The following is a 121,006-nucleotide window of genomic DNA, read 5'->3' as shown; positions in this document are numbered from 1 at the left end:
TTGGCAATCCTCACAGCTCCGGGCGGGTTAGAAAGAATGAATAAAACTTTGAGAACTGTGTTAACAAAATAATCGAAGAAACTCAACTGAATTGGCTAAACTGCCTACCTCTTGCCCATTACGCATTAGGACCAGACCACGCGCAGATATAGGGGTTTCACCCTATGAAATGATGTTTGGGCTTCCCTTTTTAATTACCACCCTCTAGCTCTGCAAGTTATCTAGAAGGAGAAGCTGCCACCCAAGAGTATTAAGAGTATTGGCAAGAACAATAGAGCAACTAAAGAAAAAAGGATACCTTCCCCAAACTTCTCCGTTAGACTCAAACGCTCATAAATCAACCCTGGGGACTGGGTTCTCATAAATCCTTAAGTCACGCATCTCTATCTCCTAGGTACGAAGGCCCCTTCCAGGTCCTCCTAACTACACACACTGCTGTAAGAACAAAAGAAAGGGGTTTGGACTCACATATCTCAAGTTTAAAGGACCAATTCCACCTCCCTTTGTGAAGCAGAATCCACCAGAATCTCAGCCAACGGCACCTAAGTGGACATTACAAAAGGATCTAGACCTCTGACTTACCTTTAAGCGAAAAGAAAAAGACAGCTAAATGGACTTGAACAGTTCCAGTTTAAAGTAAAGTGTCACTGTAACGCAGTTGATACCAATTCTAGTGTTGTTATACCGTTGTGTTACATAATTGTTGTAGTTTGTTAAATTCCACCGTTCACTTATAGTCCTTGTCGTTACAAAAATTCAGTTTTGTATCATACATCCTTCTCCAATTTTAAGTATCACTCTATTTTCCTTCTAAATCCTCAAATTAGAATTTGGTCGAAACATAAAAACTAATTTCCCTGCAGAACACTCTCCAAGGACACCTAAATTAATATATGAAAGGGATGAAAAAAAAACTCTGGGAAAGTAAGATCTTACCTAAGAGAATACCCACCTCCAAGAGGCAAGCCCGGGTGAGACTGAAAGCAGTTCATACCGGACTCTTGAGAGGAGTGTTGCTGGCCTTGCTAACAAACAATCTAGTTAGCAGCGAAGAGGCTAAATGCAACAAGTGTTACCATCCACTATATGATGGAGAAACCCAAGAGTCCCTAATAAGAATTCACACTAATGTGAACCCCAGCTGTTTTGATCATTCCCAAATTTCCACCTGTCATGAATGTGGAAAAACGTATTGGATTGCTAAGAATACTGCCACCTTTCGGCAGCGGTTACTTGGAGAGTGTCCTATAGGGGAAGCCTGGCTTTGCTTTGAACACGAAAATAATCAAGGAAAATTAATAGATTTAATCAAAGAAAAACAATTAGTGATAAATACCAAAAAAGAAAACAAATTTGAAGTACCTTCAGAAAAAAACTTATTCATAGATTTAGTTGAAAGAATTAGTAAAGAATTGAACATAACAAATTGCTGGGTATGCGGTAATACGCAAATGTCCAAAATTTGGCCATGGGAAGGAATCAGTTTAAGCCCCTTAGAAATTCTAAAATGGAAGCAAACTAACCAAACATCTCCATTACCTGGGCAAAAGCGAAGAAAAGAACAATGGAACTTAAAATATAAAGTTATTGAAGAAGAATGTATTAAAAGAGTTGGGAGCCCATATGAAACATTTGTAGGAACTATGCCAAGCAAAAGGTACTTAAATATAAAAAAAATCAATTATAAGGTGGAAACCTGTATTTAGAACTACAAAAGTTATACTCCCAAGAAGCCAAAAATTGTGACTTGATGCGGGTTGAAGACCCGATCAAAGAAAAAGAGGAAGGATTGAGGTGAATAGGTTCAGCAGCCATAAAATTAAGGGTTACAAATAGTTTTAAGAGTTGTCCCCTCTGTTAAAATGTTAAGCAACTTACTGTTCTTGATGTGCATGTTCTGTATCCCCAAGTTGGCCATCTGTTTGTATTTTCCCAAACAATCCCAGTTCTAGTTCAATCACTTCCTGCTTCTGCCCTGTCCCTCACTTTGCTTCCGGCCGCCTGCTGCTGCCGCCTGTCAATCAAAAGACACTGCCCCATATGCAAAGTTTCCAGAGTTCCCAAGAAACACCTCTTCAGTGGAAGTCCTAACTACCCATGAACTAAGGAGCGGTTGAGAAGAGTGGCACCCCTGGACCAACGAGCCCCAATAGAGTTCTGGACGTGCCTGTGAGGTTGGAACTCCCTTTCCTGCCCTTGGACAGGATTGCACGGGAACCTCCTTTCCGCATTGGCCGAGCAACAGCAGCAGGCGTTGGACCTCCCTACGACCCCCATTAATAAAAAGAGCTGCTATTTAATAAAGGCCTCGGCCCGCGCTTATTCACTTCACAATAGGAAGAAGTTACAGTTTGTAGCAGTTGGCGACTCAACTTTGGGGCTTGTATTAAGAACCCACAGATAGCTGGAATCCCAGTTTCAGGATTTTCCGCTTGTTCGTTCGATCAACTACCTCCGTGCTTGGTAGCTGTGTTTATACAGCCCCAGGCAGGAGGACAGAGCCGGTAGCTTGCTTTAGCGCCGAAGTAAGTCGGCTCGAAGACAGGCAGCTTTCACGAACCACACAACAGCCAGGTCTGCAGGGCAGGTAAAGTCCCTCGTAAGAGGCGTGAACCCCAGGGCCCCTAGGAGTGGGGAGGGGGGGTTCCCCCATGCAGGCTGGTGGCGGGCGCGGTGCCAGGGCGGGCGAGCAGCCTGGAGCGCCTCCGCAGCAGCCGCGATTTCAGCGGGGCGGCTCCTCCCCAGTTTCCGCGGAAACCGCAAGAAAAACCCGTTCGGAACGCAGCTGCTCACGGCTCAGGCATTGTGCAGTGACTGGGAAACCCCCCGAGAGCAGTGCAAGGCTGCAGGGTTCCCCCAGGCTCGGCACGGCCGGCGGGACAGAGTCGTGTGTATTGTGGGGTGTGCGTGGAAGTGAGAGGCGTTGTGCAGCTCTCTTTGGAACAACAATGGGCGCTGAGTTAACTGCATATCAAAAGTGTTTTTTCTCAAATTCAAGGAATTTTGCATGCTGAAGAAATTACAGTTTCTAAAAAGCTGTTAAAGTATTTTGTTTTCTGGCTGTTTTCTAAAATTCCAGACTGCAAATTACAAAATATAAATTCAGTTTCATTTTGGGATAATGTGGGAAATTTATTAACATCTAAAGTAGAAAAATCTGACTCTAAAGCTGCTGTGTTTCTTCCAATATTTTTACAAATACGCAAATGCTTATTGGAAACCGAAAATAAAAGACAGCCACAAACAATTTCTTTAAACCACCCCCCCCCCTCCTTTCCAAAATCCCCTGTCCCTGGAAATAGTGAAAAACCAGAAATACCTCAGGAAAATACTAAGCTCCCCCCCCCAGCTACCCAAGTTCTGAAACTTTTGAACAGCCTGCTACAGGATTCTCTGTGTTCCCGTCTCTTTCCCTCAGTTTACCTCAGAATAGTTCGGCAAGAAACTTTCCTTTGTCTCACGGGGGGGACCGCGTGTCTAATGGTGGCAACCACGCTTCAATTTCTTAATCTCTTAACCCTTTCTCCTCCTCAATCCCCTTCCCTGCCCCCTTCCCCCCATACCCTCCTGACCCGTTCCTGCTACCCTGTAACTACACCAACAGGTTTGGCTAGTCGCTTCTTCCCGGCTCAAGTTACAGCTTCTAACCCTTCTGATTACAGCGAGTGCCAAACTGAGTGCCCGGAGGCTACAGACAGTCAAGGAAAAAAAAAAAAAAAAAAAAAAAAATGGTTAACAGCAGGGACTCTGTCCCTCCGGAGCGAGTAACTGCATTGCCTCCCAGGCTGATAGATAAAGATACACCTAGCCCTAAAGCTCAAAACTTGAAAAACTATGTACCCTCAGTTACTCCTGTAGTTTATATGGGTAAAAAAAAAAAAAAGAAAAATGGCAATAGAGTTTATCAACCTTTGTCTTACCATGATAAGAAAAAAAATTTGTAAATCACAGAAGAATTTTGGCCGTAAGAGTGAAATTTTTAAGGGCATGATGAAAGCAACTTTTACCTCAAATGAATTAGTCCCCATAAATTAAAAGACCTTTTCAGGTGTTTGCTAACTCCCTCAGAATATGTTTTATGGTTTAATATTTAGAAACGTTCTTTAATGGTTCTTTTAACAGAAATTCACCAAAGCCGTGAAAATTCCAAAGATTATATTGATGTTAAACAATATGCTTCTGAGAATTTTTTGCAGTTCGTAGATAGACTTCGCTCATAGGTTGAGAGGCGTGCACCAGCAAAGCAGAATTGTTCCCTGCTCCAGAAAGAAATCCCAGGCCAGCACCATCCAAGCCTGCAGCAGCTGAAGCACCACAAGCGAGGAAGCACCCAGTGTCACCTGAACAGCTGCAGAATGTCACCTGCTTCCAGTGTAAAAAGCAAGGACATTTTTCTAGGGACTGCCCTCTTAAAAAGTAGAAAGCGCCAGCTCGCTTTTAACATTCAGCGCTATGACACAAATGCAGTGAGTACTACTGTGGAAAAAGCCTCTCTCTTAAAAACAAAGGGGGGGGGTGGGATAAAAGGTGTGGGTATACAAAACGAATTAAATGTCAAATGTTCTATTAACCAGGTCCAGCAGCCTTGTGGCCGTGTCAGGCTGGAGACTACCAAGGGTTTTCATTTCAAGTCTACTGTCTGGACAATTGTAACAGTGGACTTGGCAAGCAGCGTATTAGACATGACGGTATTTCACATGGAAATGGAGAGTGAGTAATTTCATTGTGGGAGACACAGCACACACACCCTTAGAAATTGAAATAGCTCCTATGATTATGAAAGAAAAAAATATCCTGTCTCATAATATCTTGCAATATTTAGATGATGTATTAGTGTGTGCTGCTAACACCTTAATACTCCAAAACACACTTGACCTAGTGGTTAAAGTTTTAACCTCTGCTGGATTTCAATTGCAGGAAAACAAAATTCAAAAGATGCCATCTTGGAAGTATCTGGGCTTGGAAATTATTGCACGGACTATTGTCCCACAGAAACTGGAAATTATTTGTGCATTAGCAGAGAGGCAGGCTCACCGTTATCAGCCTGAGTTGCCTTTCAAATTCATTGTTTTGGGGAAACTGCCACACTTACATGGTTTAATATTCCAGTGAATTGAGGGGCAGAAAGATTCACTCTTAATCATAGAGTGGGTCTTCCTCTCCCATCAAAGATCTAAAACCATCATTCAGCCACAGGAGCTGATGGCTCAGCTGATTCAAAAGGCAAGAATGAGGCTGCATGAACTAGCTGGTTGTGACTTTGCATGCATCCACCTTCCGGTAAAACTTTCAGAGGAAGGGAGGAACTCTCCTGAAAGGTTGACAAAAGAGATGTTTGAACATTTGCTACAAAGCAATGCCAGCCTCCAGATATCTCTGGATAGCTACAGTGGACAGATATCAGTCCACGGCCCAGCTCATAAGTTGTTCAATGAGGAATTCCACCTCATCCCTCGTGAGAAGAGGAGCAGGAGACCGCTCGAGGCACTCACAGTGTTCACAGATGCATCAGGGGCCTCTCATAAGTCGGTGATGACTTGGAGAAACCCACAGACTCAGCATTGGGAAGCTGATGTTGAGTTTGTGGAGGGGTCACCCCAAATTGCAGAACTGGCTGCAGCGGTGAGAGCCTTTGAGAAGTTCTCAGAGCCTCTTAATCTGGTAACAGATTCAGCTTATGTTGCTGGGGTAGTGTCTAGAGCAGAGCAGGCAGTGCTCAAAGACATCAATAATGAGCAGCTCTTTAGGCTGCTGTCAAAACTAATCTATTTGGTTTCACACAGAGAGCATTCCTTCTATGTGATGCATGTGAGGTCACACACAGATTTGCCAGGTGAGATCACAGAAGGGAACCATATGATAGACACCCTTGCAGCTCCAGGAGAAAAGGCTGTGCATGCTAAACAACACCTAGTGCAAGCCTTTTCAGTGCTGGGGATCCCTAAGGAAATCAAAACAGATAATGGCCCAGCATACATATCCAAGGAGTTCCTAGAGTTTATCCAGCAGTGGGGAGTGGAAAATAAAACTGGCATCCTCTACTCCCCCACAGGTCAAGCTGTGATTGAGCGTGCCCACCAGACACTCAAACAGCTCCTGGATAGACAGAGCAGTTCCACTGTGTGGATGTCTCCACAACAAAAGCTCTGTAAAGCCCTGTTCAAACCAAAGGTCCCTATAAGCTAGTAACCTGGGGATGGGGTTATGCATGCGTATCCACTCCCTCAGGCCCTCGGTGGATTCCCCAAAAGTGGGTGAAACCTTTCGTTCCAAAAAAATCCAGCTCCAGCAAAAGAAGGTGAGAAGCAAGTTGCCATTGCTTCAAAAAGAAGATGCCGCCAGAAAGAAGAGGAAAATTCTTCATAAAGAAAAACCTTCTGGCAGACAGAGACTTTTAATGTGTTTTAAAATGTTTTGTTTTTCCTTTTAGAGAAAACCCACCCTCCACTCAACCCCAGAAAGAACCCCTTCGAAGTTGTCTTCTTGTTAACAAGAATCAGAAGATTGGTTGAGTGAACTGTTCAAAAGCTGGGGGTTCTCAAGGTGTTGGACTTTTATTAAAACAATTTTGTTATTCTTTGTTATTATTTTCCTTGTAATAATGGCATTCGGGATCCCACGTCACCTAGTGTTCAAAGCTATTCGTGGTATCATTCCTTCTACCTCTGAAGTCAATCACATAGAAATGCAAAACATAGAACAATCTAATTCTCCCACCAATTACAAATGTTGGTCAAAATCATAATTCCAATCAAAATAAACTTACTATCTTGCCCTCACTTAATTAAACAGAAAACGGTGAGATGTTGTAATCCGATACCAGAGGTATAAGGAATTTCTTACCTGTCCCTCCTGTCCCTATCCTATTGGCAGACAGCCAGAAATCCCCTCCCTGACCCTTTCCTAGAAAAAGCCAAGACCTGAGATGCGCTTCCTCTTTTGCCCTGCTACCACCATGCAATAAAGAAAAGGCAAAGAGCCACTCTTTTGATCCTCATGCTTGTCTCATATGCTAGACCTAGCTCCTTCTTATTGATACAATAGGAAGAAGTTACAGTTTGTAGCAAGGATGGAGACTAGCCAAGGTAGACTGCAGGCCACAACAGACTCAGATAGCTCTTATTCAAATGGTTCTGAGGAGGAAGAAGGGGATGATGAAATAGACGAAATTATTGCTGCTTTAAACAAGCGAAGGAGGGGAAGGATAGCAAGAAAAGCCCGCAGAGAACGTGGCCCAATTGCCCAGCGTACTAGATCAAAAAGGGAGAAAGAAAGAGAACCAATTTTGCAAGTCCCATTAAGACAAGCAGTTGGCAATCAGGGGCCGATATATGTGAAAGTCCCATACTCCCTTATAGAGTTAGAGCAGTGGAAAAGTACCGTGGGGAAATATAAAGAGAACCCAGATAAAATGGCAAACTTAGTAGAACGAGCGATTAACTCACAGAACCCTGACTGGGCAGATTTGAACTCTATGTTAGATACATTACTTGATCCCACTGAGAGACAAATGGTCAATAAAGCCATCACAACATCAATGGAGGGGAGCATAGCCAGTGGACTACTTCAAGGTATGGTTACTCAGATATTCCCCCTTGAAAATTCTGGGTGGGATGCAAATATACCAGAACAAATGGCAAGATTGAAATGATATCAAAGCCTTGTGGTATATGGGTTAAAGCATGGGGTATCTAAAGCTATAAATTGGTCAAAGCTTTATGAAATAAGACAAAATTATGATGAATCACCCACTGATTTTTTTTAAACTGATTAAGAGAAACCGCTTTTAAGTATACTGATTTAGACCCTGAATCAGCTGATGGTAAAGCACATCTGGTTTTGTTGTTTATGGGTCAGGCTTCAAACGATATAAGAAGGAAGCTACAAAAGATAGAGGGAGCTCGAGATATGGAAAAACTGCTAGAGGTTGCCTGGAAGGTGTTTCGGGATAGGGGTCCAACTGAAAGGGTTAAACCCCAACCTAGTAAAAAGGCACCTCAGGAAAAATCATCTAACAAAGCCTCCCCTACAGAGAGGGACCAGTGTGCATACTGTAGAAAGTGGGGACATTGGAAAAAGGACTGTCCAGTGTTGAAAGAAAAATCCTCAGTTTCCCAACTCCCGGTAGTACAAACTTCAAGTGGCTCGGGCTCTGAGTGACGGCGACCGAGGGCTCCTCCCCCAGCAGAGCCCTTGGTTACGACTAAGCTGGGGAATGATGACATCGAGTTTTTGGTAGATACCGGAGCAGCATATTTTGTGTTAAATACCTTAGAAGGGGAACTGAGTCACGACACTGTACATGATGTTGGGGTGACTGGGGTAACTGAAACAAGGCCTATTTTCCAACCTTGAAAATTCAAATTGGGGAAGCATTGGGTAACCCATCAATTTCTTTACATGCCCAACTCCCCAAAACCATTGATGGGGAGGGACTTGCTTGAAGAATTGGAAGCAGTGATTAAATTTAGAAAAGGAAGGGGTGTACAAGTTATAATTCCTGAATCTAAATTTGTCCAAGTTGCTGCACTCTTTATACAGGAAAAATGCAGTGAAATCCCCACTGAAGTGGAAAGTGTGGTAAATCCAATAGTGTGGGCCAGTGATATGCCAGGAAGATCCAAGCGGGCAGAACCAGTGAGTATTGCATTTAGACCAGGAGCCACACCGGTAAGGCAGAAACAATACCCCTTAAAATTAGAAAGTCGTAAGGGATTGGTACCTATAACTGAAAAATCCCTACAACATGGTTTGTTAGTGCAATGTGAGTCCAAATTCAATACCCCCATTTTAGCTGTTAAGAAGGCAGATGGTAAGAGTTACCGATTTGTACAAGACTTGAGAGCAATTAACAAAATTACAGAGGATATACATCCAGTAGTAGCCAATCCCTACACCCTTTTGACCACACTGACAGACCCATTAGGGTGGTTTACTGTTATAGATCTGAAAGATGCCTTTTTCTGCATTCCTATACACAAAAATAGTCAAGACCTTTTTGTTTTTGAATGGGAAAATCCCAAGACAGGAAGAAAATGTCAACTTACCTGGAGAGTTTTACCCCAAGGTTTTAAGAACAGCCCAACTATATTTGGGAACCAGCTAGCGAGGGAATTGGAGGACTGGAAAAAAACAGGAGCCAAAGGAAGTTATTCTTCAATATGTGGATAACATCTTGATTGCAGCCAAGGCCAGAGATGACTGCATACAATTCACTGTAAGTTTATTAAACTTTTTGGGACTTAATGGGTACAGAGTCTCTAAAGACAAAGTACAGATTGCTAAAGAAACAGTCGTCTATTTGGGACTTGAGATCTTCTGGGGACACAGACAACTCAGCAAGGAAAGAAAAGAAGCTATCTGTCAACTCCCAGAGCCTCATACAGTGAGAGATATGCAAGCTTTTCTAAGAATTGTAGGTTGGTGTCGTTTATGGATAGCAAATTATGGACTCCTAGTAAAACCCCTATATGGGGCATTGAAAGCAGCCAAGAGAGGAATTATTCCATGGACTGAACACACTAGAGCAGCTTTTAAACAGCTGAAACGCTCACTGATGTCAGCTCCAGCACTGGGACTGCCAGATCTAACTAAACCCTTTGAACTTTTTACATATGAGAGACAGAATATGGCTTTGGGGGTGCTAGCACAGCGTCTCGGGAACCAGTGGAGAGCTGTGGCCTACTTGTCTAAACAGCTGGATAATGTTGCACAAGGTTGGCCAGAGTGCCTAAAGGCCATGGCAACCACTGTCATTTTGATCCAGGAGGCCTGAAAACTTACCCTTGGGTGACATACTGTAGTGTATGTACCCCATGCTGTAGCAGCTGTCCTTGAACAAAAAGGGGAACATTGGTTGTCCAGCAGCCGGATGCTGAGATACCAATCACTGCTGTTAGAGCAAGATGATGTTACCTTAAAAACAACTTCTGTTGTTAACCCTGCTATGTTTCTGTCCTCCATTTTAATTGACAATGAGCCAGAGCATGACTGCTTGCAGATAATTGAAGAGGTCTGTTCCAGCCGGTCAGATCTGAAAGATGTGCCCATGGAGAATCCAGATTTGGATCTTTTTACTGACAGAAGCAGCTTCATGAAAAATGGTAAAAAGATGACAGGCTATGCAGAGACCACACAGAACAAGGTGATCGAGGCAAAGGCCCTGCCAGCGGACGTGTCATCACAGAAAGCTGAACTGATTGCACTAACAAGAGCCCTAAACCTGAGTGAGAGGTAAAAGATAAATATATGAACTAATTCCAAATATGCATTCAGTGTTGTCCATGCCCATGGAACTATCTGGAAAGAAAGAGGACTTTTGAATGCTCAAGGTAATCAAATCAAGCATGCTGAGCAAATACTTGCCCTCTTAGAAAGCACTAAAAGACCTGCAGAAGTAGCTATCATGCACTGTAGAGATCACCAAAAGGGGAAAACTGCTCCAGAATTGGGAAATTGTTTTGCTGATAAAACAGCAAGAAGGATTGCAGAAAAAGGTATTCTTGCAGTTATTCCGCAAAAAGAGATTGATTTGTCAGGGTACACCCCAAAATATGATCAGGCAGATCACAAACTAATAAAATTTCTTAAAGCTGAAATGACAGAAGGTGGGTGGGCTGTTACCCCGATGAACCAGGTGGTAGTCCCACCCCTGATCCTTCGTGAATTAGTCCAGAGGGAGCACGAAACCACACATTATGGGGTTGAAAACCTTTTGAAACATCTAAGAAAGGTAGTAATAGGAAAAGGAATTATTGATATTTTACAATCAGTAGTAAGTAAATGTGAAATTTGCTGTAAAAACAACCCTGACACAAGAAAGAAAGTGGTATTAGGAGTAACAAAAGCAGGAGATCTTCCTGGGGATTACTGGCAAATAGATTTTGTGAAGTTACCATGGAAAGAGGGATACTGGTACATACTGGTATTAGTTGACACCTTCAGTGGATGGCCAGAAGCTTACCCCTGTTGCACTAACACAGCCAAGGAGGTGGTGAAAGTTCTGCTTAACCATATCATTCTGAGATTCGAGGTTCCCTTGGGAATATCATCGGATAGGGGACCACACTTTGTTGCTACAGTGGTTAAAGACATTAGCCGGATTTTAGGAATTACTTGGGATCTGCACACACCTTATAGACCCCAAGCAAGTGGTAAAGTCGAACGTATGAATGGGACTCTTAAAAGACAAATTAGTAAAATTTGTCAGGAGACATCCATGACATGGGTTCAGGCCCTACCTATAGCTTTACTGAGAATTCTCATCCAACTGAGGCGGAGAGATAACATCAGTCCCTACGAAATACTGTATGGCAGACCATGTCAAAGTCCACATATTCAAGGTGAAATTCGTTTGAAGGGGAAATGTGATTTGCAGCATTATTTAATGGCTTTAGGTTCTACTTTACAGAAGCTTCAGTCACATTGTGCTATCCAGACCTCTAGGACTAGACACACCTGCACATCCATTCCAGCCTGGAGACTGGGTCTATGTGAAATGGTGGGACAGTGATCCTCTGCAAGCCAAGTGGAAAGGACCATTTAAAGTCCTGCTGACAACCTTTACTGCGGTCAAAGTCTCGGACAGAGGACCCTGGATTCACTATTCCAGAATTAAGAAAGCCTCAGCTCCTGAACAATTGTAACAACAAAGACTACAAAGACTGATATTAATGATAACATATTTTAAGTGATTCTTCCTTTGTGTTTAATTACTATTCTTCTTTACATAATAGTTGATTGTGTAAGATATTATTTTGTTAGATGTTTATTAAGTTCATTTATTAGTATGTATTTGTTATTAGATATTTATCTAATGTTAAATACTTATATTGTTATTGATTGTTAGATTGTTAGACACTGATAAGTCATTAAGTTTTTGTTGTTAGTGAAATTGACAAGTTTAGAATAGAGACTTGACAAGGTATATAGGCCTTGTCAAGCCTCTAAAGGGGGAAAATGATGCCTTAAGATCCAAGTTTTCTGTTCTGCTTGGGTGTGCTTTCTGTTGTGCTTTAGGGTGATAAAGGCAAAATAGTCCAATACCAGCTATGGACTCAAGGACAGTTTCTTCAGACTCCAGGCCAAAAGTATAAACAATGTGAGAAGAGGACGATTCGGCCAGGAAAAAAGGGAAATGACATTCTACAAATTGAAACTGTTGATTGGATGGCCAGAGTTTATAAGTGTAAAATCATGTGACCTTTTGCTCTTTCACTTTCACCTGAGAGCCACTCGGACAGGGCAGGGGCCACGCTGTGGCACTGTACTGCCAGGGTGTGGCCTTTGCAGGCCTTTGAATAAATACCCATTTTATTTCCCCTAACTCTGTGTGATCTCTGTTCCAGCTCCTAAAGGCAACAGTTTCCACTGTGATCCCGAGAGAGAGCAAGGACCTGAGCCCAGCCCCTGAGACCCCAGCCAAAATATTTCTGTATCTCTGCTTTTCCCGAGAGAACCCCCCCAGCTAAGAGATGCTATCCAACTGCACCCCTTCCCCCTTCCCTGGGCACATCTTTTGTCTCTATTAAGTGTCCGGGATTCCCATCTCTTAGGCAACAAATAGGAGAAAAATTCCATGAGAAAAAGAAAAAAAAAAAAAAAGGAAAATCCAAACCTCCAATAATCCCTGAGGAGGAAACAACTTGTTGAATACTGTAATCTTTGCTGGCTTATAAGCTTAATGATCGCAAAAAGTGGCCTGTTAAGGGGACTGACCATTTTGCAACTAATGCTGTTTTGTAGAAGGAATGGAAGTTTTGTGTTGATTTTTTTGATTTGCAGAAGGAATGCATGCATGTACCTAGAGATCCGATGGTGTTAAAAAGATTTAAAAACCCTTTTAAAAGGTTTTTCTCTGCCAGTATAGGTAAATGTATCAAATACAGGCAGAGAGGACGTGGATTTATTAGTGTATAAGGGGAGGCTGAATTGAGAAAGAAGAGCACAGGGGGTTACAAAGGCAGGGAGTGAATGTGGAATTGGAAGAAGAAAGTGACTGTGGTAATGAAAGATTTTAGCCCCACAACAGGGCAGACAAAAGGGGGGCACATGGATTGTACAAACCCCTGCTGCAGCAGGTGGTGCAGTAGCAGCGCTGGGAGGCGAAGTGGCAGAAGTGGAGGACCTGGCACAGCAGCACTGTGATGAGCAGTGCCATTACTGCACAGGGGGCAGGTGTATCCTGGGGAGACAGGTGCCATGAGGCTCCCAGTGCGGTGAGGCAACCAACCCTGGAGAAGCTGGCAGGAGCCCCAGGGAGAGCTGTCTTTTCTTTGTGAAGGGCTGGGTGCCTTGGAATGGATATGACCCAAGAGAGGGGCCAGAGGGGCTGAGAGGGGCTGACAGGAGAGTTTCTTTCAGCTGCAGGTGAAGGAAGCATAAATAGTCAAGATGACCGAAGAGTAGAAAAATGAATTTCGGGTTTAGAAATCAATGAAGGGTTTAGTCTTATAGCAGGAGCTTATAGGGATGCTGGTAGTATTGGACACGTTGTTGCTAGTAATTTGAGTAAGTTCTTAGAAGCAGCGTGGAAAAGGGTACAATTATGGTGAGTGAAACCAAATAGCTGCATTAGTGGGACAAAGCCCAAAAAGGGAGCATCGCAGAGGAATTAGTGGAGGCAAACATCAAGTGTAATTTGTAAACAAATGGGGTACTGGAAAAGACTGTGCCCAAGGAATAGAAACAGGAATCAGGAAAACTGTCAAATGCCAGGGGAAGCTATGGAAATGGCAAATAGGTGTGAGGACTGAAGGGAATGGGAGGAGGATTCTAAAGTTTCCCCAACAGATCCCCTGATTGCAATAAGATTGGGGAACTAGGAAATAAAATGTCTTCTGGATACCAGAGCTGCTAGTTCTAAATATCTATAAAGAACAATTAAGCAAAAAAATAACCTCAGTCGCTGGTATGACAAGGCAAAAGGAAAATTTGCCTTTCTTTCAGCCATTAAAACCTGGAATTAGTAAATGGATGTTAGCCCATAATTTCTTTATATACCTGAATGTCCCATACCATTACTAGGAAGAGATGCATTGAGTAAATTAAATGCAAAAATTACATTTGAAAAAGGAAAAATGAAAGGCCTTGGAAGCCCAAGTCTTTCTGTTACAGAATCCTGAACCTGAAGCAGAAATACCAAAGGAAGTGGACAATGCTGCAATGGACCACTGGAATTCCAGAATGGGCTCAGAATGCAGAACCGATGCAAACAAATATTCAGTAAAATAAAAAAACTCAACCCCAACTTCGTATTAAGAACCAGGCATTCTTTATTTGGCCAGATGCATGAGGGGATACCACAGCACACCCAGGTGTAGCTGGACAAGACAAATGTGACCATAACATAAACCCAGCCTGATTGGCCTGGTTCATTCTAGAAAAGAAATAGAACAAGTCCCTGGGCAAACAAGGATAGGATATATTCGAACCCAAATAGGGACTTCACCCAATCACATTCCATCTCCAGCTACAGACATCTCACTAGTCAGAGAGCTGGGCAGTCCGAGATACCAACCAAACAGCTGCCTAAGCCCGGGAAATTCAAACCCCCTATAAAAGGAGCTGCCATAATAAACTCAGTGCTGTTTGTTGAGGATGCTCAGTAAATTTGTGTCATGTCATCTCTGTCTCCAACTGACTACCCCATCATAATAACAGGATATCTCCTCCAAAAATCATGCATGCTGAGGACAGGAAAGTTTCTCTTCATTCTGTTATTTTACATACATATTCATTGATTGTCACAGAATGAACATACAAATGATAATAATTTCCCCCAAATCATTAATATATTTTCCCTCCCCTTTACACATGTATTTTTCTGTCCTGGGGGTCTCTTTGGTGGTCCTTGGTGGTTGAGGACCCCAATGCTACAGCCGAGCTGGCCAAGTTGGCAGGACACTGGGGCTGGTAAACTTCCAGTTCTCCTTGCACAATGGGCAGTGTGCAGTTCCATAGGCCAGTGTTTTTTGGAGAATAAGCATTGTGTTATTTCACCAGGTGCAGACAATTTATCATCTGGTAACATCTCCCCCATTTGAGGCTTGGAAGCTTGTCTTCTTCTCAAGCCTTCATAAGCTTCACTTTGCTTTTTTACTAACATCATATCAGTTCCTCATGTTGCATTGGTAATCATGGTTTTTATGCAGCTTAAAGTAAGCATCATAATTATAATTATTGCTATGATCACAATTATAATTTACAAAAGTGAGGCAAACCAACTAGTCAGAGAAATTCCAAATCCTTTAAATATTTTATTTCTCCATGAAACTGGATCTTCTGCAGAGGTTGGTGTTAGCAAACAAGCTGTTATAGTGGTTACATTCTGTAATCTGCCAAAATCTTTACATTAACCTTAAGACCACATTCCCCTACCCAGAAGTTAAGAACATAGCTTCTATTATTTTAATAAATATGCAATTATTTATCATCTTCATCTAGCCCAGAATAAGTAATATCTCCCTAGAAAATAATATACTTAGAACAATAGGATTTATATATATAAAAACCCTGATTTACTAAAATATGGATATTAATCTAATACCGATACCCAACTGTGATGGACAAAAGACTCTCTAATAGTTTAGAGTTAGAAAGTGCATGTTTATTCATGGCTGGGCAGCTGCGTGGGGCAGTCCCCTAAAATGCACTGCAAAATCGCAAGTGATTACAGAGTATTTATTTACAAAAGTTTTGAATGATTACATATTCATAACACCAGCACCTCCCATTTCCTGCTTGTAAGGGTTGGTCTGAAGTTTCCCTGATCTGCCTCACGACCGTCGAAGATCAGAGACTGAGACCCCGGGATCCCACCGCTCACTCTGGACATGAGTTCTGGCCTGGCCGAGGTGGATGCTTGCCAAGGGACTGTTCTGCAGGTGCATGCTGTACCGTCATGGTACGCTGTCTTTGAGCAGGTACATGGATAAGGCAATGGTCTCCACACACAATAGTCCATAAATCTTCCCACCTTTTGGCCAGAGGCCACTCTTCTTGGAAAAGGGCTATGAAAAGATGACTTTCTGAAGAGACTTTCAAGATCTCTTTCTCCCCATGGACAGAAGACGCGTTATTGGCTGAAGACTACAAGGACGTTGTCTCATCTGTTGGTAGCTATTTCCCCATTCTTCTCTCTTTCTCCCTTCCCTTTTACTTTGTTTCCTTTATATCTCTCTCTCCTCTATCACAAAACTGAGTTGTTGGCACTCAATAAAGTGCATTGCTGTTTGCTGCTGAATAAAACTTGAGTCTCCTGCTGTTTGTCTTTTGCACTCTGGGGTCAAACAAACCATCATGACTCCCGCTTGGGTTGAGTGGATTGTGACACCGCTTCCTATGGTAATTAGCTTGAATGGCTATTAAGCATGCGTGGTTTGTTTTCTCAATTGAATCTGTGGTCTTTTTTATGGGGAGGGGTCATGAAAAGAGGAAGTAAGGCAAGTCTTCCTCTCCCTGAACTTTCAACCTCTCCCATAGATGACAATACAAATGATCTCTGGGAGAACTCCAATTTCCTCCCTTCATGACTTTTGAATTGGTTTGAAGATGTAAAAGATTTACAATTGTTTGGGTTTCTTTAGATCTATTTATCAGTTTCTCCTTCTCTCATTGCAAACCCAGCTGAGCAAACATAGAAATGACAGGCAATTAGTTATTTTAATCCGAGATAACTATCTCAAGTCTGGCTTCTTTTAACTAACTACTAACTCTTAATTATTATCAGCAAGGCCTATCTATCTATCTGCTTTAATTAATTCCAGCAAAATTATCTTCTAGTTAAAATCCTAATTTTTTTTTAAATTAGTGTCTCAACTCCACAGTGTTAATCGGTCTTGTTTCTGCTGTGTTTAATGTGTGGTTGCCAGTTTTACCTGTGTATGATGAACCCAGTGCTTGATTCCTTCTACCTTGAGTGCAGTGTAGGTTAGCAGGAGGACTTGATATGGTCCCTTTCACTTCTCCTGGATTGGTCTAAAGTTCCAGGTTCTGATGCACACTGTATCTTCTGGTTGGAAAGGATGTACATATGAGTCTAGTTCCAATTATCTGTTGATAGCAATGTACCTTTTAAAACTTAAAGGAGTTAGTCCCAGTGCTATTAATTTGGATAAAACTTTTGTGACTTCCCTTGCTTTGTCGGTGGGACATGGGAAAGTTTCTGGCCATCCAGAAAAAGTGTCTACCAATAACAAAATGTACCAGTCCCCATTCTACATGGGCAGTTCCACAAAATCAATTTCCCAATAATCACCTGGTGAATTCCTCTGTTTTACTAGCCCTGGAAGCGGCCTTCTTCCTTTCTTGGGATTATTTTGAAAAAAACCCCCTATTTTTCAACAACTAATCTATGACTTTCTGTCATCTTTGTGCTCATTATATTTCTTTATAAACTAGTTGCAATATTCTCTATTTCTTTCTGTGGTTCCTGATGTTTTAGTTTTGTTACCTTATACATTAATTGTGGAGGTACAGTTACCTGCCCACATGAGGTTACAAATCACCTTCTAATGATGCGGTTAACTGCCTGTTCTGAGTACTATAATTTGATTTTTGTTCCAGGACATTCAACTTTTTGTTAGATATTAGTGCAATGATGCCTTTTTTAGCAACCTCTTTAGTTGTTTTGTCAGATAATTGATTCCCTGTATTAACTGGGGAGTCTCCAAACAGTTGGGTTTCACAAGGTCATCACAGACACTTCTTTTGGATTTTGCACACTCTGTACTAGTTGACTAATTTCTTCTTTGTACTTAATAGGAGACTTCTGTGCTGATAACAGTCCCCTCTTCTTCCATATGGTTTATCATTCCAAAAACATATAGTAAATCAGTCTGTATGTTTACCCTTTTTTCCTTCAGTGATTTCTAGCACTTGGTGTAAGGTCATTCATTCTGATTTTTGTGCTGATATGTTAAAAGGTAAAGCCTAGGCTTCTATGACCTGAGTCAAGATTCCCACTGCATATCCATCTGTCCATTTTCCATTTTGTACCATGCTGCTCACACTAGCGTGCAGGTCCAGTTCTGAGTCCTGGATGGGATCGCTCTTGAGATCTGGTCTGACAGAACACACTTGTTCAATGGTTACCAGGAAGTCATGGCACAAAGGTCTCTGGGCTTCTTCTGAAACATGGAGAAACATGGCCAGGTTTAAAGTAGTTGTTACCTTAAGTTCAATATTCTCCTGTTCCAGTAGGGCAACCTCGTATTTCAGCATCCTGCTGGCAATATCCAATGTCCTTTTTGCTTCAAACTAGCTATTACTATCTGGGGTACATATCAGCTTTTGTGCTTCTCTGCAGCTACCATCAGTCTCAGGTGTTCAGGTCATTCTTTACTGGCATTGTCCAGTTGTTTGGATAGGCTGCTTCCATGACCTCAAATGCTATGCCAGTACACCTAGTGCTTGATGTATCCTTTCACACACAAATAACTGAAATGGTTTGGCTTAAGTGTGGGATCCCCAATGCAGAAGTTGGCATGAAGGTTATTTCAGGGCTTTCCAGGCCCTCTGACTCTCAGGAGTCCATACCAAGCATTTTTGGTGGAGGACCATAGAACAGTTTTGCCAGTACCCCAAAATTGGCGATGCATAAGCAACACCATCTGGCTATACCCAAGAAGACTTGTAGTGCTTGGCTCTGGAGTCCAGCAAATGGCTTCTTTTCAGCTGCACCCCAAGCTCTTTTTTTTCCTGCAAAATCTCAAAATTAAGATATATTACATCTTCTTTGCTTATTTGTGCCATTTTCTTTGACATCCTGTATCCAGATTCTCCCAAGAAATATGAGAGACTTACAGTAGCATTGAGAAACTTACTTTCAGTCTTGATTGCTGACCATCTACACATTGTAGTAAAGTTGTGTACAGATTTTTTTTCCTAGATTTCCCATTTGTAAGTTTTTTTTCCCCAACTGATTGTTAGATATAGCGGAGCTCTTCTGAAGCCCTAGGGCAGCACAATCCGTGTTAGCTGCAACTTCCACCCAGTGTTTAGGTTCCCCCACACAAAAGCAAACAATTTCTCTCTGGATCAAGAGGTATTACAGAAAAAGGCATCCTCATGATCAAGCACCATGAACCATTTGTATTCCCCTTTCAGTGCTGTAAAGAGTGTGTACGGATTAGGTACTACTAGATGAATATCAGGTGTTGGATCCCAGAAACCTGGGGGTTTGAGCTTTTTGTGCTTTCTGGCACTGACCCTCTGGAGAACACTGCTTTTTACCTGAGGTCTTGGAGAAGGCTTCTAAATTTGAGTGATGAAGTTAAAATCATGGGTGTGTAGTGAAATAGAAGTGTGTGCTTTCACATGGTAAAGGGTTTAAAATTTGAAGTATTTATAGTATAGTAATAGGTATGGGACAAGATGGAGGATTTTGGGTGGTGTCTCGGTGTTCATCTTCCTTCTTTGTTCTTCTTCATGGATTTCAGGTAGTAGTTTCTGATTGGTCAGTCAGTGTCACACTGAGGGTCATGGGAAGTTTGTTATTGGGTTAAAAGGATAAATAATATAGGTGTTAATTCTCTATTGGACTGTGTAGCTTCAAGAGACCTTGTAGCAGCTGGGTCAGCCTCCATTTTGCTCGCTTCTAGCAGGTGGCTAGAAGTGCTGCTAAATTCTCTGTAATTTTTTATAAGATTTAATAAACAACCAAGCCTAAATATGAGAAAATCCATTTCCTTCATGTATGTTCTAATCCTCGCTCTGAGTGAAGACAGAAGAGACTGAGACAAGCCTATAATTAAGTGGCGCAAAACTCCCGCCACTGTTACAATCAGGTACTTCCTATTAACGACCCTTAAGTCTTGTACTAATCTATAACTGGTAATATTGGTGTGATTTATTGTGATTCACACCCTTTGAATAACCTATATTCTAAATTTTCTTCTATGAGCTTGTTGGGGTTGAGTGTTTTTCTATTACTGTGTCAATTGAAAGAATTTTTCCCATTATCATGCCACCAGGGTCTCTTATGACTCCAGACAAAAGGTGTCAATTGCAGCGGCTCCCAGAGGGGCCTCTGAGGCTTCCAAAGGGGACTCGTGTTTCCGGCGAGCTTGGAGGAGGACGCCTGGATCTTCAGCCCACGTGACCAGAGCACAGGAGAGCCAGACCCTCTGTGATCACCTGCCCTGCATCTGCCCCGTTCCAGCCTCCTGCCTCTGCGGACACAGCTGATCCCCCGGACACACACGGTGAGCGAGGAGCCGCCGCTCCAGCCCGTTCCCGCCCGGGACCGGCGTGGCCGCTGCCGCCCCCCTCCTGCCTCTGCTCCCGCCTGCCCTCGGCAGCTCCGGGCTTTGCTCTGTCTGCAGCACCGGGACTGAGCACAGAGAGAGTGTTCCTGCAGCTAAAGAAAGGACTGAAACCGAGTTATCTATTCTGTTCTGTTAGCAATTTTAACAACTGCTGTTGTTTTCTGCTTGTACAGTTAGATATATTAGTAAAAGAGCTGCTATTCCCACCCCCTTATCTCTGCCTCAGAGTCCTTGATTCAAACAATTATAATACTTGGGGGGAGTGGAACCAAAGTCTCTGTTTCAAAGGGAAACTTCTGCCCCTACTGGCAGACACCTGTCCTTTCAAACCAGGACAGATTTTGGCGCCCAACGTGGGGCAGAGGGCCCTGAGTTGAGAGTTAAGACAGGAATAACAGCTCTCTTAACTGGCAATATGTTGTCTAGTTTAATCTGGTTTGGGTTCCATGTGGTCACAGCCATCTCCCTCCCATTTGCAAGCCCTTATTTGAATTTGGGCCCCCTCACCAAAGTTACTGTAGCTATTATCCGATTGGTTTGGTGGATTGATTATGTCAGGAATTCATGGGTTTTAATTTTTTCTGGGAAGCGGTTGCATGGATCCGGAGCTATCGTACTCTAACTGCGTGTTTCTGGGGCTATTTCAGTAATGGTACTTACTGTGAGGTAACGAGTGCAAGGGAAATTTTCTCCCAACCCATCACCCAGTTTTTTGAGGCTACCCCACTGATTCTCAAGGATTTCAGATCTGTTTTAATTGCCAGTGTTATTATACAGTGGCTGGTGTTGCTGGTAGGCTTGTTCTACTTAGCATTCAGAAACAAGGGAATATTGGCTTGGACAACAACTCTGATACCTGCCCCAGGGACTAGGGATGTTGCCCCAGAACCTGCCTCTGCCCCAGGGACTAGGGATGCTGCCCCAGAGCCTGCCCCAGGGACTAGGGATGTTGCCCCAGAACCAGCCTCTGCCCAAGGGACTAGGGATGCTGCCCCAGAGCCTGCCCCAGGGACTAGGGATGTTGCCCCAGAACCAGCCTCTGCCCAAGGGACTAGGGATGTTGCCCCAGAACCTGCCACTGCCACAGGGACTAGGGATGCTGCCCCAGAGCCTAACCCTGCCCCACAGCCCACCACAGAAATGAGCCATCCAGAGTGGGTGGGGGACTCTAGTGAAGGATATAGGCCAAAGGTTGAAGGGGCAAAGCCAGATGTTGAAGGAGCATAGCCAGATGATGAAGGAGTATTTTTCTCCAGCTGGTGAGAAACCCTCCCCCTGCCCTAAAGAGGGAGAGTCAGATGGTGCTGCAGTGGAACCCGTAGATGTTGTATCTGTCCAGGTTCCAGCTGGATCACAGGAGCAGCCACAGCCAGCAGCAGTTGCTCCTGTGGAAACTAGGAAATCTAAGATTAAAACGAGGCACCTAGATAATGGGAATCAGCAAGGAGGGTCTTCACAACCAGCAAGGGAGCCAGAGATTGAGATTGTCACCGAGTCCCTCTCATACGATAGTCTCTGTAACCTGCGTAAAGACATTGCACTGCGGGGCCGTGAGCCTTTTACAACTTGGTTACTCCGGGTCTGGGACCTTACGGGAACAGGTGTTCAACTGGATGGAACTGAGGCCAGGAATTTGGGATCCTTGGCCCAGGATTCAGGTGTGGACCAGATATTCGTAAGGGAGCAAGGCCTCCTTTCCCTCTGGGACCGCCTTTTAATGAGTGTGAGAGAGAAGTTTGTACACAGAGAGAGAATGCAGGAGCACCACCGTAGGATGCGCTGGAAGACCCTTGAGGAAGGGATCCAGCAGCTGAGAGAGACAGCAGTATTAGAGGTACTCTTTGGGAGGGATGGACAGCATGACAATGACCCTGACAAGGTCAAGTGCACAGGCAGATGTTATGGAATTTGGCAACCTTGGGTCCATCTCAATATACCACCTACATAGCAATGATTAATGCCGATAACAGTCCAGAGACAGTGTGTTCTGTTGCCAACAAACTCAGAAATTTTGAGAGCATGATGAATGGCCCAATGCAGGCTAATGTCTCTGCCATGGCCAGGGACCTCCAACAGGTCGAAGATAGGATGAGGGATATGAGGGAGGAGATGATAGAGAGAATTGAGGAGGTGAGGAAGATCAGCGTAGCACCAGTACGAGTCACAGGCCCCCAAGTCAGAGCTTCACGTCCCCCAGCTAGGGAGAGAGGGTACACCTCATGAGCTGACCTGTGTTTTTCCTGCGAGACCATGGGGAAGACATGGGAAAATGGGATGGGAAACCCACTTCTGTCCTGGTAGCATGGGTACGTCAGCTCAGGGAGGGAAATGCTAACCGAGGGAGCCGCACTAAAATGATGGTAGCCTCAACCTCCCACAAGCAAGGTGCAGGGTATTACAGCAAGGAGGATGTTCTGTCAGATCCCCTGGAAGGAACCTCCAATATGTATGCCCAGGAAAGAAATAATAACCAGGGCTAGAGGGGCCCTGCCTCTAGCCAGGGAGAGGCATGGGATGACAGGATCTATTGGATAGTGTGGGTGCGATGGCCTGGCACGTCAAAGCCACAGAAACATAAAGTGTTAGTTGATACTGGTTCACAATGCACCCTGATACCATCAGAACATGTGGGGAAGGTACCTGTTTCCATTGTTGGGGTGACGGGGGGATCACAGGAATTCACTTTGGTGGAAGCTGAGATTAGCCTGACAGGGAAGGGGTGGCAGAAACATCCAATTGTAACTGGCCCAGGGGCACCGTGCATTCTAGGCATAGACTTCCTCAGGAACGGCTACTACAAAGACCCAAAGGGGTTCAGGTGGGCTTTTGGAATAGCTGCTGTAGAGACAGAGAGCATTAAGCAGTTGAACACCTTGCCTGGACTGTCAGAAAACCCCTCTGCAGTAGGACTCCTGAAAGTGACTGAACAACAGGTGCCAATTGCCACCATGACTGTGCACCGCCAGCAGTACCGGACAAATCGAGATGCTGTGATCCCCATCCACAAAATGATCCGTGATCTCGAGAGCCAAGGGGTGGTCAGCAAGAGCCACTCACCCTTCAACAGTCCTATCTGGCCTGTGCAGAAATCTGATGGAGAATGGAGATTGACTGTGGACTATTGGGCATTGAATGAAGTGACTCCACCGCTGAGCGCTGCCGTGCCGGACATGCTGGAACTCCAGTACGAGCTGGAGTCCAAGGCAGCAAGGTGGTATGCCACCATTGACATTGCAAATGCATTCTTCTCCATTCCTTTGGCAGCAGAGTGCAGGCCTCAGTTTGCTTTCACCTGGAGGGGCGTTCAGAACACCTGGAACCGACTGCCCCAGGGGTGGAAGCACAGCCCCACCATCTGCCACGGACTGATCCAGGCTGCACTGGAGAAGGGTGAGGCTCCAGAACATTTGCAGTACATCGATGACATCATTGTGTGGGGGAACACAGCAATGGAGGTGTTTGAGAAAGGAGAGAATATCATCCAGATTTTGCTGGGAGCCGGTTTCGCCATTAAAAAGAGCAAAGTCAAAGGACCTGCCCGAGAGATCCAGTTCCTGGGAGTGAAGTGGCAAGATGGACGGCGCCAGATCCCCACTGAAGTCATCAATAAGATCACTGCAATGTCCCCACCAACAAGCAAGAAGAAAACACAAGCTTTCCTAGGTGCCATAGGCTTTTGGAGAATGCACGTCCCTGAGTACAGCCAGATTGTGAGCCCTCTCTACCAGGTCACTCGCAAGAAGAACGATTTCCATTGGGGCCCTGAACAACAGCAAGCTTTTGCCCAGATCAAACAGGAAATCGCTCATGCAGTGGCCCTTGGCCCAGTCAGGACAGGACCAGAGGTAAAGAATGTGCTCTACTCTGCAGCCAAGAACCATGGTCTGTCCTGGAGCCTTTGGCAGAAGGTGCCTGGTGAGACCCGAGGCCGACCCCTGGGATTCTGGAGCAGAAGCTACAAAGGATCTGAAGCCAACTACACTCCCACAGAGAAGGAAATCCTGGCTGCCTATGAGGGAGTCCAAGCTGCCTCAGAGGTGATTGGCACAGAAGCACAGCTTCTCCTGGCACCCCGACTGCCAGTGCTGGGGTGGATGTTCAAAGGAAAGGTTCCCTCTACCCACCACGCCACTGACGCCACATGGAGCAGGTGGATTGCCCTCATCACGCAGCGCGCCCGTATTGGTAACCCAAATCGCCCTGGGATTTTGGAGATAATTACGAACTGGCCAGAAGGTGAAGATTTTGGTCTCGCTGATGAAGAGGAGCAGAAGCAAGTAACCCGGGCTGAAGAAGCTCCACCGTACAACCAGCTGCCAGCAGATGAAACACGCTACGCCCTTTTCACCGACGGTTCCTGCCGCATTGTGGGGATGAACCGGAAGTGGAAAGCTGCCGTATGTAGCCCCACACGACAGGTTGCACAAGCTACCGAAGGAGAAGGTGGATCGAGTCAACTTGCTGAACTCAAAGCTGTTCAGCTGGCCTTGGACATTGCTGAGAGAGAGAAATGGCCAAAGCTCTACCTTTACACTGATTCGTGGATGGTAGCCAATGCTCTGTGGGGTTGGCTGGAAAGGTGGAAAAAGGCTGACTGGCAACGTAGAGGAAAACCAATCTGGGCTGCTGATGAGTGGAAAGACATTGCCACTCGGGTAGAGAAGCTCCCCGTGAAAGTCCGTCATGTGGATGCCCATGTTCCCAAGAGTCGGGCTAATGAAGAACACAGGCACAACAAGCAGGTAGATCAGGCTGCACAGATAGAGGTCTCAAAGATAGACTTAGATTGGGAACACAAGGGAGAACTGTTCCTGGCTCGATGGGCCCACGATGCCTCAGGCCATCAGGACAGAGACGCCACCTATAAGTGGGCACGAGACCGAGGGGTGGATCTAACCATGGACAGCATCTCTCAGGTTATTCATGACTGTAACACGTGCGCTGCCATCAAACAGGCCAAGCAGGTGAAGCCCCTCTGGTATAGGGGGCGATGATCCAAATATAAGTATGGAGAGGCCTGGCAGATTGACTATATCACACTGCCTCAGACCCGCCAAGGCAAGCGCTACGTGCTGACCATGGTGGAAGCCACCACTGGATGGTTGGAGACCCACCCTGTGCCCCACGCCACTGCTCGGAGCACCATCCTGGGCCTGGAAAAACAAGTCCTCTGGAGACAGGGTACCCCTGAGAGAATTGAGTCAGACAATGGGACTCATTTCAAAAATAGCTTTATAAACACCTGGGCTAAAGAACATGGCATCGAGTGGGTGTACCATATTCCCTACCATGCACCAGCGGCTGGGAAAGTCGAACGGTGCAATGGTCTGCTTAAAACCACCTTAAAGGCACTTGGTGGGGGGACCTTCAAGAACTGGGAGATCAATCTACCAAAGGCCACATAGTTAGTGAATACCCAAGGTTCCAGTAACCGAGCAGGCCCTGCCCAGTCAGAGCCCTTGGGAGCAGCAGATGGAGATAAGGTTCCAGTGGTACACCTGAGAGGCATGTCAGGGAAAACTGTCTGGGTGAACTCTGCTTCCAGCAAAGACAATCCTGTTCATGGGGTGGTTTTCGCTCAAGGACCAGGTTGCACTTGGTGGGTGATGCAAAAGGATGGAGACCCGATGCATACCCCAAGGGGACCTTGTTCTAGGGTGAACTATATATGATACTGTGCCTGTAACTACATGTATGTATATAATTTAAAGATTTCAGTATGATGTAGCAGGTTGGTATGGAAAAAATTCGGGGTGGATAATGTTGGGGGTTGAGTGTTTTTTCTATTACTGTGTCAATTGAAAGAATTTTTCCCATTATCATGCCTATGGAGCTGGCCGGGTTACACCCAGGGTCTCTTATGAGTCCAGACAAAAGGTGTCAATTACTGTGGCTCCTGGAGGGGCCTCTGAGGCTTCCAAAGGGGACTCGTGTTTCTGGCAAGCTCGGAGGAGGACGCCCGGATCTTCAGCCCACGTGACCAGAGCACAGGAGAGCCAGACCCTCTGTGATCACCTGCCCTGCATCTGCCCCGTTCCAGCCTCCTGCCTCTGCAGACACAGCTGATCCCCCGGACACACACGGTGAGCGAGGAGCCGCCGCTCCAGCCCGTTCCCGCCCGGGACCGGCGTGGCCGCTGCCGCCCCCTCCTGCCTCTGCTCCCGCCTGCCCTCGGCAGCTCCGGGCTGGGACTAAGTACAGAGACAGTGTGCTTGCACCTAAAGGGACTGACACCAAGTTATCTATTCTGTTCTGTTAGCAATTTTAACAACTGCTGTTGTTTTCTGCTTGTACAGTTAGATATAATAGTAAAAGAGCTGCTATTCCCACCCCCTTATCTCTGCCTCAGAGTCTTTGATTCAAACAATTATAATACTTGGGGGGAGTGGAACCAAAGTCTCTATTCCAAAGGGAAACTTCTGCCCTTACTGGCAAACACCTGTCCTTTCTAACCAGGACAGAGCTTCTCTAACTTTCTCCTTGTCTCACTTTTAATAAGATATTGTTTTTGCTTTACCAGTCTGACTTCATGTTTGAGAGTAATCCTTACTGGTTTGGCCACCTTTGATCATCCAGGCATCTCAGTTGCCCATACCATCAGGGTTATTAGCATTCTTTGCTTCCTCTGGGATTTCTTCCAACTCTTCTGATTCCTGTATCATAAAAATCTTTGCCACAATGTATTTTGATTCTGGTGTTTGCATTCATATTTCCCCATCCCAGAAGGTTATTTGAACATCCAGTTTTCCCAATAAATCTCTCCCCAACAAGGGGGTTGATCATTCAGGCATACAAAGTGGTGTTTGTGGCAGGATGTGTGTTCCCCCCCCCACCCCCCCCCCCCCCCCCCCCCCCCCCCGAAAGCTTATTGGCTCTGTCCATCAGCTGGTGCATATGGATGAGGGAACCCAGGCCACAGATGCGGAGCAGAGGCTTATCTCTGGTGCCAAGAGGCCAAGATCCTCAGCTGAGAAAAAACATCTTTGCCTTGTGAGTGAGATGTAGAGAGAGATAATTATTGACTGAAAAACACTACTTTTACACTATAAAAGCTACACAAATTTTCACAGAGGCAGAAGCTTCCTACACACTCCCTGGAAACATTCAGGACTTCTCCCATGAAGTTTAGATGCATCTCCATGGATATGTTTCTGGAAACTGAGTGAAAGGACCATATGTATGCCCCATCAGAAATTGGATAGTAAGATACACTGAATCCTAATCTGCAGTATTTCTTTGCCAGATGTAAAAATATGGGTACCTCACTCGTGTCCTGAATTGTTTATGTACTAGTAGTGTTTCTTTGTTTATCCTGCATAGTAAGCAATCTGTTAAATTTTTGTCTATTAAATAAATAGTTAATTTTGTAGTTGACCTAATTGGCCATTATTAGCAATCTGCAAACAAGAGTGGGTTTTGGGGTGCTGGCTGCCTCAGTAAAGCTACTGTCTACTGTCAGAGGCCTGGGCAGAGACAGAAACTTGTTTAAAACTCCCCTCTCCATTTGTAACAGAGTTTCCCCCACTGTTTTCTTAATTCAAGTAGTAATAGTAATAAAAAAAAGGCCTGTTCTCTTTCCTCCCTGTTGCACTCACAGCGCTTACAGGTTCCGAGCTATGTCTCCCTCTGCACGTATTCAGTACTGAAAAAGTTGCTCCAGTATCAATTAAAAAAAATTATCTTTTCATTCCCCAGAGATAATGTAACCAGGGTCTCAGCTGAGGATGATTTTCCCAGTCCCCTTCAGGGGGATTCTTCATCTTTACTTAAGGTCTTGAGCTTGATGGCTTGAAGACCTGGGTTTAGGTTTTCTGTCCGATTTCCCCTCACTTGGGGACACTCCCTTTTTTAGTGTCCCCTTTGTTTATAAATTGTCAAATATTTTTCAGACACTAATTATTACAATACAAATTGCCAAAGTTTACTTCAGCTGCCAAGTATTAAAATATTCAACCAATTGTTTCTGAGTGAGGGGACCGTGAGTGTTAATTATGGTTTGAAATACTTTAGCAACTCTATCCATATCTTCCCTATAAACTTACCCTGCCTTTCTCCATGACATTAAATCCACTATTAAAAATGGGTTTTTAATGTTATAGACAATGATTTTTGATGGCCTGCTGGAGGGGAGCCATCAAAACTTTCCCAGCATCCTCCCCCCAACAACTACTTGCTGCCTTCCAGTGCATCCCTCAATCAGACTAAAATCTTACGATCCCCTAAAACGTTTTCATTCCAGTACAGTTTCCTGCAACCTACTCATGTGTCTAAACATATTTCCTGGTGATTCATCATTTCCACAGTTATTCTTTGCCGAGAAGCAACCATTCTCAGTCCTCCTCCTCCTCTTGCCTGCACTTTAAGCACCTCTGTCTTATGCTGTGTGCAGAACAACCTATCTTCAACCCTTTGCCTTTCTTTTCCTTTCAAGTGATACATGGAAAAGACTATAACTCCTGAGACATGAGAGTTATAAAGTAGGTATGCATTTATTCAGCGCTGAGGTGCACGGGGATAATTCCTCCCAAAGCATGCACTCCAAAACTTCAAACTACTGCTCTATTTATTCCCTAAAAGCCTAAGATTACACAATATGCCTAATACATATTCATGTCTTAGCCCCGTCTAGTCCCACCTACCCTCGCTTTGTATTAAAATGAACCAAAAGTCTTTCTGTGCTTTCGTGTCCCCAGTTCAGGGGTTGTCGGGGGTCTCTGATGAAGCCTTCCAAACTCTTAATTGCACATGAACTTTTTAACTTTGTCTCCAGAGTATGCGTCTTAGCCTTTTGGGCACATTCCAGGCCTTGAGATTAGTTCTTGCTAGTTTAGGGTTTTGGATTTATCACTTATCACTGGTAGCCTTGCACCCCTCACTCTGTTTGCAAGTTCTGGCTCCATTTATCACAAACCAGTCTGACTCTCCTCCTGATTTTTGCAAGCATAGTAAATGTCAGGCGTTCCTCATTGTCTTGGCTTTTGATGAACTATTCCTTACTTCTCAATTCCCTGTTTCACAATTTCTAAAATTAATGGACCTTGCAGTGTCCTCCCGCATTCCTTTTGCCACACCAGATAATTTCTTAGGGTGTAAAACAAGTCAACATAAGGAACTTCATTCCACTTATTCTCCCTTCTACAAAACAACATTAATTGCGATATGGTATTATACTGTAAGGTTTCCTCCTTAGACCACTTTACTTGATCTTCCAATGTGTAAAGTGGCCACCATTGATTACAAAATTTTATAGGTTTTTGTTGCATGAGAGGATTGTGACAGCTACAGCTGGTCTGTAAGCTGCACAGATAAAATTGGCCATAACAGATACCAACTCGACAAGCCTAGTTTGATAAAGAGTAGAAGTAAACAAGTCCCCAGATAAGACAATCATAGGTTGGATTCAAACTCAAACAAGGGACCCCAGGCAATCCTATTCAATCCTAAATGCAGACATCTAATTGGCCAGTGAGCTGGGTGGTGTTGGGACCTCGACCAATTGGGTGTTCAAGCGCGGGAATTTTGAAACCCCTATAAAAGAGGGTGTCCATCAATAAACGTTGGCTGTTGTTGCATGAATTTGGTGTATTCAGTCATTTGCTTGTCTCCAAAACTGTGACAGGGATCACACCCAATTTGTTTCCAGTGTTTCAAGATATATCCCAGCAGTAAGACCGGTGATACCTCTGTCGAGGTTTGTTTCTCATTATAACCAATCACCATTTAGCAGATCCTAGAAGGGACTCTAATCCTTACCTCTTCCCACCTTAGGTACATTTAAACCAAACCCCTCAAAGCTTCAGCTGCACCTTACATGCAGGTTAACAGTTCAAACCTTTAAAGTAAAGTAACAAATGCCTTTATCTTACCAGGGGGCTTGCTCAAATTTCCTTTGGACTGGGGATCAAAGGTTCTCACCGAGAATCCCTTGGTGCCAGCTGGAGGTCCTGCCATCCCTCAGATCCATTGAAATTTAGGAGTATGTTCCACCTGTGAATTGGGCAAACAGAAGATGAAAGAAGCAACGGGGGGGGGGAAGGGGGGGGGGAAATATGAATTCTACAAAAATTAAAAATTAAAAGGGAGGGTTATACATTAGAGGGGAATGTCAGGTGTCAGGCGTTCCGGGAAGTCTGTGCCTCTCAAGTACCTCAGCCAATGGGGAAAGAGAGAGGGAAAAGCGGCCGGGAAATTAGGATAAAACGGAGGCCGTGTCCTCCAAAATTTGAGAGATCCCAGGGGAATGCCCCATGGCCTCTCCCTTTATTCGAATAAAGCAAAAAGGACTCCTCTGTCTCCTTTTTGGACATAAACCTCTGGTGTTTGTCGATTAATTTTTCTTACAAACAGGAACAGCTTTGTGAAAATGGAATCTGAAAAGCTGGGTATGCAGTGGTAACAGCATGAGGTAATAGAAGCCAAAGCTCTAATCCCCCAAACATCGGCCCAGAAAGCAGAAGTGATTGCACTGATGTCCTGGGGTGATGCTACAATACTCTGTATCCCCAATAGTGTGTGCTGTTCATGCCTGGAAGGTTTGTTTCATTTAGTTAGCCGGCGCCCCTCCCCCATCAGTGGCAGCTGCCGCCGTGCCTGCTTTGTTCGGCCGCTTCGCAAGCTGCTTCTGCCGCTTTTGCTGCTTTGCATTGCTTTGCTTTGTTTTTTTCCTTCCCTTATTAGTTAGTTTAGCTAGGAATCCCACCCGAACCTGATCCAGATCTGACCTGGAACATCAAGAAACCCGGGACTCTGCCTGTTTGTGACAAGCACTACGTGTTTTGCTCTCCCCAGCGCCAGAGACGTTCTGAGTCTGTACATCCACTCAGATGGGTGAAAGTTTCTTTGTCATCCGTGGCTGTTTTTTCTTGTGTTGGGGAGTGTTTTTTCTTTGTGTGTTTGCTAAATAAACAGGTTTTTTTCCACTTTTCCTCTGAGGAAATTCTTCCCGAACCCGGTGGTGGGAGGGGGAGGAGTTTTGGGGGTTTGGTCTCTGGGGGGCTCCTTTTTGGAGATTTTTTCCCCTAATTTGTCCTAAACCAGGACAACATTAGAGCTCTCACAGAATAAGACTGTAAATATATGGACTGCCTCAAAATTTGCTTTTGGAGTGGTCCATGACCATGGAGCCATTTGGAAAGAGAGAGGGCTGTAAACCTCTCAGGGATCCCCTGTGAAACATGGACTATACAGAGATTGTTAGAAGGGGTATAGATACCTCAAAAGATGACAATAATGCATTCTAAAGCTCATCAATTAAGAGAGACCCCACTGAATACTGGAAATAGCCTGGCTGACAAAGCAGATGCCAGTGGAGACATCCTGTTGGTCTTACCTGAGAAATATCGACATTACGACAAGAAGGCTGCCAATTATCAGGCTGAAGATGAGAAATTGGCAAAATTGTTAGATGTTGAAAAAAGTCCTGAAGGATAGTGGATTACACCCAGCAAAGAGGTAATAATTCCCCAACACCTTATAAGGATAATCGCAGGAGAACAACATAAGGTAACTCATGGGGGGGGGGGGGGGGGGGGATAGGGGCTATAGTAGTAAGACTGAAGACTCAAATTTTGAGCACACGAATGACTGGTATCATTGCAAGAAATTATCCTAAAGTTTGGAGAGCCAGTGGGAATGTCATCGGTCAGAGGTTCACACTTCATTGCTGAAATAGTGCAAAGCCCAGCTAAAATGTTATGCATGAAATAGGACTTGCACATCCCATGGAGATCTCAGTTGAGCAGGAAAGTAGAAATAATGACTCAGAGTCTAACAGACTATGTTATATCCCTAGGGAAGGTGGTGTCTTCTATCCACAGATACATTGTACTGGCAGTACCCATGATGCTGGACATCATTGGCTATCCATACCAACCCAAAGACTGGGTGTACCGCAAAACCTTGATTGAAGAATTTCTCTGAGAAAGGTGGAAGGGACCATATCAAGTGATTAAGTGAAATATGTGTTTAATTGAATAGCATAACAAATACGAATTTTAAGTGCAATTGCAAGAAAACTGGTTGGCATAATTATCGTAGTTTTGATATTAATTGTTGGTTTATGGATTTTATTCCAAATTTGCAAAATGAGATGTAATAGAATGTATAGATCCAACAAAAACTATCTTTTCTAAAATTGAAAAATATCTCAAAAAGATGGCTGGCTACTCTGTATAATACAACTTTTTCGAAAATTAAGATTGTTTACCCAGTGTAAAGAATCTTGATTAGTATTTTTAAGGCACTAGATAATTCAAAGTTTTACCAAGTAAGTTTTATTAATAGTGATTATTGCATTGTAGTGTCCTAAGTCTTGCTGAACACTGAGAGATTTAAGTGGAAGTAATCTTAAAAAAAGTAATTAAGATCACTTCCAAAGGGGGAAATTGCTGGAAATGATAGACATTTGCTAACTAATTTTTAATTAGTTGTTTTAATTAATTGTAAGCAGAGTCCACTTCTAGCCAGCACTAGTTGAGTTTCTTCACAGACTCTTATTGTTACTTTCATCATTACATCACTGAAACCTTAAGATTTTTAAAACGAAACCAGACAAGCTTCAATAAACAAAGCTGTCCTCATTTGAAGGACAGGTGTCTGCCAATAAAGGCAGAAGCTCCTTTTTGAAATGGAGTATGTAAGCCCTCTCCCTGCCAAGTATTATAATTTTTGAATCAGGGACTCTCAGGCAGAGATCAGGGGGTAGGAATAACAGCTCTTTACTAATATATCTAACCGGACAAACAGAAACAACAGCAGCTACGAAAATTAACAAGGAAACAGAACAAATAACTCAATTCCAGTCCTTTTTTTCAGCACAGACACACTCTGCCTGCGTCCAGTCCCGGTGGTGAAAGGCGGGGGGCAGGGTCCACGCAGCTGCGGAGGTGGCAGACGGGAGCGGGGGGAAGGCGGCAGCGGCAGCTGTGTCCCATGTAGGACAAGGGTGGAGGAAGGGCTCTCCGCTCACCGTTTGGGTTTTTGGTGATCAGCTGTGGTCTCAGAGGTAGGAGGCTGGATGCGGAGCAGATGGCCGGACAGTGTCCGACCGGAGAAAACCTCGCTCCCCGGCATTCGGACCGCGTGGCTGGAAACGGGCAGTCCGCACTCCCCTCAGACTCCGCCGGCGAGAGAAAAGCCCGGGAGACAGCCGCCCCCCCCCCCCCCCCCCCCCCCCCTTTGTCTCGAGCCACGAAAAGATTAGGTGTAACCCGCAGGCTTCCTTAGCATAATAATGGGAAAAAATTCTCCAAAAGAGGTGGAACAGTAAGGGAACAAACCCCAGCCCCCGACAAAAGCCAAAAGGATTTGAATACTGGGCATCTGGAATCTTAAGTGTATGGCATTTCAAGGACATTGGAGCAACCTCATGAAGTACTAAGGCCTGAACAATAGGCCTTGAGCCAAAGTATACCTCTGGATGAACCTTCCAGCCAAATGTTGTATGTATCCACTCATTAATGGAGTATTATTAGCAATTGTAAATGGAGTAACTGTACTACCTAATTAGTGACATGTTTTCATTTTTTTTTACCTTCACTTAGAGTTAGGATTAAAAACATGAAGAAGACGAATTTTCTTGTGTTCAGACTTGGCTGTTTATTAAATCTTATCTAAAGTACAAAGTTTTGTAATACTTCCAGCTACCAGCTAAAAGCAAGCAAAATTGAGGTGAATTTAGCTAGATACAAGGTCTTTTAAAGCTAAACAGTCCAATAAAGAAGTAACACTTATATTATTTATTCTTTTGACCCAATAATCAAACTCCTGTGACCTGTAGTGCAGCACTATCCAATCAAAAACTCCTACCTGAAATCATGAAGAAGAAGGAAGACAGAAAGAGACAATACCCCAAACCCTTCATCTTGTTCCATATCTATTACTATATTTTAAAACCTTCAAATTTAAAACCTTTCACCATGTGAAATCACACACTTCTATTTCAACTACACATCCATGACTCTAACTCCATCACTCACAGTTGGAAGCCTTCTCCAAGGCCTCAAGTCAAAAGCAGTGTTTCTCTAGGGGTCAGTGTCAAAAAGCACAGAAAGCTCAAAACTCCCAGGTTTCTGGGTTCCAACAAGTAATATATGTATCATTAGTGAAACGTGTATTTACCTTTCTGTAATGAGAAGCCAGACAAGGCCATGAAATCAGGCATCTGGCTTTGTTTGGAAGTGTATAATCAAAGACAACTCCTTTGTTTCATCCTTGAGCCCTGGCCAGGCTTTGAGAGGAACCTAAGAGTTGGATGAAACCAGATGTTCCCACACTAGAAGTTATGTCAGCTTGTTTATTCAACAATGTAAAAGCTGGGCCTTCTTACAGCAAAATTGGAAGCCTTGCCTGTGGGTGGATGCACCATGCAGGATTTCCCAGTTGCTGGGAGTGGCTCTCCAGTCCTTTGCTGTGACAAGAGCTTCCCCAGGTGTTGCACAGACCTGGATGAAGGAGTAAAGTATTAGGGTAGCTGGTGATGTATCTTTCTTAGTCATTATAGGCAATGTTTTGTAATAATGATTATGTGCATTGCTTAGCTTATCCTTTTGGACTTCTTTGCAGTTTTGCATTATAGTAGATTACACTTGTTCCTTAAGTTTGTGTCTGCGTCTTTGGTGCTGACTCTACCTATTGGCAAAACACCAGAAGATACAGAGGACATTAAGGCCTGGAAAATTGGAGACTACCCACCTGAGGAAAAGATAGCAAAAGGATTAATGAATGTGAACCAGAATAGCATGAAGAGGGAGAAATCAATAACTGATAGAGGACAGAATACTAAATAATGAAAAGAATTATGTAACTTAGAAACAATGAACATTAATTTGTTTGCTAAAAATGCATAAATAAGTGAAAAAGTTTTGTATAGGTGTCTGTGCGGAGGCCAGAACTTTGTCAGCTCCACACAAACCTCTTGGCCAAGAATAAAGTAATATCTTGCCAACATCAAAAAGACAGTGCTAGGGAGTCTCATTTATCTCAGTGATTTTGGTGACACTGCCACTTGCTACATGGGAGATAGGACCGACCCCTACCTGGCTACAACCTCCTTTCAGTCAGTTAGAGAGAGGTCTCCTCTCAGCCTCCTCTTCTCGAGATTAAATACCCCCATCTCCCTCAGCTGTTCCTCATAGGACTTTTTCAGCCCCTTTCCCAAGCTTCATTGCCCTTTTCTGGACACCGTCCAGCACCTTAATGTCTTTATTGGAGTGAGGGGCCCAAAACTGAACATAGTACTAGAGGTGCAGCCTGTGATAATTGATAAAAGATTTGTGTTAGTCATAGAAGTTTTGCAGTTTGTATAAACTAGAATACTTAGGTGAGGTATGGACCTAGATAAAGGAAAACATATGATTAAATAATTCTGTTTTAAATCCCCCTGTTATGAATATTGTGTTTTCTAAATAAGTTGTATCTACTACCAGCTTGCAAAACCAAACTTTCCAATAGTCCAATAGATTTTGCAAGCTCAGACTTCCTGCCTTTGTTCGATCAATGCTGTCTATCTATAAAGACCAGACTTCCTGATTTTCACCGGTTTTATCTACCAAGACCAAATGGTTATCCATGAGACTTGACAAATCACTCAAAGACTTCACGTATGTTTTTTGACCACCACTGTTTACCTGGCAAAAATATGACAGCAAAAAAACAATTATTGATAACAACGAGAAAACCATACTATAAAGAGAAGCTGCAAACCGAAGTTCGACGGAGAGCGGAGTGGGCAGTAATCCCTCACATCTCCCCAGCGCTGCTTTGCTCTGTCTATATAAAATAATGCAATCTAAATTTTGCTGAATATCGAGCCTTTTTTTTTTTCTCATTTATAACAAGCCCCACAAGTAAATGGGCACAATGATTTCCCTCGTCTTGCTGGCCACACTATTGATGATATAAGTCAAGATGCCCTTGGCTTTCTTGCCCACCTGGGCACATGCTGGCTCATATTCGGCTGCTGTCAACAAAAAGATTCAGGATGCGATCAGGGAAAAGGGGCCTGGAGAGGGCTGGGGTGCAGGCCATTTTGTCCTCACCATAGCTGCGGGGACTGTGCAGTATTGTGCCCCTGAGGGGTCACCGTGGTTCCCATCCGTACCCGGACTCTGAGGGAAGAGGTTTTGCCCTCCCTTATCCAAGGAACATTTAAACCTTGATTTAGTTACGGCTTTATTGGTCACTTGAGGGCAGGAGGTCCGGATGAACGGGGGGGGAGGGCGGGGGTGGTGTCACCATGCCGGGCCCACCGCGGCTCCTGAGGTAATTTCTGTCGGGAAACAGCGCACTACTTTTTTCAGCTCTGACCTGCGCCCGGCGCGGAATGTTACGGCAGAGGCGCGCGCGTGCTCATCCTCAGTGCGGATGTGTGTCTGCGGATAACTCAAACTTCCGCTCCGATTGTCCTTTATTAATCGACCACCCTTAATGGGCGCGTGGAACGAGGAGTGATCAATAAGCGCCGCCCCGCCCCCATCGCGCGGAGCACACCGTCCCGCCCGGCCGGATCCATCTCTCCTCCTCGCGGCTTTTTTTTTCCTTATTTTTTTTTCGGGCCGCGTGCACTCGATTGGCGGCTAAATACGCCAATCGGCGGCTGGGGTCGGGCCTTGGCAGTCATTGCCCAATCCTCGCCCACTGTTTCTCAAGTGACGAATGGCCGAACCAATGCGCCGCCTCCCTGCCCACTGCTTGGGGCGGGTCTGGGCGGGAGCCAATGGGTGTGGGGAGGGCGGGCGCCCAGGGGAGAGCAACGCTGAGAGAGCAGGGCGGTTGGGCTGCTTGCTGAGGCGGAGGTTGGTTTCGGGGTTGTTTCGACGAGCGGTTTCGCTGCGCTGTGGGAAAGAGTGTCCCGTCGGCGGTGTATAGGCTGACTAGGCCCAGCCTGGTCCCGGTGGGAGATGGGGGATCCTCCCCGCGCCCTCTTCCCCGTTTGTTGTGGTGGGGCGCTGCTGGCGCTGAGGGCGGCAAACAGCCGCGGTGGGCCTCAGTGGGCCTCAGTGACGGCGGCTCGGAAGGCTGCGTCTTCTGGCGGAAGGAAACTACCGCGGGGGGGGGGGGGGGGGGGGGGTGCGGCGGCTTCTGCTGGCTGCTCACAGGGTCTGCTCTCAGGAAGTAGGGACGGAGCAGGGAGTGTCGCTGCACCCCTTCGGCCTTTCACACGCCGCAATAGCCCTCTACGCGGGCTGTTAAAAAGGTGGGAAGGGTTGGCCTGTGTCCTCTGTGTGTATGAGGGAGGAGGGGAAAAAGAATATATACTTTTCTCTCCTCCCTCTCTTGCCTGGACTTTTTTTCTTACAGAGGTTAGGTGTGCAAGACTTCGTGCCGGGGTGGTGGAGAAAGCTAGAAGCAAATTGGAAAGAAGTGTTTAGGATTGCAAGGTTTCACTTCAATCAGTGGTCTTTTGTGTGTACCAGAGCCATGTATGTGAAATATACACAGTCCACATGAGACATGTGCATGCAAATTGATTAGTGGTTTTCTTCATGGTATTACCTTTAATGCTGTGGCTATCCATGTATTGACAAACATAATCTGTAAAGTATGTCATCTACCTAGATAAGCACACGGGAAAAGTTGTGTTGTGATAAATGCAAGTAGTTGGTGTTACTGCAGAGTTCCTTTTTATAATTTTGTGGAGTTGCTATTTGTAATTTTTTTGTAGGGAGTGGAGGAAAAAGTGTGACACTAGTCTTTCAGTCTTCATTCTGAGGAAATAAAAGAAGGCTAGAAAGTGGGTGAATGAAGAGGTCTTGTGGTAGTCTTGGAGAGCTGCTGAATTGAACAGCTGGAATTTGCACTGCAGCCTAGTCCTATGCATTTTTGCTTCTTTGTCACAGTTTTTGACTAAAAAAAACTCCCAACAGGGGTGTTGTGCTCTTTTCAATTCCTTTACAAACAAGTGAATAGCGTTAAGAGAGAGTTTTGCTCACTGCATTTACCATCAAACTATTTCTGAAAATAGTGCTGGTGAATGCTGCAACCTGTGTAGGGCTCATGTTATCACAGTTCATGGTTATAAATGAGCCCAATTCCATATGTAGCAAGTTTATAATAACAACTTATTAGGAGACTGCACATAACAGCAGGTTTGTCTTTTCTTAAGTGTTCCTCTTAGCCTTGAGAGCTGTACTTTCAGATTTATTTGTGACATTTTTTCTGTGGAGACTGGACTCTAGTGAGAGACTGATTAGACTTTGCTCTGTTCTTCAAACTGGGAAAAACCCCAAACCAACGAAACCCCCTCCTGTTAAAGTGAAAGGCTTCCCTTTAGTCCATACAGCAGCATTGTTGTTCTTTCCTATGCTTTACTGCAGTGTTGGAGCTTGCATTGTGTAAGTAGATTGACTATGTGTTTGTTCTGAGGTATAGCTTTAAAACTTTAATGTTTACAAGCTTAGTGAATTAGAGGAGAATGAGAATGTAAGTAAACAAGGTTTGTGAAGTCCCTTCCCCCATTTTCTTATCACTATCGTGATGAAAGATAGCATTAGTTACAAATGCCTTTAAAAAGAGAAAGAGGAGGGACTCATTTAAAATGGCTTAAATTTAACTCAGACAAGTCTAAGCACACGTTTTAGAGCATATTGTGATTTTAATAGTGTAACCTGGTAGTTGATTGTTGTTCTGCAGTCGTGTAGGTCAAACTCAGACTACACTGACAGTCACCAAAAGGAATGAGAGTGTTTGAAGATCCAGTTTTCTTCATGGAAGAACCTGGGTTTGTGTAATATAATCTTAGAGAAGAATTTGTCAACTTTCCTGGGGTTCTGCTTGATAATTAAAAAGAGCACCACAATTGGAAAAATGAGGTTAAAATCATTGGTCTCCTAATCAATCTCTTTTTTTATTCCATCCAGAAGCTATATTCATTAACAAAATCAAATAATTGCAGTGAATCTCGAAATAAAAGCCCCTTCTGGGTCCTCTGTTTTCCTGTTCCACTTGATCTTTTGGAAGTGTTGAGCACCAGTTGATATAATTGAGTTTGAGCTCCAAAAAAATCTCAGCTACTAAACACAATAAAAAAACTCGTTTTCACCTCTCTAATGCCTTTTCCAGAAAAGTACTGTGAGAACAGGCCTAGATAAGGACTCTGAGCTCTGCTTGAGACTGAAGCAAATTCCTAAGTTTTGTTTGTATAAAGAACAGTACGCAAAGTTTTAATTATTATAAAAAGTATTCCAGAGTTTTCAAATGTATTCAGTACTGCCTTAATGGTTGTGCATGTAAATGCCCTGTAATTGAAAGCATCCATTTATGGGCCTGACTTGCTAAGTGAGCTGTAAATTCTGCTTTTCAGATTGGATTTAATGACTTTTATCATAAAGCCATAAACTGGTTGTGAACTGTGCCGAGAGGCAAACAATACCTAAGCTTACTTTGCCAAAATATTTGTAATTGTTGATTTGTTAAACTGAATTGCTGCAGGTCATGCGATGGGATTAGGTTTTTGTAATAGAATGGAGAGTACAGGCAGCCCTGTGCTCAATACTCTCTGGGCTAGAAGAAATTGGCTACTGCAGAAAACCTTCCTAAACATTCCTGTCCACTTTCAATAGATAAACTGTTGCAAACAGTATGGCTTTGTTCCACATGACTTTTTATTATTATAATGGATGACAGCCATAAGTGGTCAAGTAAGACCAAGAAGATAATGTGAGAGAGCAGTTCCTGGGTGTCCAATCAGTTTAGTCTGGGACTCAAGCTAGATTGAATTACACTGGAGCAATAGGAGTTTATGCAAAGTGAACTCTGCTTAACAAGTGGGATTATTTGAGAAATATTTGTTTGGCCTGTATTGAAAGTGGTCTTGCGTTAACTAATTGTTAAATGCAATTGTTTGGGATTTAGTGGGGAAGCTGCTCAGCTATACAGATAAAAAACTCAAACAGGTACCTGATAATTAGTTCCATGAATATCCCTGTCAAATTTAGCCCAGAAGTAATTTATTTTTTAAAATAATGAAGTTGGCACTTTGTTATACATGAAAAATTTTAGTCAAAATTAATGAGGTAAGGGCTTAAACTGCTGTGGTTTGGAGTGCTGCTTTGGTGCTTTTTTGGGGCTATTATGGGGTTTTAAGGAGCAATACTATTAGGTTGTTCATAGCCCTAAGTGGAAGAAGTTTGCTGCTTTGCAGAGACAGGTGATTTGGCTGACTGCAGTTGTTTTTTCCTCATTTGCAATTCTAGGGGAGTTGCTAAAATACCTCAGTCCTATTAGTAATTTCATCAAAGGTTAGTAAAATAATATCTTGTGTCTCCAGTTGCATGCAATTTTAGTATACCATGAATGAATGTGTTACATACAGTGCAATTTTCTAATAGCAATATACCTTTTCATTACTACATTTGGATGTCACTTTTAGTAGTCCTTAGTAATTAAAAAAACCCCAACTTTTGAAGCTTTCCTAATGTCATGATTATGCTTATTTTAGTTCTGTGTATGAGAAATATGAGTTTTCTGATTTGATTAATAACCAAACTTCATGAAGAGAGAGGAAAAAAGTCTACTTTCAAGTAGGTGGGTAATTCTGTTTTCAGTGAGCTAAAGGTACTACAGTTATGCAGTTTCAAAATGCATTGCAGTACTAGAGCATAGTATTCTTAAAAATTGTGCATGTTGAGTCTCTGTAGGCATGTTTGAAATTCTCATTCTAAAGTTGACCCAGGACAAGAATTTTCCTTGCTCCTGTCCCTCCAGATCACAAGCAGCCTGCCTTATTTGCTCATGTCAAAGCTCAACTAGGACCATGGGTTTTTACTCCTTGGAACTTTAGGCTGTGAGCTGGCCAGATGGAGCCCCTTAGGGGGGAGCTCTTCAGAGCCACCCCTCACTTCTGGGCTAATTGGCTCAAAAGCTGAACTGGGAGGTAGATTTGAGGGCATTGCTCAGTAGGGCTGTGTTCCCCTTCCTCTAAAGCAAAAAACCCTAAAACCCTAACACCCAAAAACCAGTAACGGAATACTTGAATCTGTCCTACTATGACTGAAATATGAGGAGAGAATATGAGCACCATCTCATTTTCTTGTGTGGTTGTTTTTCAGAAAAGTATGTATGTGATAGTAGGCTTGAGCTTTTCCAGTATGACAAAACCAGGTGTCTAATATTCATTTGTAGAAAAATAATTAGCCCTTATAAAATTGCAAAAGGCAGTTTTTGGAGGGATTGTGGCTGCAGTAGAAGTGAAATGTCTTTTTTGTTACACTGTGTAATTGAACTAGAGTGTATTCTATCTGAAAGGGAAAAAACTGGCTTTGATTTTAGTTTGAAGTTCATGCAAAATTCAGGTTTCCTGCAAGTTGAGATCATTAACACGGAGAACTTTCTCAGATTCCACAGAGGATAAATTGTCTCCTTGGATGGAATAACACAGCTTGAAGGATTGAGAAGCAGGCAATAAATTAGTCTTGTTTTTTCTTCTGTTCAATGCAAGGTGAAATACTTGTTTTGTTGTTTTTCTAAGTTTTAATGACTTTGACTTAATATAGGAGACATGCAAGTACTGCATAAACTATGCCTTTTTAAACTTCCGCTCCCACTATTGTTTAACCTAATTGTAATAAACGGAGCAGGGCCAAAGCCTTTATTAAATAGCAGCTCTTTTATTGAAGAATTGGGGGGGGGGTCGCCAGGGGCCGACACCTGCTGCTGCTTGTCTAGGTGACGCTGGAAGGAGGTTCCTGTGCAGTCCTGTCCGAGGGCAGGAATGGGAGTTCCAACCTCACAGGCATGTTCAGAACTCTATTGGGGCTCGTTGGTCCAGGGGTGCCACTCTTCTCAACCGCTCCTTAGTTCATGGGTAGTTAGGACTTCCACTGAAGAGGTGTTTCTTGGGAACTCTGGAAACTTTGCATATGGGGCAGTGTCTTTTGATTGACAGGCGGCAGCAGCAGGCGGCCGGAAGCGAAGTGAGGGACAGGGCAGAAGCAGGAAGTGATTGAACTAGAACTGGGATTGTTTGGGAAAATACAAACAGATGGCCAACTTGGGGATACAGAACATGCACATCAAGAACAGTAAGTTGCTTAACATTTTAACAGAGTGGACAACTCTTAAAACTATTTGTAACCCTTAATTTTATGGCTGCTGAACCTATTTATTTACCTCACTAAGGTCTTGATTCCGCCTTAAACAGACTATACTTCAATTAATGTCGCTTTATTGTGAAATCAGTAATATCACAGGGGCACATATGAAGGGAAAGGGTGGATATACTTTGTCTTCTGAAAGATCTGAAACATTGTGCAGTTGGTGAAATTGATAGAGACTCTTGTCCAAATTCCAAGAGTAATGAAAAAAAAATTGCCTTAAATCTCAAAAATGGAACTAAATGTGTGAGGAAATGAGCTTTTAGACTCTCTCTCAAACACCACTAATTATTTTCCTCAATCTTCTTTCCTTAGGACCTTCTGTCCTCTTTATTCCAGAACAGCTCTTGCAAATGAAATTCTTCTAAGCCAGAATACTTCTAGTAAAACCAGGCAAGATCAGGTTTCTTTATTTCAAGTTTAAGATGAATAAGCAGACTGATATGAAATATGTTGCATAAGGCTTTAGAATAAATTAGCCAGAAATCACTTGATATTTTTGGTAGCACCAGTGTGTTTATAGTATGTTCCAGACACTCAGGAAAGGAAAATTTCCCTTGAAGATTTTAGTCTGCTAGCATACTGCCCTTAAGGTTTTCTTCATCTTTTATGCTTAGTTATTGCTGGGATCATGGGCTTAATATTTAATACTTGTTCCAGAGAACCACAGTAGAATGGAATAAATAGCAAATATGACTTGAACTGCGACTTTAGAAGCTGCCAGCTATGACCCTGACACACTATAGAAACGTGTGCATCGAGAAGCAGAGATAATATGAGGGCAAAGATGAAATAAATATCACCAGAGTTAGGTAGTTTGTAGCTTTTCCAGTATTAATCTGTTGGAAATAACAGTATGTGTTCCATCAATCTAAAGAAACTCTTGTACCTCTCTGGGCAAGTGAGTGCACCTTGAGTATTCAAAGCTGCAGTTTTAAGGCACAATCCAGAGAATGTGGAAAGGGATAAAACAGTGTAAGTTTTCTGCTATGTATTACACTGCTGTCTTGATACTAATAGTTCACCTATAGTTGAGCTCAGAAAGGGATCTTAAAAATCTTCCTGTAGTTACTCAGAGTCCCTGTATGTTGGTGTGTTGTAGTGCAAATTGAAAATAGTACATGGAAATTAAAAATCAGATTTGGGCTGTGGTGTTGGGCCTTAGTAGAATAATGTTCCTAGAGCAAGGGAAGAGGCAATGAAAATAATAAGTGATTGTGAAGCACACTTTAAATCCTTAAAAGCAAAGGCTGTAAATGAGTACTCATTTTTTTTAAGATTCTTGGTTGTAGACTACAAGGAAATCACAAAATACATATGGCAAGGAAGAGGGGATATTACATATTTATGATATTTAATTTGCAGCCAATTTAGCAACGTGGAAATGTTTCTTGTATTGTTGGCAAAGATTGTTTTCTGGGTGTGTTTGGGGAAAAAGCATTTTATATTTTTTTTTTTTTGTGAATGAAGAAAATGTACAAGGCAAAATAGCTAGAGGAATGTTTTTTAGCAAGAGGCTAGTATCAACAGTGCCAGCATATAAGAGGATGATTCTTTAGGAACAGAGATCAAAACCTATTTAAAGGCAAAAGTTAGTTGATTAATTGAAATGGGATTTGCTGGTCAAAAATGAGCTGCAACAGTGACTCCTAAATCTGTTACCATAAACATGGTGTCTGAGACTGGGTAGATATTTAGAACCCAACACAGGTATAGGGCTCCTTGTTTTTATTTGAGCTCCTGCCAGATATTCAGCATCAGATATGCACTCTGCCTTCTATGTCCAGTTCCTCATGAGGTGTAGATTTGTCTTATTACTCTTTATTTAAATTATAATGTTGAGAGCTTTAGGATATGATCAAAAAGATAAGTGAGAAGATAACCATAGACTGATACAATTTTTCTGTGGTCTTTAGGCCAGTCCTTAGGCAATGACTTTGAGTATTTGTAATTTAATTAAAGATTTCAGGCTTGGCATCTCTCCAGAGGAGAATCCCAAACTGTATGAGCTGTTCAGATAGTTTCTTGGTGACAAAAGGCTTATGATAGCTCTCCATTTGAGGGAGGGATGTGATTCAAATATACAGAATCATGGAGCTTGCAGGCAAGATGAATACAAACAGTTCTTCAGCAAAGCTTGCAGTGGTAGTGTTGTCCACAAAATTCAGATTTGTTATCTGGCATGCAACAAGCCAATAATTGCACACTCGAGGGAGACTGATTATTTATTTCAGAGTTGTACAAGCCTGGGTGCTCAGTGGTATTCCACAAATCAAGAACACCAACTATTAAAACTTTTTACTATTTATACATTTTAGCAAACAAAGGAATTAGTGTTCATTGGCTACAGGCTATATCGTTCTCTTATTAATTAAGATTCTATCTTCTATTGGTTAATAATTCCCTTGCTTCTAATGCTAATTATTCTGCATGCTCAGTCTTTCTCTTTAGTCAGTAGGCTTCTTGGGTCAGTGGTTTGTGAGTCTGTGGTTGTGATTTTCCCCCGGCCGGAATTACTTTTTACTCAGTTGGAGCAGATTCAGCACAGTTGCTGAGTTGGCTTTATTAGTTTCTCCCTTATATTGGGAGGTCTACCAAATGTCCTTGTGGGCCATAAATTCTTCATTCTTTGTGTCCACTATCAGTGGTACATTTATTTCCAAGTTTTGTTAACCTCCCCCTGAGATCATTGAAACATGTTGAGCCCTAAACCTTAACCAGGCAATTCTACCAAGAAGTAGTTTGTCCTTGTAACACCTGTACATCACTTATAGCTTGTTAGCTGCTCCCCATTTAATGGATTAAATCTCCCTTCTTGTTGATTAGGCTTGAAAGTATATAAAGATCAAAGGACGTCCCTTCCTAAGAAAATTTTATGTATTCCACATTTTGCAACAGTAGAACAAGAGGCGCTTTTTGAAACTAAGGTGATAAAGAAAATAGCTAAAAGTAGTTATTTTAACATTGAACAGTTAAATTCTGGTGCAGTCTGCCACAAAGTTGTGGAGACAGTTTCAAAAAGTGGTTAGATGAATTTTTGGGCAGGAGGTCCATAAATGACTGCTAAAGGGAATAAGTAGGCATGTAGCCTTTAATTTACTGCTGTAACAGTTTAAGATGCTGAAGAATTATGAGAACAGGCTCAGAAAATAGCCAGGGTCTTGTGCTTTCCTTGAGTAGCATGTCCTTTTGTCACCTTTGGAGATGGAGTGCTAGGCTGGATGTACCACACCTGGCAGAGTAGGATATTTTTTATGAATTTCTTTATTGCTACTTTTTCCTTGCATAATTTTCATTTATCTAAATTGCTCATAATTCAACCTAACCATGCCTTGCACTTTACACTGTCTCTTCTAGGCTTGGAGCAGAGTGCTGCTCTCATATGAGTAGTCATCACAATTGGCTGAAGTATTAAGATGAATGTCCTGTTCTACTTGTGTCATTTTCTTTGCTTACCCTTTGAAAGATACAGGGCCACTACTGGAACAACTTAGTGAAGTTCTTATTAATACTGCTGGCAAATCCCTGACATGGGAAAACAATAGCTAGAAAGAAGAAGCTAGTTTAAACCTCCCAAACTTAGTCTGCAGCTGTGGTGTATGTTGTGTTTTTTTTTTTTTTTTTGTTGTGTCTTTTTTTTTTTTAATAGATGCTAAGCTATAATAGTCCTTGTAATAAAGGGTTCTTTAAGTGTATCCCTTTGTAGTTATATTTTTTAAAAGCTACTTTTCACCGGCGTAGCAGATCAAACACTGACAGCTTCTAGAGAAGCTGGATGACAACACATCTATAAGGGAACTGGTTAAAACTGAGTATAGTATCTGGAAATTTCCAATTAGTTAAGTCTGAGCTTAGAGTCTTGGAAGTGGGAAAAGAATGATCTATATTTTTTCCCCCCTTCGATTATGTCAAAATAGTGTGAGAGTTCAAATATACAGGAAAATTGAAATGTGTGGGGCTTCTAAATTCTTTCCTGCTGCAAGACTTAAATTATTCAAATGTGTATTTGAAGCAGAAAGGCAAATTTTGGTTAAAATAAAAAGAACACCAGGGAATACAGAAAATGATATAGAGATCAGTCTTAAGGGAGAGAATACTGCAAAATTGAACACCTCATCATAAGGAGTATTGTAAAGCTGAAAAATTGAATAAAAGCATTGAGAATGTTTAATGGCCCTGGAAGAATAGGCAATTTACCTTGGTAAATGAGACCATACTGGAGTGTGTGTTTTATAAGACTGACAATCAATAGAGTATTCTGGGATGAAGAAAGGTAAAAAATTTGAAGCTCAACAGGAAATACGTATATTATATCTCAGTGAACTCCATAGGTGGGGAGAAGAAATGATGTGTGTATAAGTAGTGATAGTGGTACTTGGTTGCCAACACTTTTCAACACTGAATTTAATGTTCAAGTATTATACCATCAATTGCTAGCATTTAAAATGGGATCCTTAAAGCAAAAGAGGTTATCTTCTTTAAGTCTTTTTCAATTTCTTGCATATGCCTCTGAAGCATCTAATGTTGGCCTTGCTCAAATATAGAAGTCTTTTTATAACACTCAGATTGACTGCTATTCCCTGTTTTAGAAACCTGGTGTGAGAGTTTTTTAAAGCAGTAGAGGCCATGCAAGCCTCCTGTTTCATCTCTGGATTTACTCAATGTACTGCATTAGGGGACTAACATGTTTCACTTCTAGGCTTGTGATCAGTTCAGAACATGCAAAAAAGGGAGTGTAAGACTGTCTATTTGGCTTTGCCACCAAAATAAATTATCGAAGTTAAATGTACATGCCCAGATTTGCATTTCCAGCAAAGCAGTCAGTGCTACAATGGCTGCTGAAGGCTGGGACTGGAGTCCTCCATACATACTCCTGCAACTCTCCTGATGTGAGCTGGAGTACTTACAGTACTCTGTGTGATCTGCTGCAATTTGTTAACCTGAAAGAAAACTAACTCAGCAAAAAAGAAAACAAAAAACACCCCTAAATGGATCAATTTTTACTTGGTTATCTAGCTGAGTCTTTGTGGAAAGGTATTAGCACATGCAGAGATGGTAGTGGTGGTGGTGCCACAGGGAAGAAAAGGAGGGCTGTGCTTCCTGTGGCAGGAAGCTGTTGGATTGGCTTGCCTCCCTATGAAACTGTACCCTGTGTGTCCTAGTCAGTGTTTAATTAGAAATTTTCTATGATTCTCTTATTTAGGATAGATTATTTTGAATGGCTTGCATAAAGTTCCCAGTGTTAATCTTGAGTCCCTGTTAATTGGAACTTCTGTCTCCCAGATCCAAGAAAACTACATTTCTTGCTTCATCTGTGTTTTGGGTGCTCTTAGAAGCTGATTTATGGAGATGTAATTTATTTGAAACTGAAATGTCATGCCTACTGAATGTTCTGTTTTGCGAAAGTTGAAAAGTTATGATTTAAAGTTACTTGTAGAATATAATCTAGTGTCTTTTGACTTGGTTCTCAGTGAAATTGCAGATGTGACAAGGCATAAATTAGCCATAAATACTGTAGCCTGAAGTATCCCAAATCAACCATGCTGTTTTGCAGATGGGAAACTTCAGTAAGATTACGTTTGTGTATTTTGGATAGAAGCGAGGAGTGTGTACCAGTACAGGATGTAGAGGTGTAAGCTGCCTTGAAAACTCAAATTGAGTAGACAGAATCTAGTGTGAAGTTTTAGCTAAAACAAGGGTTTTTTTAGCTGACTGAGCTAATTTATACATCTTGGAAATAAGGGAACTTTCTGGAGTTTATTGCCTGGAAATAAGGTGGTTTTTGACTTCAATGCCATACTTCTATCCGTAAGACTATTATACATTTGAGCAATTTCTAACATCTGTCTGCCTGAAATAATGGGGTTGGTTTGGGGCTTATATTTTAGTATATAAAACCAGTCTAATAGAAGCTCCAAAACCAAGAATTTTTTTTTTTTTTTCCAAATGGCTATAATTTTTCTTTTAAATTATTTGAAATGCAAGTTGTAGTGAATGTTAAACATAGCCAACTTTCAGCATATCTTCTAGTATTTCATTTCATATAAACATCCTGATCAGGTAGTTGATGCTGAAAGGCTATCAAAATTGAAAACAGACAGTTCTACTACCCATGTATCTGCAAACTAAGATTTTAACTATCTTTTAATAAATTTTGAAAGACTTGATGATTTTGAGCACTACCAGTTGAGAAGATTATCTGTAAGCCATTGAACTCTAGATTGAAAGATGGGAATAAGCTTATTACCAGATTTGTGAATTTGAAATTGGTGTCCCAAGTGGAATAAAAATTGGTAGTTATTTGAAGCATGACAAATAAGGAGAAAAGGCTTGTGAAACGGCTAGCTGTTGGAAGACTTCTGTCAAACTGTCATGACTAAATGACATTTCAAAGAAAATTTTGCTTGCTAAATTAATTTGGAGTTGGGCAGAATGTGCATATCACTTGTGGAAAGTTTTAATAAATTAATAGACCCAGCCAGCCTATGTGCAAAGTTAGACTAAAGTTAACTTGGGGTTTTTTTGTTTTGTTTTGTTTTTCTGGAGTTGATTTAGCCAGGAAAGACTTGAGGAAGAATTAAATTTCCACTCCAACAGTAACATTAGTCTGTGCTAACTGTTGAAGAGTCAGCAGCAAACTTGCATTTGAATTTTATTGGTGAAGTACCTAACCTTTATGCAAACATGTCTGACTTATTTTATGATGCGGGGTCCTATGGCATTTGGTAATAAAAAGTCCGAAGCAAGGCATTTGTTTCATGTGAAACCTCAGTGCTAACGTGTCTCTTGTTTTGGTTTGTGTTTTTAGGGATCAGGCGGGAATCTCCAATTCATTGCTTGCTGAGTGTCCTATCTGGTGAAAGTCATGTCCATATTGCCATTCACTCCACCAGTTGTGAAGAGACTTCTAGGGTGGAAAAAATCTGCTGGTGGCACTGCAGGGGCTGGTGGTGGTGAGCAGAATGGTCAGGAGGAAAAGTGGTGTGAGAAAGCAGTGAAAAGCTTGGTCAAGAAGCTAAAGAAAACAGGACAGCTGGATGAGCTTGAGAAGGCAATTACCACTCAGAATTGCAATACAAAATGTGTGACAATACCAAGGTAAGTGCTGTTGTATTTGAAATTGTTACAACCACTTAGGAAATGACTGAATGGATGTTTAGGCTATCTGAACAAATGACTAAAAAATCAGTTTCAAGTTTGGTTGTTCACAAATTCTTTAAAACCTATTTTGGTTATATATATAGTGCTTGCTTATAACTGAATTGCATGCTTTGTAAAGTTACAATTTCTAATAATATCTTTGTTTCAATTTTCATTGCTACTTAGATTCAAATTCTCTGTATTCTGGTGGTGCCTAGTACAGTTTTTAGTTTGTAGCGCTGCTTTATGGTTTTATTTAATAACCCTGTCTATAATCAGAGTGGCATACTTGAACTTTCATTTTAAAAATAAGGCTGGTTTTTCCTTGGTCAACACTTCAGTCATCTATTTATTTTTACGTTGTGTCTGGTAGTTTCAGTTAAATTATATAAGCTGTATCCATTCTTCCTTTCGAAGTTTTGTCTTTGGAGGCACACTGTCTGAAGACCATTTTAATTATTTGTTATTGGTTAATGTAAATGCCTTTTTGTTTAATAAGTTGGGGTATTTCTAGTATTGCTCTTCTGCTCCTGATACATACAAACATTTAGGTGAACAACTTGCATTCTACCCCTTTGACTTTCCCAGCTGAATTCATAGCAACTGCTGTGCGAGAGCAAGGGTTATGTTTGTAACTATCATGCAGTCTGCTCTTGATTCATGTTGCACTGAAATCCCACTGGGGTGCCCGAGCAAGCTCATTGTGTGCAAAACAAGTATCAAATCACTTCACAGGTGTGTTTTTCTATGAAAAAGAGGATCTGGCAACATGGGAATGTTTAGGGCATTTAGTGCCTTGACACTTAATTTCTAGGGGAGAGAAACTGCATCTGGTTTATGACCCTAATTTCTGTATTAGCACATTCATCCCAACTAGTTTTAATCTTTGTATTAATCATAGCACAAACTAGGTTTGACTGGTGTCACTAATGATTTCCATATATCAAATGTGTTATAGCTCTTATAATGGTTCTCATGTTCTTTTAGGTTTGGGAAAATCATTAGTATGCTCTGAGTAAATGACTAATTGTGTTTTCTCTTTTCTATCCACCTTTTGTTTCTAATGCTGCCCTCTGCTTGTATTTTCTTCCCTAGAGCAGTTCAAAAATTCTCTGGGTTTCCCTTCTGCTTTCTTTTTTTTGCTGCTGGAAAACAATCAGAAATAAAATATTAGCTCTTTATTATCTTGGTGTATATCAGTAGACTAAGATTGGAACCTGTAGGGGTATGTATTTCTTGACTTGACATAAGATGACTATGTATTTAGCAAGTCTTTACCATGATAAAGACAAAATGCTTTAATTGTGAGGTGTTTCATATAAAAGAAGCAAAATATTCCATATAGAAATTCACTTGATGTAAAATGTGTATCTATCTTCTAGAGCTCTTCTGCAAGGGTACTGGAGCTGTAAATATTGGTATTTCAGAAGAACAGTTGTCTAATTTTTCTAGAGGATACAAGCAGTATGCTAGCATTATCATTGTTTTCCTAGTCTACATTGGGTATATCTTCCTACTTGCATGACTGTTTGTGTGACATTAAATAATTTTTTATAACAGAATACAAAGCTCTATGATAGTCTGTATAGCCTCTGTGTTGTGACCAGCAGTTCTTGCTAGGCTGTGATGTACTTTTCTCTTCTGTCTTCCAGTTAGCTATAAAAAGTACTGGACTTAGGTTTTACTTTTCTTAACTACCTTAGGAGTAAGCTAGTAGCTAGAGAGATCTTGAAGTGATGTTGGCAATTGTACAAGGTTTAATTTTAAACTAAGAAATGACTTTGGTATTTAGGGGTGAGATTATATCAGGTTTGCCAGAATTCTTGAGTTTTATAGTTAGGTTTTGGACTGTTGATATTATTTCACTTTGATAGCAGGAGTCTGGGTTCCCAGGAAATAACAAATGTCAGCTCAGTACTGTAATGACTTCTAGAGATTCTTGTTCTTGGATTTAGTGAGTTAAGGTCACTGCTAATTGAGACCTATTTAATGAATGTCTTAAAGATCTGCAGATCAGCCAGGATAAAATGCTGAATTTTGAACTTTTTTCCTTCCTAGTCAACAGAAAGTTTAAGGTGCTAAGATGCTGTGATATAGTCCTAATGTGGCAGCTGGGCTGACTTTCCAAACCTTGTTTTGCTTGGGGAGGGTTTTTGTGTTTGGTTTTGTGTGGGTTTTTTAAACTTCCTTTTGATTTACTTACTAATAATCAGTGTAGATATTGGCAAATGTGGGATGTTCTGTTTGCCACTGTTGCATTATTTCCTCAACAAAAGTCTCATTTGTGGTTTCACAAATTTCTGGTCCCCTTGGAGGTTTCCAGAGAGTTTGATATGGTACTTTAGTGTACTTTTTCATCATTGAAACCTAAAGCAACTAAGCACCTACAAGCTTTTCTCAAAATTGAGAGCAGCTAGGACAAAGGTTATATTAAACTACCTCTTCAGAAATCTGCATATTATATATTACTGTATGTCACTGATAATCCTGTTGAATTAGAATTACTCTGTTCCTATGCTGTTTGTCAAGATGACTACATACTAAGTGAGGCTGTTACTGTGTGTGCTATGCAGAAGCTTCTCATGTGGTAATTAACAGAACTTCTTATGCAGATGAATAGAGGTTCTGAGAAAGCAGAAGCAAACAGATGGAGTGGGTGTTGGCATTGCACAGCAGGACTGCTTAGCTCTTCATAAGTGGGTCAGTAATCTAGAGCAGAGGCTAAATAAGTACAGAAGTCCTTTTGACACTAGCCCTCTAAGTAATTTGTAGTTATCTTGCTGAATCCTCCCAGCAAGCCAGTGGGACTCTAATCACATAATCCCTGTGTATTCTGAAACTAAATGTTGGCATGTGAGTTCATAATTTATATGAGTCTTCTAATGGAGCAGTTTCTTCCTTATTATCATGGATTGTTCTGTTGAAATACAATCACACAGTTACAGAATGTTTTCAGTTGGAAGGGACCTTAAAGATCACCTAGTTTCAACCTCCCTGCCATGGGTAGGGATACCTTCCACTAACTAAGCAAGGTTGCTGTCCTGGTTTGAAGGACAAGAAAGGCAGGATCTCCTCCTGAGATGGAGAATGTAAACCCACTCCCTCCTGATTATTATAATTTTTGAATCAGGGACTCTCAGGCAGAAATAAGGGGGTAGGAATAACAGCTCTTTACTAATATATCTAACCAGATAAAGAGAAACAACAGCAGCTATGGAAATTAACAACAAACAGAACAAATAACTCAGTTCCAGACCCTTTTCAGCCGTAGACACTCCCTTCCTGCGCTCCGTCCCGGTGGTGGAGGGGCGGGGCAGGGCTCCCGCAGTTGCAGAGGTATGAGGCTGGAGCGGAGGGGGGAAGGCAGCAGCGCAGTGTCTCAGGTGGGAGAAGGATGGAGGAAGGCTCCCCGCTCACCGTGTGTGTCCTGGTGCTCAGCTGTGTGCTCGGAGGTAGCAGGCTGAAGCGGAGAAGGTGGCAGGGCAGTGTCCGACAGCAGAGAACCTGGCACCCGGTGTGGGGTGGTGCACAGGCTGAAAGCGAGCAGCACCCGGATGATTCCTCTGACCCCGCTGGTGAGCAAAAGAAAGGAGACAGCCCCCGCCCATCCCTGTGTCTTGAGCCATGAAGAGCTTCGGTGCAGCCCAGCAGGCTTTCTTAGCATAATAATGGGAAAAATTCTCCAGAGAACATAAAAAAAAAAGTAAGGGAACAAGCCCCAGCATTATCTACGCCAAATTTTTCCCATGCCAACATGCTACATCAAATTAAAACCTTTTAAGTTATATACATACATGCAGTTACGGATACAGGCACAGTATCATAGTTCACTCTTGAACAAGGTCAGCACCCGGTGAACACAGTCTGATCCAACCTCTATCGCACCGGATCCCCCAATGTTCACAAATGCCATCTTGGTCAGTCCTGGTTTTATACAGTTTTTCCTATCCTGGAGCAGAGGTCCTCCTTTCTTTTCGTAGTTTCACATATTCATGTAGATTTCTTTCTCTTCATTGGGCTGGAAAAAAACATTTCTGGGAAACCATGAATTTTGGTGAATGCAGATCTTGGCTTAGGGGAAGCAGGCATTGAGATGTAGTTTTCCTGACGACTCTGGTTATCTTAATCATCAATACTTGTCGGGTGTTCATCACTTGGGTGTTTCCTGGACAGTTTCTGAAAGGGCTATCTTCACTGGGGCTACTTCTATTAACTTGCTAATCTGGGCTTTTCAGCTTTTGTTGGCAGCTGCAGTGTTTGGATGATGCCCTGTTTCTCCCTCTGCAGTTTTATGTTTCCAAGTTTCTTTATTATTTTCTTTATTCATACGAATATGATTTATTTCACATTAATTTACAAACTAATGTGAATTATATCACAACATATATAGAAGGGGAGGGATTGTAATATAAACACATTAATTCGTGTTCCTTTCCTCCTTTTCTTAGTCCTCAGATTCTTCACTGCTGTCCCACTCTTCTTGTGATCCTTCTTGATAGTTCCTATAAATAAACCTATCTCTTTCCACTTGCTCCTCAAACCTGATCAGTTTGTTGTAAATAAAAACGAGATTAAGCCGAATTAAATATGATTAAAATAAGCGATATTTATTTTGCGACCGAAACACAGTCCTCGATAGTCACAATCAAAAAGGACAATGCCGAGCCCGGGGTCGGCATCGGGTGAACACACAATGATTCGAACTGTATCGCTCCGAATCCCCAAATGTTCGCAAACCCGCTTTAGTTAGTCCAGTTTTTATAGTTTTTCCTTGCCCGGAGCGGAGGTCTTTGTCTTCTCTTGTCGTTCCGCATATTCATGTAGTTTTCTTTCACTGCGTTGGGCTGGACAAAAGATGATGAATTTTGATGAAAGCAAGTTCAGGTTTACAGGAAGATGGAATTGAGATGTAACTTGCCGATTTTGGTTTACTGGAAACGGGCATTCAGATGTATTTTTCTTGATGGCTCTGGTTACCTTAATTGTTGGTGCTTATTGGGCTCTTATCTTTTGGGTGTTCCCTGGGCAGAGCCATCTCCACCGAGGCTGTGTCTATTGTCTTGCTAACCCTGGCTCTTCAGCTTTTGTTGGCAGTTACAGTGTTGCGATTAAGTAAGCCCTGTTCCTCCCTTTGCAGCTTTTGGTTTTAAGTTTTTTATTACTTTACTCATACAGACATTGCTTATTCTACATTAATTTACATCTTTACACGAATTACATTATATTATATATTACAAGTTCTTCTACTGCCTTAGTGTTTACCTCTTAAGTTCATTTTCTTGGATGTCTTATTACTTGACATTCCAGGACCACGTTATGGGTCTATAGGCATAGCTGCTGTTTGCATACCCTGTACTACTGAGTGTATTAACTTGATGAAACATGGTTTTAAACAAGGTAGAAATATAGCTCCATCTACTGAACATAATACAAATAATGCCATCTTTTTCCACCAGGCCCCTTCGAATAGCTGATCCCACCAAGACACCTGGAGGATGGAATTCCATTTTTGGACTGGAACATGTGCTACGTTTTTTATTTCTGCAGCTAGGCCTCTGATAGTTTCACCATGTCCTGGTTTGAAAGGACAGGTGTCAGCCAGTAAGGGCAGAAGTTTCCCTTTGAAACAGAGACTTTGGTTCCACTCCCCACAAGTATTATAATTGTTTGAATCAAAGACTCTGAGGCAGAGATAAGGGGGTGGGAATAACAGCTCTTTTACTAATATATCTAACTGTACAAGCAGAAACAACAGCAGTTGTTAAAATTGCTAACAGAACAGAATAGATAACTCGGTTTCAGTCCTTTCTTTAGCTGCAGGAACACTCTCTCTGTGCTCAGTCCCGGTGCTGCAGACAGAGCAAAGCCCGGAGCTGCCGAGGGCAGGCGGGAGCAGAGGCAGGAGGGGGCGGCAGCGGCCACGCCGGTCCCGGGCGGGAACGGGCTGGAGCGGCGGCTCCTCGCTCACCGTGTGTGTCCGGGGGATCAGCTGTGTCCGCAGAGGCAGGAGGCTGGAACGGGGCAGATGCAGGGCAGGTGATCACAGAGGGTCTGGCTCTCCTGTGCTCTGGTCACGTGGGCTGAAGATCCAGGCGTCCTCCTCCAAGCTCGCCGGAAACACGAGTCCCCTTTGGAAGCCTCAGAGGCCCCTCTGGGAGCCGCTGCAATTGACACCTTTTGTCTGGAGTCATAAGAGACCCTGGTGGCATGATAATGGGAAAAATTCTTTCAATTGACACAGTAATAGAAAAACACTCAACCTCCAACAACCATAATAGTCAATTTCTATACAGCATTCAAATTCATTGACCTTTCCACAGACTCCCCCTTCTTCGGCTAACAAGTAATCTAAGGCTATTCTATTTTGATATACAAAGGCCTGCATCTGGGAATGCTGTTTGGCCAATAATTTGAGGCCATCTGAAGTATGCTTTGACACAATCTCTACTACTGCCTGTAGCCTGATTAATCTATTTAATAAATAAATGGGAGTTCTGTACCCCCAGCTTCCATCCTGGGCCCATGTTGCAGGGCCATAATTTTCTATTATCCTTTCTGCAGGCCATTCTTCTCCCTCCCAAGTCTTGCTGCCACCTACAATAGGGAGTTTCCTTTTTATTTCCCTCTTTGTTCAAAGTCTCGTATAAGGGCACTCCTAATAGACCACTTTCAGATCTGGGCAAGGTAAAGAAAACAGGTTGAATCATTCCCAGAGTGCATGACCCTTTCCATTTTCCTGGTAGCTCATGATATGCTTTCTTTCCACACACCCACTATATTTCGTCAGGGGCTTTCCAAGTAATTTCTGTATTTTCTGGTTTGGCCCAATACTCAGTTCTCCCAAAGATTGGTAAGGATTAGCTCCAGAGCCTTTGTTCCAACAAAGTCCAATTTTATCACTCCATTCACAGTTGTCTTTCTTTTCAAGGCTCCAATATCCAGCAGGTGGTTCTGGTTGCCAGACTTTGTTTTTGTTATTTGAATTTACCACTAGGGTGGATATACATGGAGTGTATCCCACTATCTCTGTATTCTTTTCCCACTATCTGTATTCTTTTCCCTCTCGACTAATACAAATTGTCCCAATTACTCTTTTATCTAGGACCCAATCTTCAGGTCTTTGGATTGTTTTTGAGTTTTGGGTGTTATCCCATTTTAGGAGTTGCTCTGGAGTTAAACTCTCAACTTTCCAGGGCCATTTTTCATCTGACTTCAATCCCCCGAAAATCCAACAATTGGACAAACCTAATTCAGTGGCAATTTCCTGCATCAGATCAATAAACCAATTCTTGTCTGAAGCAGGCAATCTCCAGTCATTGTATTGCTTTTCTAGTTGGTCACACTGCTCCCTTATGGTTTTTAATCTCTCTTGTTCTATTCTTCTCTTCCTCATTTCTGGTTTTTGTCTTTTTAATTCTTGAGCTACCTGTTTCATCTTACTTTCTGGATCTATGCCCTCTTTATCCCTTGAAAAACAGAAAGTGTTATCAAATTGCAAACAAATTCTGTCATCTTCCTCAAGGAGGTCAATGATAACTGGCTCATTGTTACCTGCTTACTTATTTTCATATTTTAGATTTTTGCCCACCTAGTAAGTTTTTCCTCCCATAACACACATTTTTAACTGAGTGTATTTATAACATAGCTGGTTTACTTGAAAGTAGGCCATGAATACTGATTTCCTTTTTCCCCCTATCCACACTGTGGTTACACTGATCGCATGTGGGAATTGACGCCGGTTTCATGTCCCTCTTCTGTATTTTGTGCACCAGAGTTTCTGACTGCCCATTCTTAAATTTCACCTTAAGGTCATAACAGATTGTTTTCCCATCCAATTTGCACATCGCATATCGAGTGCCATTAAAGGTACAATACCCATTTTCCTCATCATGGGTGCAGTCAGCTGGGGCTGGGTATGCCGGAGCGTTCGGTTTTTTTGTTCTTTTGGGATGATGTGCAAGCATTTCCCACACTCATCACCGGGGCTCTGGCTCACAGAGCTTGGGGAATTCTTTGGGTGCAGACTAATTGTTTGGCACATGACTAGGCTCAGGCTCATTAGGATTACCCATAGATATACTCCTCTGCCTTTGCCTGTGCCCACTGGGTTGCCACCAGCAGCGAGGTAAGCTATCTTCTCAGCAGCAAGAGTATTCTTCTGGGGATCCATACCCGGGCTGAGCCACATGCCACCTCTTAAAGGTGCCCCACCTTGATAATTTGACTGCATCTGCCTCACAGGGTACTTTATTCGACCTTTGGCACTCGATTCCTGAAATTATAGCCTTGGTGACTAGTTTTCCCCTTACCCCATACTTGTACAAAAGGTACCACTTTGGAGAGTCTAATTCAATTAAATTTAAGTTAGTGGCGAGTATTAAGAGTTGGTTAGTCAGAGACTGCTCTTCTTCTAGACACTTTGTACACAGACCCTTAGGTCTATATCCCCTTTTACCATGTGTCACCCAAACCTCGTTACAATATTTACATTTAAAATGGATAAATGGATAACATTCACAACCAGATATCATAGACCTTATGTGATCCCTGTTGGTCATTTACTTGATGGATGCAATTTTTTCTTTAGGACTCCACGGGGGGAAGTAACTTTCCACTCGGATGTCTCTTCCCTTTGCTCAATCCTCTTCACCCCAGAAGCGTGTGTCCAGCCTTTTTCTGCTGTTTGAACAGCTCCCTGTGATTTTTCTCTTTTTGGAATTTCAATTAAAATAATGCTTTAGAAGAAAGGAAGAGAGATCTTTCCTGGAAATATGGCAAGAGATAGTTAATATTTTGGAGAGTGTTGACCAAAATGAGCTTCAAAATCTCCTTGTCCTCCTTATGATACCTGGTGGTGTGAAGACTTTGGCTGTGTTAACTGGAAAGGTATAGCAGGATGAAATTTTCCTTCCTTTTTTCAGTTTTGTAATTATGGTGGGAAAGTTGAACATTGTCTCTACCTTCTCTGTAAAAGACTAAAGATAGTTCTTGGTGCTTTCTAAGTGTGTTGCACCAGGCTCTGATCTCCACAGGGCAATAAGGACAGAGTGATGGTGTGCTTTGCAGTAGCTTCCTGTTGTGTGTGACACTTCTTGATCTTGGAGTTTGCCCTATGTGTATATACTCCCTTGGCAGCTTACTATGTAACCTCCTGACTTCCTCTTAGTAAGTGGTATTCCGCAGCCTGAATTTCCAGCCTAGAAAACAGCCCAGCAGCTGCTTGTCTGGTGAATAGAGTCCACCTGTATTGCCTGAACATAAAATGTAAGGTGATCCTCTGAGAGATGCGGGGAAAAAATGGGACTTCTGGACAGCAAATCAATATGATTTTGCAGAAACCGATTTATTGTTTACAATTCACCCTAATTATACATTTCTAGAACCATCACCCACGTGGGAACACACTTTACAGTTGGTAATTTTAGGATACTCATCCACTCATTTAAACCCCTTAAAGTCCGTAATTGGTGGTTTTCAGGATCTTTGCCGCCTCCTATTATATTGAATCTTCTAATCTTGGTATTCTTTGTTTTCAACGTCTTCTCTCCCGATTTAGCATAGTTGATGTTCCAGCGTCCTTGGGGGGTTTCAACAAGTTATCGAAAAACTCCTAAAATTTTGTCATGCTGTGCACCTGTTATAAACACTGGTCTAAACTGAGAAATACACAAAAACAGCTAGCGTGTGAAAGAGGCAAAATGTGCAGAAATAACTGAACAGCAAAACATAGCAACTAAATATAGTTTTTGGATGGTGCACACACAAGGCCCAGATTGGTACAGACATGTCAACCGGGGTCCAAACCCCGTTCAGCCTTACAACATTTCCCCCTTTTCTTGTACCAACTAAATCATCTTTGCTGTCTTGTCTTGTCTTGTCCATCTTATTCTATCCTATCTTATCCTGTCTTAATTTTACCCTACCCTTATCTTATCTGACTTGTCCTTTCCTTGTCTTGTTCTTGTCTTATCATATTCTTATAATATTTTCTTATCTTTGCACTATTTTACTTTATACTATTTTATTTTTTATTCTATATATTATCTTTATCTTATCATATATTTTTCTATCTTATTTTTATCAAGTGAATTATTAACTTTATTTATGGAAAAAAACAACATGCTAATAACCAACAAAAATATCTAAACCCCTTTGATTATATCTTTCAACCATTCTGATATTCCCCATCCTTCTTACCATTCATGAATCATCCACAGTTAACTTCCTCATATTATCTTGCAATTGTTTGATCTTGTTGTGAATGGATGCAGAATAGTTAGAATAATTCATACAACACATCAAAATCCTCACACCCGTGTCCATGTGCTCATAACAAGAAATCTATAGCAGCTCTATTTTGCAATGTAGCTTGTCTAATACTATCTACATCAGTGAGCATTTGTTTCAAAACAGTGGAGGTAATATTCAATTGTTCAGTCACCCAACATCCCAGCTTGTTAAGCGTAGTCAATGCCTGAGCAGCAGCAACAGCTGGGGAAAGAATTGATGCTATTATTTCTGCCAGAGCAGCCCAGAATTTCACACAATTGTAACAATCAGGCTCCAAACCTTCAATTTATCTTTTAACTCTTTTGCTGTGCCCTGCTCTCCAAAGGGTCTAATTCAACATCTCACGCATGCCAGGAGCAAACATAGTTAGCTTTCCTAAATAACAAGGTCCACCTTGAGAACCTGAAACAAGGAATAGCTAAAGAAAATTAGTAGGAGCACAATACCATGATAATAACATGAGACTTTTTCTTAACAAGTTACTTTTTAAGTTTTCAGACAGGGCTATGTTTTGGCAGTCTTGTTCCTGTTTGGGTCATAAAAGCTGCATGGTAGTTAGGGAATTTCTCTTCTGATTGGGCCTCATTTTCTTGGAGACAATTGATGTCTGGTCAATTGAATAGATGACTACTTTGAACCTGCTAATGATAAAAACACATGCACATCTTTAAGTTAGTAAATCAATTAGGCTTTGTCATTATATATTTAATTGAGGAGTCATATCTAGTGAGATCAGAATCTTACAGCAATCAGGAATAATTCAAGTACAACAATAAAAAACATTTCTTTTCTACCATCAGACATAATTAACTACACATTTGAAGTTAGATGATTACCGGGCACTAAAACACTGTACTATCATCCCAGTGTCTGCAACAGCTGATAAACCTCAAATCAGTGAAGAATTGGATAATCACCTCTGGAAAATTATTCCCAAGCTCACTTCAAAAATAGGTCCAGCTGTCATATTGATAGAGTCGAATTGCCAAGTCAAAGCAACTCAAGTATTGTTTTGATGCAGAAAACACCTGGGTCTGTTGGCAGTTTCCCATCCAGGTAGACAGGGTATGGCCAGAGCCCAGGCCCTAATTAGAAGAGAATTCCCTTACATATCTTAAAAAAAAAAAAAAAAAAAAAAAGCCAAGACTCTTAAGAACAGAAGCCACAACCAAGCACTTTAGGGTGAGACTGCAACCAAACTTCTTCAGCATTCTGTTCTCTTTGAAGTTTTTCCCCAGGCTTGTTCTCTCTCACAAGAACCACAAGATCATCAGTTTAGAGGAAACTTCCAATGAAGCTCAGATATCATTACTTGGAACTCTAAAAATACAGAAAATCATGAGACAACAGAGAGGTAGCCTGGATAAAAGAGATACATAGGCAACTAAAAAAAGAAACAGAAAAGATCCTGAAAATGACACATCTCACAAATAATTACACCAAGAGATGAAAAAGCTGGCTCTAAATACAACATCAACATTCCATGAGTTTGCCTATTACAAAATTGGTAAATTCACACCATGCAATCAATAGTGTTAATTGTCACTTCAGTAAAACAAAAGCACACTTTAGAAAATTCAGTTAATTAGTATTAATACCAAACATAACTGGAACAAAACATTGTTTAAACTGAATGATACTGGAACTTAACGAAAATGGAATTTAACAGAATTAACTTAATAAAACTTAACCTTAATGAATCTTAACAGAACATATCTAAACACTAAAAATGCCCATGCAAAAAGAGCTCCGTAAACTAAGGGGACAGAAACATTATCTCCTTGTAAATATTGTTTGGTATATAAATTTTTAATTATTATAGTAAAAACCAATACCATTATAACTGTGCTACAGTGCACACAGGTAGTTTTGACCTCTTCCAGTAAAACTGTAAAAACCACTTTAATTACTAACCACTTCTAACTGCCCTCCCTGGTTTTTTTTTTTGTGTTTTTTTTCGGTTTGGTTTTTTTTTTTTTTTTTTATTGTGGGGGGAACCATGCTGTCCGGGGGAACAGTGGAGCCTGTGCCAGCGCCACTGAGCATCGGGCTGGAGAAAGACCTTTTTTCCAGCATTGTGTCCAGGGTTGCGACCCCCATGTCCAGAGCTCTTTCCCCCTGGCCCCCCTTCCCCTTCTTCTGCGGCACACGCCCCAAACCCCCAGACCGAAATGGAGGGTCCAACATTCTTTGCATTCCTCAGCACAGGCTGAAACAAACAGACTTTCCTCAGGCCCACCCTCTCCTGAGAACTGAATCCAGTGATCTCTGCCGGCACTACGGCCCAAGAGACTGGCACCACGTCATGCAGTTTTTGCGATGAAATGGCTATCCTTTCTCTTTGCCTCTGTGATCAGAAGCAGTTGGCCTTTTTCTCTCTCTCTGATCTGTTGATCGGCTAAAGTTCTTAGTTGGGCTAATTTTCTCTCTCGCTCTCCATGCGAATATTTGTGATCTACCTTTGAATGCCTGCTCAGACTGAGCTCCAATAACTGTTCTCTTAGGGCTACTGTTAACTCTTCAGGAGACGCCACGGGACAGCCTGTAGGTTTTTCTAGTTCCAATGTTGGCAAGGAAGCATCTCTGTTTTTCCTGATTCCAACACGGACTGCGAGTCCGCACTGTCACTGCCCAAGACCTTCCGTGGAGCCTGCAACTCTGTCTCAGGTACTGCTAACGGTAAGAACAGAGTAACTGTCTCTTCCCTCACCACGCACTCTCGTGCAAACGCTGCAAAGGCAGCCGCAGGGTCACCCAAAATAAATCCTTTTTCTTGACCCCATCTAAATAGTCTTTTTAAACCCACTGGGTCGTACTTGACTGCTGTCACAGAGAGGATATGCTGGAGGATATTTAACTTAGCTCCTCTTTTTTTTTTGATAATAATTTCTCTAGCTCCAGCCGCTCACCTGTTACCATAGTTCTTTGCTGCGCATGCTTTTCTCTCGGAGCTTTTCTCAGGTATACCTCTCTGTCCTGTGCTCCTGCTGGCTTTCTTCTGAACTGCTCTCCGGAGTTTTCTCTCTCTCCCACATTCTTCCGATTCTTTTCGGAGCCACACTTTGAATCTCACTGCTGTGGTCCTGCCACAGCAGACTGTGACTGAGCTTCTCGTGTTTTCTGATCCGTGGACCCCCTTCAGAGACTAAGTCTAAAAAGTTACGGTTTGCTTCATATGCACAATGTGTACGATCTATCACATCGTCAGGTCACCAAATGCCGGAAAAAACGGGACTTCTGGACAGCAAATCAATATGATTTTGCAGATACCGATTTATTGTTTATAATTTGCCCTAATTGTACATTTCTAGAACCATCATCCATGTGGGAACACACTTTACAGTTGGTAATTTTAGGATATTGATTCACCCCTTCAAACCCCTGAAAGTCAGTAATTGGTGGTCTTCAAGATCTTTGCCGCCTCCCATTATCGTGAATCTTTTAATTTTGGTGTTTTGTGTTTTCAACTTCTCTCTCGATTTAGCATAGTTGATATTCCAGCCTAGACATTATAGCCTAAAGTTAAATTATTTGCTTTCTCCTATTTGTTTCATAGTTTCAGTGTATTTCATATGTAGTGTAGGATGCAGGATTTCTAATAGCATATTTTTCTTCTACCAACACTTCCTGCTTGAATGGCTGATTAGCAGCAGGACCCTTCTGATGTGTTGATATATCTCCTTCTCTCTGGGGAGACATTATAGCAACTTTTCAGTACTTAAAGGGGCTACAAGAGAGCTGGAGAGGGTCTTCAGACAAGGGCATAGAGTGATAGGACAAGGGGGAACGGCTTCAAACTAACAGAGGGCAGGATTAGATTAGATATTGGGAATAAATTCTTTACTGTGAGGATGGTGAGGCACTGACACAGGTTGCCCAGAGAAGTTGTGACTGCACCCTCCCTGGAAGTGTTCAAGTCCGGGTTGGATGGGGCTTTGAGCAACCTGGTCTAGTGGAAGGTGTCCCTGCCCACGGTGGGGGAGTTGGGACTAGATGGTCTTAAGGTCCTTTTCAACCCAAATAATTTTGGAATCTGTATACAGAAGAACATATGTGCATCAGTAGTGCACTGCCTAGACACTGTGTATTACAGCAGTTAGGTCCTTGCAAATCAGTAATTCTTTAGATGAATTTGAAGATTTAAGTTTTCTACCCTTATAACAATGTTGATTGAAGTTAAGAATAGCAATTGTGTTCAAGTGTAATTGAGTTTTAATTATAAATACTAAAATATAACTGATAACTTGGTTTGTTGCACAGCTGGTGATGAGGACTGAATTGCTATAACTAAGGTTAAGCTTTAGTGTAGACATAGCTCAGGTTAAAGCATCTTATAATGATGTCATCCTGAAAAAGGAAGTCTTAGAGTATTAAAGATACTTAGGGCTGCCAGTTTTAAGCTCGTGCAATTCAGGAAGCCATGTGACTTACCCACATAATTTGTTAGAGTTGGTGTGCCATCGGCATGTCTTTTGAGGTAGGTCAGCATGTAAAAATATAAATGTACAAGATACTTAGCCAGTAGCAAAATGCTATATAGTTCAAAGGAGCTTGTCTCAAGTCAGGAGGAAAAAAACATTGAATTTTGGGGACTGTATTGTATAGTAACTGGGGCACTGGATAAAAGCTCAGGGGATTTGGATTCTTGCCTTGACTCTGCTGCTTTTTCACAGGTAACCTTACAAGTTTTTAATTTGCTGTCATTTTTCAGTCTATAAATTAAGATGATTTTTTGTAAGGTGTAGGATAATGCAATTTCTTCACCTCAGTGGTATAAGCTGTATTATTTGTTTAGGGAGTAAGTTTAAGGTATTGTTCCTATTGGAGTATCAGTGATGTGGAAAGCAAGTTTATGGGTGAACACATGTTGGAATTTGTGCAATTTCAATTCACTGTTACTCCTCCTTAGTATTGTCTTAATAGTAAGCAGGAAGAATCAGAATAAAGAATAAGTGTTAAAGCTTGTTTGACTTTTATATGCCATTTGTTTGTAAGGTTAACTGATGCCAGGACTGCTGAATTTTAAGCAAATGAAAAAGAGCTACTTGTGATTACTTTTGTGACTTACCTGCTCAGTGAATCCTGCTATAAAGTTCTAACTAGTTAGAATAATATCTATATCTGGCACTTCATGCTGGCATTAAGAACACATATTAGTCACTCAAGAAAAATGTTGACTGAGCTTTATTGTCAATACTGAGCCCCAAATTACCTCATAAATAGTACTTATTTTCCCTCCAGTAATGGAACCAAGGCTTTAGTTGGCTTCAGTCAATTCTAAACTATTTCCTGGTTTGCTATGGCAATTTGCCTTTATATCAGGGCAGCTATTCAATGTGACAAAGATTCCTCTCCTCATTATATTTTTCTTCTGTAGAAGTTAGCCAATTTAGTTTTCTTGGTACTGTAACAAAACACCTGAGTGCTGTTTTTACTGGTGTGAATATTTAATGACAACCAGAGAAATTTTACAGAAAAATACTCTTCCTGGTTGTGTTGCTCAGGCAGTTAGCTTACAAAGAATGTGTAGGATAAACAACATACTGCAGTTCTTTTACTGCTGCAGCTTTGAACACAAATAGCTGGTTAATAGGCTCCCCACTGATTTAATCCTGCTTGTAATCTATACCTGCTGATTTAATAAAAGTAACTTCTCATTTCTTGTTTACTACTTGTTTTTGTTTACTTACTCTGTTGCACTGCTGATTGGTGGAAAGCTTCTAAACTTTAGTGTGCACAGTGCTGTAGTCTCATCATGAACAGCTTTCTTTGGCTTCTGTCATGCTGCATTGTTTGAAGCTGACTGGCAGGATACAAGAGAACAATTGGGAGCTGGAGTAGGTTCACATCTCACTGCATATGCTTTAAAATTGGCAGAAGAACAATGAGGTTGGGGAAATCCCCCTGAACAAGTGCTGCACAGTAATCTGACTTCAGCATTTGTGCAGAAAAGATTCCCCAAATTGTGGCTTTTTATTCTGAAATGTACAGGCAAATTTTAGTAGGTCCGGAATTGAAAGTTTTCACTTAGAATCTGCCTGTAATTGTTGATAAATTGACCGTTTCTTTGGATGCTTGGATTCCCTTTTTTTGGGTTTGGATGGACAAAAGCCTGATGCAAAAGAAGCATACTCTAGGTTTTGCTTAAATGTGCAATTTTAAAGTTACTGTTTAGTTGAATTGAGAAGTTACATCCCAGAGCTTGTCTTCACTTCATCTTAATTTTGTGGGAGGGTACTGTCCTGCTTTAAGGACACGTTTAAATTGTATTCCTCTGATATTTGAAATAATTGTACCTCATGCTGTAGTTTTGCATCTTTGAACATGAAGAAAGGCTGACAACTGGCATGGAATCTTGCATCTTTGTGCTGTGGAAAGTTGTGTTTGAAACAATGTTTGACTCTCAGGTGTTTGGTTGAAGTCTTTTCTGTTTATTAGATAACTCAAACGTTGATTTCATGGACTCAAACTAAATTTTCTGAGATTGGCTTCTGAACCTTGCTGTGTTAGTGTAAGCCTACAGCAGTGCAGTCTCTAATCACCAAAGCTTATTGATAGTTCTTTACTGTCTTTCTGTAATAAATCTCCTCTTCTGCGGGGGAAGGGGGGGGGACTTGAATATAAACTTAACAGCCATATCAGGGAAAGAATTAAAGTGTGTCCATACTGATGAATTCCACAAAGTTAATAATGAAAATACCTTTTTAATTCCTTTGTATTTAAATTTTGAGTATCTAATGTTCTGCTTGTCCCATGTACCTGTCTTGCAGACTGATGTCTTGTCTATGCACAGTTAGTAACAAAAAATGTTTTGCTGTCACCTATGCATCTCAAATTAGGTGAATGTAGTAAGAGAATAGAAGGCCTTGTACCTGTTGCAGGCTAAATTGGTGGCAGCCATTTAAAAAATGCTGTAATAGTCTCTTTAATGATAAGAAGTTTTTACTTGAGCCCAGTGTCAGTATGCCTTTCATCATGTGGGAAACCTTCAATGTTTTGACCAACAACCACAGACATTCCAATAAGGATTTAAACAGCTCTCCTTCCAGCAAGAAGACATATAACTGTTTATTTGAATGCTAATGTTTCTCCAGCCTTTGAAACTCCCATCTTTTTGGCTGCAATAGGACAGAGAGAGAGAGAGAGCAGGGTAACTGCCACCTCAGCAGAGGGCAAATAATGTTAGAGCATGGTTGAGTCCTGCTAGGTTGAGTGAGGAAAATAAATTGTTGGATGTTCTGGGAAACTGCTTTAACTGTTAAGCACATGCATATGAGGCAAAAGCACTTGTAAGTATCATCTTCAGATGCATGTTCTGGGTGTGGATTGTGAGGAAGATTCTTGAAGACTTCAGGACTTGTCTGTGATCTTAATACGTCCTTTCTGTCTACCTCTAGGCAGTGAAGCTAAGGAAATAGATTTTGATTCTTGTTCTATGGGTGTCCCCTGCATACTCAATTTTCTGTCAACAGTATCAAATATGGGGTCTTTTGTTCTGTTCTGGGCCTGACAGAGCAGGGGCCTGTAGTTAGACACCTTAGCTGCTAAGTTGCTTTCTTGATTTTTGCCTTAGCAAAAACACATAACGATATAATAATGATATGATATGATATGATATGATATGATATAATATAATATAATATAATATAATATAATATAATATAATATAATATAATATAATATAATATAATATAATATAATATAATATAATATAATATAATATAATATAATATAATATAATATAATGTCAGCAAGCATGCTAAGTTAATTTTAAAAAGAAAACACTGACCCAAATTAACCAAAGGGATATTCCATACCATATGATGTCAGGTCCGATATAAAAGCTGAGGAAGCAGGGGGCATTTGTTATTTACAGTGTTTGTCTTCCAGAGCAACTGCTACATGTGCTGAATCCCTTCTTCCTGGGAAGTGGCTAGACATAACTTGCTGATGACAAGTAGAGAATAAAATATTTTTGTCTTTGCACAAGCAAACTTTTGCTTTAGTAAACTGCTTAATCTAAACCTATGAGGTTTTTTTCATCTTATTTTGTCTCCCCTGTCTAGCTGGGGAGTGATAGAGCAGCTTAGTGGGCACCTGGTGTCTAGCCAAAGTCAGCCCACCACAGTCCATTTTGGCACCCAATTGGGGCAAGACAAAGTTTATATATGTGTGTGTGTGCGTGCATGTATATTTATATATTTGTATATATATTGCATGCTATAATAATAGAAGTTACCAAGTACAAGCTCGTCAGAGTTTGTCAACTGCACCACTTACCTTTTGCTGAGTTTCGGAACGTGTTAATACAAGCAATGGTTCTGTGCTTTATCCTTAGGTTGATGGCCTTGTGCTTGGGGAGCTATCCTCTCTGGATGATGGGGGAATACACCTCCCTCTGCCTTCCCAAGATTGATGTGAATGGTTTTATAATGCTGACTCCTGTGGTCCATGTTCATCCTTATGTGATCTATGTATTACTATTCATTAATATGTTTAAGATATCATGTGGTTTGAAATCTGGTGTCTTTCTGGTATAAGAGAAAATGCTTTAGGTGAGTAGCTATTGAAATCTACCCTGTGCTGCCGAGTTCCTGGGTGGCAGGGTGAGTGGTAGGATTTGGGAACCTTCCTAGGGTGATTATCACCTTCCATTGCCTGGGACTTTACACCTGAACAGGTAAACAACCCAAACAAACTGACCAGTAAACTGATAGAAGGGTGCCTTGCCTACCCCAATGAAAACCAGAAGCTTCTTGCCCTGTATTGGTGCAGTGGTTATCTGGACTTCCTCCTGTCGCCAGGCTAGCTCAGTACCAGGAATACACCCCGAGTCCTGCAAGAATGAGGTAAAAGACCAAAAGAGGCTCCCTTTCCCAGAGTGTTCCTAGCTTTATTCTTGAAGGCTTCCAAGGGAAAAGAGAGACCCAGCACTGGGGGCCTGGGCTTTTTCAACCAATGTTAGGGGTGGAGGGAACCCAGACCTCAGCCAATCAGATCCAGTAACAGGGGAAAGGGGAGGGGAAAGGATTAAACTATGAGACAGGCTATAGGGGGGTCCAGGGAAAAAACATCCTCAGTGCAACATAAACCACATTAGTGAAATACATCTCCCCATTTTTTGTTTAACAAAGTTAAAGGAAAACCATCGGGTTCATTTTGATTCAGAATATGAATTTGCTCACCACTTAACAGCTTGCAGGAAAATTAGACTGTTTTTGGTTTGTTGACTCTATGTAGTTGACTACTGAGGTAGAAGAAATGAGACCATTAATAGCTTTGAAAATCAAGCAATGAAGGATCCCAAACGCCAGTATTATAAGGAAAAGAACAACAAAAAATAACAAAATTGTTTTAACTATACAAGTCCACTGCCCTGTGAGCCCCCAGCCTTTGAACAGTTCATTCAACCAATCCTCGGATTTTTGCTTCACTTGTCCGATCAAGCTGTTCATGCTTCAGAGGGCAGTGTGCATGTTAGGAGCTTTCGAGGTGAGGTTAATTCAGCAAAGTCCTGCAAATTCCTGGCACTCATGCCCATGCAGTAGCAGGAGGAAGTCTATAGCAGCACGATTTTGGAGTGTGGCCTGTCTGGTAATTTCCTCGTCTTCTAGGAGTGAGCTGATGGCAGTTGATGTTAAGTTTGCCTGTTTGACTACCCAGCACTCTAGGTGGCCCAATTCACCTAGAGCCTTGGCTGCTGAGACCCATGGAAGGAACAGGGACACAGCAACTCTTTTGATTTTGCCCAAGGAAAAATTTCAGAATTCCAGTTTGGGTCGAATTTGTCAGCACTTCTCTTTTGGATTTTGTTAGCGGATTCGTTTTTGTGAGTCCATTCGCCAATTAAGGTTTGGTTTGGCGCCAACAGGGACAACTGCCCGACAGTACAAGGCCCTCCTAGTAGCCGAGAAGGGATGCCTGCCCATGCCCGATCTCCACAAATCAAGAACAATCCCTTAGGGAGGCTTTTGGGACTTGAATGAGATGGGTTGTCTGCTGTAACGTGGTGTAGGGTATTAGACCAACTTTAGCAGTGAATTCTCCATTATATTGCAGTATGTTGTGGAACTCATTGGTGCTAGAAGGTTTTGGGATGACAATAAAATGAATGCAGTATGGTGCAGGGGAGGAACCCAATAGCTCTAATTCTTGCGGTTCCTGGGCTGCTTTGGGCAAGTTTGGTAGCCAGACCTCTATGGGGTTCTTAATAATTAAAGATTGCTGCTGATTTTTGTGTGTTTGGATGCTGTGTATCTCAAGAACTTGGTAGGACATATATATGTGCTAAACCTGTCTGGATATCCTTCAGCTTTCAATGGGATCCCTACCAGGCAGGTGGACATAGGGTCTTTTGCTGCTGCAGTGGACAGGCATATGCTTTCCTGTTGAAGCATTTGTGCCAGGGTCACCCAGATGTTTTGACGTGGCTGAGGGATGATCCATGCAGCTGCCAGACTGTTCAGTGTTAATACGATGACAAGTTGGATGGGGCTCATTGCGAGCTTGAGTGGGAGGTAGGTTTTCTCTAAAAGGGAAAAACAAACATTTTTAATGCATGTTCAAATCACTGTTTCTGCTGGAATGTAGTCACATTTAGGAAGATTTCTTCTTCTCCTCCTTCCGGCGGCGTCTTCTTTTTGAAGCAATGGCTACTTGCTTCTCATCCCCTTCTGCTGGAGCTGGATTTTTTGGAAGAAAAGGTTTGACCCATTTCTGGGAAATCCACCGAGGGCCTGAGGGGATGGATATGCATGCATAGCCACGGCCCCAGGTAACAAGCTCATAGGGACCTTTAGTTTCCCAAGTTCCTGTGTCCCTAATCAAAACTGGTGGATGCTGGGAGAATTTGAACTGATTACCACTGTTAAAGTGACGTACCACAGGTGGACTCGTTTTCAAATGAACAATTCAGAAAACTGATAGTAAACATGACTTTACAGAGCTATTGCTGTGGAGACATCCACACAGTGGAACTGCTCTGTCTAGCCAGGACCTGCTTGAGTGTCTGGTGGGCACGCTCAATCACAGCTTGGCCTGTGGGGGAGTGGGAGATGCCAGTTTTATGTTCCACTCCCCACTGCTGGAGAAACCACAGGAACTCCTTGGATATGTATGCTGGGCCATTATCTGTTTTGATTTCCTTAGGGATCCCCAGCACTGAAAAGGCTTGCACTAGGTGTTGTTTAGCATGTACAGCCCTTTCTCTTGCATGAGCAGATGCATAAACTGTGCCTGAATATGTGTCAATACTCACATGGACATATTTGAGGCAACCAAAACTGGGAATGTGTGTGATGTCTGTCTGCCACACTTCACAGCTGCCAAGGCCTCGGGGATTAACCCCCATACCCAGTGATGGCATGGCCTGGAGCTGGCAGCTGGGACAGGAGGCCACAATAGCTCGAGCCTGACTCCGTGTTAGCTGGAACTGACGGACCAGACCTGGAGCATTCTGGTGGTATTGCTGGCGGCTCAGTTTTGCCTGTTGGAAGATGTCAGGGAGGCATGATTTCTCAGCTGGGGCTGCAAGGGAGTCTGCCACTCAACTCCCTTTGCGATTTCTTCTGGCAGCTCGGTATGTGACCGGACATGCATCACATAGAAGGGATGTTCTCTATGTGAAACTAAATAGATTTGAAAGTAACCTGAAGAGATGCTTGTTCTCAATGTCTTTGAGAACTGTCTGCTCTACTCTGGACACTACCCCATGTACATAAGCTGAGTTGGTTACCAAATTAATTGGCTCTGAGAACTTCTCAAAGGCTCTCACCGCTGCAGCCAGTTCAGCTACCTGGGGCGACCCCTCCACAAACTCAACATCAGCTTCCCAATGCTGAGTCTGGGGATTTCTCCAAGTCATCACCCACTTGTGTGATGCCGCAGACACCTCCGTGAACACTGTGAGAGCTTTGAGTGGTCTCCGACTCCTCTTTTCATGAGGAATGAGGTGGAATTCTTCATTGAACAATTTATGAGCTGGGCCGTGGACTGATATCTGTCCACTGTAGCTGTCCAGAGATATTTGGAGACTAGCATTGCTCTGGAGCAAGTGCTCAAACATCTCTTTGGTCAGCCTTTCAGGAGAGTTCCTTCCCTCCTCAGAAAGTTTGACTGGGAGGTGAATGCATGCAAAGTCACAACCAGCCAGCTCAGGCAGTCTCATCCTTGCCTTCCAAATCAGCTGAGCTATCAGCTCTTGTGGCTTGGTGATGGTCTTGGATTTTGATGGGAGAGGAAGACCCACTCCATGATTAAGAGGGAATCTCTGTGCCCCTTGATCCACTGGAATATCAAACCATGCAGGTGTGGTAGCTTTCCCAAAACAATAAATTTGAAAGGCGGTTCGGGCTGCTAACGATGAGCCTGCCTTTTGGCCAAAGCCTTCTCTACTTTTTCTATTGCAGTTTTTGTTTTTGGGGTCAGTTCCCTGGGAGAAACCAGCTCTCTCTCTCCCTTCAATAAATTGAAGAGGGGGTCTAGGTTTTCATTGCTGAGGCCTAGCCAGGGCCTGACCCAGCTCAGACCCACACAAGGAATGGAGGTCTGTCCTGGTTTGAAAGGACAGGTGTTTGCCAGTAAAGGCAGAAGTTTCCCTTTGAAACAGAGACTTTGGTTCCACTCCCCCCAAGTATTATAATTGTTTGAATCAAGGACTCTGAGGCAGAGATAAGGGGGTGGGAATAGCAGCTCTTTTACTATTATATCTAACTGTACAAGCAGAAACAACAGCAGTTGTTAAAATTGCTAACAGAACAGAATAGATAACTTGGTGTCAGTCCCTTTAGGTGCAAGCACACTGTCTCTGTACTTAGTCCCAGCCCGGAGCTGCCGAGGGCAGGCGGGAGCAGAGGCAGGAGGGGGCGGCAGCGGCCACGCCGGTCCCGGGCGGGAACGGGCTGGAGCGGCGGCTCCTCGCTCACCGTGTGTGTCCGGGGGATCAGCTGTGTCCGCAGAGGCAGGAGGCTGGAACGGGGCAGATGCAGGGCAGGTGATCACAGAGGGTCTGGCTCTCCTGTGCTCTGGTCACGTGGGCTGAAGATCCAGGCATCCTCCTCCAAGCTCGCCGGAAACACGAGTCCCCTTTGGAAGCCTCAGAGGCCCCTCCGGGATCCGCTGCAATTGACACCTTTTGTCTGGAGTCATAAGAGACCCTGGGTGTAACCCGGCCAGCTCCATTGGCATGATAATGGGAAAAATTCTTTCAATTGACACAGTAATAGAAAAACACTCAACCTCCAACAAGGTCTGCTAGGGTTTTGGGATTACAACTGATTTCCAATTTCTGCAGGATGACAGTCTGTGCAGTGATTTCCAAGCCCAGATAGTTTCAAGGTTGCATCCTTTGAACTTTGTCTTCCTGCAGTTAAAATCCAGCAGAGGTTAAAAGTTTTATCAGTATGTCAAGTGTGTGTTGTTGTATAGAGTCATTGGGGGCACACACAAGCACATCATCCATGTAGTGGTAGATGATGGCCTCCCTTCTTTGCGCGCACACAGCAATGAGGCTACATACCACTGGCGGATGGAAGGACTGCATTTCATTCCCTGCGGGACTACTTTCCAGCGGTACTGCTTTATTGGGGCTTCTCGATTCACTGTAGGAACTGAGAATGCAAACCTTGGGGCATCTTCAGGGTGTAGGGGGTTTTGGAAGAAACAGTCCTTGATGTCCAAGATAGCCAATTGCCAATTTTGGGGAAGCATCGTTGGGGAAGGAATCTCAGATTGGAGTGACCCCATGTCCTGAATCACTTTGTTTATTTCTTGGAGGTCATAGAACAGCCTCCAGTTGTCTTTGATTTCTTTATTACAAAGACCGGGGAATTCCAAGAGCTTGTTGTGTCTTCTGTGTTGTTTTTTGCCAATTGCTCTTCCACAAACTCCTTTAGCGCCTTAAGCTGCTCTTTACTCAATGGCCACTGTGCTACCCATTTTGGGGTGTCGCCCAGCCACGTTAAATTGTGGGTAGGGCGCTTCACAGTGGCCATCTCAAAAAATCCTGGGATGACTTAGGGATAATGATTATGACTCCCCACTGGGACCTGGTGTCTCTCACCCATAGGGGGCACTTATAGTCTGTAACAAATGAATGGACACTAGCCAGCCTTCCATCTGACCCCTCAATTTGCACAGTGCTTTTCCATCCTTTCCAATTTGATCCTTCCTACACCTTTGATTTTTCCAGCCATGGGTTGCAATTCCTAATGTGATGGCCACATCCTTTCGGGTATGATGGTCACATCTGCCCCTGTGTCAAGCACCCCTTGCACATGGAGATGGTCTGATCCATGGGTTAGGTTGCATGCCAGAGAGGGTTTTTCCTCACCCACCGCTTCTGCCCAGTAGACGTCAGGTGATTTTCCATCTACTGGGACCACCTTTGGAATGGGAATGGCCTGGGCGAAGATTTGCTCCTCAAACAGGTGGAATGGTGGTTGAGGGCAGCATGCCAAGAGAATGAGGCAAGTTATGTCTCCCTTGATGATCATGGGAGCTACCTCAATCTCCAGGGGTGTGTGTGCTGTATCCCCAATAACAAAATGCTCACTGTGTCATTCCATGTGGTATATTGTCACGTCCAGTGAGTTTTTTGGCAGGTCCACTGTAATGACTTTCCAGTCGGTAGACCTGAAATTAAAGTCTTTGGTAGTCACAAGCCTAAAACAGCAACAAGGCAGTCAAACCTTGTTAATTAAACATTTGACATTTTTGTTTTCCTGCATTCCCACACACTGTATCTCTTCCTCCCCCTTTTTTATTAAGAGGGAGACTTTTGCGAGTGTGGAGCCCACTGCATTTGTATCTGTGTACGTGATTGTGTTAATGGCAGGCACGCACTCTAGACTCAGTTTTTTGTTTATTGATCTTCTTTTGTTTCTGGCTTTGTAGATAGTCTCTTGTGAAGTGTCCCGGCTTTTTGCACTTGAAGCAGATGAAATGTTGCAGCTGCTTTGGTGACATTGGTTGTATCCTTGCTCCTGGTGTTTCAGCTGCAGTAGTCTTTGGGGGTACCTTTCCCAGATTTCTCTCCTGTGCACTGAAGAGTTCTGCTTTTCTGTCGCAGGATTCTATCATCTGTGCGAGACTAGCTGGTGGTTCGAGGGGAAGGTTGAGAATAACCCTGCGGCAGATTTCATTAGCATTCCTCTGAGCCATCTCCTTAATCAATTATGCCTATATTGCTGGGTCATGCACTCTCCCCTCCACTTACATCTGAAGGCGATCCAGAAACTGCAAGAAATTCTCTGAGGCAAAATTTTTAATGTTGACATAACTACCCTTGACTTCAACCGTTGGTAATTGTTTAAAAGCCTTTTCTGCAACATTTCCGATTTTATCTGAAACAGACTTGGATAACACTCGAGTTTGTTTTTTCAGGACAGTGCCATTTCCCTTTACCAGTTCCTTTGTAATGTTATTATCATCACCATCTTTTGCATCATCAGAGCTTTGCTGAAGGTCTTAGGAATATCTTCAGAGATCTTTTCCACATACTTTCCCAGAGCTCATACTCTGAGGGGGTTAACAGGCGTGGGAAAAGATCTTTGATGCCATTAGGTACCACCTCATTTGAAGTAAAAGTGGCTCTCATCATGCCTTTAAAAATTTCACTGCTTCTACCAAATTCTCTTTGTACTTTACAAATTTCCTTTTTATCCTGATAGGACAAAGGCTGAAAACTTCTCTTGTCATTTCTGCTACCAAGATAAATTACAGGAGCACCTAAGGGTATATTTTCCTCTTCATGGTTCTGACTTCCAGAAAATTCCCCCTTTCTTCCATTATCCTTGGAGCTAGGAGACATTCCACCCTCCACCCCCTGGGGTCCAGGAAGGGATTGACTCCCCTCCCCCTTTTGGGGCAGCGGGAAAGGCTTCTCACTCCTCCTCCCCCCCCCCCCCCCCCCACCCTGTTGTACTATCTCCCTCACAGGGGCTGCGAGGTGGGCCCCCCGCTTCCTACACCGATGCCGGAGGCTGCAGGGGGCCCACCCTCCTCCCTGCTCCAGTGGCAACTCAGAGGACAGGCCCCTTCTCCCTCGCCCTTGTTCCTGTGGCAACCCTGGAGGCAGGCCTCTGAAACCGGAGCAGGGGATGGGGCGGGGTTACAGGGTGATGTCATGTGGGGCAGGCACTTGAAGGAGGGGGGGACGGGCCGGCCAAGGGCAGGAATGGGTTGTGGGACGAGAATGGGTTGGGGGCGGGGACGAGAGGGTAGAAGGGATTATGGGATGAAGAAGCCAACACGTGGCCGCCACCATAGTGAAACCCCCTCACCACGTGATCTGCAACTCCCTGATTACAAGCCACATGGCTGGCGCAGTCTTGGATTTGGCCTATGGCCCCTTTAGGCTCAGCCATGCGGCCGGTGCTCTGAGGAGAAGGAAAGTCACTTTTAGAACTTTCACAACTGTGTTCTTGAGGGAAAACAGGTGGGATAGAAGGGTACAGGGAAGATTCTCCGACAACTTGTGCAAAGTTGTCAGAGTCAGGGTACTGAGGGGGACTCAGGGGCCCAGAACAGCTACAGGCAATTTGGGTGTTTTGCTTTTTTTGGGATGGCCCGCATGTCCCCTCCATTTCAGGAGCAGAGGGATTTGGAGGAAGGAGAGGGGAAGTCGGGGGACATTGCTGCAGCTGCCTGTTGTTCTCTGTCTGAAGCAATCGTTTGTGAATTTGTAAGAATACCAGGAGAAACAGAAGGACTGTTTCATCCCCATTTTCCATTTTAATGTTAATAATTCTCTTATTTTATCCAAAAATAAAACCTAATTTATATTTTGCAAATCAAAATCTGAAATTTCATTAGATACCCAGCAGGCAAAGTGTTCTAATAGTTTATTGGAAACTGTAATATCTCCAGCACTTAAAATTTCCCTAAGATGGGAAATTATTCTCTTTTGCTTATCAGAATGCTGTGCGCCCATTTTGACGTTTTAAAAGCAATCTGCACAGTTAATCTGCCTCCTTGCGCAATAACAACACAAACAAAAGCAGTTTTTCTTACCCCTGCCTCTCAAGATGGGAGAAAAAGGATGCGGGAGCTGCGCTGCCAGAATTGTGTAACTACAGACTGCATGTGCCACATTCTGCCGGCCACCACCAGCCCTGATACCCTGCGGCTGCTTCTGGGCCCTCCTCTTGTGTCGTATCTGCCGCAGGAACACAAGCTGCGCCGGTTGGACCGACGCCAATTTCATAGTTGCCACTCACACTGGCAAAGTAGCTCCATGCGCACTGCCGCTGCCACCACTGCCGTTGTGCAGGGTCCTAACGCCACCCCGCAGCCACGCAGTTGCTGGTCAAACTGGAGAGCCTGCCTCCCCTGCAGCTAGGGGCTATTTCGGGGTCCCCGCCAAACACGAAGGCATCTTACCCTTCCCACGGACCTTGGCTTTCTGTGAAGCTGCACAAGAAGTTCTCATTCTGAAGCTGACTGGCTCTGACACCACAGCGAGCTCCCGGCCTCTTCCTCAGCCCCCAAGGTTGCGCAGAAAGCAGCTCTCGAGTGGGGGAGGTAGTTGAACAGTCCAAAAGGCTTAATGAATCCATTAAATAGGACTCCAGCCATGCATGGACTCTAACTGTCACAAAAGCCACATGTTGGAACACCAGCTTCAGTGGTTATCTGGACTTCCTCCTGTCGCCAGGCTAGCTCAGTACCAGGAATACACCCCGAGTCCTGCAAGAATGAGATAAAAGACCAAAAGAGGCTCCCTTTCCCAGAGTGTTCCTAGCTTTATTCTTGAAGGCTTCCAAGGGAAAAGAGAGACCCAGCACTGGGGGCCTGGGCTTTTTCAACCAATGTTAGGGGTGGAGGGAACCCAGACCTCAGCCAATCAGATCCAGTAACAGGGGAAAGGGGAGGGGAAAGGATTAAACTATGAGACAGGCTATAGGGGGGTCCAGGGAAAAAACATCCTCAGTGCAACATAAACCACATTAGTGAAATACAACATATTGGGGCCTGGTCTGTTCCTACAGAGCCACAGTTCAGTACTCTCAGAGGACTGTAGTTGAGGCAGGAATCCAAATTGCATTTGAGAACACTATGCTTGAGACAGGGACTCAAACCACAGCAACTACAGCAATTGCTCAAGTAGTGAAAAAGAAATATGGATAAGGAGAACTATAGGTCCATATCATCACTTAGGAAGGGAGAATCGCGCACAGAATCACTAGGTTGGAAGAGACCTTCAAGATCATTGAGTCCAACCCATGCCCTAACACCTCAACTAAACCAAGGCACTGAGTACCACATCCAATCATTTTTTTTAACACATCCAGGGATGGTAACTCTACTACCTCCCTGGGCAGACAATTCCAGTGCTTTATCACTCTTTCTGTAAAAAACTTTTTCCTAACATCAAACCTTTATTTCTCTTGGCACAGCTTAAGTCTGTGCTCTCTCATTCTGTCAGTTCATGCCTGGAAAAAGAGACCAACCCCCACCTGACTACAACCACTATTCAGGAAGTTGTAGAGAGTGAGAAGGTCACCCCTGAGTCTCCTTTTCTCCAGGCTAAACAACCCCAGCTCCCTCAGCCATTCCTCACTGGGCTTGTGTTCCAAGCCTCTCACCAGCCTTGTTGCTCTCCTCTGGATGCCCTCAAGCATCTCAACGTCCTTCCTAAACTGAGGGGCCCAGAACTGGACACAGTACTCAAGGTGTGGCCTCACCAGCACCAAGTACAGGGGAAGAATGACCTCCCTGCTCCTCTGGCCACACTATTCCTGATACAGGCCAGGATGCCATTGGCCTTCTTGGCTACCTGGGCACACTGCTGGCTCATGTTCAGTCATCTGTCAACCAATACCCCCAGGTCCCTTTCTGCCTGGGAACTGTCCAGCAACACCGGCCCCAGCCTATAACGCTGCAGGGGGTTATTGTGGCCAAAATGCAGGACTCTGCACTTGGACTTATTAAACTTCATCTTATTAGACCCTGCCCATCTATCCAGCCAAGGATGAAGAAGGAGAATCAGCAAAGGAGGGGTTAGATCAAAAAGCTGTTTCTTCAACATAGAAATTGAAAGGAGTGAGGCAAATCAAACAGAAAACCAAAGTTACTCGGTCCCTGACTCTTGATGATTGCGAGAGAGAGACAGGGACTACTGATTCGTGATCAGAGTCTGAATTTTACTGTGAGCTACATATGCTTATATACCATTTTTAGGAAGGCTAGTAGTTTTTTACTACATTCATTGGGTTCAACATCATACAGACAAACTTTAAATTTCTACTTAGTAAATCTTTTTTCCTGTCCTCGATCCAATCTTCTTGTAATTTTCAAAGCTCTGTTTGCTCTTGCCAAGGCATCTTGGTTATCAAACTGCATATGCTAATTAAATCTACAGTACTGTCAGTCTCAGCTACCACATCTCCCCCATTCCTTTCAACCAAAAATACACTCTTAAGTGACTTGTCTATTATTTTTTTCACACACTGTACAATACAAGGAATAACTGCTACAATGCATAATATAATGCATAATACATAGAAACTTATTTTAACTAAATTTCTTATCCATCTACTTAGTCCATAAGTCTGTTAGAGATCTAACAGGTGCTGATGAGATTCTACTTGCAGGCATCCCCAGAGGCTGAAATCACGAATCTTTAGAAGTCAATGTCAGGGCTGAAGGGCAATTTAGCTAATTTTTTTTTTCTCTAGGACTCATTCTGAGGCGATCAATGTTTGTTCAGATGAGCAGGTAACTTTGGACCTGTGTGTGATAAAGGACATGCATACCTTCTCCCTAGGTTAGTAAATCAGTTAGGTTTCATCATTGTACACTGAATTAGGGATCTTTACGTAGAAACTTTTAGAAATTGCCTCTGTACATGTAAATCTTCAAAGCAGTATTGCTCTGCCAGGGATTAAATTTGATTTGATTTCATTTCAAGATTTTTTGTATAAATATTGCACTTTGTTGAGGGAGCATATTCCCCCTCAACAACATGTGTCTCTCATTATTGAACATGAAGGCAACATAAAAAGCAAAAAAACATGGCAAAATGTAATGGGTGGTGTTTGCACCACTAATTAGTGGTTTGTCTGAAGTTTCTTCTGTCTTCACTCAGCCAGGATTAAAAAACACAAAGGAGACAAATTTTCTCGTGTTCAGACTTGGTTGTTTATTAAATCTTACCTAAAGTACAGAGAGTTCAGCAACACTCCTAGCTACCAGCTAAAAGCGAGGAAAATGGAGGTGAACCTAGCTAGCTACAAGGTCTCTTAAAGCTAAACAGTCCAATAGAGAATTAACACATATATTATTTATACTTTTGACCCAATAACCAAACTTCTCTGACCCGCAGTGCAGCACTAAATGTTCAACCAGAAACTACTACCTGAAATCATGAAGAAAGAGGAAGAACACCTAAAGAAGACACCACTGAAAATCCTCCATTTTGTCTCATACCTATTACTATATTATAAAACCTCAAATTTAAAGTCCTTCACCATGTGAAATCACACACTTTTATTTAACTACACACCTGTGACTTTAACTCCATGACTCAAATTTGGAAGCTTTCTCCAAGCCCTCAGGTCAAAAGCAGTTTTCTCCAGGGTGTCAGGTCTAGATAGCACAGAAAGCTCAAAAATCCCCGGTTTCTGGGATCCAACATCTCCCCCTTCTGTTTGAACCATGAACACTACGTTGACAACTTTGTCAACGCTCTGGTGGATATACTGAAGTAGAGAAGGCACAAATGCCATGATTACTATGATGACAATCAGTACATACATGCCCATTTTCAAAAATTCCCTCCACAGTGGTGTGAGACAGCCTATTAGACAGAACAATCAACCATGATCCGTCTTTGATTTTGTAGATACCATACTGAAATTGTTGTGTACTTTTATATATAAATAGCTAATTGTCCTGGTTTGAAAGGACAGGTGCCTGCCAGTAAGGGCAGAAGTTTCCCTTTGGAATAGAGACTTTGGTTCCACTCCCCCTCCAAGTATTATAATTGTTTGAAGCAAGGACTCTGAGGCAGAGATAAGGGGGGTGGGAATAACAGCTCTTTTACTAATATATCTAACTGTACAAGCAGAAAACAATAACAGTTAAAATTGCTAACAGAACGAAATAGATAACTTGGTGTCAGTCCCTTTAGATGCAAGCACGCTGTCTCTGTGCTTAGTCCAGAGCCCGGATTTGCCAGAGGGCAGACGGGAACAAAGGCAGGAAGGAGGGGGGAGGGGCAGCAGCGGCTACGCCGGTCCCGGGCGGGAACGGGCTGCAGCGGCGGCTCCTCGCTCACCGTGTGTGTCCGGGGGATCAGCTGTGTCCGCAGAGGCAGGAGGCTGGAACGGGGCAGATGCAGGGCAGGTGATCACAGAGGGTCTGGCTCTGCTGTGCTCCGCTGCATGGCTGAACGATCCCAGGCGTCCTCCTCCCGGCTCGCCGGAAACGCGAGTGCCCTCCCGGAAGCCTCAGAGGCCCCTCCGGGGCCGTCCCCACCCACCCCTTTGTCTGGACCCATCAGGGACCCTGGGTGTAACCCGGCCAGCTCCATTGGCATGATAATGGGAAAAATTCTTTCAATTGACACAGTAACAGAAAAACACTCAACCCCCAACATTATCCACCCCGAATTTTTTCCATGCCAACATGCTACATCATACTGAAATCTTTAAATTATATACATACATGTAGTTACAGGCACAGTATCATATATAGTTCACCCTAGAACAAGGTCCCCTTGGGGTATGCATTGGGTCTCTCCATCCTTTTGCATCACCCACCAAGTGCAACCTGGTCCTTGAGCGAAAACCACCCCACGAACAGGATTGTCTTTGCTGGAAGCAGAGTTCACCCAGACAGTTTTCCCTAACATGCCTCTCAGGTGTACCACTGGAACCTTATCTCCATCTGCTGCTCCCAAGGGCTCTGACTGGGCAGGGCCTGCTCGGTTAGTGGAACCTCGGGTATTCACTAACTATGTGGCCTTTGGTAGATTGATCTCCCAGTTCTTGAAAGTCCCCCCACCCAGTGCCTTTAAGGTGGTTTTAAGCAGACCATTGCACCGTTCGACTTTCCCAGCCGCTGGTGCATGGTAGGGAATATGGTACACCCACTCGATGCCATGTTCTTTAGCCCAGGTGTTTATAAGGCTATTTTTGAAATGAGTCCCATTGTCTGACTCAATTCTCTCAGGGGTACCATGCCTCCAGAGGACTTGCTTTTCCAGGCCCAGGATGGTGTTCCGAGCAGTGACGTGGGGCACAGTGTAGGTCTCCAACCATCCAGTGGTGGCTTCCACCATGGTCAGCACGCAGCGCTTGCCTTGGCGGGTCTGAGGCAGTGTGATATAGTCAATCTGCCAGGCCTCTCCATACTTATATTTGGACCATCGCCCCCCATACCAGAGAGGCTTCACCTGCTTGGCTTTTTTGATGGCAACGCACATGTCACAGTCATGAATAACCTGAGAGATGCTGTCCATGATTAGATCCACCCCTCGGTCTCGTGCCCACTTATAGGTGGTGTCTCTGCCCTGATGTCCTGAGGCATCGTGGGCCCATCGAGCCAGGAACAGTTCTCCCTTATGTTCCCAATCCAAATCTATTTCCAACCCCCCTATCTTTGCAGCCTGATCTACTTGCTGGTTGTTTCGCTGTTCTTCATTAGCTCTGCTTCTGGGGACATGGGCATCTACATGGCGAACCTTGACAAGTAGTTTTTCTACCTGATTGGCAATGTCTTTCCACTCGTCAGCAGCCCAAATTGGTCTTCCTCTATGCTGCCAGATCGCCTCTTTCCATTTCTTCAGCCACCCCCACAGAGTGTTGGCTACCATCCAGGAATCAGTATACAAATAGAGCTTTGGCCACCTTTCTCTTTCGGCGATATTTAAGGCCAGTTGGACAGCTTTAAGTTCAGCAAATTGACTAGATCCTCCTTCTCCTTCAGTAGCCTCTGCAACCTGTCATGTAGGGCTCCATACAGCTGCTTTCCATCTCCGATTCGTCCCTACGACGCAACAGGAGCCATCAGTGAACAAAGCATAGCATGCTTCCTCTGCTGGCAACTGGTTGTAGGGTGGAGCTTCTTCAGCCCGTATCACTGGTTCTTGTTCCTCATCTGTGACACCAAAACTTTCACTTTCTGGCCAGTTTGTAATTATTTCCAAAATCCCAGGGCGATTTAGTTTTCTGATCCGCGCGCGCTGCGTGATGAGGGCAATCCACTTGCTCCACGTGGCACTGGTGGCATGATAGGTGGAGGGAACCTTTTTGCTGAACATCCACCCCAGCACTGGCAGTCGGGGTGCCAGGAGAAGCTGTGCTTCCGTACCAATCACTTCTGAAGCAGCTTGGACTCCCTCATAGGCAGCCAAGATTTCCTTCTCTGTAGGAGTGTAATTACCTTCGGACCCTCTGTAACTTCTGCTCCAAAATCCCAGGGGTCGGCCTCAGGTCTCACCAGGCACCTTCTGCCACAGGCTCCAAGACAAACCATGGCTCCCAGCTGCAGAGTAAAGTACGTTCTTCACATCTGGTCTTGTCCTGACTGGGCCAAGGGCTACTGCATGGGCAATCTCCTGTTTGATCTGGGCAAAGGCTTGCTGTTGTTCAGGGCCCCAGTGGAAATCGTTCTTCTTGCGAGTGACCTGGTAGAGAGGGCTCACAATCTGGCTGTACTCAGGGACGTGCATTCTCCAAATGCCAATGGCACCTAGAAAAGCTTGTGTCTCCTTCTTGTTAGTAGGTGGGGACATAGCTGTAATCTTGTTAATAACATCAGTAGGAATCTGACGCCGTCCATCTTGCCACTTCACTCCCAGGAACTGAATCTCCCGAGCAGGTCCTTTAACTTTACTCTTCTTGATGGCGAAGCCGGCTTCCAGGAGAATTTGGATAATTTTTTCTCCTTTCTCAAACACTTCTGCTGCTGTGTTTCCCCATACAATGATATCATCAATATATTGTAGATGTTCTGGAGCCTCACCCTTCTCCAGTGCAGCCTGGATCAGTCCGTGGCAGATGGTGGGGCTGTGCTTCCACCCCTGGGGTAGTCGGTTCCAGGTGTTCTGAACGCCCCTCCAGGTGAAAGCAAACTGAGGCCTGCACTCTGATGCCAAAGGAATGGAGAAGAATGCATTTGCAATGTTAATGGTGGCATACCACCTTGCTGCCTTGGACTCCAGCTCGTACTGGAGTTCCAGCATGTCCGGCACGGCAGCGCTCAGCGGTGGAGTCACTTCATTCAATGCCCGATAGTCCACAGTCAGTCTCCATTCCCCATCAGATTTACGCACAGGCCAAATGGGGCTGTTGAAGGGTGAGTGGGTTTTGCTGACCACCCCTTGGCTCTCCAGCTCTCGGATCATCTTATGAATAGGAATCACAGCATCTCGCATTGTCCGGTACTGCCGGCGGTGTACTATTGAAGTGGCAATTGGTACTCGTTGTTCTTCTCCCTGCAGAAGTCCTACTGTAATTGGATTCTCAGATAGTCCAGGCAAGGTGTTCAATTGTCGAATACGCTCTGCCATCACAGTTGTGATTCCAAATGCCCATCTTAGTCCTTTTGGGTCCTTAAAATACCTGCTCCGAAGGTAATCTATGCCCAAAATTCATGGGGCCTCTGGACCAGTCGCAATAAGATGTTTCTTCCAATCCTTTCCAGTTAAACTCACTTCCGCTTCCACCAGGGTGAAGTTTTGCGATCCTCCTGTCACACCAGCAATTGAAACAGATTCTGCTCCCACGTGTCTTGATGGAACTATTGTACACTGTGCACCTGTGTCCACTAAAGCTTTATATTTCCGTGGTTTCGAAGTGCCAGGCCATCAAATCCACACGGTCAAAAAAACACGGTTCTCCCTTGCCTCACCCTGGCTAGAGGCAGGGCCCCTCTAAGCCTGTTTCTCCTTCTTTTCTGGGGCATACATCTTAGAGGTTCCCCCAAGAGAGTCAGACATGTCATTATCAGTATCACGTTCAGCACTTTGGCTGCGAGAAACAGGAGCGGCTCTCCTTCTGGTGGAACTTCCTCTTTCAATCTTTCCTTCCTTCAAATCCCGCACTCATTGTGCCAGAGCAGCCATAGGCTTCCCATCCCATCTTCTCATGTTCTCTCCAGAATCTGCAAGAAAAACCACAACTCATCTCGGGGAGTGTACCTCCTCTCCCAACTGGGGGAACGTCTGCGTTGGGTACCAGGGTTTCTAATCTGTACAGCTGAGATTTGGAGGAGGTCCTCCTTAATCTCCTCCCTGAGTTTCCAATGATTCTCTTGTATCTTATCTTCTAAGTCTCGCAAGCGTGTTTCCACAGCTGCAATCCTAGCATGAGTCGGGCCATGTACTGCATCCGCATATGCACGAAGCTTCTTTGCCATATCGAGTACTGTCTCATACACCTCATCTCTCTTCATTATCGCTAGGGCAGACGCATATTCAGGTGTCCAGGCCACACGAGTTTTCTCCACATCACCGGTGTGCATGGTACCAGGTCTGGATTTCTAGTTGTTACGTCATCCGAAAAAATAATTTCTGTTACTGCCATTTCCCTGAGGCGTTGGACCCCCTGCTCTATGGTTTTCCATCGGGTCTGCTGCACATACAGGTCATCTGCACACAGATATCTTTGTGCCACGCTATCCAGGACCCGTGCCCAGAGGCTTTGAGGGTTAGCCCCCCTCATCATGCCTTGGTCGATAACAGGATCATGGGACAGAGACCCCAAATGTCTCGCTTCAGAGCCATCCAAAACTGTGGCCTCACCTGCCGCATCCCAGAGATGAACTAGCCAGCTAATAATAGATTCATCAGGTCTCCAGGTGTCATCTTTTCTTAATCCATGAAGATGCTTTAGGGAAAGGGATTCATTATTAGTCTTTGCTGTTCCACTAGTTGTTTTAACTCCTGATTTTACATCAGGAGGTGTTGAGGGTCCCTCTCCAGCATCATCATCATCATCCACCAGCCGATCGGTCTTCTTGGTACACTTCCCACTTGTACTGGTAGCCACAGCCATTGGTTGGGGCTTATTATCCAGTTTAGTTGCTGGGTTTCGGCCTAGGGGGTTGGCAGCAACCTGAGTAACTGGGATAGAAGATAATTTATCTCCCTGTTCCCTCTCCTCTGTCTCCTGCTCTATAGTGCCTAGCAGGGTGCGATATGCATGTGCCAGGGCCCTGCTCACTGTAATAATCCTTTTCTCTTTAGAACCATCCTGGCACTTCCCCTTTAAGTATCTTGCAACCTCGATTGGATCTTGAATCTGTTCAGGTGGGAATTCCCAGATTATGGGGTCAGAAAATTCCTTTAAAATCTGGCCCATTTTCTCCCATTTGCCATTCCACTCAAGATTCCTCCTGCCAAGCTTGACTCCTAAATCAGGAGTCTTCCCAGCCCCTTTAGAAATCTCGACCTTTATTCTGTATAAACTGCAAATGGTGCAACAAAGACTTTCTAAGTTAATTGCCAGAAAGATGATTTCCTTAATATTCAGGGAGATTTGAATGTTTTCTAATAAAGATGTAACTGCCAGCAGGCAGCTGTGCCGACGTCAGCTCCCCAGTTTGCAGCTAAGCTGTTTTTCGCACCCTGCTTTTTGCTCTCTGCTCCCCGAGCTGCAACAGCAGCGTTCCCTTGTATGTGGGTTGCGGCAGTGATATAGGTGCTGCCAGAATCCCCCCGCCCGCTCCGGGGGCCGGTGCTAGGATCGCTGCTGGATGTGTGGTTTGTGGTGAGTGGGGTTTGGGTCTCCCTGATTCAGGGCTGTTTACCAGGGTTTTTGGAGGTCTCTTTTCTGTTGGGAGTTGCTCCACAGGAACAGAATGCACCCTGTTCTCTGTCTGAGGTTTTTACTGTGATTTTTTAGGTTTTGTCCCCACTCACACTGGATCCGCAGAGGGGAGGGACATTCCCATCACTCGGCCCTCTCCCTTCACTCCCCCGTAGCCTGTAGCTGTGTGGGCTGCATTTCAGGGATTTTGGTCATGGGAATCATCTCTTTGTTTCCTACCTGTGCTTTGCATTTGCTTGCTATAACTTCATATACTACTCTGCAAGCAGAAAGGAGTTTTGCAGCTGCTGGATTTCTGAGCATGGACGCATTGTACAAGCTGAGAAATGGATTAAACAGATTTTTGGGTCCTCATTCAGAAATTGTTCCTTGGACAATTTAAAAGATCCTTTAATTGGCCTCTTGGGAAAATAGCTGGATGGTCTTTTATCATTAATTCTATTTTTTCAAAAGCTTCCTTTTGAGATCCGAACATTGCGTTTCCCATTTTATAGATTGCCCTGAAGATAATAAGTTCCTACCTGAATGGCAGTCAGCTTCTTCCTTGGATCCCTCTTTTTCCACGAATGACCAGTACCACGGACTCCTGTTCCACCTTTCACCAGTGCCAAGGGATTCTCTAAGCTCCTTTTCACCCCGGGAACTTTTCCAGCTTCTAGCTGCTTACTTTATCTCTTTTTCTTCATGGAAGTCCTGACTCTTAAGCTTAAGAGGTGTCTTCCTTCCTGACACAGGCACACCACTTGTAATGGGTGCTGTTTGCACCATTTAATTAGTGCCTTGTCTGAAGTTTCTTCTGTCTTCACTCAGAGCCAGGATTAAAAAACACGAAGGAGACTACTTTTCTCATGTTTGGGCTTGGTTTTTTATTAAATCTTATCTAAAGTATAGAGAGTTCAGCAACACTCCTAGATGCCAGCTAAAAGCGAGGAAAATGGAGGTGAACCTAGCTAGCTACAAGGTCTCTTAAAGCTAAACAGCCTGTCCTAGGTTACAATGTAAAGATTTGCCTAAAAGTATGTCTTCTGTCACCATCTGCTGAAACCAGGTTGGGCAGTGTTCCTTATCTCTGTTGGAGATATCCTCTGCTAATGGACCATCTGTTAAAAACCAGGTGGGGCAGTCATCTTTATATTTTTCATGAGCTATCCTTCCTCCAGGAAGATATCTTCTATTAATGGGCCATTGAGTCTCACTGCATGACTTATAAAATTACTTCATCCCATTGTGACGTGCTCCACCCAGGGGGAGGAGCCAAGCCTTTCCTACCTAGATCAAAACTGAGATTTGGAACAGCAAGGCAGCCCTTACCCACTGTTTTCCAGAGAACAAGAGCTACCAGACCTTTCTACAGAATCACTACTTCAACAAGACCTCTTCATCTGGACTGCTGCCACCACCCTAACTAGCAGGGTGTCAGGTTGTATTCTGACTCTGTCAGTGGTTTTCTTTTGTACTATTGTATGTATTTAATTTTTCTCTTTTTTTTCCTGTTAAATTGTATTTCTGACATGGAAACTCACTGGATTTGCTTTCAAACCATTACATATTTTTGATGCTCAGTGAGGGGCAACAAAGTACTGAAAAATGTCAGAATTACAATTTTGTATTGTAGAAGCCACCTCTTCACTATGATGCTCAATGTGCTTGCATGGATGTTATATCTAGTTCTCTATATTTTTCCACACATGGGGAACTATCTGCCAGTTGTAATGCTATTGCGTAGACCAGGGTATGGTATAAAAATTGATTTATTGGTGTATTATGTCTATTGCATGATAACCTCTGAGGCAATGAACATCATTCAGAATATATACTCAACTTTGTTTGCTTGTCCTAGTCTAGGCAGCTATGTCTGGGGCCTCAAGAATCGTACCCAGCCCCTGGGGGGAGGGGTAAAAATTATTTTTTCCAGTTTTTCAGGCCTGACACAGCAGTTTTTGGAAATGTTGAATTCTCTCTGGTTGCCAAGGACAGCACAGTGTTGTTGTTAGTTCTGCTTTGTCTTCTCTGCACAGCCTGCAACACGCTTAGAAACAAAACACTACATGATGTGGTGCAGCATCTTCTTGAAAAAGAAAAGGAAAGGACCAAAGCAACAGTGTCCTTATCTATGCAGACTGTCACAGAGGAGAAAGGAACCAAAAGCACTGTCAGCATCTCCACATAAACTGTCACCGAACTACAACAGCCTAGACCAGTAGCAGTTGCCCCCATTCAGAAGAAGAAATCAAAGAGCAAATCAGTCGAGATAGTGACTGACAAGGGTGGGGCAGGACCTTCACACCCAGTGGAAGAGTCAGAGCCAGAAATCATCACTCACTCTCTGTCCCAGGGCGAGCTGCGTGACCTGTGGAGGGAATTCACTCGCCAGACAAATTACTCCATCCTGACCTGGTTGCTACGCATCTGTGACACTGCAGCCAATGACACCATTCTGCATGGAAGTGAGGCCATGCAACTGGGATCGCTGTCCCGGGGTGTGGTCATTGACCAGGGGATTGGGAGAACCCAAGAAACTCTCAGCCCCTGGCGGCGACTGCTGACAAGTGTAAAGGACTGATACCTTTATAAAGAAGACCACCAGGTGCAGCAAGGAAAATGGAGCACAATGGAACAAGGTATCCAATGCCTGAGGGAATTGGCTGTGCTGCAAATAATTTTTTCAGAAGACGAGAGATTTCCTAAGAGCCCAGATTGTGTCCGGTGCACATCTTAAATGTGGTTGAGTTTCACACGGCTTGGACCAGAGATGTGCTCCCATTACATGGCAGCGCTGCAATGGAGGAAAGGTGAGGACATGGTAGGCGTCTTGGTCAATAAACTAAGAATTTACGAGGACACTGTCACTGCCCCATTTCGTACCCATGTCTCTTCTGTGGAAACAAGGTTGGTTGAGCAAGTCTGGAACTTGATTGAAGAGGGCCATCAGAAGCAGAAAAAGGAACTTAAGGAAGAAAACTACCACATCTCGCCAGAATGAACAAGAGTCTCTGCTGTTAGGAGCTGGCGTTCCCTAGCCAGGGAGAGAGGATACACTCCATGAGGTAAGCTCTATTTTTTTCTTCAGGAACATGGAGAAGACATGAGGAAGCGGGATGGAAAACCCACCTCCTCCTTAGCAGCCCGTGTACATGAACTGAAAAGAGGGACACCTAACACAAGAAGCTCATCTAGAGTCAATGCTGCTTCGGTCTCTCATGCACAGAACTCCAGACAGTATTGGAATGATGATGCGACTAATCTTCTTGAAAGGACTGCAGGAACCTATTTACAGAAAGAGAGCAACGTGTACCAAGACCAGGAATATAGAGGCCCTGCCTCTAGCCAGGTAGAGGAGAGGGACAATCGCATCTATTGGACTGTGTGGATCTGATGGCCTGGCACATCTGACCCACAAAATATGAGGCTTTGGTTGACAGACACCCAGTGTACCCTGATGCCATCAAGGTATGTAGGAGCAGAATCCATTTATATTTTTGGGGTAACAGGAGGATCCCAGCAGCTGATTATATTGGAGGCTGAAGTGAGTTTAACTGGGAATGGGTGGCATAAACACCCCATCATGACTAGCCCAGAGGCCCCATGCATCCTTGGCATAGACTATCTCAGAAATAGATATTTAAAAGACCCAAAAGGATATTGTTAGGCTTTCGGGTTAGCTGCTGTAGACAGAGAAGACATCAGAAAACTGAATTCCTTTCCTAGTCTCAAAGATGACCCCTCTGCTGTGGGAATGCTGAGAGTTGAAGAACAAGAGGTACCAATCGCTACAGCAACAGTACACCGTCGGCAATACTGTACTAACAGAGACTCTGTGATTCCCATCTATGAAATGATTCATAAACTGGGGAGCCAAGGAGTGGTCAGCAAGGCTTGTTCACCTTTCAGAAGCCCTATATGGCCAGTGCATATGTCCAGTGGAGAATGGAAACTGATGGTGGATTACTGTGGTCTGAATAATGTCACACCACCGCTGAGCGCTGCCATGCCAGACATATTGGAGCTTCAGTACGAGCTGGAGTCCAAGGCAGCAAAGTGGTACGCAACCATGGATATTTCCAATGCCTTTTTCTCCATTCCTTTGGCAGCAGAGTGCAGGCCCCAGTTTGCCTTTACGTGGAGGAGAGTGCAGTACACCTGGAACTAACTGTACCAGCAGTGGAAGCACAGCCCCACCATCTGCCATGGACTGATCCAGACCACACTGGAAAAGGGCAAGGCTCATAAACATCTACAGTATATCAATGATATCATTGTATGGGGGAGCGCAGCAGGGGAAGTCTGAGAAAGGAGAGAAGATTATCCAGATTCTGCTGAAAGCTGAATTTACCATTAAGCGAAGTAAGGTTAAAGGACCGGCTCAAGAAATTCAGTTTCTAAGAGTCAAGTGCCAAGATAAACGTTGTCAGATCCCAACAGAGATAATCAACAAGATCACCACTGTCTCCACCTACCAACAAGAAGGAAACAAAAGCTTTCCTATGTGCTAATCTTTTGGAGAATACACATCCCCAAGTACATCCAGATCATGAACCCTCTCTACCTGGTCACCCACAAGAAGAATGATTTCCACTGGGGCCCTGAACAGCAACAAGCCTTCACCCAGATCAAACAGGAGATCACTCATGCAGTGGCCCTTGGCCCAGTCAGGACGGGACCAGAGGTAAAGAATGTGCTCTACTCTGCAGCTGGGAACCATGGTCTGTCCTGGAGCCTTTGGCAGAAGGTGCCTGGTGAAACTCGGGATTGACCACTGGGATTCTGGAGTCAAAGCTACAAAGGGCCTGAAGCTCCCACAGAGAAGGAAATCTTGGCTGACTATGAAGGAGTTCAAGCGGACTCAGAAGTAATTGGCACCAAAATACAGCTGCTTCTGGCACCTCAACCACCTGTACTGGAATGGATGTTTAAAGGGAAAGGTTCCTTCTACATATCATGCCACCGACACCATATGGAGCAAGTGGATTGCCTTAATCACTCAGCATGCCCGTATTAGAAATCCGAATCGCCCTGGGATTCTGGAAATTATAACAAACTGTCCTGAAGGTAAGACATTTGGATTATCTGAAGAAGAAGAAGAGCAAGTGGGTCATGCCAAGGAAGCCCCACCATATAACGAGCTACTGGAGACTGAAAGACGATATGCTCTCTTCACTGATGGTTCCTGCCGAATTCTGGGCACTAACTGGAAATGGAAAGCTGCAGTATTGAGCCCCAGACGGCAAATTGCATAACCTACCGAAGGACAAGGTAGATTGATTCAGGTCGCAGAGCTTAAAGCCATCCAGCTGGCTTTGAATATTGCCAAACGAGAGAAGGGGCTGTCCTGGTTTGAAGGACAGGTGCTTGCCAATAAAGGCAGAAGCTCCTCTTTGAAATAGAGAATTTAAGTCCTTTCTCTCCCAGGTATTATAATTTTTGAATCAGGAACTCTCAGGCAGAGATAAGGGGGTAGGAGTAACAGCTCTTTACTAATATATCTAACAGGACAAACAGAAACAACAGCAGCTATGAAAAATTGCCAACAAAACAGAACAGATAACTCAGTTCCAGTCCTTTCTTTCAGCCGCAGGCACACTCTCTCTGTGTTTGGTCCTGGTGGTGAAGACGGGGCAGAGCCCACACAGCTGCGGAGGTGGCAGACGGGAGCAGAGGGGGGGGGGGAAGCCAGCAGTGGCTGCGCTCTGTCTCAGGTGGGAGCAGGGTGGAGGGACAACTCTCTGCTTACCGTTTGCGTTCTGGTGGTTAGCTATGGTTTTAGAGGTGGTAGGCTGGAGCGGGGCCGATGCAGAACAATGTCTCACAGCAGAGAGAACATGGCTCCTCAGGGTTCCGATTGCATGGGCTGGAGACGGCAGTCTTCTTTCTCAGAGCTCGCCAGTGAGGGAGCAGCCCCCAGAAGCCAGTTCCCCACCTACCCCTTTGTCTAGAGTCTTGAAAAGAGCCTGGGCATAACCTGGCAGGTGCTCTTAGCATAATAATGGGAAAAATTCTTTAAACTGCAACAGTAAGAGAACAAAACCCAACCTTCAACAGTGGCCGAGGCTTTGTCTCTACATTGACGCATGAAAGGTAGCTAATGCTCTGTGGGGATGGCTGGATCACGCAAAAAAAGACCAACTGGTAGCACAGAGGGAAACCCATCTAAGCTGCTGAGATTTGGCAAGAGATTACTGCCTGAGTAGAGAGGCTGACCATTAAAGTTCGACATGTGTATGTGCACATACCCAAGAGTCGGGCTAATGAAGAGCATCCCAACAACAAGCAAATGGACTGAGCTTTCAAGGTAAAAGTATCACAGGTAGATCTAGACTGGCAGCGGAAGGGAGAATCATTCCTAGCTCCTTGGGCCCATGATGCCTGTGGTCATCAGGGTAAAGATGCAACATACCGATGGGCCCGTGACTGAGGGGTGGACCTTCCTATGGACAACATCTCACAGGTCATCCACAACTGCGAGACCTGCGCTGCAATCAAACAGGCCAATCTGGTGAAGCCTCTGTGGTATGGTGGACAGTAGTCGAAGTACAGGTATAGGGAAGTGTCACGGTGTGACTAGAGGGTTTGCCAATTTTAAATATTTAATTTCCTTTAGAGATAGGATTTTGGAGTAAAGACAACGCAGGCTTAAAACTTAAAACAAAAGTACAAGAAGAAATTTATTAATAACACACAAAAAAAAGAATTCGAAATAAGATTCCTAGATTATTCTCTCCTCCCTTTATTCCATATTCCTTACCAACAACATACAGAGAACACTTCAGTCAGTTATTTACCCAAATAATCACTTCAGTTCACTTAAGAGAGAAAAGTTCCTTTTTCTGCTTTAGAATTAGGGGGTGTCTTCACCTTCACAGTCTGCATTCACCGGGGACTTACAGAACCATGAATTTTCCTCTCATTCCCACAGTCTTTCCAGAGCCGTGTTATGGGTTACGATGCATACATGGAGTACTACTTTTAAAGGCAGGCTGCTGAAAAACAAAATTCTCTTCACTTCCTTCTCTATCAAATGTCTCTGTTCATATTCCAGTCCCAGAACAGAGAGCTCAATTTCCCGAGGAAAAAAAAGTCTTCATCTCAAGCACCCATCCTCCCCAAGTGTATTTCACAGTTTAAAGGAATTTTAGTGAAGTCACAATCCCCTCATAGCCCCACAAAAAAGGTTTTCAGCTACTTATCAGTTGCATCTTTTCAATCTCTTCCCATCAGGAACTTTAGCTTCATTCCGCCGACTTCTGTGGACTCCATGCTTTATTCCTTCTCATTAAGGGGGTTCAGGAGATCGAGAATCTTATCCAGGCATAAAGAAGTTAAAATTGTATCCAGATCATGAAGAAGAAAACATGCGGCTGGTGCTGGGGTCCATGCGGCCCCGCCGAGCCAAGCTGGGGCCGGACTAAGGGCTCCCCACAGAACCGGTGCCAGGCAGGGGTGCCGACTCGGGACTCCGCAGAGCCGGTGCCGGGCTGGGATGCTGGGCTGGGCCCCAGACCGAGCACGGAGCTGGGCCAGGGCCCCGACTGGAGACCCCCGCTCCTCTGGAGGCCGGAAACTGAAGAGACCCCAGCACTTGATCCACTGTGATTTGTGAAAGCGAAATAACTTTTCATTGGTTTCCCGAGCTGTCCATCACCAAATCAGCTCTCTGAGTGGTGCCAACAGCTCACAGGGGAAGCTCCCAGAGACAGGAGAGTCCCCTCCATTCCTGGGCTACGTGGAGCTTTCCCTGAGGGGAAAACCACCACTCCCCCTGAGCACATGAAACCAACACAGGAAGCCTGGCAAATTGACTACATCACCCTTCCCCAAACCCGCCAAGGCTAGCGGTATGTGCTGACCATTGTGGAAACAACTACAGGATGGTTGGAAACCTACCCTTGTGCCTCATGCTACTGCCCGCAACACTATTTTGGGCCTGGAAAAGCAAGTCCTTTGGAGATATGACACCCCTAAGATAATTGAGTTGGAGAACGGAATCCATTTTAAGAACAGCCGTATAAACACCTGGGCCAGAGAAAATGGTATTAAATGGATATATCATATCCCTTACCATGCACCTGCTACCAGAAAAGTTAAACCATGCAATGAACTCCTTAAGACTTACCCTGAAAGCACTTAGCAGAGAAACCTTCAGAAATTGGGAAATGAACTTAGCAAAAGCCACCTGGATGATCAACACCCAAAGGTCCATCAATCGAGAAGGTCCTGCCCAGTCTGAACCCCTGGACACAGTGGAGACAAAGTCCCTGTGATGCACATAAAAGGTCTTTTAGGAAAGACTGTTTGGATTTATCCCACCACAGGCAAAGGCAAACTCATCTGTGGGATTGTTTTTGCTCAAAAACCTGATTACACTTGGTAGGTAATGTAGAAAGATGAGGAAATCCATTGTGTACCACAAGGAGACCTAATTTTAAGTGAGAACTGTGTGTAAAGTTTCATTCTGTATTATATATAAATATATATATCTGTAAGAGGGTATTGGTTTGGGTATGATGGTAATAGAATAGGGGGTAGATTATGTTCTAGGTTACAATGTAAAGATTTGCCTAAAAGTATGTCTTTTATCACCATCTGCTGAAACCAGGTTGGGCAGTGTTCCTTATCTCTGTTGGAGATATCCTCTGCTAATGGACCATCTGTTAAAAACCAGGTGGGGCAGTCATCTTTATATTTTTCATGAGCTATCCTTCCTCCAGGAAGATATCTTCTATTAATGGGCCATTGAGTCTCACTGCATGACTTATAAAATTACTTCATCCCATTGTGACGTGCTCCACCCAGGGGGAGGAGCCAAGCCTTTCCTACCTAGATCAAAACTGAGATTTGGAACAGCAAGGCAGCCCTTACCCACTGTTTTCCAGAGAACAAGAGCTACCAGACCTTTCTACAGAATCACTACTTCAACAAGACCTCTTCATCTGGACTGCTGCCACCACCCTAACTAGCAGGGTGTCAGGTTGTATTCTGACTCTGTCAGTGGTTTTCTTTTGTACTATTACATGTATTTTATTTTTCTGTTTTTTCCTATTAAATTGTACTAATGTGGAGACCCTCACTGGTTTTGCTTTCAAGCCATTTCACAATCCAATAGAGAATTAACACATATATTATTTATACTTTTGACCCAATAACCAAACTCCTGTGATCCGTAGTGCAGCTCTTAATGTCCAACCAGAAACTACTACCTGAAATCATGAAGGAGGAAGAACACCAAAAGGATACACCACCCAAAATCCTCCATCTTGTCCCATACCTATTGCTATATTATAAAACCTCAAATTTAAAACCCTTCACCATGTGGAATCACACACTTCTATTTAACTACACACCCATGACTTTAACTGCATGACTCAAATTTGGAAGCCTTCTCCAAGGCCTCAGTTCAAAAGGAGTGTTCTCCACGACGTCAGTGACAGAAAGCTCAAAAAAAACAGGATTCTGGGTTCCAGCAGCAAAAGAATAAATTAACACCAAACAAAAATAAATTAGATAATAGAGGTGATTAGTAATACATGAAGGACAGAATGGTGATTTAAAACAATGCATTATCAATTCCCTAAATACTGTACCATCACGCAGAATCTGCAGTAACTGGCAAGACGCATTTTAGAGTGAGGATTTGAGGAACCATTCTTGGGTAAGATTTTCTAAGTTCAATCCAAAAAGGGTTCCAGCTATTATAGATCCAAATTCAGCAAGTCAAAATGACTTAAGTATAATTCTGATGCAGAAAACACCTAGGTTGTTGGCATACCTCCTGACCAGGTAAGGCTAGGAGTTGGCCAGGGTCCAGGCCTTAACTGATGGAGTCTCCCTAATATATTCTAAAAACCTCTCAGTAATAGTTGGGAAGGCTTCTTAAATTGATACATGTCTTTTAGATAGCTATACAAGGATATATTAAAGTCTGTAAATCAGCCGGCTATGCAATTTATCTTCAGTTGAATAGTCAATGGTACCATAGACAAATAGCAAATAAGTAAAGTAATAATATCTTATGGAAAATGCCTGCTATAAAAAGTCAGTGAATTCATATAATGAGATTAACAACATAATCAGGATTATTAATATATCAGTAGTAATTGTCTTAAGAAATTGAGGTAATATTTTCTTAGACATTTATGCATATATTAAATTAAAGCAAATAAGTAAAAAAGAAAGCATTAAATAGCTTGGTTCTGTCTTATCTCTACAATAAAATAACTATCTTGTAATTTATATGAACAGATTTTAACAGAAGTTACCTCCATGCAAACTTCACATTACTCATCTCTATATCAAAAGATTGCATCTTCTAATTCAAACAAACATATTTGAACAGAACTTAAAACTAATTTCACTGAAACTGAATGTTACTTCAAAATAATAAAAGTACACCTAAGAGAACTTAAAGTTAACATTACTGAATTGACCTTAATAGCACTTAACAGAACTTAAAAAATAGAACTTAAATTGAATAGCACTTAAATTTAACTTTGCTTAGTCTAATACTTAATCTTAACAGAATCTTAATTAATTTTGACTGTTATTACAAAAGTTACTGAAAATTTGTCATACAGCAGATGAACATGCAAGTAAACAACTTTATTGAGATAGTAGCAACATGAATTTACTGTAGGAGTTCAACTGCTGCAGCTTTTTTTAAAGAATGCTTGTACGATAGATTTGAGTTTGGCCTAATAAAAATAATGGGATATAAATATTGAAGGCTAAAACAATAAGAATTAGTTTTACACAAGTAACTTGGTTAGGTTAGTGGGTGTGTAAGAGTGATCCTTGCATACAAACAGTTGCAAAATTAAGGGTTCAGTTTATTCTAAAGAGTAAGCTACTCTTTACTGTATTTGTGGTCCTTCAATATACTTAAATGTGGAAAGGAAGAATAATTACACTTGAATTACTAAAGAACTGAACTGAAAGTTTCACAATAGAAAACTTGTTAAAACTATGGAGTAAAAGGCAAGCAACTGATAATACAAGTGAGGGGTCCCTCAGGGGTATTGATCTGTATCAAGTGGCAGTTCTGATAGCTAAGGCTGCTTCCCCCAGTGCCTGAAGGTGCCTGGGACATTTCAGCAAGGGCCCATTGTGGGGGCCATTTAGCTTGAGAGATAAGAGTAACTCAGCCCCTGTGTCTATGAGACTGACAAGTGGTATCTTTTGTCCTTTTAATGTCAGGGTACCTTGGCATATGGGGCATTGTTTTAATATAGGCTGTATCCAGCATATTTGGGCTCTTATGCACTTTGCCCTGGTAGTCCAAAAACTCCTGTGGGAAGCAAATGAACAGATGAATCAAGTAACGTGACTGTGCTGGAGGTTGCCAGGTCTAGTCCAGTGTTCCCTGCTGTGGTGGGTTGTAGATCAGCGATGGTCTGGTGAAGGCTGCTTGTGGTGGCTGGGCTGGGGCTTGCTGCAGTGTCCACTCTGGTTTGCAAGCCCCACAGATTCCACAAGCAAAGCTTCTAACCCTTTTTCCACTGAGCATCAAAAATTACATACTGAGTTGGGGTTAATAGTAAGTTGTGCAGTCCTTTTAAATTATAAGGGGTCATAAGATGAGTTGACAACGTAGACCATAAAAGATTAGCAAAGTAGGGAGATCTCAGCCTGTGTTCTGTAGCTGTGCAGTGTAGTTCCTTAATTTCCGAAATAAGCCAGGGGTTCCCACTGTGGGGTATTTCCCCTGGCACCGTGAAACATGACTGACACAACTATTTTTGCTGTGATATCAAAATCCTCCTCCTTCAGAGCCTTTTTCTTTAATCACACACAGTTTTCATGGGGGTCAGGAGGGAATAGGTCAGGCTCAGCATCTGGATCTATTGGTCCCAGGTCAAAGGGGACCCTCTCCTCTTCACTGTTAGAGCCGCAGTTGGCAATATAGGCTGCTAACAGAATGCCTTCCCCTCCTTTGTCTGGGCAGAGGGGGGGGTTGATGTCTGTGTCTGCTCTCCAGTATCAGGAGCACCAGTTTCAAGCAGGAGGAAGAGTCAGAGTGGGGTAGGGGGCCGGCAGCATCCGCAGAAGATGCAGCCTGAGACTGCTCTTGCTTTTTCAATGTTTCAAAAATCACCCTCCAGGCCGGGAGCATACGCACTGCCTGCTCATGTACCATAGTAGCCAGATCATGGAGCTTAACACTGATCTTGTCCCAGTAGCTGAGGGTAAAAATAGAAGAAGAGGTGGTATTGGGAAATGTGTGACACCCATCGTAAAAGTGACTTTAAGTCATGCTTTGGGATGGGGGAGCCATGCTTGCCCAGAACAGTGACCATGGTTTTATAGATGTCTCTCTCCTCGGACATGTTCTGTTCCATAGTTCAGTTCCCCCAGCTCACCTGTCATGTCGCAGCAGGACAGGTGATTGTGGGCCAATATGTGGTTCTTTCACCGACACGATCAGTGCTGGCTGCTCACCAATTGCCACCAGTTAGGCCGGTTCTTCTCCTCACACAGGAGCATCAATTCTCTACGACTGAGAGAGAGACAGGGACTACTGATTCGTGATCAGAGTCTGAATTTTACTGTGAGCTACATATGCTTATATACCATTTTTAGGAAGGCTAGTAGTTTTTTACTACATTCATTGGGTTAAACATCACACAGACAAACTTTACATTTCTACTTAGTTAAACCTTCTTTCCTGTCCTTGATCCAATCTTGTAATCTTCAAAGCTGTTTTGTCTTGCCAAGGCATCTTGGTTATCAAACTGCATACACTAATTAAATCTACAGTACTATCAGTCTCAGCTACCACACCTGACCTCATCAGAACTTTGAGACTTGCTTAAAGTTTACAGCCATCAACCAGGTGAGAGGATTTCTGCATGGTTGCTTTGATGCTGGGATAATAGGACCAACAGTCAGCAGTTAGAAAGTCATGGATCCCAACAGCTGGGATCCCTTGCTAAAGATTGGGAAATTGAAAGAGGAATTGGAAAGGAAGGAGCAATTTTCAGGCTTTGGAAATGGCTTCTCTCAAGCGTGAGGGCAAGATATCCATTTAAGGAAGACCTTGTGAACTCCTCAGGGAAGTGGACCACTGCAGACGAAGGTATCCAGTGCTTGAGAGAACTAGCAGTGCTGGAAGTTGTCTATAGTGATGTAAAGAATAATGTCCCTAAAGATCCAGATTATTTATCTTGCTCAATGGCCCTGCGGAGGAAGGTGGTTCAAAGTTCCCCTGCATCATATTCCTGTAGCTTGGTAGCAATGTATTACCTGAAAATTTATGTGCCAGCTGTAGAGATGGAACCAGGAAGACACTGAAACTTAGAAGAAACTATGGGTACTTCCACATCCCTACAGGCCAGCACCTCAGCTTTTAGGGGCAGCCCAAGAGATCAGGTCTCTCCTGTTCCAGTCAGAGGTAAGCCCCAAGCGCAGGCCACGTAATGAACTGTGGTTCTTTGTGACCAGAGGGAGGACATGAGGAAGCTGGATGGTGAACCCACCTCTAAGCTGGAAGCCCATGTTGGTGAACTGAGAGGGAAGAGAGTTGTTAAGAAGGGGTAACCCAAGAAGACTGTCAGTGTAGTTGCTGCAGAAAGACAAGAAGACAATCAGCGAGCTCCCAGACACAAGTGAAATCATTTCCTTTGATCCTGGTGAGGGGACATCAGTGTGGCTTTTCAAAGGTCAGACAGCCAGTACTCTGACCTGTAACAGGAAGAGAGGGTCCCTGCCTTTGGCCAGGAGGAGGAAAGGGATGACCGGGGCACACTGGACTGTGTGGGTTTGATAGGCTGGCACATCAGATCCACAGAAGTATAAAGCTTTAGTAGATACCGGTGCACAGTGTACACTGGTACCATCAGGGTACAGAAGCACAGAACTCATCTGGATCTCTGGAATGACAGGGGGATGCCAAGAGTTGTCTGTATTGGAGGCTGAGGTGAGCTTAACAGGGGGCAGATGGCAAAATCACCCCTTTGTTACTGGCCCAGAGGCCCTCTGTCTCCTTGGCATGGACTATCTCAGGAGTACTTCAAGGACCCAAAAGGGTATTGATGGGCTTTTGGTGTAGCTACAGTGAATACAGAGAAGGTCAAACAATTATCCACCCTGCCAGGCCTCTCAGAAGATCCCTTCATCTTGGGATTGCTGCAGGTTGAATACCAGCAGGAGCCAATTGCTACCAGGACTGTTGCACTGGCAGCAATATTGCACAGAGACTCCCTGGCTCACATCCATGAGCTGATTCATCAACTGGAAAGCCAAGGAGTGATTAGCAAGACTCATTTGCCTTTTAATAGTCCATATGGCCAGTGCCAAAGTCTGATGCAGGGTATAGGTTAATAGTAGGCTATTGTGGCCTAAATGAAGTAATGCCACCACTGAATGCTGCTGTAACAGACATTAGAGTTCCAATATGAACTGGAGTCGAAGGCAGCCAGGTGGTGTGCTACAATTGACATTGCCAGTGGATTTTTCTCAATTCCTTTGGATGCAGAGTGCACGCCACAGTTTGCTTTCATTTGGAGAGGTGTCCAATACACCTGGAATTGACTGCCCCAAGGGTGGAAGCACAGCTCTACTATGTCATGGACTGATCAAAACTGAACTGGGAAAAAGTGATGCCCCTGAATATCTACAATATATTGATAATGACATTGTTGGAGGCAATAAGGCAAAAGAAGTGTTTGAGAAAGGGAAGAAAATAATTCAGATTCTCTGGAAAACTGAGCTTGCCAAAAAGTAAAGGAAGGTCAAGGGACTTTGGGAATAAAATGGCAGAGTGGATACTGTCATGTGCCTACAGAGGTGGCTAACAAAATTGCAATTTCCTCCACCAGCTAACAAGAAGGAACCACAAGCTTTCCTAAGCCTTGTGGTATTCTGGAGAATGCATGTTCTAGGTTATAGCCAGCTTGTGAGCCCCCTCTATCAAATGACCTGAAAGAAGAACCACTTCAAGTGGGCCTTGAGCAACAAAAGGTTTTATATGAGAAAGGAGAGAAAGGGGGGGACAGAGAGAAAGAAGGAGAGAGAGAAGGGAGTGAGAGAGAGAAAAGAGAGAGGAGAGGGAGAGAAAGAGAAGGAGAGAAGAAGTGGGAGAGAAAGGACAGAGAAGGGAGGAGAGAGAAAGGACAGAGAGACAAAGGAGTGAGAGGGAAAAGGGAGTGAGAGAGAGAAGAGAGGCAGAGAAAGCAGAGCAAGAAAAAAGAGAAAGAAAGGAGAGAGAAAAGAGAGATACAGAGGGATGCATGAGGAGAGGGAGAGAAAAGTGGAAGTAGAAAGAGGGAGAGAAAGAGGAGAGAGCAGAAGACAGTCACCACGTGTGGATCCAACAGCATCCTCTGGGTTCTTCACCCTGGACTTTGTTGTGGGGGTCCCAGAGTCATTCTTCTCGGGGTACCAACTTTACACGGTCTAAGTTTTCGGTATCTATGGGGTGATCACAATGGTGTTCCTATAACTTGGGGTGATATGTGTATGAGCAATTGCTTCCTTTCTCACAGTTTATCATGGTTGGAATTTCTGTCTAGATGCATTAACCAGCATGTGCTAGCCAGATCTCACCCCTGCCTGGCCTGGAATTAGCACCTTCCTGTCACAAATTCCTCCCCTCTGTGCTTATCTCAAGTTCCTGTTCCTGTGGCTTTTGGCAAGTTCTTTCTGTGACCTTGTCAGTGTTTGAGATGGGCAACTGTGCCTTTCAAGTCTTTATGCCACCCAGCACTACAGATGTAACCCCTTAGCTATATCTCCCAGTGCCAGATTTAAATGCATCTTGAACACCTCCAGGGATTGTGACTCTTCCACTTCCCTGGGCAACCTATTTCAACGCCTTACCACCCTAACAGTGAATTTTTTTTTCTAATATCCAATCTGAATCTCCCATGTCTCAGCTTAAGTCCATTTCCTCTGGTCCTCTCACTGCAGAAGAGACTGGCCCCCACCTCACTACAACCTCCTTTCACGTAATTGTAGAGAGAGATGAGGTCCCCCTGAGCCTCCTCTTCTCTAGACTAAACAACCCCAGATCCCTCAGCCATTCCTCATAAGACATGTTTTCTAGACCCTTCACAAGCCTTGTTGCCCTTCTCTGGACATGCTCCAGCACCTCAATGTCCTTTTTGAAGTGAGGGGCCCAAAACTGAACACAGTACTCAAGGTGTGGCCTCACCAGCACCAAGTACAGGCGGGCGATAACTGCCTTAGTCCTGATGCCTACACTATTTCTGATATAGGCCAGGATGCCATTGGCCTTCTTGGCCACACTGCTGATTCATATTGAGCCAAGTGTCAGCCAGCACCCCGAGGTCCCTTTCTGGCAAACAGCTCTCAAGCCACTCTTCCCTCAGTCTGTAGTGCTGCATGGAGTTCCTGTGACCCAAGTGCAGGACCTGGCACTTTGCCTTATTGAACCTCATGCAGCTGTCCTTAGCTGGCTTTTTACCCATCTAAGAGTCCACCCATGCAAGCCACAAGCAGCAAATTTTTCTAAGAGAGTGCTGTGGGAGATGGTGCCAGATGATTTACTGAACTCTAGATAGACTACATCCACAGCCTTTCCCTCATCTACTAAGTGGGTCACTTTGCCATAGAAGGTGTCTTGGTTTAAGACAATTTAAGGTGGACACTGAAGCTAGTTACCTCTTTAGTTTTAATGAATCTCTTTCCATAAATGAGAAACTAATACAAGTAGATATAAGTGAAAAAATAAGTCTACTTAAAAATGAAACAGCAACAGGCAAAATAATAGTTATAGGCACTAGTTGCAAAGTTGCTGAAATCCCACAGACTCCCTGTGAACAGAGAAACCCAAAATGGCAAAGTGTCTCCTTCCCCAAGAGGGTCCCCACCACGTCAGTAGAGAGACAAAGGGGAAAGACAGTGGCAGCCCTCCCTCCAAAATGGCATGCTCTTCAGGTGACTGTGTGGTCTGTGAGACAAAAGGGAAATGGCAGACTAACCCTGCTCAGCGTACCCTTGCCCCTGGAAGAAAAAACAGGAGGATAGGAGCTTATGAAGCAGTTTAGTGGCAGATGGGAATTGCTGATGTTTGTGGGGGTCAGTGCTACTGCTTACTGCTGCCTACCACCCACTGGACTTTGCTGGTGGTGGCACTGCTGTCTTGGGTCCCTGGTTTCATGGGAGGGGAAGAAAATAGACTCTTAGATACTGATGAACGGCAGCCCAACCCCAGCTTAGGCTTTGCTCTGCTGACAGGTGTTGCAAATTTTACTCTGAAATAGTTTTTGATAGTGAAATGCAGCTTCTTGACTTGCTACTTTTGTGAGTCCAGAAACCTGCCTGAAACAACCCCCTCCAGAGGCAAAAAATAAACCACAAAAGGGAGCCTCTGCCTTGAGTGAGAGAGTCAAAATAGCAAGAGAGAGAGAGAGCTGGTTATCCTGAGGACAACTTGTCTTGATATTAAAGACTGAGGCAAAAAAGGCATTAAATACCTCTCCCTTTTCTTCATACCCTGGCACTACACTATCCTATGCATTCAATAAATGGAGACTCTGCTTGAACCTCCTTTTGCTGTGAATATATTTATAGAAACTTTTTGTTGTCTTCAACTGCAGCGGACAAATCAAGTTCTAGTTGGGCTTTCGTCCTTCTCATCTTCTCCCTATATATGTCCCTCATGACATCCTTATAGTCCTCCCAAGTTATCTGACCCTCCTTCCAGAGATGATAGATTCTTTTTTTCCCCTATGTTCCAGCCTAAATTTTCTGTTAAACCAGGCTGGTCTTTCCCCAACAACTTGTCTTTCTACACACAGGGACAGCCTGCTCCTGAATATTTAACTATTCCTTTTTAAAGCACATCTAGCCTTCCTGGACACCTTTGTCCTTCAGGACTGACTCCCCAGGTACTTTGTCAATACATGTCCTAAACAGGCCAAAGACTGCCTGCCACAAGTCCAAGGTGAAATTTTGCAGACTTGGTAGCAACTGTCTGTACTGAATACAATATTGTATGTAAGCCAACGAACTTTTTTTAATAGCTGACTATATTACACCTAAGCTTGTCAAATCAGGCTTTCCTATTACTGTTGTCTTTGAGACCCTCTCTGAACTAGTTCCAAAGGTTTGGTATGTTTCCCTCCCAGCTGTTCTTGAACCTTAGGTGCATCAGGAAGAAGATAACTGGTATGAGAGAAAGGATTCTGTTCTTTCATCCATCAATTTGTTGATCCTCTTCTCAAAGTTAGTATCAGTGGAGTGTAATGGGACAGTGTCTTCACAGGAGCTTCATCAGCGATGAACCAAAAAAAAAAACCCCAAAAACCCCCAACCAACCAACCAACCAAAAACCAATTAGTATGAAAGGTATGGATCTTCAGTCTGCAGACTTCAACCTGTTTTCTGAGGCAAATTTTACTCAAGCAGCCATGAGCAATGTTAATGCATTGGCATTTGCCCATTTGTTGTGAGAAAATGGGATTCTATAAATGTAGTGGTCATTTCTTAGTGCTCTAACTCTTGTTTGAATAGCTTGATGTAGCTCTCAAAGCAAATTCTGCACCTCTTTTCTATCCCCCTGACAAAGGTAATAAGTCAAGGTAGTAAGTCCTGTAAATGTTAGGCTGGTATAAAGGTGTTAGTGTCCCTGTGCTAAGTAACTTATCCAGTTCAAGTGAAAACCTGATCATATTTTTTGTTGCATTTTTCTTGTTTAGTCTTTCAGTGAAAATGTGAGTAAAAACAAATGTCAGGCTCACATCTATAGGGAAGACTTTGCATAACAATTCTAGAATTTGGAAACTTTCATTTCCTACTTCAAAACAGATAGATGGAGTACTCTCATGGTTTACTGAAATTATTTTTTGTTTCACTTACAGCTCAAGCACTACAAATACCTCAGAAAATGTAGGGGTAGACAGATTAAATGGAAGAAAGGCTTGTGATTATAAGATGCAGGGAAAAAAACACAAATGGAGACAATTGCCTTGAATGTAGACTTGGCAAAATTGTTAGTGTCTGTAAATTCTAAAAGATATGAAAGATTCAGTAGAAACATTAGTGGCTCTGTGTAATATTTCACAAATAAGCAAGTTAAATGTGCAAGGCCATTCTGTAATGATTTCTGTATAATGTGGGCTTTGACTAGCGTGATGCTATTTGCATTTCAGGTTTTATTTGCCATTTTTCTAGTGCTACCAGTTGAGGCAAAGAGGAGGCTGTCAACTGAACTTGGTGCCTTTTAAGCTCCTTTACAGTTCTGCTTTCTGAGACTGAAGAAGAAAATTATATTTAGCAACTTCTGTACAGAATTTCTGGTACTTCATATGTAAATATCTTTGAAGTGGTTCTGATGATGTGCCATTCACAAATCTGGGAATTGTGTGGAAGAACAGTAATTGGCGTGGCCCAGTGCTGGGGGAATGTCCTAGCTGCTTTCTAGCATAAATTATCATGTTCCAGGGCATGGGAATGTTTCCAAACAAGACTTGAGTACAGATGTTAATCCTTGATTCTCCTAAATTCTTTATGGAATAAGGAACAGAAAGGACTCTTCACAAGGGGTTTTGGATGCTTCAGAATGGTAGGTTTAGGAGAGAATGCATCCTCTTTATTTTGGGACAGTAATTCTGTGCTCCTGTTTCCCTTTCAGAGGGTTTTAGTGGTTGTTTGTAGTGGTTGTTTAAACATCTTTCAGAATGCAGTCACCTTTCCAGCACCACCTTTCTAGGATGAATAGATATGTCTGCCCTCTGGCAGGCTATTGCTTGCGTATGAATGAACATACTGTGGTCTTTCATGGAAGTACTGTGCATGAAGTATGCTTTTTAGAGTTGTGAGAAATTTAATTCTGATTTAGTGTGCATGTTTGTGAATATTAAGGGGCCTTGTTTATTGTCTGGATGATGTAGTGGGGAGACATTCTGCAGTCTTGCATCTCAGGCAATGGATCTTTTATGTGAGCAGGAGACTGGAGAGGCAACTTTATTTCTTCCAGTGAACAGTAAAAGCTATTTTGAGTTGACTTTATTGATCATATAGGTTGATTTCCTGCAGACTCTTCTGTGTTTGATTGTGGATTATTGGAGTTGAGTATAGTCATAGTGTAGATGAACCAGTAAAACATTTCTATTAATCCTAACTCTAAGCAGACATACATCCTGGAAGATAGCATGTCATGTAAGCTGCTGTATATTTTAACAGTTTTGTCTAACTGTTCACTTTTTCTGTACCTCCTGGCCTGCCTTCCCTCTATGGTGTCCTGAGCTTCATTGCAACCTATGACTTTGTTGCAGTCACTTCAGGATACCATTTGTCTTTCTGTAGGTTATGAAATATGCTCTCAGCTTTGATAGTTTGAATATTTATAGAGAGAAGAGGTTAGCAATATAAAATATTGTTCCTATCCATCATGCTTTGTCAGGAACTGTGTAGTTTTACTTTTCCATGTGCTATCTTAAGTCTCATGCAGCAAATGTATGGCATGCCATGTTTTCACCAGTGATGTACCACACAATTTTGGGAATGTGTAATCTGTAAGTGTCAGCTTTGGAGCACTGCTTTGTATAAAGGATCCATTGCTGAAAGGTAATGAGCTGACTGTCAATTAATATGCAGCAGGCTTTGTGTCTGCTGATTGTTCTTCTGATTTAATGTATGTGATGGTCTGTCTTACAAGCAACAGTGGTGAGTATTTAAGGATGCAGTACAGTGTTAGAATGCTCCCTGACATCCCACAGGCTCCCTATGTGTCTTCAGGGCAACTATTTCAATCATTACACAGTTTCTGGCAGTCTACCATCCTAGAGACATCTTAGGAACATGAAAAAGAGAGGCTGTATGCTCTGCTGATATAGTGATGCTCAGGATCCCTCTTTGCCCACATTCTAGAGATCTGTGGTTCTGCCTGTGTCTGAGATAGATGTAACTTGTTCAGGAGAGTTGGCTCTTTTAAATAGCTGAATCTAAATCAGAGAATGGGCCTTCTCATCTGACACTGCTGCTCTCTACTAGGCAAATGTTCTCTACTACAAGATTTTACTTGTGTCCGTAATCAGTAAAATGTCAAAGCCCATATTTAATGTAACAATTTTATTTGTGATAAATTCAGGCTGCTGTCCACAATTAGTCTTATTCCTCATTTGTAGTGCTCACATAGCTCTACAGTGAATAGAAGTGATATAGATGAAAAGTAACTCAATAGTTAAATTTTCTGCCATGTATGTTCTGTGGTCAGATAGCCAGTTGATTGATTTGGGTTGCTGCTTAATTGCATAAACATTTCAGCCTCCCTGGAATGGCACTAAAAATGAGGTGTTTGTGAAAAGCAAGAAGGGAACAAGAACTATTAATTCCCTTTATCAGTAGCCCGCACTTATGTCTATGTCTTCTTGTTTCATAACACTAATGAATTTTCCCTGTGTAGAGAGGAGAAATAACAATACCTACTCTTCCCTTAAGAACTCAATCCAAACTTGTGACTGTTTCAGCTAAGTTTAGTAGTTTAAATCGCAACACCTATATTTAAAACCAGGACTTTGGTGAACTTGGATTTTTTTCTTTCTGTTGCAACTTTTCAGAGGCTATTTATTTTAAAGGGACTGTAGCAGACAGTCAAACTTCAAACTCTGTAATTAGGAAGTAGAGATGGAAGTTGCTTGCAAACCAAATTCTCATAATGTCTGAGGTGTGAAGTCTAGTTGTATGTCACTTATTTAAAAATAAACTGTCCATTTTTAGTGGTCGCAGAACAAGTCTGTGATAGAGCTGAGCTGGATTTATGCTTCTGAATCTGCTTTCTGTTTACAAACCTATGCTGCTTTCTTGCTTTGTTTAAATCTGATGCGGCTTTTAGTTTGTGCCTATAACTGAAGGCTCCTTTTTCTTTACTGTTGTGATCTTGTCCTTGGACCAGTTTGGTAAAAAATTAGTTGTCTCTCTTCCCCCTTGATTTAGCAATTAAAGGTTTGTTATCCTGTAGTTGAATCCTAAAATGTGATAGTCTAAAACTGTGTTAAACGTGTTTTGTATATTATGGAAAAGAATATTTAGGTTTTTAATCAAGAAGAGTACAGAAAACAGTGAGAAATATTAGCTATGATGTGCTTTTCTTTAAAATCTGAATTTTCCTCTTTTGAGGAAAGCAGCAAATTAGTATGTGCATGGAGAATCAGTACTGCTTAAGTGGTGGTACCTGAAAGTTAGATAGTGATGTTCAGTTTCAGATATACATGGCATTTGTTTGAAGACTTAGGGAAGCTTATGTTTAAAAACAAACAAAAAACTCCCAAGAAACAAACCCAGAAACTACCCTTTAAACTGAATTTTTTAAGACCTAGGCTGGAGAAGTTTTGCTTGTTTTAAGTAATGTTACAACTGTATTGACTACTTAAAAGCAGAGAACTTGTTCAGCTTTTAAAAACATTTATCATTTACCTTGAATCACTTGTTCCATTTTGATAGCCTCCTTCATATAGAAAATATAGCATGAGATGTCAGTTTAAATGCCAGTCTAACAGTGCTCTATCTTCTATGTGAAAGGAAGTATTCTGTACATTTTTCCATGTTTGACATCATGGTGTTTTGAATAACCATGTTCCATATTCATATCAATTTTTTGTTTTTGTTTTCAATTTATGCACAGCACTTGCTCTGAAATTTGGGGACTGAGTACACCAAACACGATAGATCAGTGGGATACAACAGGCCTTTACAGCTTCTCTGAACAAACCAGGTGAATATTCTGCCCTCTCGCATCATAAAAATCTTGTGGGAGGGATTGGCTTTGGAGGGTCTGTAATGGGATGCTTTAGCCATAAAATAGACTAAAATGATTCCTAGACCTCTCATGGTACAGCATTTTGAAGTATTTCCTTGCCAGTGTAGAAATCAGTGTGTTCACAGCTGATGTTTTGACCAATGAAACTCTTAATTCTACAATTACTCCTTTTTCATGCCAGTGCTATTGAAATAATGGGAAGACTTGTTAAATGCAAGCTCTAATGTGGTATTTATATTAACAAAATTGGAAAACTTAATTCTTCAGACCTAATCTTACAAAGTGTTTAAACTGCTTTGTATGCCACAAGCTTTCAGTTAAATCTTGCTAATTGGCTCAGATACGAGCTACTAAAGAGTTGTTTTTAAATTCTTCAGTACTTAATGGTGGGCAAATTCTAAACAGGGTCTTTATTTTTTCATGTCACATTACTTGATTTGTGTATTGAGGTTTGTCTCCCATCCCATAACAATCATAAACATCTGCATTTGTGTAAGCATATGCAGTCTGTCTTAAAACTAGCAAAACATTTTCAGCTGGTAGCAAGGCAGATGAAGTGAAGAAGATAAACTGTACAGCCCTTACAAGATGTGCATTCATGTTTTTTGCATTGCAGTTATACTGCCATGTGGATCACTTGGGCAGCTGACTGCTTATAGGCTTATTTGCAGTCCTGTGGGAGTTCTTATGCTTAAAACCATAAAGCATCCATGCCACAGCAAAGCCTTGAGATGCCTTTAGCAGTGGAAGGGACCATTAAGTGTATGATTTTATTTTTAACAACTGTCTTCTGCATTTAAAGATATATGAAGCAATCATTCTAAATACTTGGTTGGATGTAAGTGGCTTTTAATGAACTCTAAATTCACTGGCAATAATTTTGAGCAGCTCAAAAATAAGTTGACATGCTCGATACGATCATTTTCATTGCGTTTGAAGCCTTTTAAGTAGAGTATAAATGTCACTAGCAGAGTCAATGCACTGAATTCTGAGAATGAGCCACCCGTGTGTGTCCTCTGTTGCTGGAGAGTTGGAGGCAGTCTGTAAATGCTTCTCACCATCTTTCCCTGCAGATCTCTGGATGGCCGTCTGCAGGTGTCTCACCGCAAGGGACTGCCCCACGTCATTTACTGCCGCCTCTGGCGCTGGCCAGACCTTCACAGCCACCATGAACTTAAGGCAATTGAAAACTGTGAATATGCTTTTAATCTTAAAAAGGATGAAGTATGTGTAAACCCTTACCACTACCAGAGAGTGGAGACACCAGGTAGGAGGACTGCTTCTGACTTTGTGTGGCAGCGTCTGTTTGTTCAGCATAAGGTTTTAAATGAAAAATAAGAGAAAGGTGGTGCCTTCTCCTGATAGAAGTACAAGATTCTTTTTGAGATCATATCCCTTGGAAATTTTTAATAGTAAAGTTACCAAAAAATCTTTACAAATGTGTTTGTAAACACTTCCAGGACTGCTTGCAGTTTCCAGCTGGCCAGGTGCAGTTCATACTGAATAAGACAAAGTTGATTTACCTTTGCTAATGTGTGTGGAATAGTCTTATTTAAGGCACCTCAGGAATCCCATCTCTTCCAGTAACTAGCTGTGCAAATGTAGTATTAGCAGTGCTGAGTTTCAGAATATTTCAAAATACCTGAAGAAACTCTTAGATGTTTTAGATTTTTTTTTTTTTTCCTTTTAGCTCACAAAATAATGTATTTTGATTACCAATGATTTGTGAATTTTGCCTTTCCAGTCTTGCCTCCCGTGCTCGTGCCGCGCCACACTGAGATCCTAACGGAGCTGCCACCTCTGGATGACTATACCCATTCCATTCCTGAGAACACTAACTTTCCAGCTGGGATTGAACCACAGAGCAATTACATACCAGGTATTTTCTTGACTTTCACTGTAATCAGTATGTTTAACATTGTGCCAATGAAACAAAGATGGTAATCTTATGCTCCTAAGTGATCAAATTAATTACAAGATGTGCCAATAAGTTAGATCTAGTTGATTTTGTGTATTAGTTCCAATGGAAATACATGAAATTGCTGTTTGCAGAACATGATCCTGTGTGAAACTATACTGCTTACTTGGTTTCAGTAGCTTATTTAAGATTCAGAATGCTAATGAGTGAAAAACAGACCTTTGTCTTATGCTTTCAATCTGTTTTACAAGCATATAGGGGTTGCCAAGTGCTGTGTGTTGGAGATTGAGCAGCAGTTTACTACTCCATCTCACCACGTGTAGTTTGTGAAGAAAACTTTAAGTTGCAAATCAGTGACTTAGTGTTTTGATCTGTAGTCCACAATCGATCAAGGTCTGCTTTGTGTATTTGTTATTATTGTGTGCACAGTTTTGTCTTTTTAGTATGAAAGAAAATCTAACAATATTAAAATCAAAGAATTCCTTCTTCCCCTTCTTTGCCTTTTCCCCACCCCAAGATTAACCTGCTACAGTGCACCCGAAAGCTGCTACTATTACTGAAATATAAAATCAATGAACTTTATTTCCTGCCCCAACTTTGTGTTTCTTATCCCTTCAGAAAGTTGCCTGGAGTGTAAAACCAAGTAAAGATGAAGTTTTCTCATAAATGTTAAATGTAGCTATATTACAAACAAGCTGAAAATTCAGATCTGGACTCTCTTGAAGAATAAAATTACTTGAAACTCAAATATGTGCAATGTAGAAATTGTATCTATGTGTCTTAAACAGGTTGTTGCTTGCGTTTTCTTTAAATGTATCCAAGAATTGAAATGGCATTTAAAAATGCAATACATTTGTTCTCATCTGTTTAATCTGGGCCATGCCTAGAGACAGCAGATCTTTAAAGAGCAATTTAAGGGGATAGAAATTGGTGCTGCTTTCCTAACTGATGTGTGCTGGTTTTGACTCAATCTGAGGGCTTTTGATACCATTTGCTAACAACTTACTGGAAAGCTATCATTTGCAAATCCAGTGCTATGGAAATGAGCTAAAGCAGCTAGGTAGTTATTTGCTGGAAGTATGTTTAAGGTGATTGTGGGTATTCACATGATTTTCAAATGTTTATGCAGGTAACCAAACCTTGCCTCCTTATCTTTGTCACTGACACTCTCCTGTTGTATTCATGTTCAAAATTAGTATGATTGTTTTTAAATCATAATTTTTGATAGTGAAGTTTTCGCTTAATCATCCTTTTAAATTCTCTGAATTTTGTCACATCTGTATTTAGCTCACTAGTTTTACAGAGTGAACCAAAGATATAATTCTTTTGGATAATTTTTTAATCAACTGACTTAATCTAGTTTCCACTTGCTGACTTCCTTCTGACCTTACTGTATTGCTGTAAATCTCAGACATGATATTTGATATAATTTGATTTTGAATCTTAAGCAAAAAGCTGTAATTTTCTGCTGTTTGATAATAATGTAACTAAATGCATTTAATCCCTCAGATGTCTCAGAGACAATTCTAAGGCGATTGCAGCATAGTTAGCTTCAAACACTTTCACTGAAGCAATCCAGGTTTTGCCTTTAATATATAGAATCATAGAATATCCTGAGTTGGAAGGGATCCACAAGGATCTTCGAAATCTAACACCATATAGGAAAAGACATTTGCCCAGTTCAAAGAAAATTATTTCCTGAAAGGCAGTTGCTTAGCTTATCTGGATTACAAAGTACCTTTTCAATGGAGAAAAGGAACCTGCATACTCTTCTGGGTTTAGAAGATATTTCTGTTGAATTAGGCAAAGTTTCTAGTATCAGAATGCTTCAAACTTGTTGCTGAGTTTGCTTTGGTTAGTGAAACTTCATCTTTAAAGAAAGATAGTTAAAATAATACTATTGTTTTAACAGAGCTTGTGCAGTGTAGCTAGTTAAATAATATAGTTATTATTGAGTGAAATCAACTTTTAGGTAATGAAGAAAAATTGTTTTGGGGTTTGAATTGAAAAGTAGCCTTCAAATCTATAAGGCATGGGAGAGTATCTGATCTGATGGTTATAGTGCATTAAGACAGCTCACATGATTTTTTTTTTTTGTGCAAGTCATCAGATGTGGGGTTTTTTTCATTTGTAATTCTACTAAAAGTGAAAGCTGTTGATCACATTTACAAAACTGTTACTTATTCTAGTGAAAGTATCTTGTCTTAAATGAAAAAGGCAAGGATTATCTGTTAATTATATAGCATATTTGAACAGTTGACTGGCATACAAGAGATGGTACATTTTGCATAGACAAGGCAGGTAATGCGTTTGAAGACCTACTGGAAGGAGAAAGGGATGGCAAATTACATTCTAATAAAGTATTTAAGTATTGAATGGAGCTCATGAGGACTTGAGAACAAAAACCCCAAATGCTGTCTTACAAATTTTCCACATTCATGGAACCATTAGGTGTTTTGTGTTTTTTGTTTGTTTTGTTTTGGTGTTTTTTTTTTGTTTGTTTGTTTGTTTGGTTTTTTTTGTTTTGTTTTGTTTTTTTTTGTTTGTTTTGGTTTTTTTTGTTTTTTGACAGAAACACCACCTCCAGGATATATCAGTGAAGATGGAGAAACAAATGACCAGCAGCTGAACCAAAGCATGGATACAGGTAACTAATTTCAAAACTTGGGATCACTAGCTGTGATCCCTCTGCATAGCAGCATGAATTCAGCCTAAAAGATGATGGTAGTTTTCCTCTGTACAACCTGGTGTTTTTTGTTCAAAATATCACTTTCAGTCTTTAGTGAACAAATGAATATTTTGTTAGGGGAATGCTTTTAAAGCATTTTGAATTTTGAGAACCTGTCTCTTACCTCTGGCACCTTATCACTTCTGCCATGTTTCAAATCAATTCTTGTATGGAAGGCTCTGTGGAAAGAGTAGTAGAAATAATAAGCATCTGTACCTTTGTATGAAAGAGTTTCTAGATAATGTGGTTGGTTTTAGACTTGGTCAAAGAACAGTTAATGTGCTGGAGAAGAACGTCCTGCTATCTGCTGGCAGATTTGAGTGCATTTGGTTAGCTAATGTTAGCAATCTTTTTCAGTTAGTTGGAATCAACTGCACCATTTTCCGAATGAACTACAATATTTTCCTACTTTGTGATAATGGCTACCTTAATTAAAAAAAAATTATATCAGTAATCATTGTAGGAATTATTCTGTGCAAAACTTCTTTGTATTTTATCTACAAGTGCACAAATTGTGTTGGAGAGTTCATGTTTTTCTAAATTTTTTCCTTCCTCCTTCCAGAAAAGAATAATCTCAAATGAGGAAATCCACCTTGTTCTTCTTGAGATAAACCCTCTCCTTTGAGAATAGAGGCAATATCTTGCTTGTCTCATCCACTTTTTCATAACTTTTTTCCCACTGAATTTGGGAAGAAGTTACTACCTTCTCACTGGGCTGAAGCACCTCTCTTATGACGACAGGCAGAGAGAGTTGGGGTTGTCCAGCCTGGAGAAGAGAAGGCTCCAGGGAGACCTTAGAGCTCCTTCCAGTACCTAAAGGGAGCTTACAAGAGAGCTGGAGAGGGTCTTCAGACAAGGGCATGGAGTGATAGGACAAGGGGGAACGGCTTCAAACTAACAGAGGGCAGGATTAGATTAGATATTGGGAATAAATTCTTTACTGTGAGGATGGTGAGGCACTGACACAGGTTGCCCAGAGAAGTTGTGACTGCACCCTCCCTGGAAGTGTTCAAGTCCGGGTTGGATGGGGCTTTGAGCAACCTGGTCTAGTGGAAGGTGTCCCTGCCCACGGTGGGGGAGTTGGGACTAGATGGTCTTAAGGTCCCTTCCAATCCAAACCATTCTATGATTCTTTGACAAGCACAGAAATAAAGTTATGTTCAGAGAATGTGCATGAATTGAAAGCTCTGCCAAATACAACACTAAGATGTTAATTAAGTTTATGAGGAGGGGTAGAGTCCCATGAATCTGGAAAATTAAATGCTGTCTTAATTCACAATAAATGTGTGATATGCTGGAAAAATGGTGTTAGTATTTCTAAGGTTTCTTATTCCAAAGAATTTCAATGTAAAACTATATCTAGATAATGGTTATTCCTACTTATCTGAAATAACGAGGGTCATTTGCTCTGAAACAATCTGTATTGCTTCAACAGGATCTCCAGCAGAGCTATCTCCTAGTAGTCTTTCTCCAGTTAATCACAGCCTGGGTAAGCTGAAAATACTTGTAATTGTCTGTGTGATGACTTCTTTATGTATATTACATTACAACTGAAAACGTACTTAAGAACTATATTTGGAGGAGACTATTGGGTTGGCTTCCTGATGATAATCATAATAGGGATGGGTAAATAACTTCTTAACTACTACTCTATTTCTGTAACTTTTAAATTCTTAGCAAAGAGAAAGAATAATATGGTTGTGTGTGCAGGACTAACATTTATAAAATAGTTTAAAGGACATTAGCCAATCCACAGTGCTGCCCAGACTTGCTGTCTCCCTTGTGTGTGTGTTCTGCTGCTCTTCTCATGTACTGTTTCACCTGTAACCACAGCACAGTTGTTGCTCCCACATTAGTAGCCCACCTGCTTTGATCCAGTGCCATTGCTGTGTGTCTGTGTAAGTGCCTCAGGAAGATCAGATTGCCATGGGTTTGTTTAAGGAATGGTGACAGAAAAATGCTGTTTAGAATGCTTAGTAAGTAATGAGGGTAGGTAAAAAGGGGAAGCTGCTCAGGAAAAGCTGAAGATGCACAGGGAAGATACTGAGCTCTCATGGGGAGAGTAAAAGGAGCTTAGAACTTCATTTAGATAAAGAGATGTTATAAGATCTAGTGTAATATAAGGAAATATTTTAATATTTATATTTTTCCTTTATGCGGTTCAGTGTTTGATAGTTTAATCTTTTCTTCAACATTGCCAAAATGTTTCTAAGTTATAGAAAAGCAACAGGAATGTCTCAACATCTGGCACTCACAGCACCATTAGCTTAATAATTTTGCCAAGCAAAATGCAAGTACTGAACTAAATGAGCTGTGGTCAGATTAGATCACCCCTTCTTCCCCTCCTCCTTCCCTTGTGTGGAAGATTGAATTCCATTCTGTTTACTGGAGTAAGCAAAAATGACAGCAAGTAAAATATAATTTGAGGAGACTAATGGCTGTTGTTTCTGGGAGAGACAAATAGCAGGGCAGACATTTTTTTTCAGCCTTGAACTCTGTATTAAGCTTGTTTTAAATTTTTTTTTAGACTTGCAACCAGTTACTTACTCGGAGCCTGCGTTTTGGTGTTCAATAGCATATTATGAATTGAATCAAAGAGTGGGAGAAACCTTCCATGCGTCTCAGCCTTCCCTGACTGTAGATGGCTTTACAGATCCATCAAATTCAGAGCGGTTTTGTCTAGGTCTGCTTTCCAATGTAAACAGAAATGCTACAGTGGAAATGACAAGGCGACATATAGGTAAAGATCTCTGATCTTTAATTTCATTTTAGACATTAAATTATCTGGAATGCTCCAGAGAAGATGGACAGATCTGTGTTTTGGGTTCCTTTCACCCTTGTGCAGCCAGCCATAGAACTTCTCCTTTGCAGCTTCCCAAGAAGAGCTTGATCTCTCTTTCTAAGGACAGAAGTGGAAAGACAGAGAGGTTGCTGCTTCTGAAATTAAGGAGAAATATAGCTACTTCTGTTACCACAGCCTGTTGCAATTGGGAAGAGATGTAGTGATGGCTAGAGCTGAAAGGAGCTGCCTTTACCTCGATCAGTAGTCACTAAGCTGATAGCAGCAGCAGTCACACAACTGTCAGGATGCATGCAACACAGGAGGAAGCCACTCAACTGTAGGGGATTTGTGTTGCTCATGTTGCTGTTCTCTGCCTTCTGGGAAAAGATGATGCACCAAAGTATCCCAAGGGGGAGGGTTTTGGCCTTCAGGCTCCTCATTGGACTGCTCTGCCCTAGGTGTCATTTATATTCAGAGTTGCTTATAATTGAAATTTTAGCTTTAATTATAAAATATTAGCATATTGCTTAGTTTATTCTAATTTTTAAAAATGCAGAATGAACATTGGTAGTACTCGAATGCTTTTCTGAAATGGGAAAAGCTGCAGTTGAGATAACGTGCTGTTTTGACATTATTAGGATTTTCTTTGTTATGGTTAGTAAAGAATATTGTTTTCTACAATGCAGTGTATTGGCTTTAGGTTCTTCAATAAACTATCCTTTTATTTCTGGATTCATTTATTTAGCAACATTCATGAGAGATTTTGGTTTGAGTTTTAGTAAAAAATTCAACCTCTTTAATAGAACCTTCTGATTGCCTCTATGCCAAATCCAAATGCTTGTCTAATAAAAATTTAGATGTGCAGAAACCCAGGCTACACCTGTGCCAACTAATCAAAATGATCAATTATGAGGAAAAGCAAAAATGTAAGGAACTCTCACTTTTTAAAATAGAGTAATTCACATTTTGTTTGAAATTTTTTTTAAAGAAAAGGGGGAATAGAAACTATGGCCTTTAAATAATCTGATAATTATAAATAGCTTTCTTTGAGAACTCAATTCTACATTACTTATCTTTTAGAAATAAACCATACAGGGTTTTATTTGCACTCAGAGAAAGAGAACAAAACTATAGTTTAAAAGTGAACAATAATGTTTCTTATGGGGTTTTATTTTGTAATAGGGCTAAATGAAGTCCTGTTTGTTTTGTTCAAGTAGTACAGAGAAAGGGATATGCAGTGGGTTGTGAAATAGTATGGGTGCATGTAAGCAGAGAGTGTTGACGTGGTACACTGTGTTTTCCTTTTTTTGCCATAGTGGCCTGTGCTGCTTCATATACAACACTTTAATACTAGCACAAGTTTTAACTCTGTTGAACCTAATATTTTTATTTTTATTCTGGTATTTCTTTAAGTAAAAAGTTATTTGATAATGAACACTGCTTTCTAATTTTGATTTGGTTACAAGCCATTACATGGCTAGAAAATTCTATCTCACTCTTGACCAAAAATTATTCTGCTTCTCCCACAAATACTTTGAGTTCATGGGAGGAAATATGCAAGTTGTGTTCTGCTCCTGCTAAAGCTGTCAACTCAGCATTGTTGTCCTGTAGATAATCGATTTCTGTTTCTGTTGTAAAGAAAAACCTTGGCCTTCTTTAAAAAATAAGCTCCCTTGTTCCCTAATCTGCTTGTGTCACACCATAATTAGAGTTCCTTTGGATTTTACTGCAGGCAGGGGAGTGCGTCTGTATTACATTGGCGGAGAAGTGTTTGCCGAGTGCCTGAGTGATAGCGCGATCTTCGTTCAGAGCCCCAACTGCAATCAGAGATACGGCTGGCACCCTGCAACTGTCTGCAAGATTCCACCAGGTCAGTGGCCTACCACAGGTCTCTTGAGAAAATACCCAGTGGAGGTGTTCACTGCATGACATTTGCTTTCCTTTTTTGTAATGCCTTCATAGATTCAGGCTGCTGTGTAGCTGCCGCAAGCGTATTCACTGACTGTTCCTTTTTGGCTCTTTGTAGGATGCAATCTGAAAATCTTTAATAACCAAGAATTTGCTGCTCTTCTGGCTCAATCTGTGAATCAGGGCTTTGAAGCAGTTTATCAGCTTACTAGAATGTGTACCATAAGAATGAGCTTTGTTAAAGGATGGGGGGCTGAATACAGGTAAAAAACTTTCTTTCAAATTTAGAGTTAAATTTTCTTTTTTCAATAATGCACTATTTCTGTCTGGTTTGAAAGCTGTACCTACATGCTTCTTACTGTTACTGTACACATGCTGTCTGCAAGTTGAACCCCATATTTTCCTTTTACTCCTTCCTCAACTATTGAGTTTTTAAGTTATAAAGATTAGAAATTGATTTTAGTATTACAGTCAGCTGTTGAGCAAGGAATGTTGTCAAAGTTGTTTCCTCGCTTGGTTCTGCTTGCTTGCTTATTATGGCAAAATCACTGACAATATCTAGAAGTTTCATAGTTTGTGCTGTGAGATTATTTGCTGTTTGTTAGATGTAGTCATTTTGGTCTCTGTCCTGTTCTGTGTGGAGTATGAGTCCATTAGGTTGTGGTGAGGGATGCAGTTGATAGTATCTGACAGAAAGAACTGAAGTCATTTGAAATGCATTCTGCAGAATGAAACAGCTGGAGAGCATGAATTTAAGGGATGACAAATATTTCAGAACGTGTAAGGGAAAAAACTTTGTGGGAGTACGATTGCTGTGTTTATGTAGTAAAACTGCTAAAATTTTTTTGAGTGGAAAAAATAGCCTTTTATCTGCTTTTTTAATAGATTCCAGTTGTATTCTTTATTTAAACAAATTCCTTAAACCTCTCTAGAAATTGTCCCCTGAAAAAATGAAGCCTGACATATCAATATCCTATTGTAATACATAATGACTTTTTTAAAATCCATATAATTTCTGAAGTTGAATGATAGTGTGTAGGTTCCACTGTGAATCTTGAGGCTTTGTTTCTTTTATCTGCTCTTGAAATATATGCATGTAAATGTCAGTGTCAGTATGTGGGGGAGGCTTCTCAGAAAAATGAAACCAATTTTGTAGAAGTCTGATTAGATTAAATGAGAAATTTGAATAATGGAGTAAATTGGTACCTCTTTGTTAGTAAGAGACAAAAAGGAATGTGACTCAAGTTTAAAGAACTCTTGGATTTGTCTCAAAAGAAGTATGTATACACTTACACATAAATAAATACAACATTCAAATCAGAACAGAAGAGACTTAATCAGTCAGATTATATGAAGACAACTTGAAGTGAATGGAGTGTAAGTGCTGAATTAAAACAGTGAGGAGCCTTTTGGTAAATTTATTTCTAAGGAGGGAGAATGTTGGTTGTTAGTAGTCGATAAACTATTCAGAGATCATAGGATTAAAAAAGCTGCAGTGCAAACACTGCCAGAACACCACTGTCCTGGGTTGATGTTATCTCTTTCCTTATTAGCTAGGAAAGAAAAATGCAAAAAGCAGCAAAAAAGCCAAGTGAAAGCAGGGAGTAAAGGGGGGGGGAAAGGGAAAGCAGCCGAGCAAGCAGCAAGCAGCTACTGAGCAGCCAAGCAGCGAAAGCAAAGGGGGGGGGAACCAGCAGGGAGGAGCGCAGCAGCCCCCAGCCAGCGGCAGCGGCTGATGGGGGAGGGCGCCGGCGAGCTACTAGCCAAAACAAACCTTCTAAGCACACAGCACACGATTTGGGGATAACATCAACGCAGGACAACCACAGAAACTGACTACTGGCATAATGCTGAACTAATTTCTTTGCATCTCTAAAATTATGCTAATAAAGTATTGATACACAAAACCTGTAAGTTATGCTGCAGTTGTGATTAAAGGAAGATGAGATTGCTCCTGCAAACACAACCTTGAATTTAAACTAATGCAGTCTGAATTGTCAAACTAGACCAGGAGACACTGCAAAATCCATCATTCTTGTTAAAACTTCTGTGTTTCATCATTATGTCAAAAATGTTTCTTGTAGAATGGGCTTGGGCAAAGCCAGAGCATTACTTACTTTTTATGCAATGGGGATAAATGCACAGGTATGGCAAAGTGGTATATTTTATCTACCAAGCTTATAAGCTTGGTAGACAAAATAGTTTACAACTTTTTGCTCAACACATGTTGTCTAGAATTGAGGATGGTGGTAGAAGATCAGATCACCAGTGAAGTGTTCATGTTGTCACAAAAGTTATACGGGTCTAGGATCATCTTCTGAAGAGAGTTCAGTAGAGACATAATTACAACAAACAGTAATATATGAGCTGGAAATCTGTGAGTAGAAGAGGCTGAGT

The 121,006-nt window shown here is 42.6% G+C and overlaps 1 protein-coding gene across 2 annotated transcripts; it reads left to right on the top strand.

Annotated features, from left to right (window-relative positions):
- Positions 1-36,998: 36,998 nt before the first annotated feature.
- On the top strand, positions 36,999-118,876 carry LOC306815745 (mothers against decapentaplegic homolog 2-like; the record flags this gene model as incomplete). Of its 2 annotated transcripts, XM_079332293.1 has the most annotated exons (10): positions 36,999-37,060; positions 49,167-49,456; positions 109,139-109,228; positions 110,347-110,540; positions 111,018-111,152; positions 113,764-113,838; positions 115,355-115,408; positions 116,447-116,659; positions 118,434-118,571; positions 118,728-118,876. In XM_079332293.1, the coding sequence occupies exons 2-10, from the start codon at positions 49,224-49,226 to the stop codon at positions 118,874-118,876; spliced, it is 1,281 nt and encodes a 426-aa protein (XP_079188419.1). In that variant the 5' UTR covers positions 36,999-37,060; positions 49,167-49,223. The 2 variants fall into 2 exon arrangements, with proteins under 2 accessions (XP_079188419.1, XP_079188420.1); XM_079332294.1 differs by lacking the exons at positions 36,999-37,060; positions 109,139-109,228.
- Between the last annotated feature and the right edge of the window lie 2,130 nt (positions 118,877-121,006).

The sequence above is a fragment of the Erithacus rubecula genome, assembly GCF_903797595.1.
Source record: "Erithacus rubecula genome assembly, contig: scaffold_208_arrow_ctg1, whole genome shotgun sequence".
In the NCBI taxonomy this organism is placed as follows: domain Eukaryota; kingdom Metazoa; phylum Chordata; class Aves; order Passeriformes; family Muscicapidae; genus Erithacus; species Erithacus rubecula.
The sequence above is the reverse complement of the archived record's forward strand: the minus strand, read 5'-3'. Positions and strand labels throughout refer to the sequence as shown.